This window comes from Achroia grisella, unplaced genomic scaffold (assembly GCF_030625045.1).
Source record: "Achroia grisella isolate CSIRO2021 unplaced genomic scaffold, CSIRO_AGI_Agris_v1 utg640, whole genome shotgun sequence".
In the NCBI taxonomy this organism is placed as follows: Eukaryota; Metazoa; Arthropoda; class Insecta; order Lepidoptera; family Pyralidae; genus Achroia; species Achroia grisella.
Window position 1 is genome coordinate 4,800,671 of NW_026712977.1, and position 108,938 is coordinate 4,909,608.

Genomic DNA, 108,938 nt, shown 5'->3' on the forward strand with positions numbered 1-108,938 from the left:
TCCAATTCAAACGAGAATAGAAATTGCAAAGGCCTGAGCCTAAAGTCGTATCCGTCAGCCAGAAATTGACCTTCACCTGCTCCATAACTCCTTCCACGAGTGTGGATGGCACCTATTGAGAACATAGTACCTACTCAGCCCATAGTACTTACGGCACTTGTTTTCTAGCATACATCATCACTCTCGCAACTTCTATTACAGTATTTTTCTCACTAGCTCACTAACTACAGTCGTTTTGCTCAGGTATGTAAAGCATTGTCAGCCGCTGGTGTATGCCTTATCTCTGTAATATATTTTGAAAAGCTTCATTATTAATTTCTCCGCTGTTGTCACTAAATGAAGTCTTAATAGTATGCCCGGCAAGTCTACTTCGATAAAACATTTGAAAACACTAAACGTGTTTTCAACGTGTTTTTTCTTGCTTTCATTTTGACTACTCTTCGACATAGTAGAATAAACGGTAACGTGAAAAATAATCTTCGAATAATACGAGGTACTTATATTTTTAGATACTTTCGGTTGTAAATGGATCACATATTTCACCAGTTGATGTTGCCATTTCACATGTAACAAATTTGGATTTTCGATTTTACTTTCCATAAATGCATCGTTCACAGTCCGGACTCGAGTGTATGCCTAACTCGCGCATTGATATCCGATTAACATGTCCTTTATCATGGTGGACAAAGCGTTCATGATACAATTGTAGCGTATAGGAGTCAGTTACAGCATTAATATCCAATTGTATTATATTTTAGCGGCATGATGGTGGTCTACATCGTGTAAAACTCCAAATGGAACTCTACATCTGGTTACGCCTTCAATATTTATATTGCATTCCTTTGTTGTTGCCATGAATGTACTACTCTATATCCTATCTTATATTATAAATAATTAATTTAAAACATCAAGCAATTATTTATTAATATTATTATTAGCATTGGATTGTTGGATAAATATATATGTCAACAGGGAATGAGTTGTAACAAATGTATATTCTTTTTGGCAAAACTTGTCCATCGAAAGTAATAACAACTATTTATGTATCAAATTCTCATCCATTAACAATACTTTTCCTTTCAATGCGTCTGTCTTTTAATATCTCACCACATCCTAAACGAACAGTAACATTTGCAATTACCTCCTCCGGAGACCAGTTTGAAGGCACCCCTTTTACTATACCTATCCTAGTTAAGTTATAGGATGGAACAAATGCTTTTAATTTTTGTGTCATTAATTCGGGACTATTAATAAACGATTTGGCATCTATATAATTAGAGAAAGCTATAAACAGTCTATTTCTGCCCATTCTTTTAAGAGTACCATTAACAATGTTTCTATATGAATATTTTTGTAGAAATCTTCCAAAAAATATAGGATGGAGTGTAGTTCTATAATCAGGACTTGAATTTTCCTTTTGAATATGGACTAAATATGGTGCTGCATTTTGTATATTATAGAATGACCTGCTCACTGAGTTTTGTGGTTGACGTGAGCCACTTTTGCTCTGGGAATTAGTATCTTTATTTGTAACATTATTAGTATCTGTCGATTTAGAAACATTTTCAGACAATTCATTATCATGGACTTCACTATATTGACATGAATTTAATTGAGTTTTTCCGCCCTCAAAGCCCTTACATTTTCTGCGTTTTTTATTACAATGTTTGCAGACACGAGGAGCCGAGACACGTCTCCTTTTAGACTTTGTATTCTCTATCCATCCGGAAGAGCAATCTGTATCCATTGACTCAATTTCATTTGCACTTATTGTAACACGCAGATCGACCTCAGAGATTGTACCCCCAAGGTACTCTGGGAGGTCCATAGGAAAGTACTAAATATTACAACTTACCTATATCGCAAGCTTTACACTACACTACACTAATATATATTACAAAAATAAATAAAAACTATATAAAAATTATACCCATTTGATCACTATTTTGTAATAAAATATTAAATTAAAGAAAAACCACGACCGCCAAATTCAACTCTTCCCGCCTTTCTCGACTTGGTTCTTACAGGATCTACTAAGTAACGGCACTCTCCGTCCAACGCGAAAACCATAAAGAAGCCACTTTTCTCTTTGGTATATTTACTTTGGTCTTTAGTCACAGATTAAAGAGGATTTACTTTACTCTTTGAGCCTAGGAAACAATCTATTTAACCTTGACATAAACAAGTTTCCTAAATTTAGTCTTTGGCAAATACACCAACGTGTTAAACCATCAAAAAAACTGTCCTCAACTGACGTACGAGTAAACTATTTTCATAGTTTTATCTTTTTGTTCTTTTGGCTGTACAGGCGCTGTTCCCTTTGCCTTTCATTTAAAGAAAAAAAACTGAAACAAAAAAATCTCCTTTGTTTTTGCATTGTTTACCATTGGTTATTTTTTTACATTTCATACAACAAAAAGGAAAGCTTAGATTAATCTAAACAATATTAACAGAAAAGATTATGAAATTGGGACGATAAAAATTATGAGATTTAGAATTAAAATATGTCAATAAAAACAAGACTTACTAAGAAGCTAACAAAATTATCTACACTTATACATATTTCTTTCAGGCTTTACTAAAAGTAATTTTAAGGAAGATCATTTTAAGCTCTTTTAATAGAAAAATTATCTGGAACAATCTTGAATAACAAAACATTACATATTTGGAGTGAAGTTGTGAAAAGGTAAAATATGTTTCTACTTGGTCTTTTTTAATAAATAAATGATTTTGACTTTGAAACTGTTTATTTATTTTTCGTCATATTGTAATTTTAGTAAATTTCTCTTTAAAAATGTAATCTACTAATTCTTTTATAAATGGAGTTTATACACTTTACCTTTGCTGCTACACAATTTACAATCAATGGTAGTATAATATACCAAATTAATGTATTTACTTATTTACCATGTTCATGTATGTGAATACAAACTGACTTCAATCACATCAGGATAACTCAAAAATTTCTGGTCAAATTATGAACTTCATATGGTACTAAATAAGAAGCACCAGAAACAAAAAAAAAATTTAAAATCAAATCACAGACTTAGATGTTAACTCATCTTTTAACCACAAATAAATATGGTAAATTTAAATTCTTTATTTTGTCTATTAAAAATCCAACACTATTTACTCAATCAATTGCTATAGTGACAATATAATATATTCCTAGCTGTTTCTATTTTTATTGAAATAACATTCTTACGATGACAAAGGATAAGATTTTAATAATCAGAATAACTATGCTCTAAAATGTATTTTGACTAAGTATATCATTAATAAAACTATTTCAATTTGAATTTAGACTTTATTATTGGTTACACTTTTTAGTAGTTAATACACTGTAATACATTTATTCTTATATTCTTATACATATTCATAAATACAACACAGACAAATACAATAATAGAATAGAAAATTATTTATTCAAATAAACTTACATTGATACACTTTGGAAGTCTACAATATTTTTTAATCTACTGCTTAATCGGAAAGCTTTCCCCTCACAAGAAGAACAAGCAAGAAACTTGCATGTTGCTTTTTAAATAATTTTATTGTTAGTTTACATTTTAGGTTGAATTGTGTGAATACAAACTACTATTTAGCACTAATTCAATTAAATACTCAATTAGACAAAATATTAAATATACAACCAACTGGTTAAAAAATTAAATAAGAGGAAATCAGTTGTAGTGACTAGAGCAGACTAGTCCCTACAAGCAGCACCCGTTCACGACTATGACGGATGAGCTAGCCATCACAAGTTTGTGAGGGAAAAAGCAATTTGAAGAAAAAAGATTAATTTAAATCCACAACAGACAATTTACTATAAAATAGATACATAATATTATACTAAGATTATATGAAATTATCCTAAGATTATATGAAATTATCCTAAGATTATATGAAAGTATCCTAAGTTTACATCTTACACTAAGATTATAGTAATATGTTTAAGTACAACATTTAAAAAGTTGAGTAGAGGAATCATATAATATCAAGTTACTTAGTTTTCCCAGAGGAAACATGAGAAATATGAACTAAATTTGGCTTACTGTGATTATCTCCAACTTTTACTACAGTTATTGAAAACTCATATCCATTATATATAAATTTATTCAGGCCAGTATTCCACGCCTGTTTATCGTCAGATGCACAAAAGATAACTGCCACTGGTGTCTTGAAATAATATGGTTGCATTGGCTTGAGTCTGTGCAATTGCACAGTTGCTTCTTTACCGCAGTCTACATACTGCACCACATACTCCTGTGGCATTTCTGTCAGGCTTTTTATAATGCCACGTTCATAATAACGTTGATCATCAGTTAACACAGCCACAGGTAGCCCTACTGTTATCTCTTTCGGATTCACCTTAACTTTTTTGGCCTTACTAGTAAATGTTAGTTTATTTCGTTCTTCCATATATGTCTCGTAATCATCTTTTTGACAAGCGTAAAATGCTTCTAGTGATTTGCCACCCAGCACTTGGACTTGTAACTTATCACCAACTTTAACAGTCTTATATTTGTAACACAGGTCCACCTGACTCGCAGTACTGCTTTCCTGCCGAGTACGACTGGTTGATTTTTTAAAACTTGCATAATCAGTTTTTATGAGAAGAGTCCCAATATCGTCAGGGCAGGAGTTTGCTAATTCAACTAGGAATGTGTTTTGCTTCCTTCCTTTAATTTTTATTTGAGCTCTCTCGTTAGCAACATAATGCTTCATAGCATCAATCGCTTCCTCGCCCCAGGCTCCACCATTTGGGAAACAGTCAGCTAATTGGCAGTGTATAGCTAAGGGTTCCACAGCATCGGAATTTAACATGGGTTTATACATGTCATTCAATGGCACAGATTTATCAACACAACCAGTGTCCAGCGATTTTATTTCAAATGTGCTGTCTGGTTCTACTTTCATTATTTTACCACGAACCAAGGTTTTTGATTCCTTGGATTTGTAAATAACAAGCTCGCCCAAAATCGCTTCTGATTGATCAATTGGAGTTGTTTCATGAGCCGTCAATTCCGCCAGGTATTTTTTATAGGTGGTAGGCCGGACAAAAAAGTTATGAGGATCAGTGATATGCACAACCTCGACCCAATGGATGCGATGTTTATCGAAATTAGTAAGGGATATATCTGCCATCATCTTCGACAATGTGTCCATGATTGTTTTATAAAGTTAAAAGATAAATGCAATTACCTGTCACGGCAGAAGTCGTGAGAAATTAAAAATCAAGTATAACTTTCTAATAAAATCAAACACAGCAATATGTTATTCACTCGATTACGCCGCCAGGCACGCAGGTCCCAGAGCGAACTAATATTGATTTCCATAAAATAAATGGACGCTATGACCTATAGATTCTAGATAGACGCGCTAGGTACCCACTAGCTGCATAGTGCATAGCTAAAGTAATTCATCTTGCCCCTTTCCCAGGTGTCATATTTATTTAATGCAATGTTTTTGGGTTGCCAAGTATTTTACCCACAGATGGGAAACAAGACGGGACAAATAAAATAGAAATTTAGAATGTAATTTAGTGATCATGAAGTTTTATACTATTAATTAATATTAATAAATTAAATGGGGTTAATGTTTTATACTAAAAATTAGTAAAATGAGGCAATAGTTCAAAATAAATATAGGGAATCGAACCTTTAAGGTAATCAGGTGGTTTAAAAATGAAATATGATTATGATATAACGAATAAGAGAAAAAATATTGCGTAAATCATCACATAATGTTTAACAATCGCCCTAAACGCACCATTAAGTTTCCATCTTGATATCGTGAGTTCCGGTTGCAGTAACGTACTTCCAGAAGCTAGACAGTTTAGTTTTTCTTACATTTTTTTTCAATAGTACTGTATTTATTTACGGATTTTGAAGGCAACGAAGTTTAAGTCTAACTTGAAGTCTAAACTAAGTCTTTCAATAAGTCGCTTTAATAAGTCGTCTTTTACTGTTTGAAAATCTTGGCTTTATCTCCGAACAAATAGGACAACTTACAGTCATATTCTTAATTTCAGTAATCAAATACGGTAAATTTTTAGGCCACACCCAATGAGCCATTTTTGTGATTGCTAGATGGCATAATGTATTATGTAGCTCATATAAATTTTTGCGTGAAACCATATTAGGACAAACTCTTGACAATGTCTCAGGTACAATATTTTGTTTACCCGGTCGATATATAATATCAAACTTGAAACAAGATAATTCAAGCCTCCATCTCTCTATTTTCTCGTTCTCAATTTTATTTGAATGTTTTTGATTGTTGATCCGTTATCAAAAGAAAATGTTTTCCAATTAAATAGTGACGTCATCTACGCAGGCTTTCAATAATTGCCGACGCTTCTTTCTCTATTGAAGAATGGTTTCTTTCGGACTCTGTCAGTGAGCGAGAGAAAAATGCTACCGGGCGACTATTTTGTGAAAGGGTTGCTGCTAAGGCATATTCAGAAGCATCAGTCTCTACAGTAAACATTTGTGTGTCATCAATAGCAATTAAAGCAGCGTTTGCAATATCTTTCTTAAGACTCTTAAAGGATATTTCTGCATCATGTGATAATGAAAATGAATTATTAGTCGCTAAATTACTTATTTCTCTGAATAGTTATTTATCCATTTAGAATAATGTCCAAACATACCTAATACTCTCTTTAGAGAATATACTGTAGGCGCAGGCATGGAGAGTACAGGTTTAAGACGTTTTTTATCGGGTCTTACAACATTGTTCTCTATAGTATTACCTAATATATTAATAGTCCCAGAACCAGAATTACATTCGTCTTTGTTCAGAGTAATTTTATACTTTGCTACGGTTGCCATAAATTTTGCTAGATTAGCATCATGAGTAAGCTTATCCTTACCACAAACAGTAACGTCATCTAAATATGCATAAGTGTCGTGATTTTCGTTAGATATGATAAATTGCACCGTTCTTTGAAATGCTGATACTCCATTTGTGACTCCAAACGGTATACGTGTAAATTGAAATATATTACCACATGCTTCAAATGCTGTATAAGGTCGTTCTCTCTGTTGAATTGGTACCTGATGGTAGGCACTTTTAAGAACAATTTGACTAAAATATTTAATAACCTAATATTGAAGTACTTATATCAAAAATTGCGCAGAATAAATATTTTAGTCAAATTGTTCTTAAAAGTGCCTACCATCAGGTACCAATTCAACAGAGAGAACAACAGGATATGCATCAAGTTCTGTAAATTTTTTTATAGTTTGAGAATACTCAATAACGAGCCATTTACGATGATACCACCGCCAGTTACTAGAACTTGATCTTTTAATAGCTTTTCAAATTCTTCTTTAATAAATTGTTGATCACCCTCGCTGTAACGTCTTGATTTTATTGCTACGGGTTTGAAATTAGGAGATAAATTTGAAAACAATGCAGCGTGAGGTAAGTTAGCAGCCATGACATTACATATCTTCAAAGGATCTCAGGGACCACCAAACTTCAGTTCTAAGGAGTGATGAGCTTCAAGTAAGTCATGACCTAGAATAATATCAGCGCATAAATTACGTACAACTAATAATTTCACGTTGTCGTACGAGTGATTATTCAATTGTTAAGTTGCATTGCAGTGACAGTTGACTGGTCATGTATGATTAAGTGAAGGTAAAGTTATAATTTGTTGACAAAGTTTCAATAAGTGCGCTAATTCTTCATTTACAAAGTTTAATGAGCTTCCAGTATCGATAAGGGCTTCAGCATAGTACTTATTAATGGTGATAGGTACAGTTGCTTTATGTAAACTTGGTAAAGAAGCTGCAGATATAGCTGCAACCTCTGCAGGGTTACTATTATAATTCTCATTTACTATGGCAGCATTCATAGTTTGTTTGCTTCGACAAACATTAGCAAAATGTCCCTTTTTAAAACAAATTTGATAAGTGCTATTTAAAGCTGGACATTTTATCCGCTGATGAATTACATTACTACCACAAAAGAAACATCTTTTATTTGTTGTGGCAGCTATAACGGTTTCTGCTATATTATCTCCTGATATGGATGTAGACGCTTCATTATCGTAAGAAGACAATGTTCTGGTTTGCTTATTTTGTTTATTATGAATTATCTACGTGACACTAATCCTGTAATAAATAATACAAATAACTGTTCTAATATTCCAGTTTTAAAGGATTCTATGTCTGCTGACAATAAGAATACTTTAAGAAATTATAGAAATACGTTTGAGTCTTGCTACTTTTGTGGAGAGAAAAGACATCCACGAAGATTCTGTCCAGCAGCCTGTCTGTCTGTCGAAATAAATCTCAACGCAACGCAGCTACCTCCAACGAAAATCAGTCAATTGAAACACTCTCCTGCATACTGTCTTGTTAGAACGAGGTTTGCAATCGAGGTCTAGACTGGCTGGTATGGCAGATGAAGTATGTTTGAATATTTGAAACGAGAGTGTGTTTTGTCATCTTTCTTAACACCGCTATAGTTACTCTGTTAACGTGAGGTAAATTCCCTCACATATCTTCTGCAGATTTAAGTAAAGCGACTGTTCCTATTATTATCAACAACAAAATTATGGCTAGAGCACTAATAGATACAGGCAGTACGGCTAGTTTTATTCACAAACGACTGATTAACCACTATGATTTAATTGAAACACCATATCACCAAAAGATAACAATGGCCAAGTCAAACCTTATATCACACGTAAAAAGCAGATGTGCATTAACTATAGAAATACAAAAACAAAAGGTGAAAGTCAATCTTATGGTGATGGAAGGATTATATTCTGATGTTATTCTCGGTCATTATGTATATGTTAACTGAACATAAATCATTAGAAATGCAATTTGGTGGGTTTAAAACCCTTACTTCAATTATGTACTCTTATAGAAGCCAAAATAAAACCTGTTAGCTTATTCAGTAATTTACTACCTTTCGACAAACTTAACGAAAACCTTAATATAAGCTTTTGAATAGTCAAGTTTTTTTATTTTACCGCTACGCACGTAATAGTGTTTCTTTCGTGGCTGATATCTACTCACCTTGCAGTGTATAATACTCATATCCACTTCTAGCTCTTCCGCTTACAGTAATTGGGAAGTCACTCTAGTTATATTAGGTTTTGAGCCCCACCACAAGAAAAAAAGAAATATGCAGTGGAGTTCTCTACAAACTAGAAATCGGGAAAATTGTTGATAAAGAATACATTCACGTTTACAACTAAGGAATGCAACAAGATGTTGAAAACATAATTGAAGTTCAGAATCACCTTTATGCAAAGAACGCATACAGTATTACATATTATCATACATTAAAGTGTGACTTAGGCGAACATTTACATCCGGTTCCACAGGTCATCATTACATAGTTCAGCCTAAACTTCAGTTGTCTAATCTTGACACGATTAAAAACAAAGCTTTTGCATTAATTACTATACGCATCTAATATCTTTCGGATGCTGAAGTAGTTATGGAGGGAACAGATGTATGTACATTTATCACACCATTTGGTAGGTATGAATTTTGTGAGGGAAGTTACCTCTGAACTTTTCACTTTAACAGAGTAATTATAGAGGTGTCTAATGAAAATAAATAGATAAACAAATTATATTTCTAATCCAGATAAAATAATATAGAAACACGTTTAATACAATAATATAGTTAAGTTATATGGATACGTCGTATTAACGACGACAGGCAAGTTGACAAAACACACTCTTTTCAAATATTTAAAACATACTTCGTCTGCCATACCAGCCAGTCTAGTCATCGATTGCAAAAGATTAAAAACTTGTATTTTATACTGCCTAGTGGGCTTGCCCAAATACCGTAGGCAACACTAGAATATGCTGTCAACCAATCACGTAACTGTCCCGCCCACCGGAGTCAAAAGAAGAGAAGGAAAACTGTCCCCACCATTTTGCATTTTGTTTACAATTGATTATTTTATATAGTTTTGGAAATATATGTGGTTATTGTGACTTGGTGTTGGTAGTTATTGTGGATTTGTGACTGAAATGCTAAAATTAATTGAATATCCAATGAGAACAATGGAAAACAAAAGTCCCAAGCGAGAAATATTTGGGTAAAGACAAGGATATATAGTGTTTACGGGCCACTTTGTGAATATTTATTAATTTGTTTTTAGTATTTTAATGCAGACACGCATTATTTTGAAGTGACAAAATCATTTTCAGATTTCAATGTTTCATTAGTAAATCAACAATCCAGGATACATTTTTTTAGAACTATAGTGGTAAGTGATACCTTAATATGCCTGATCGATGGAACACGACTTGTTTTGATAAATAGATATTTTATATAATACAATATAATTTGACATGGCACGTTGACGATGGAAAGGGACCAGCGTGTGATGTCATTAAGTGCGGCATATCTCGAGAAGCGGCTTACACTTTTTTATCATGACAGTCCGTGATGTCCTAGCTTGTCGACTTCCCTGACACAGGGATATTTATGAGGAGCGCAGATTGGATTCCCAAGTCGTGAGCATGTCGCGAATCGGAGCGTGTCAGAGTGTAACTAAATAAATTGTAAGTATGTTAGTAAATAATGTATTCTAAATTTGAGAAGATATATTTTTCATATTAAATTCGGCGATCAGGTGAGTACTGTGCCAGTGTCACGAACGTACCTCGATATACGATTGTTTTGAGATATGCGCCGCTGTATGAGTGATATGTTGCTTTGAGATATGAGGAATCGCACACAGCACCTAACCTCTAACAATTTATTCTACCTCGGACTAGATCTCAGTCTGTGTGCTTGTTTCCCTCATTTTTGATAAGATGAAAGTGTGAACTCATAGAAAGACATGAGCAATGTGTGCAAGTAATTAACTTGATGAGGTTGTATACATGTAACATGTGCACATAGATGATATGTTCTGAGCTTAAATAGAAGGGCTATTTAAGCTCAGAACATATTGTCTATGTATATAATGCCTGCTACACAACTAAGCAGCAACAGCAAAAACAACTGAGGCTGTGTTTTGGGAGCTGGAATAGATTAATGGCATTTCAATTAATTTCAAAGGGGAAAATTGCTTTGAGATTTTGGAACAAATTAAACATGTTTAGGTACCTTGTCTTATTAATTCATATGTTGCTTTTTACAGCATTTAGTTGGAATTAATGTGGTAACAACTCCTTAAAGTGTTAGAAACAAAATTAATTTTTTTTCTAACATATATGATAAAATACCCGACATAAATAAACATTTCTTAATGTAATTATTACTCTCGTACTTTTCAGATTGAATATGCAAAGGAGGGCTGTGCTACATATTTCAATATTTGAAGACCCACAGGGGAGTCCAAAAGATTAACTATAGTGAAACATATGGAGATCAGAGAGGTTAATAAAGCTGATATTTCATTTCTACCACAGGATGTACACAATAATATGATTTTGATGCACCTTTAGATGCCCATGTAAATACTTAATTAGAGTTACTACCATTCAATAATTAAAGTAGGCTTATCAAACTATTGTTGTTATTAGAATAGTATTTCTAATTATGATAGAATCAGTGTTCCCCTTTTAAAAATTGCATTAACTCTGTTTCACACTGTATAATGTATTAAACCAAAACCATTACATTATTTTTTCTGAAACATTCCACCACATTCCATTTTTTTTTTTCATTACTGTTATAGAATTTCTAATACATCTTTCAGATTAATTATGAAATTAATTATGGGATTTGTTTTACAAGTATATATATATATATTTATAATTTTTTTATCCGGTATGTTTTAGCAAGTAGCATAGCCAAAACTGCATAAAACATTTTTTTTACAGTTGGTGCATTTTTGGATGTAAATGATCACCTAGGATTTTTGGAAAATAAAGATAATGAGGGGTGCATGGCTGTGTGGTAATCTGTGATATTTAAAATTAGATTTAAAAAATATCCTGTACATATTTTTAAATTTTCATGTAATATTTTTGACCTGAAGCTGGTACCGGTGTGTCAGCTTCATGTTAAAAAATAACATCTGTTTTAGAAGTTCAAAAGTTTATATTAATTAATTTATTATTTCAATACTTGTAACATTACTGATATTAATTTGATGTAAAAAATTGTAGTTTTACATTTGATTAAAATACAAGAACAATTTAATTGGCACATAATGATGAATAGTTTTATTATAAAAATTGCCTAATTTTATTACCCATTCAGTGATGAATATACAATTGCAATTTAGCAAATACTACAATAAAAAGTACATATGTATGTATTTTAGTAGGTATGTTTCCTAGTTGATCAAGTAGGCATTGAAAATGTATAGGAATTAATTAAAACATTTCCTGTACAAATATTCAAACTATTTGTACAGAAAATGTCATTATATATTTTTTATTATTAAGTATAATTAGGAGTTATATTTTGAGAGGTAGAATCAAAATATGACTATTCAAAAGTGCTTGTAATGAGTTCATTTGAATAAAGATTATTTCTATTAAAATATATATAATATGAAATGATCATTATACAATGACTGTCTTCAGATATAAGTTAAGCCATTCTGAAAATATTGGAACTACCCTTTAAAACATTGTTCTATACTGATGTCTTGAGTTCATAGATGGTTCTTTTATATATATAGATTACAGGATGGTGTGACGAGGCTAGGCAATAGTGGGTAACCTTTTATGCTAGACTTAGCAAAAATGCTACTAGCTTTGCAACACACCTGACCTAAAATAAATAAAAAAAATATATTTATTTAATGAAGTAGAAACATCATAGAGAACATAAACTAAATAATTCTATCAGCTGCTCTTTCAAAGAATCATATATCATTTTCTATTTATACAGAACTAGCTACCCGCCCCTGCTTCGCATGGGTGTTCATATTCTACATATAAATTTTCCACTTGAATCGGTCTATCTATTGGTAGAAATTGCATTAAAATCAATTTAAAAGAACTAAGCGAACAGACAGCGGAAGCAACATCATTTTATACTATGAAAAGATGGTGAATCACCACTATTCTCCATAATCATAATTGATATATGGGTACAATCTATAGGATCTATCACTCCAGGAAAAAGAATATAGTGTAGAATTTTGCCATAATATACTGTTTCTCTGCCACATTTTTAGAAATTTTTATGTCGTATATTAGTATGGAGTGTTTATAACAATTTTTTTACGAAGATAGAAATTAATTATATAATGCAATAATTATTGTCATTAGGTTATTACTATTTGATTTACATTGAATACAGTATGTATTGTTATTCACATTTTGTAGAAATGTAGTGTTGAGTATTTAGGGATTTCTTAAAAGCAGGTAGGAAATAGTTTTGTTTGGTCTACAAGCATTGCCGGTGCTTTGTGCTGAATGACTTCTATAAATAATACTATAAATGCTATTCCCATATATTTGATAGTACAGACAAAATATATTTATACTACAAAAATCATACAACAGTTTATTTTCATTACTATATTCAATAAAAACAATCTTAATGTTAACAAAAGTAGATTTCAAAATTAAAAACTAGTTTTTTAAGGTGTGACAAATAGGGTATAACAATTAGAATATTAAAAACAATATTCGTGAAACTTATCTCAAATAACAAAGGTCGTAACTAGTAACAACGAAAATTTTTTTGGTTCGGTTTTTCTCTTTTCAGGGGCAAAGGGACTCAGCAAGGAAAACTGTCTGTTTTCACGTCAGATACTTTTTTAAACACTTTTTCGCTCTAAAATAGTTTTATATAAATTTATAGTGCGTATAAGGTTTCGGCTCCTACACATCTTAATATTTGAAGTCGTATTGTTGATAAATATGACTGAAAATTGAGCTGTTACTGCATATTATATTGGAAACATGATATTTAAACTTGAATACTGTAGAATTACGTGAATAATAAAAAAATATAATAATAGAGCTAAATAATAGAAAATATTTAAATAAATATATTTCTGACTGTTATGCCCTTTTTGTTACATTAGTACAGATCAGAAATATTAAACATTTTAATCTGATCGTTTACTAAGAAGGAAATATATAAAAAGAACATAAATTATACGTTGCATATTTTAAATACTAATTACATATAATATTTCAAAGACACCTATGCTACCAATTTTAATATTTATAATTCGCGGATCTGAGATACCCACCAACTACAAAAAGAAGTTTATTTGCTTAATAAACATATCTGCGATATAAACGTAAACAAATGAATAATAATGTATATAAATTAATTAATGAGGTAACCAAATAGTTGTATGATTTAAAACACAAATAATTAGATTAAATTCCGTTAATACGTCTACATCTTTGTAAATAGTCAAGCAGCTTGCCACTTTTAAAACGAGACAACGAAGTTCGCGTCTCTATTTTAGGACGAAACTCTGAGGAGACTGGAGTCGAAGAATTTTGAAAAATACCTCTTGTATTTGACACAATTGTAGTTGCTCTCTCTCTCTGTGCCTTAACTGCCCGAGAAGTTAACTAACATATCACTTTTAGATGGTATATTTCCGTATACATATATACCCCCTTATAATCCTTATAATCATAGAAAAATAATTATCCCTATGTGTTCTCCTCTCACGAGTATTATATACGAAGGGCTGGATATTTTCCGCTTTGATTTTGACTTGCTAATTCTGTTTGGTCGACGTCTTATGACGATGGTTTGAAATGAGTGAAAAATTGTGATATTTAAACTAGTATTATTTAAAATAATTAACGGAATCAATCAATAAAAGGAAAAACATAGCCACAAGAAAAAATCTAAGAGTTTATTTTACATAAGATTAAGCCACATAAAAGGAGAATACAGAGGAATACAACAACCGGCGTTTCCTCTTAAGATTTCTTCATTAGGCGAGCCGAGACATTCACTCGGTATATATTATTATGATGGCGATATTCAGTGGATATACAGCAGTAAATACATTTATTCCATATTTCGTCACAATTGTATGTATAACGTAACTGTTAAATGTTTAATATTTTAATAAAGATGAGAACTATGTAAGGTTTTCTCTAAATTCTCATAAGGTGGGAAATAAAGCGTTCAGTACGCCCAAAACTGCGGTGATTACATAATACTAAACAAGACGCAGTTAACTGATTATCTCCATCATTATGACTGTGATATACATCTTACATGTCGTTGATGTTACGATAGAATTACGCATATAAGACGATCCTCTGACAATTTTAAAACAATATTAAGACACCATATTTCGTAATATAATAAGATAACAATAATAATATAAATGTATATCACTGTTGGCAAATCAGAAATTTTTGTTAATTCTCCATTAAGTATTACTGTAATATTTATATATATCTACTGTCTAAGAATAAATGTTGAGATATTCATGGAAAACTTCGTAAAACTACAAGTACTGTAGAAAAAACCGCGCAAAAATAAATATACTCTATACTTATACAATGCTGGAAGAATTGGTAGTTCGAATAGGCTATTAATAAATTAAAATAGTATTAATAATCCTTCAAAACATTCGATAATAAAAAAATAGAGGCATCTTCTTGATAATTCAAAATAATAATTATTCTTATAAAGCATAGTATAATGAATATTATGGAGATTAGAGAACCTGACTGCGACTGTCCATATAAAGAATACTACTCCTAATTAAAATAATATTTGGTAACGAAAATTCATTCTAGTTATTTCACTCATAATGGTAACCTTTAAACTAATAAAATTATTTCTTCACATTACATTATCCATTATTTATAGCTTGCAATAATGATACAATATTGTTTAATTATGAGCATAACGCATGAGTCAATATCCAACCAACTGTGTAATTATATAATAAACGACAATCAATTAATAGTTCGGAGGTCATAAAAAATACAATTCAATTCAAAATTGCCTGACCATGGGTTGATTAAGACAGCTGGTTTATAATTCAGAAGCAAGATTTAATCTGGACAAACATAAGAACTGTGAGTCTTATGAAAAGATCCAACTTATAGTTTCTTAATTACATGACCATATGATATGAGAGTGAACAAGTCAAAATAATTACATTACTGTGGTGCGTAAAGGTTGGCAATATCATCAACCTCATTTGGTGGAAGCCATTTAAATTAAAAGAAGAGGAAGCCGGTGGCATATCTCACGTGATAGTCACAATTATACTAGAATAGACACTAAAATCTTGCCTAAACTAGGCTAGACTGAATAGAAAAGTAAGTAAAAAAAGTAATTATTTTATAATAATATTACTAAAATAGTATTTTCTACTTTTACTGTGTTAATAACTGTCATATTTGCCGCAGTTTATTTATTGATTTACGATTATTTATACAAAAATATAACCTAACAACAATAAAATTATTCAATTGTATATTTCACTACCTGTTGAAAAGTAACATGTATTCAACACACATCATAATATTTAAGACACTGTAATAAATTAAAGTACTATATATAAAGTAAATTAAAATACTAATCTAATAAAGTAACCATACGTTACTTTAATTGATTAGTCTTATGTATCGGTTGTAAAATAAATAAAAAAATAAAAGTTACTTCTAACATATTGCGGCTACTTAAACGATGTTACTACTCAAAACTGGCTGGCCATCAGCGACATAGTCCTTACATCATTCGGATATTAATATATAAGGAGTATTAACCTGGATAAAAAATAGCCTGTCTTTCTACACTTCATGTACTATATATATATCACTTACTTTGACAAAGTCTATCAAACAATAGTTCAATTGACAATAATAAACTGATGATGATTTTAATTCAACACAATGAATTAATAATTAACACTTCCTTACTGCGCTGTAATGAATACCACATATAATATTCAAACACATATAGCTTGTTTTATACAAAATGTGGACAATGTCGAGAAATTACATATGAAGCGATTATGTCACAATATAAAAGAAACCGTGATATAGAAATAGTGTATCATAGAAGGTAATTGGTCAAATCACCTTTCGGCGCGGCGCCCGACCACTCTGTACAGTTTGTATAGTGGTTGCAGTAGTCGAGCGGATTGTAAGTATAATAATATAATATTAATATTTTATTTATCTATTCTAATAAACATTCATAGTAATTAATACATCTAGTATATTTGAAAATACGCTAAAATACACAATATTGTTATGACAAACAATTAGATATATCGTAAAACCCGTTGTATCGCCGAAGCAATCGACTATCGGTCGAATCAAGTAAATCGCGTGTTAACGCCCTAAAAGTTTACAAGACATCGCAAGATTAAAAATACAGGAATCTACATTTATTTAATATTAATGATTACTCATAAACAGGAAATATTAATTACAATAGTTTGTCTATCTGCTTATATTTGTTATAATTCGGCTTTAATATATGAGAATTATACAGAAATACATCTTAAGTTCTATAAATCTAATTTCATGTCTTTTAACACTAGAAACAATATTTATTTTAGTATACTGTACTATTATTAAAAAGCTTCGCCTTTTCATGTTTTTTTGAGGTTAGCAGTGTTCAAACAAGTTAATTCCAGTAAAATAATATTTAATTACGAAACAGCTTATAATAATATCACCAACACTATCTTGGGCTCAATCAACAAACTGAATTAAAAAAATAAAACTTTTTATTCAGTCATTGAAAGCACTAGTAACAATATAAAATATTTACAAAATATATAATAAATACGATTTTGTAATGATACATGGGTATATTTATGTATAAATGTCACTACAAAATCGTAGAATTGATGGCCTTATGGAGTAGTCAATCATTTACATAAAGTAAATTATAAGTTACTAAATCATGTCTTGGAGTTCATCATGTTTCGTCCCAAACTTTACAATTCATGGACCACTTTATTTTAAAGAACAGTTTGAACAGGTACTACTACAACAGTATAATAAATACATTACTGTGCATTACTTCGAATGGCTTTTTTTATGTTCCTCCATAAATAGTTTATGTGATTGTTTACAGTAAAGCAAACTATTCTTAATTGTCAGTTTCCACACATGATGTATAATAAAATATTTTGTATGTGACAAACATGATAGTAAAAACTATAAATAAAAAAATAACAAAAGGAATAATATATATCCTTTCGCATTTGGCTAAGATATCACGTAACGAGACACGTTAGTGGGCTGGAAATATAGGACTATATATATTATTGAACGCATAGATGCGGATTAATTTTATAGTTTTGTTACTATAACAAAAATATACACATAATAACAAATTGAACATATTTCCCTATATTTATTGTATATAATGTATTTAAATTACATAACTTGTATGAAATATTATATATATGTGCCGAAAAATATAGCATCAAATATAAGTTTAATAAAGAATAACAAGATTGAAAAACCATGAACCTAACCTAAACAACATCCTATCTAGCGTGATTTACCAAATTATCACTATCAACAAAAAGTATTTAATGATTTACGAACCATACCTAAAAATTATATGATGTTTAACCCTTAATTCGAAACAACATCACATAGAACAGCCCAATAGTACATTGCACATTAATTAAGCCTTTACATTTATTATATATTCGATGCATATGTATATTTAACATTTTTTCGTATAGAGCATAAGTAAGACTGTGTTATGTTTACACTACGTTTAATTCCTAGCTATCGTAATAGGTGACTGCTGAAAAATTAACTACAAAACAGGAAAATAATCAACAAATTGATAATCGACGCCACTCTGCCATGAATAAGATAGCCTTGCACAATCGAGTAATTATCCAGTGGATAAAAAGGCACAGTGGATCTTACGGTAACGATGACACGGATGAACTGGCGAAAAGAGGATCTAGAAAGGCGGTGGCAGGCCCTCATTACACTTCTCGCTACTTCGATTCAAGAGAGATCCACTAAGATACGCAACTAAAGATGAACACACAAACCACTGACTATAAACAATAAAAAATGGTAATTCCAGTAAATCAACAACTAACAAAACGACTACTAAACCTACTTACGAAATCCCTCAAAAAAACCATAGAGACAATAATGGGCCGGTTCCTTAAGCAGACACTTGTATACAAGACACCAGGGGACTTCTGCGCTTCTGAACTCTGCTGATTGCTTTAACAGCTTCCGCTCTTCATGCTCATCAGCCCAGATGAGAGGCTATATTACATTAGGTGACTATTGAAACAAATAATAATACACCAGCAGGAATCTTCTGTGACATTGCAAATACAAATTCCAGATCGGAACTTATAATCGTCCTAACTGTACATTAATTTACCTAACACCAATTATTAGACCTTTCAAAATGGTTTGTAGTAAAGTAGACACATTAAACAATATATTATAGTTCTATTGGACTGATTAGTCTGTACCTATGTGCAATCATTGTATTTACTATTTCGTAGTAAACTCCATCGAAAAACGCTATATCAAACAGTCGAAGCAGTGTGCTAATAGTAAGTAAATATCACACCAATTATAATCTTATTATTATTAAGAATATCACACCAAGTATAATGTTATTATTACACATCAAGTACATTAAAATTTTTATAAGTACCAAGTACCACTTGAGAGATAATTAGACTAATCGAGTACAATATTTTTAAACATCATGAATACAGAGAGATTTTAATATGCATCTCTTAATCATAGTAGTAGTCACATATACTAAACATTCAAGTCATATTCCGGGAAGTAATTGTAAGTTCATAATCCATTTTCATAAAATATCATCAGCTGTTGTTCATATTCATATATATCATCAATCATAATTCATGAACTTATTTATTGTAAATCCTGTTTTAAACCGTCTATTGCAGCATAGTAACGGTGAATACACACAAATGTATGAACTGTTGTGCCTCGCCCATTGTAATCCATGTAGAAGTTTAACATCTCCTCAGTACTGTAGACCTGATTTCAGGGACTGGATCACTTTCTAATGGGGCGATGGCCCATATAGCTGTAAAATTAAACACAACATAAATTAAAACAAATTGCTTAACTTGCACAATACATAATTGAAAGTAATGTAATAAATAATACTGCAACAAGTATATTAAATATGTCTTACAATAATTCAAACGGGAATTTAAAAAAAATATTTAATATCATAATACTTTATGATATTAAATATTTTTGCGTTGCCCGCGAGTATGTCAGCGTATTTATTTTTATAAATATATTGCAAATATTAATGACATTTTTGAAGCCTTACTAGCCCACTGGCTTTGTTATGAATACCTAACAAGGCGCAATATGGACACTGGCTGCGTTCTAAATGGCGTGTTTCTCAGCCTCGTAACTTTTAACTTTCCAAATTACTTAGAGTATCAATTTCAAGTAAGTGAGGTCGCTTATGTCCAGTGCAGGACAACGAATCTTTTAAATGATGGTGATGATGATATAATATACTAACCAGAATGTTATTGATGCTGGCTCTCAACTATCAGCATAATAGACTGGTGCTGCTGCGCATCTGTATGAATGGTGGGCACAGAGCGCAAGCATTCAATTTGGTGCGATGCCCAATCTTTCTTCTGACAATATGTAGAGCAGTACGGAGTACGACGGCACAGAGAACACTCTGCAGAAGCTTCTCGGTTGCAATTTGCGCACTGTTACAATACAAATACAATACAGAATATATTCATGACATCAGGGAAGTCAAAGGTATATTTAATTTTGGTATATTTGAATACAACGTTTTAAGGCGCAAGCCTAACGGCCGTCTCTCGGATTAATTTGGTTTGATCTTGATGTCTCGGGCACCATACACTCAGTCAAAAATGTAAATTTCCATAAAAGTTTTTTGGTGATTGGCAAATATAATGACCAAGTATATATTATGCGTATAAATGTATTATAGATTATTCATAAAACAATTATAAATGTGTTATCATTTATAATTGTTTTCCACCAGAAAATCACATCAAACACATCGTGGCGAAGGAAGACCTGAACAAGGCGACTGATTATGCCATAGAAGTCGCTAAGTTCCAGTCTAATAATATTAAGGTCAGCATTGACATAAAAGAATAATAATTATTTTCGATATGAGGTGCGTGACGATCATCATCAATTGCTGCAATAGACAGCAGGTATTACTTTATTCATAAAAATTGACTTGCCTCTCGTCCCCCTCCTACTTACTTACTTCGCTCTGGGGCCAGAAGATAATCTGTGAGAAGCGAGGTAGGCCCATGAATTAGAAATTAGGGTTTGAAGCAAGATAAAATTATATATAAATACCTTTTTGGATTCAGATTCTTCCACATTGTGCAATGATACTTGCTCAGCTTCGACCTGAGCATCGACGCTAGCCGCCAATAGAGCGGACGCTCGCTCCTGCTCCATGCGCTCCACCTGGCGAGCGCTCACAACTCTGACGTCATCAACGCACTGCTTCAGTTCGCCAGCCAATCGTACCAGCCCCTGACTTATATCTTCCAATCGCTTTAACACTCCACCCATGTCCGGCAAACCTAGTAAACAACATTGTAGATAAATATTACTGTACGACTAGCTGACAACACATAAGGGAGAGCCATCGAGTACCAAAAGTTAATTGAACTTACTATAACAAGCCATACCCTATGCGTTAGCATTTCTGAGCACCAAGTTATGCTTACTAGATAAATATTTCATTGTTATATCTTACTCCGATAACAGACGTGTAAATGCAACACAACGGGTTTGCTCCAGAAATAGTCACTTATTTATTGTCTGGCGACAGAGGTATAGATAAAACTCGATAACGACATAGTGCAAGGTCAAAGAATTCTGAATAACAGATTCTTTTATTGGAATGGCTAGCAAGCTATCAGCGAGTAGCAACCATGGCGTATCATAAACATACATACATGGAATCATGCATTGCCATTCCTGAGGACTAAGGTATCATGGCTCCATACCCTATAATTTCACTATCATATGATTTGTCACACGCTCTTGAAACACTACTTTAGAGCAATCCGTTTGATGTACGGCAGACGCAGGCTTTGCCAAGTCTACTTAGGTGAAAACTGTATTTTTATAACATTTGTATTAAGTATTTTGCTAAAATCACAGTCACTACTGACTTATAAAATTAGAGGTATTTTTTAATTTTAATTTATTTGCTTACACTGGCACACTAACAGTAACTTTAAGGGAAACCATCAAGGATGCTTACACTGGCACACTAACAGTAACTTTAAGGGAAACCATCAAGGGTATATGAGAGAAATCAGACCATCTAATTTGTATCTCCAGTTTTGTTTCCCAACTTACTAAACACATGATTTCTCAATGTAGCATAACCAATTGTCATGCATTTTGACCAATTTTCTGTGTAAGATATTTCAAACGTGGATTTGGGCAACAAAGAGCAGATAAAAAGAAACATAATTAAACCAAATAAATATAATTCGTAAAAATCACGGGATCTTACGACGCTTAATGACCTTGTCAAATTTAAGACAGTATAAAACCAAATAAAATTAGATAAAAGAAACAACCCAATAAGTTGTTCGCAATTGCTTGTATGAGTAAAACAAAACTATATTAAGTAGTTATAACTTAGTACATTAATATACAAAGAAAGTGAAGGAAACAAAAGTTAAGAGATTTTGTGTACGCGTTTGTGTGTACGTGTGTTCCAGATAATATTTAAGGAGCTTTTTATACAGTTTGTCAAAAGATATAAGAGTAGATTGGCGGAAATACTAAGATGATTCCTGACGAAATCAAACCGTCTAGTGGTAATATATCTCTTTCAAGAATAGCGTACTATCTTCTAAGAAAATATTACACATAATGTGGTGTTTGCAAAGATTATTTATATGCATACAGTATTAATAATTATTAAATTAAATAAGTTAGTTACATAATAATTACAGTTACTAACAGCCGTTTATAGCATACGATGTAAATGAATATCATAGCTAGCTATAGTACATAAAGTGCAACGCAGACAAGCGATACACCAGGCAATGCAATTCGGTCGATACAGCCACCCCTTGCCGGGCTCTCCACCGCAGCCCTGCGCGCTGCAGCTCTATCGCTCTATTATATAGCCGAGTATGTACTATGATATAGCACCCAAATAGGTTAAGCCGTTGCTTAAATTAGCTCGCACAGTCCCACAGAAAAAATCTAATAACCATTACTTACATTTCTGTTACTTCGATAAAGTCCCCCGCCCCCCACCTATCATATTTTTCTCTTAATATATCGTTCCAGTGCCTACAGCGATCAATAAACTTTTATATATAGAATATATACGTATAGAATAGATGTTTTCTTGATCCATTCGCAAAAATATTGTTGTTAGTCATACGGCCAATATAGGATTTTTAATACGTATTAAGTTTTCACTATTTATGTATAGTTTACACCTGTTCGAGATAAATTAATAGTAATACAAGGAAATGTAGATAATTTGAATAATAGTAAAATAGAAGTCATAAGTTAAAGCAATAGAAGCAAAAGAAGTTATATGAAAATCACTAACATATGCAATAAGTATTTACGTCCATTTCTATCCAGGAAAATATTTTAGTGTTTAATCATGTAGAGATATATAAGTAGGTACATATGTAGCTAAATATTATCATCTACAAAATTAATTATTATTCAGAATGAATATGGATACAGAATCATAACCCCTTTCAGACAGATGAGTTTTATTAAACCGACAGCAATAACCTAAATTATCATAATCTAACAGACTTTAACACTATCACAATAATTAATTATTCATACGGAGCAAGGTGCTTGTTATAACTAGTAAATAACAAACGATCGATCGCATTGCTTTAATAAATGCGTCATTACTTATACTCATCAAACTTTAGCATACTAGCAAAATTTGTAACGCAGAATCAAAATTATCATTTCGAAGATGAAAACGTTTACGTAACAAAGGTGGAACTTAGTTTTCTGAAAATTGTACTCAAATATTTTATGAAATGCGCATTTTTGTTCGTAAGGAGGCCCGTCAGTTCGGTTACTAGTACGATCGTACTAAAAATCATATTAAAAACTTTGATATTTTATCAAGCATGCTCAAAGTGCCATATCACTATATTTAATTATGTACCGCCAATAAATGATGATGTTACGTCGCATTTCTACATAGTATCATAATAAAAATTTCGAAATGCACCACAATAACTATGCTAGTGATCAATTGATAATCAAATTTCACATTATATAGCAAAATAATAATTCAACTAAGTTATGCAATGTAATATTTAAATAAACATCAATACGCTGAACATGATATGTGAAGAGTAGCAAAATTATCTTAGGTGACACAATATTAATATTACGTACCTACACTACATCATTCTTATCAAAAATAGTCAATATAAACCTTGCAATTCTGTAATTTTTAATTATGTGCCCGAAATAATACTGCGTTTCTAAGTAATAGTTTCATTATTACAGTCATCACTCATAATCATATATAATAATAGTAAACGTTTCCTATAATAGTAAGAGTAATCTATATTTGAAAAAATACCATAATTGTATCTATGTTTTATGTTAGAGTAACAATAGGAAACAAGCTGATGCCCAACAGATCGAAAATGGCAACCGTATGCTAAAACCCTTAAACACATCTTTTTAAATTATACATTATATCCTAAGACAACGCACAGACCAATAATCAAATTAATAACAAAGAACACTATACCGGAATCATAGCATACATAATTACAAACATATAAAACAGTTTATTTGAAATACAATCTAATTATAGATGGATTTTATTGATTAATTGCTTTGGGAAACAGGAATTTCGTATAATGAAAAGCAGTTCTGACAACCGAAACTCCCGCAAAACGGTAATGAATAGGCCAGTGCAATCCCTGACAAAAGAGACATAACTCTACCCTTGTCAACTGGCAAACTACCAAATCCTATAGTGATATGTGTGGGAAGCAACTATGCGGTTTACAGGATTGCTCATAGCATATAGAGCATCATTTCGCGGTATCGTATCATATCTGCTACCTCATTAGATGACCATTAGTCACAAAACAAAACGAAAAATATTGACACAAATAAGTTTCTTTTAGTTTCTATGTTGATTATCGCATGCCTCTTACTTATTATTGTATAATTATTAAAATAAACTTTTATTCATAAGAGCAACACAAGTCTCTTGCTCATTCTTCTTGTCATAAATCTGCACTCCGAATGAGTGGTAGAATAAAAAAATATGATTATTCAAAAATGCTTGTATTACATTTGAATAAAGATTAGTCCATTTCAATTTACATTTTGTAACTGCCTAATAGTTGTCATTTTCTAGAACTAAAGTGAGCCCTGTAACGCTTAATCAGCATGTGCTTAATTTGATTGAAATATTATATTCTATAAAAAAATATATAAAATACGAAGTTTAATACCTGTGTAACATATAGTAATCAGGAGTAAGTTTATTATCAATAGTTTTTTATCTTGATGTAACACGAATAATTTTGTAGTAAGTTAGTTTCAGTTACTACTTACTGTCAAGTACGCCAATAGCCATTATTTTCTACGCCTAACGCATTTTATTCGCCATTAGTTGCATATAATGCTACTTATAATAAAAAACTAACAGTATCATTCATAACAATAACGCAAGCCAGATAAGAATTTAATTTGATATCGCGACCATATATACTTTGCAAGTTTAAACTTTGTCTCAAATAAGGCTCAGTACAGCTAAATATTTATAGGAAGGTATATTAGTTGCATGTAAACCAACTAATAATAAAAAAATAACAATATAATTCAGAACAATAACGCAAGCCAAATAAGAATTTAATTTGACATCGCGACTACATTTCTTTTGCACGTTTAAACTTTATCTCAAACAAGGCTCAGTTGAGCTGAAAATTTTGATTGGAAGGTACATAACTTATAGCGAAAAAATTTAACAGTACCATTCATAATAATAACGCAAGTCAGATAAGGGTATAGTTTGATATCACGATAACATGTACTTTGCAAGTTTAAACTTTGACTCCAATAAGGTATAGGTAAATAATTTTATAGGAAGGTATATTAGTTGCATGTAATGCAAGTTACAATAAAAAAATTAACAGTATCAGTCATAACAATAACGCAAGCCAGATAAGGGTTTAATTTGATATCGCGACCACATGTACTTTGCAAGTTTAAACTTTGTCTCAAATAAGGCTCAGTACAGCTGTAAATTTTGATAGGTAGGTACATTAGTTGCATATAATACAATATATAATAAAAAAAAATAACAGTATCATTCATAACAATAACGCAAGCTACGTAAGGGTTACATTTGATATCACGACTACATGAACTTTGCAAGTTTTAACTTTGTCTCAAATAAGGTATAGGTAAATAATTTTATAGGAAGGTATATTAGTTACATGTAAAGCAACTTACAATAAAAAAAATTTACAGTATCAGTCATAACAATAACGCAAGCCAGATAAAGGTTTAATTTGATATCGCGACTACACGGATTTTCAAGTTTAAACTTTGTCTTAAATAAGGCTCAGTACAGCTGCAAATTTTGATAGGTAGGTACATTAGTTGCATATAATACAATATATAATAAAAAAAAAATATCAGTATCATTCATAACAATAACGCAAGCTAAGTAAGGGTTTCATTTGATATCACGACTACATGAACTTTGCAAGTTTAAACTTTGTCTCAAATAAGACTCAGTACAGGTAAATATTGATATAGGAAGTATATTAGTTGCATATAATCAAACTTAGAATAAAAAATTTACAGTATCATTCATAACAATAACGCAAGCCAGATAAGGGTTTAATTTGATATCGCGACTACATGTACTTTGCAAGTTTAAATTTTATCTTAAATAAAGCTCAGTACAGTTTAAAATTCTGATAGGAAGGTATATTAGTTGCATATACTGCAAGTTATAGTAAAAGAAAATTAACAGTATTATTGATAACAATAACGCAAGCCACAAAGTGTTTAATTTGATATCGCGACTACGTGTACTTTGCAATTTTAAACTTTGTCTCAAATGAGGCTCTGTATAGTTAAATATTTATAGGAAGGTATATTAGTTGCATGTAATCCAACTAATAATAAAAAAATAACAGTATAATTCAGAACAATAACGAAAGCCAAAGAGGAATTTAATTTGATATCGCGACTACATTTCCTTTGCAAGTTTAAACTTTATTTAAAATAAGGCAGGTGAAAATTTTGATAGGAAGGTATTCATTCATTCATAATTTAAGAGCTGTACTCTTGTCGGTGGAGTTCCCGACAAAAGCAGAGCTCGATTCTATAAGTCCTTTTAGTTGTTGATACGACATGACTCCAACTTTTTCTTTAACCTGCTTGATATAGCTTTGGCTTTCCCCTTCCTTTTTTTCAACTATTTTTCCTTCGATATTGTTAAAAATTAGTTCGTCGTTTCATATCAAGTGCCCCAACCTTTTTTGGGGTTAAGCTGTAGGCTACCAACGGGGTCACAGGTGGCGATGAACGGCCATCAGATGTGATGGTTAGCTGCGAATAGATTGAATAAGCCCGACCAAACAGCGGCAGAGGTTGTAGGAGGTTCATGGGAGTGAACCTTTTTATAAAAACCCACAGAAGTCTAACAACGACGTTGTGACATGGCGACAAAAGGCCGCCATCAAAAAAGTCTTCCCCCAGTGTCGGGCCGTGGCGTTATTTACTGGCAAGGGGCCGAAGAAATAGTTCTGGAAGTGGCATTGACCAGGTACCAGCGGGCAGGTCCCACTGGCCGCTGAACCACGGTGTGGAAGGCTAATGGGGGAAACCACCACACTAAATTCCCTACTAAATAGAGCATGGAATGGTTAAAAATAAAACTAAAGTTCTTAACAAGTTGTTCCACAAATTTCATTTGATGTACATAAGCAGCTATAATCTCATATATGAATAAATTATTTTTGAATTTGAATTTCACATATATCCCCATCCATGATAATGGGGACTAAGAACTTATGCCGTCATCTATAGATACACTCGTAAATAAAACCGGAGTGTCTGTTTGTAATATTGAAAGAACCGTTTTTTACTATAGGCATATGAATATAAATACGGTACATACACCAAAATAACATTTTTTACAATTTTTATCTGTCTGTCTGTCTATTTGTTCCAGCTAATCTTTGAAATGGCTGGACTGATTTGGACAGGACTTATTTTGGCAGGTAGCTGATGTAATAAGAAGTAACTTAGGGTACTTTTATTTCATTAAAATTATTTATATTAGAAAAATAAAGTTAAATTCTATGCGGACGCAGTCGCAGGCCCATCTAGTCTAGTATACAATAAATTTACTGCCTCATCTCCAGTTGTTAGGTAACTATGTGTTTTAGTTGAAACCAAGGTGAAATAGGTTCACTCAGATGACTTTGTACAAAGTATTCCTCAAACAAATAATAGTATATATTTGCTGATAGATTGATAACATACAAATAATAATATAAACATAATATAATATAACCTCATAATAGTGTACAATCAGTATTAAATACATACAGTGAATTTCAAATAATGTGAAATTTCTATGAATAAACTGTCCTATAAAATAACAGATATTAACATAATCTCCAAGACATAATCACCTAATACTGATATCAGAAATGATAATAATTTATATAGTAGTCACATTTTAATGTAGAGACTTTAAGAAAATTTATTGATCTAATAAATATATATGTATACTAGCTGACCTGGCAACTGCTATTCTACCATATAAATTAACATTGCTATTAAAAAATAGGATAATAGGTTGATGGTGAGGGGAAGGGTGAGAATTTAGGGTTGTATGTATTTTTAATGTCACATTGTAAAAAAAATACCAAAACTCAAAAATAAAATGTTAGGGGTGGACAACCCTTATAATTAAGCGGTATGAAAAATATATGCATAGATAATATATATATATCCAATTCTCAGACCTACTGAATATGCATATAAAATATCTTAAAAATCTAGTTAATCCTTTTCAATGGAGAATATGGTAAATAACATTGTGACATGAGAATTTTACAAATTAGATTAGAGATATATAAGATTTTAAATAAGTGTAGTAAATATATACTGGATATACATGTATTTATAGCCAGTTAATGAACACATAGTTAAACAATTATAAAAATATTTCTAACCTGCTAAATGGTCCGGGTGTGGTTCAGTATTCTCCAGGAGATGGTAGTCAGCATTATTCTCCAATCCTTCAGCAATAGACTGCCATGTCTCCTTTGTATGACTATTGTTACTAGTTTGATGGATGTTATCAACTTCATTCTCAGCTATAGTAGTATCGCGTTTTACTTTAGGCTTCTTTTCTTCCCCATCATGATTGGCCCGCCTCCTACGTTTATATGGTGTGAATAATCGAATAGGTCCCATAGCTGCATGTAAAAAACAAATAATGGTCCACATAATAAAGGGTTGTTTAGATAAAGTGAAAGGCTGTAATAAACTATTAAATCATGTTACCTATTTATGTATATAGACCATAATACTAGGTAAAGTATATAAAATCTCACCAGATTGATCATCGCAGCAAGCCCCGCAGGTACAGCTGGTAGCATGGGGAGTGAGTATGCCCTCATCGATGAGTGCCTGAATACTTCGACCACCAAACTTTATGGATCTCTTCCAATCCTTGCTCGATCCCCTTCCACATTTAGCTTCAAATTCACTAGGTGTGTACCAATTTCTACCATACTTAATGCATCTTCCTCGGCCACCCGAACCAAACCTCTGTTTGTGAAACTCTGCAGAGGTATTCTTGCATCGCACTGGCAGTACTGGCATGTTGGCAGTCTCCGCCCAAGACCTCGTCGTTGCGACCATCGTCGCAGGCGCAGATGCTGTCCCGGCTTCATCTTCATGATGAGTATTAGGTGATGGTGGATTTTGAATAACGATGTGGGTGGCTTTAATATCAGCTTCTGTAACAGGTCCCCCTGATATAAATCCATTATCTACACACAACATTGGCTTGAAGTGAGGGAGCTGGTCTGATGTTATGACGTTAAACGTAGTCCCCGTCAACAGCGTAGCAACGGGCAAGGACACGGGCACAGTGACCACACCATTTGAATCACTTGACAATCTGGTGGTTTTAATTGCACTCGCCAAGACAGCTCCACCACCAGACCGATCTGAATCGTGCTCGCTCGGGGCCGCCAGGGGATCGGGTTTGGTTACTTCGGTAATGTCCGGCATAACGACGTTGTCCGAACTCATACTCTCCGCCATCGCTTTCTTCCGCCCACCTCGAATTACACCCTTACGGTGCGACCGTATTTTGCACAATCACATGAACGTCTGCGATTTTAATTACAGCGACGCATTATACTGAACTTCGTTCCATCACTATCCGCCATAATTAATCGAAAAATGAAAATATTTCACTAGAGTACGCGACAGATAAGAGCGGCAAATTCGAATGTTGAGGTTTTTTTTATCAAATCATTGATCGTCGTATGACGTTCGGTTCTTGACTATTATACTGGGTAATCTATGACTTAAAAAAATCTATTTCAAGGATATTTCATTTTAGAAGAAGATTATATAAATAATTATAAAATATTAGGACAATTACATAAAAAATATAAATTTTTGGCTATAATAATTTTGTAGACCTAGCAAAGAAATGAAGAGATTGTACTGTATCTATGTTATATTAGCACAAAAATTGGCACCGAATTGGCACTTTATACTGCTGTGTTGTGGGTTTTACGTACATACTTTGTCTGTAGTCAAAATATTCATTGTATTATATCCCACTTTTCTTTAAATTTGATAATATTTGCACCGACAGGGCGACCCCTGTCGATAAGAAGACAATAATTTATTTAATGAAAAACAACATTGACACTCTTGGACTATTTTAATTTTTACACTACTATTTACATAAATTTAGCAACACTCGTGCATACAAAGGCTATTTAGAGAAAAAAAAACGGTAAAGGTTTTCTATTACAAAAAAAAACTTAAATTCGTTTAGATGCGTAGTTATATTTACAAAAATAGAGAACTACTATATTAAAATGATTTTGAAGAAAAAACTATACTTTATTACGAAAGTGAATATTGGCATTTTTTACTGTCGCAGGAACGCACCTTTTAGAAAGTCATTATTGATTTGTCTGAACACCGTATTATACGACTCAATAAAGTAGATGCTAATGTAGCCAGTCTCACCATATAAATGTATGTCTATTTGAATTAGTCATCGTATTCACGTAGCTTCACTTACGACATGTACGAAATTGCCAAACAAAATAGGAGGGAAATATCAAAAGAAACTATATTTTTTCATACATTAACGAGATATTAAAAATGCCTTCAATTATGAACTAGATAAGAAAATGTGAGATTTTCAGTGTATATATATTATTGTTAATCTTTCTGCTACTAAATTTTTCACATAATTATAATAAAATGGAAGAATTACGATCAAAACATAAGTCTATACAGACTGCTGCTCATCATATCGCGCTGGAATGTATACACCCCCAGGTTAGTTTATATTAGCCCATTTTGACAATTTAAATTCACTTCAACTTTTGCACCTATTAATTTAAATATTTTCCTTACAATTTGTTTGAGAGCAGCTACAGAGGTTTTTTAGTAGCGGTTCGTTATTTGTTGTGGTTTCCAATAATAAAAGACAAATAAAATCATTGTAAAATAATCCATTTATAGGCAATAATTCATTAAAAAATATTAAATCCAATATTCATTATTTAAAATTCTTATTATATTTATTCATGTAGTATAATGAAATCACTCATCCTAGTTCAATATAGTTTAATCTATAAATATAGAAAATAGAAATAGAAGTAATCTTTATTCAAATAAACTCAATACAAGCACTTTTGAATAGTCATATTTTGATTCTACCACTCATTCGGAATGTAGATTCATCACAAAAAGAATGAGCAAGAAACTTGTGTGTTGCTCTTTTTAATAGATATTTTTTTATATAAATAATTACAGTATAACAAGTAAGAGGCATGCGATAATTAACATAGAAATCGCTACACACTCTTATGCTTACGCATATGTAAAAAATATATAGATTTTTTTAACATTCTATAATGTAATTAATGTACACATTGAAGTATAATAAATACATTTTACGGTATATATACTATTTTTTTATTAAAAAAAATAATATATACTAACATCAGTACTTATAATATTATAAGTACTGATACTGATAGAAATAATATATGGTATATACCATATATTATTTCTATCACTTGAATTATATATCACAGACAATAAGTAAATAAAAATTAATGTATTAATATTACAAACATATTTAGTCCGTGTTTATTTTATATTGTCATTATTTAGAGTAAAACCAGTGCCAAGATCACTAGTTGGTGTGCTGTAAAAAATACAAGAATGGAAAATGTTCTTAGCAATGATTGCTCTAAATTTTGAATGTCTGTGCTCAATTCAGGCATTTAAAACATCTAATTTTATAACTCAAAACAAACTATATTATGTCTAATTTTTATAATTTGTATTTCAGTAGCCATGAAGAACTGCTGGACTATAATCTACACATAAGAGATGGACTTCAAAGTATCAAATGTTAATTTACTGTTGTGTGTTTATTACATTGAGGTGTTAGAACAACAAAAATGTGTAGGTAAAACATTATTTATAAAATGACAGATCAGGCACTTTTCCTAGTTTCAGGGTTAGGTTTTCTTAAATAATTTTTTTCCCTGATTAATTTTCGGAAATAATTAAAAAAAAATATATTTTATAATTAGTGTTCTACCTATCATTTTATGTTGGTACGAGGGTGTAATATAAGCAATCACAGCTATTATGTTTTGCTAGATTATGATATACATATTTATATTACAATGCCTCATTTGTAATTAACAATATAAGTACAATTCCTCTCATTGTTTGCAGAAAATTATATTAGTATAGCATCCCTCTAGAAACAGTTTAATATTTGCAAACAATATGTTTACATTAAGTATATAAATACACATATATATGCCTTTATATACACAACAGATAAGCTTTAGAACACCTTATTAAATGTTAATAAATAACAAGCATACAAATAGAGAATTTATAGATAACAATAAATTCAGATTTTTATTTGCATTATAAATACTTAAGAAAATGACAGAGTCTATTTCCAACAAATATATTATATGTTCAGTGACCTACATATTAATACAAAATGTATAATATCTTTCAGTCAAAATTCTTAATTGATGAAAAAACCCTCATTAGATCTGAAAGTTTGAACAATTTCACTATTATAAACTATAGATATTATATTAAAAATTATATTTAAGTATAACTATTATTTGCCTAGCACCTGTAATCTATACATATAAATGAAAACAATATTTAAGTATATATATTGTTTGCCTAGCACCTAAAAGCTCTACCTCTATAACTAGGACAAGCTTTATTCATTTTGGGAGTAGATAGTGGTGTGTAATATATCCAGGTTTATTTATTAATAATGATAAGTAACAGTGTAGTAGATTGAGACAAGCAAAGCTTTGATCACCTGCGTGTAGCACCAGCACGTTGTTCACAGTATCATTTGTCCACCATGTCTGTGCTATTGGGAACAGTCAGCTCACGGCTCCCCATACCACGTGCACCCGTACCCCTCCCCAGTACGCCTGCAGCATGCGTTCCAGGCTCACAACAGCCCAAAGATGTTTCACCCGAAGGGGCTTAAACCACACTTTGTGAGTAATATTTAATTTTACTTGAAAGCATTACTTAAATAATTTTTCATTAAATTTTAATAGTGTATTGATTTAAAATACTACTTCGTCTTACTCCGCAACGATGATGATGTGGATGGTTATTCTATGACGTCTATAGTGGTTGTTCATGTCTAGACTACGGTTATCATTTTTATAAGGTGAGGCGTAACATTGTTTATCATTCCAAGTTGAGTATGTAATATATCATGTAGGGTTGATTTAACTGTTTTGTTTAAAATAGGATCCTCGAGGCACGCCAAACGAGAGCCCAATCCTGGGCAGGGCACTATGCCTCACGCCTCGAGGCAGTCCAGTACCCGGCCGGGTGTCCCATCTCAACGAGAAGTTTCAGGATTCACTAACGCTCACATCCGACACGGATGCTCTCGTTGCCAAAATCAGTGCTATGTTTCCGACTGTTAGTGAGACACATATCAAAATATTGTTGAAAAAGTAAGTTTTACTGAATTACATTATCGATTTTATTATCTTCACTATTAAAGCATATATGAAATGATGTTGTTTTTTTAGTTTAATATATGTTTTGTCATTTTATAATAGGGCATCAATGTTTGGAATTTCAAGAATTCCTCTTTTGACAAAAGGAATCTATAAATAATATATAAATATTCACAATATTAATAAAATCTGGACATCATGAGTAAGTTTTTTATATCAAAATGTTGACAGATACTACAATCGGGAAGCGGTAGTCATAAGCGCGCTACAAGTGGAGAAACACCCAATAACAACCCCGGGGCCCCTGACAATGTCACCTTCTGCTGTAAGACTACAGAAGAGCGCTGTCGGCGTGTACTCGGCGCTGCAACTCGCTAAAGGTGTCGCCGGTTCTATGCAGGGCTCCAGTCACTTCACACCGCTGAGCGGCACGCCGCATGGTAGTATAACCGCATTTCCACCGACCCTACATCATGTATTACTCCACCGACAGACACAGATATAGAGATTTTTTTTTATTGTTGAAAATAAAATGAAAGTGATAGTGATACACACTAGCGGGGGCCAGTGGAGGATTTTAAAATGTAAATGAAGTCAAGTCAGTTACCACGTTATAGTACATTCACTAGGAATTATGCACTATTATATCCATGAGGAAACATGTGAATGTTAATGTAACACAATTTATTTTAATTGCCTTAATTAAAAAATAATGCAACAATATTGGCCCATGTTAAATATATCTTACAGAGATACATATAAAATAATGATAACTAAATGTATCGATCGTAAAGATGAGGTATTTTATGCGGTCCCGACGCTCTCGACGGCAGTCTGCCACAGTTACCCCGTTACACAACCGCCTTCGGCTAGTGGTCCTCAGTTTTTGGCCCCACCACAAACACTTTGAAGTCACTGTAACTCGATACCAGCTGCGTTCCCTTCAATGTCAGGTTACGCTTAGTCCAGATGTAGACGACAATGTTCTTGATAGCGTAGTGTAGGTGGGTCAGGTACATTGTCGTTGTCGATGTTGCGGCACGCAACAAGAAGCTGGGCCAGTGAGTGCAATGCCATTATGGGTTCAGATGGGTCCTTTTTATCTTTTGTACATTACGAACAATCCCCTACCCTCAGCTATTTAGATATACTTATACAATCAATTTTAGCATATTCGGACACAACACTGTGACATGCTTTGCAAGCATGTGCACTCACTAGTCGCTATTGATTGTACCCATTAGGTTACTATAGCAGGTCCCCTTAGGAAACATAGAATGTTTATTTTAGACACCCTTGCTTCATTGCTAGCATATCGCATGTATGTATTATATTTAATATATTTTTTAATTGACTCTTTGCTGCACATTTAACATTATTTATCAGTTTTTTGGGATAGATTGCTTTCTTACGTACTTTAACTTCTTTTATAAATGTACTAATACTTAATTTTAAACTTTCGTGTTTAATATACATTATTTAAATTATTAACCGGGTCTTAACACGAATAATTTTATGGCAAATAAAGAGTAACGTCGAGAGAGGTAAATACCTTTATTTGCCATAAAATTATTCGTGTTAAGACCCGGTTAATAATTTAAATAATGTACTAATACTATCTTTATCTTTCTTTACTATTGCAGGGACATTGTAAATATACACAATAGCACAATTAAATAAGTAAAAACTCTTCCTAATAATAATATGATTCGTATAATAAAATAATCTTTATCATCATTACATAGGATAAAACAAAGTCACTGTCGCTGTCTGTCCCTATCTATGCTTAAATCTTTAAAACTGCACAATGGATTTTGAAGAGGTTTTTTATAATAAATAGAGTGATTCAAAAGGTTTATATAAATGATACATGTACACCTGTGCCAAGCCGGGCCGAGTAGCTAATTACTCCTAAATACAAATATATACAGCAACTATTGTGGATTTTTATCAAATTTAGAAGGAATATTTAAAAAAATGGGCCAATAGTACACTGACCAAAATAGCTTTGTCTTATGAACCTATACATAGTTTATATATAACGTTTTTAAGAATATGTTGTAGAAATTATAAATTACGACTGTTAGAGATGCCTATGGACATAAACATGAGTCATCATCATCATCATCATCGCAGCCCGGAAGACGTCCACTGCTGGACGTATAAACATGAGTAATTACGATTAATTTACTTTGCGTTTTTCTGTTATTTATATATATCTATAAAGCACAGAATGTTAGTACGAATTCTGTCTCTGTACGTTGAAAATCACTGTAATGCTGCAATGTAGCATATCACGCAATACAAGCTATAGAATCATGTGTACAAAGACTGTTGAATAAACTTAAAACCTTAAACGATGAAGTTTAATGTTAGTTTCTAATATTTTAGGATCACCTTCACTTCTTCGGCCTGCGTCGGGCGCTTCCAGTTACTACGGCACTAATAGATCCACCGATGGTCAAGTTAAACATCAGTCACCTAAAATGAAACTTAAGTAAGTTCTATATATTATCGGTGATTTGTATTAGAGGTTATACCAGTTTGAGACATCAGCTTTTCACAGTAATTGATTGTAAAAGTTCATGCATCATCATTACATAGTATAAAATAAAGTCGCTGTCTGTCCCGATGTATGCTTAAATCTTTAAAACTACCTAACCGATTTTGTAGCGGATTTTTAATAGATAGAATGATTCAAGAGGAAGGTACACAGACATGTCCACTTGTACTCCCGTGCGAAGCCGAAGCGAGTAGCTAGTTGTAGGTATTATAAAAAAAAAATAGCCCGTGAGCCCGGAACGGATTGTAATCAATAATTTCCTCCCACTTGAAAACTTGAAGATGGTTATGATAGCTATTTTAACCATTTGAAGACCTCGGTGGTCTAGCGGTTTAGCACACGGCTTTACATTCGATGGTCGCGGGATCGATTGTAAGTACAGCACAAACATTTGTTTTCGTGAGTATGTTTGTTTGTATCGGTCTGTTTTATAATATGTATGTATTTACAAAAAAAATATCTATGTATTTGTATTAGTTATCTAGTACCCATAACATAAGCTTTAGCTAGCTTAACTTGGGTCTAGATAGCGCTGTGTGAATTGTCCTGTTATTATATTCTTATTATTGAGAAAGTTTTGGGCAAAGTCAATATTATTGACGAAATAAGCCTCTGGACTACCAATCAATCCAAATAATTAACAAGTAGAACAGGCTGTATATAGTGTGTACAGTAATTCAGATATTTCTCTAAAATGGCGGGCAGTGAAATTACAGGATACATGGCATGGGATCTTAGTTCCTCGGAATGCACTAGCGATATGACGGGCGTCTCATCATAAAGTGATGTCCAAGGTACCGTTCAAGTGTACAGGCGTTTGCCATTCTAATGACATTTGTAAAGTTATATTTAATATATAAAATATTAATATGTAACTATATAATTTAATATAATTCTGTTCTAGATACCTAAAGAGTATATTTCCTAAAGCAGAAGAAACATTGATCCTGGATGTGTTAGCGAATAAAGATAACAACGTCCAGAAAGCGAGCGAGGAGCTGATTTCGATGGGATTCCCCAAGAAAGAGACGATCATAATCAAGGAAAAGAAAGAAAAAGAAACTCCTCAGCCTCCAAAGAAGGTAGTCACTATAATGAAGACTATCGAAGAGAAGAATGAACGTAAGTTATCTTACCTTAATCGTTACTAACACTTTAAATGTAAAAGCATCAAGTAACAAACATCCCTAATATTTGTTAATTGATGCTTTCAAGCAAAAACTACTGAATCGAGCGTCATCAAACTTTGTACTTATGTTTTTGGAGGTATTAGAATGAACGTAGGATACTTCTTATTTAAATACAAATATTTCTGTATCAATGCGAGCGAAGCCGCGGGTAAAATCTAGTAATATTATAAATGCAGAAAATTTGTGGGTATGGATGGGTGTTTGTTACTCTTTCACACAAAACTACGGAATGGATTTTAATGAAAGTTCACAATAATTTACTAATTATACCTCAGAATAATAGGCTATAAAGTTCCAGCGGATGAAACCGCGGGCACACACACAACCAGGCAATACAGTAAACAGCTTATATATTGTGTTTTTTACGTATAAGTTATAACTATTACTTGTGTAACAAATACTTACCTACCTATTTTTTATATGTACGTTCAGAACGTACGCATTATTTGTAAACAATAAAAGTATCATGCAATCTATCTAGTAATTATTTAGTGATTAAAAGTTGCGGATTTTTGAACTCTTCTATATTTTCACTCATCTTCGTGAATTCCAGAACTGCTCAAGTGACACTATATATACATCTATACATATAAATAAAATTGGAGTGTCTGTTTGTAATATTGAAATAACCGTTTTTTACTACATACATATGAATACAATACATACACCAAAGTATCATTTTTTAGAACTTTTGTCTGTCTATCTGTCTGTTTGTTCCGGCTAATCTCTGAAATGGCTGGACCGATCTTGACGACGTTTTTTGGCACGTAGCTGATGTAATAGCAATAAGCAGTAACTTAGGCTACTTTTCTTTTAGAAAAATAAAGTTTAATTCCACGCGAACGAAGTCGGATGTACAGTTAGTACATTATTTCAAATGATGTTTAGGATTTTTTAAACCTTACGACTGACTGACATTTGTAACAATTAACTTCAACTTTTACTCATCAAATAAACCTTTTCAAGTGTGATATAAATAAATATTAATTAATTTTCAAGTTAAACAAAAGCTGCTGAAGAAATACGACAGCATTGCGGAGCGAGTGATATCAATAGCTCTGGATAGCGTGGACTACAACGAGGAGAGAGCAGAGCAGATCCTCAGCGCTGTGCTCCAGGAAGAGGAGGCACCGAAGGTCTCAAAGATGGTAGAAGTCAAGGATTCGAGAAGGCCTTCCCAGGTCGACATCAAGAAGGGGTAAGTTGCATGAAATACTTTTACATATGTTGTATGAGTGGCTACCGACTATCAAATTAAACAATATGACACTAAAAACTACTTGAGATTTTAAGATTTTACTAGCTTAGTACCTATACAATATCCGCTGAGTAACCAATAATAAATTTAACGAATAAATCGACCTACAGTCTTTATACTAAATATTAAATGTACCATATGATTGCTAAATCATTTAATGTTAGACATAGACATCTATATAAATATACATTGTCAATAAACTCGCTTTTAAAAAAAAAGTTAATTAAATTGAGATTCTTGCCAGTTCTTCTCAATTGGATATATATACTGAACTGGACGATAGGGGATAAAAAATATAATACAAACATTTTACGTTCATAAGCCGCTAATTTGTCCTACATGAATAAAGCCAAAAAATTACGATAATAATTTATTTTCGCTCTGTCATTCTATTTACTTCCATTGTTTAATAAAATCTATTATTACGAAATGTACGAATACTATTAAAACCATAAAAAAGTTATCAAATTCAATGAAAAAATCTAAGATGTGTCTGAGTCGTTAGCCACTCAAATAATTACATTAACAAACCATGAAAAGACTAAACAGATAGAGATTTAGTACTATTTGAATCACTATAAAATAAAAAACTTCCTTTTTTATATAATATATAGTAAAGTCATAAAATTAATAACTATTCTCACATTAAATATGTTATGTTACTGTTTAGTCTTTTATATTTACAGATTATAAAAACAAATTTGTACTAAAATTTGTAATGTAAAATTTCATTATGATATATGTAAAATTTATTTATATACAATGAATATTACATGCATTGTATAATAACATACCCAATACTAAATTCAATTCGATAATACTGACATAAACAAAATAATATAAATCATTTAAGTAGTTATAAAAAGGGTTATTAAGGGTTTAAATACCCATAGTTTGAGACATACTGATGATAATACAATATTTTAATTGTTTTGCCATTGCATAGATAATGAGTACAAAATTGATTATATAATCAAATCTAAATGTATATAATATAAAACACAAATTGAACACTTCTTAACACTTTTCTAATTATTTACTTAATATCCAAATGCTTTTTAGCTTCTCACACCAATGTTGTGCAAATATTGATGTTATTATTATTAATTTATTTAAATAAAACACTTTAAACATTGTATAGATAATAAATATTAGCTTTAGCTGATGTGTCCATTGCTGCTGTTATTATTATTTTAAAACATAAATATTATGCAAATTTTCTCACATTTAGATAAACATGAAAATATGTATGTAATGCATATTTTATATAATGCGAGCTAATGCAGTAAATTATTATTATTAACATATAAAAATAACGCGGTATTTGCACAACACTACATACATCATAAATTATTTCTATGATGGGGTTGATGAGTTTAAATATACTAAATGTTTCTACAATAATATATGAACAACATAGTAATACCATATAAAAAGTGAATAACAAAATGTTATAATACATTCCATTCTAATCCATATATATATATATATATATATATTATTTTATATATATGTTACTATGATCGTACTGGAAACACGTCATCAACCCCACCAAAGCAGTCACCCTCACTCATACATTGCGTGCGTTAGTGTGTGCGCCAGTGAAGACCCGCGAGACCCGAGCCCCCTGCCCGTCGCCCCCGCAGCGCGCCGCATCAAGACTTGGACAGAGCATTTGAAGTATGTCTGCTCGTATGCATGCCGGTTCATGTTGGTACTCGTTATCATATAGGGTTGTAATAAACACGGGTTTTGCACTTGATAAAATTAATTTTACACATTTACTATTCAACACACATTAGAACGCAATGCAAATATGCTCATGGACCTTACACAGAAGGTTACTTTTAGATAGTAGAACTTTAAGATAGTAAAACAGTTATATTTTCTTGCTTAGTAAGAGAGCCTGCAATTTCTAATCCCTATAACATATCTGTTGGTATTCCGATTGGTATAAAACAACTATTAAATTTTAAAAGAAATCGTACCCAAATCTGTTAATGATATTAGCGCGCACAAATACACAGATAAGGAATCAAAAACTCGTAACAATAATTATTTTGGACATTGCTACATGGATAATAATAAATATAAACAAAATAATAAATAAATCCAAACAGTTTTCTGTTATATCTTTCTCGGTTATCAAAAGCCATCAGTTTCAATTTTCTAATACCTAGATAGATATCCTTCTACAGCCATCTTGAAGACTAATTGAGACCACTAGCTGGCAAGCAGTAAAAACTAAGTTACTTTCAAATACTTAACGTTTAACGTTAGTATGGTATACGAATACACAAGTACATACATATCATTACGATATCAAGATCTTACTAGTTTCTCAGACCTACTAAATATGCATATAAAATATCATAAAAATAGGTCATCGAGTATGGTAACTAACATTGTGACAAGATAATTTTTATTAGAAATTATTTGTTTGTTAATTGTTACTCTTTCACGCAAAAACTATTGAATGGATTTTGATGAAATTGTACAGTAATATTGCTTTAGTATAAGCAATATTACTGTAATAGAAAAATAATATAATAGGCTACAAATTTCACGCAGGTGAAACCGCGGGCATTGCTAGTAAGATTATATACATACCTATGCCTGTCTATCCATAGTGTAAGTAGCAGTTTTCCGATTACCTTAACCTGAATTTGAAGGTCATCTATTTTGGAATATTGCTTTGACAACAGAGCCTGGATCGATACCAATGAAATTGGTATGTAATATACGATTGTATGAATTTTAATACCATTGAATACGGCTGCGTAAATAGCACTAACTTAATTTATAATAATTCTCATTTGAAACGAATTCTAATTGGCTATTTGTTAAAAAATTCTTCACATAATTGTCTTAGGTTGGATAATTTTTAATTGTGATAATATCCTTGATGTACATGTTCATGTATAGGAGCACTGACTCTCAAACATACGCCGCTACCGTCAACTTTATACTATTATAAAACCCATTTAACGTGGTATTAGACCCAAATATTTTTTACAGTATGTTTGTAAAAACTCCGAGTCAAATTAAAATAAGTTAACTTTTATACCGTGATATCTGTATTAGTTTAAAATTATAATTTATATATACTTAAATAACTACAACGTTGTGAAACTGTTTATATCCCAAATAATTGTATAAAATAAAACTTTGAGAACAGCTTGTGTAGTGTGACGACGTGTCGCTAACGTACTACGCATTAGTGGTGAACTGTGACAATGGAATAAACGTTTTTCTTAAATATATTTTTACCAAATTATTATAGAAATAAATCTGGATATCTACCAGTGTTTAACAATTCAAACTGTTTTCGTATTTATACGAACCTACGACGAAACAAAATTTGAATTTTTACGGTAAAAGCTTCGCGGTCTTTATGTATAGTTATTTTTTTGTATAACAATATACGACGTCATTGGGTTGGTCATTTATAACTATAGTTAATAGTGTCATCAATAATACTGTCAAGTATTTATTCCGCGATATAGATATATATATATTAAACGCCTATTGGGAATGAATTAATTACATATATATTGTAACAGATTTTCTTTTTTGTTTCGGTACCACTAACTTCTCACCGATCGATCCCCCTTCCCATTCGAACTGAGTCCGAAATGACGACAGCCTGAGCCGAGGTTCCAATTTATAATCAAGTACTCTCAGACTAAAGTTTTTTTTCTGTCGGACAGAAGTTGCCATTCGGCCGCTCAAAAGTTCGGCGGGTTTCGAGTGGGAGAAGCTGTAAAGACAACTGCGGCTAAAAGTATTAGAATAGTAAAAAAAAGTTTATAACATTTATATATACAAAGAATTGTCATTTTTATTATCAAACCATATCTGCTTAGATTTGGCCGTGCTTAAACTGAAATTTTGAAAATAAAGCTTTATAGCGTTGCTGGCGAAAGTCAATAAAAACATATCGCGTTTATGACATCGGGGTAAAAAATCACTTAGTTTTATGTATAACAAACTGAGGAAATTTTTCGATGAAATTGATGTTGAAATCCGAATATAATTTCTGAAGGTATATACATATAGAATAAATCAAATCATTATAAATTTATGACTGTTCAATATATTTAGGTAAATTACAAGATATATGTTATCGTTATTGGAATTCGCAGTCAGATATCTTATCTGTTACTCCTTGTAGACATACATTTTTATTTAACGAAATACCCAAAACATTGACTTTCTATACTAAATTGTGTTGTGTGTATGAACTCTCCTATCAATCACTGTGTGTTTCAATAATTCATATTATAATATTTACTAGCGAAATAAATTTTTATTTCAATAAACTTAACGAGTCCTAACATGAACGCCTGCATAAAACCTATTGTGACAAGGCAGTACAAGTCTAGGTAATAATGTGTGTGGCAAGTGATATGTATTATTGTGACGTGATTAGATGACATTGTCACGATGTGATCTCATATGCATGGTTTTTCTGTTTATCTTATACATTTACTATAATCTTTGTTGACTATATAACTACTATATAGTGTAGTAATAATTAGGTTAATTGTTCGTTTGTACTCCATTTATGTTTAGCAGATGGGAGACTTGGTATAAAGTTAGCAGCATGTGTCATGTGTATCTTTGTCTCACGTGTGTGCAAGTATAGTCTTAGTTCACTTACTATGTAATTTGTAATTGGTATTGTGAGTATTTATAAGTAGATATTTATTTTACAATACATATTTAAACCTTAATACTCAGGAATGAACAGATGTTGGGGTGTCTCTACAAATTTTTCAATGTTATGTTTTAAGTTCTTACTTCCATGGTTTAAAGCAAAAATAAAATACGTGACCACTTTACTCCGACTGCCTTATTGTTAGTTTTATGTAGAACAAGTCATGTATAAATTCGAGTAGATTTTCGACCACCAGTTTCATCTACAAACGTAAATGGTCATAACGTATAATTCATCATATTATTATCTTAATAATTTAACTTAGTAGTAATGACATACATAAGGCAAGTGTAGGTATGTCGGTGCAGATTATGTACTATTTTTTTTATAGGTATGTACTTGCAATATATTGTAATAGATGTTAGTTGACCATAGATTATGGGTAACGTAGTACAAAACTATAATTGTGCTCATTTAATAATATAGCATCATTCACACGTAGTGTTGTTGATTTTAGATTTCACAACAATAAAATCATTATATTCATGATCATGTTATATTTGTTTTAGCTTAATTACGGACTTTTTTTTATTTTTGAATACTTTTCACACATATTAAGTAGAGAAATATTATAATAAATAGTATTTGTTTAAATATTCAATAGGGACGCAGTTGCATGGTTTTCTTCAATTTATAATAGGATATGTATATTTTATATTTAATTAAAAAGTATTCAAGTAGTATTTATTAATTATACCAATAATATCGAATTTGAGTGCGATATAGTTGAAAGTATTTGTAAAGTAGTGTAAAATTTCGAAAGATATGTACGTGACAGTGTGAAAATGTTTCAGGCCGATCCTGAAATCCAGTAGCAGTACGGAATCGAAACATAAATCGCAGTACAGCGTCCCGAAAAATGGACCGAATCCTACGCTTCGACAAGGCCCTAAGGACAGTCTACTATTGTATGTATTATGAAAACTATACTACTAACATCAACCCTCTGTTCTAACAGTACAGAGTTCAAAATTTAGTTAAATAAATTAGACACGAGACGCCAAAAACAGTAATGAAATGGTACCAGAAGAAACGGAAAATTCAAAACTCTCTTTAAAACATTGTACTGTTAGAAAACCTATATCCGTATAACCCACATTTATTCTCGTGTGAATTAGAACAAGAAATACCCTATTTTTTAAACTAGGGAATGATCTATATTTATGTTATATTACTTTAAATGCATCGTGCAAATCATGAATATATTAATATTATCTTTGTATATTATTAAACCGTAAAATCGTGAAAAGGAGAAATTTTGTTGTATAGATTGTTATTTAATTACAAATGTAGATACTAGTGGTATTGCAACTCGAAATTCGACCATAATAATACATACATATTGAACGAGCAGTTATTATCAATTATAAGTATAGGAAATTTCATACTCCTCCGCCCGGCAATTTTCGTAAAAAGGAGTACAAAGTGTTTGCTTCATGTGTTAATATATAGATACGTGTATGAAGTTACAGGTTTCTTCTTCAACTAGTCTATACATATAAATAAAATTGGAGCGTCTGTTTGTAATATTGAAATAACCATTTTTTACGACATGCATATATTATTATGAATATAAATGGGGCACATACACCAAAATACTTTTTTTACAATTTTTTTTTGTCTGTTTGTTCCCGCTACTCTCTGAAATGGCGGGACCGATTTTAACGGGACTTTTTTTGGCAAGTAGCTGATGTAATAAGGAGTAACTTAGGCTACTTTTATTTTAGAAAAATAAAGTTAAATTCCACGAGGACGTAGTCGCGGGAACAGCAGTTACTAATATAATCCGATTACTTAATCTCGATAGGTTGGACTATATTACATGGAATGGTCCCAACCCTGATCTCAGGACGGGCCAGTCTGTCAAGCCAGAGGGTCCAGACTCTCGAGATCGGCCTGTCACCCTTGCTCGAGGACCGACCGGCCTTGCGAAGGGACCTGCTGGGATTGCCAAAGGGTCCATTTATCAGAAACTTAACAAGAAATCAGCTAAAATGTAAGTCTTTTCGTTTCACCATAATGTTGGCAAACAACCCGGCTTTTGGGTTGGTAAACAATTGCAGTTGCCTATAGACGCTAGAAACACCAGGGAAGTCACATTAAGCATTTCAGACCGTAAATTACATTATTTATATTACAATGTATAGCCATTTATAATTAATAATTAAATATTTTTTGAAATCCATAGCTTAGCAAGTACCTAATATAAACGAATTTATAAATATTTTCCCTTTTTTTACACAGCGTAGCCTGAGATGTGAGGAGTAGTAGTATTAAGTTCACCGTCATCCAGTAAGTTTTGAATATAATTAAAATAGACAAAGCAGAATACTTGAACTTAATTTGGATTTACTACCAGCTTTAGAACGTTGTATTACTTTATTTTAAGAGAACAAAACACATTGTAACTTCAATATTAACTTCAAAACATTATTACTAAAGTTTATAATTTACCTAAACATACACATAATCTAAACATTAACGACACAATATAGGAAATAAAAATTATAGTGAAATCGATAATCTTTTCCTATTTCAGGTTACTTTATATTCCTATTTATCTTAAATTAAAAAAAAATCTTTATATAGTCGATATCGTCTTTTTTTTCAAATAAGTCATCTATATCTGTACACATTGATGTACATATAAAAAATATCCATTTTAATAATCTACAGTAGGTCAGCCTTATTACAAAATTTAAGAATATCTAACTTTAACATTATCGTATTTGCCTTGCCTTTATCCCATTATTTGGGGTCGGCGCAGTATGTCATTCTCTTCCGCTGATCTCTATAGGCCCTCATATCTGAGCATACTCTCCTTTTATTCATATCATCTTTCACACAATCCATCCATCTTTTTTAGGGCGTCCTCTCCTTTTCACTTTATCCACGTACATATTATACACATCAATGAGTATGGAAAATATCTAACTTTAACATATAATATTAAAAATAAACAATCATATTATAGTTCATATTATTTTATGAGTTTATGTTATCATTATTAGTGCCCTTCGGAAATAATAAAAAAAATAATAAAAAACTACAGAAAAAAATTGATTCACTACGTAACAATATGTAAAATTAAACATAAATATGTAAAACTTATTTTAAATACATACACGGCAAAATTAGAACATCAACATCTAATTCGTTTTTTTTATTACATTACATAATGTAAGGAGAATATATCATTAATGTAAGATACAATATTGGCAATTGATCACCAATAGTGATTATATTTGCCTGTAATGTTTATGAAATAGTGAACTATTGTTCGTTGTTACTATTGCTGCCTATCCCAATTTTGAGAAAAGCTTGTTATACTACCTTATTCTATGTGCAATTGGATACGAGAATCTCATATTGTGTAAAATCGTTGTCAATGGTAAATTTATAAATTAAAGGAATATGTAAGCATATAAACAGATTAAAGTTTAGAGAAATTTCTAAAAATCTTTTAAATATTATTTGTATAAATTGCGTTATATTTAAATTTTAATGCTCTTATTTACTTGTATAATTTACGTATATACTCAAACATATAGTTTGCGCCAAATAACTACATAGATATATAAAATAAAAAATCATACACTGAATGCAACAATGAAGCCTGCTTAAGTAGACGCTATAACCTAAGTAAAATTTTTACTATAGTATAGTTATTGTAGTAATAAATTCTTGCTTAACTTGTCAGCAGATATCAATACATATTTATATTGTTTAAACTGTTATTGCATTTATTATTATATATTTTTCAATTATTAAACAACAGTACATTGAATAAAATTCCAATTCGATTTAAAGAAACTGCAATGTAAATATTATGTATTCTGTATTATTACATATTACATACATATTCAATTTGAAAGTATTATTAGTAAAATATCTATAAATTGTACTCTTTATGTGAAAATTATTGTGAAACGATATTAGAACTTGCTGCCTGCCACTGCATTAGATTTTAGAGCAGAGAATTGTGCTTCACATCGTAGCACTATAGTTACTAATAACTGTAGTATAAACAATTTATAGTTAATTGTATTTAATGTTATTAGTTATTTTCGTTGTTAAACATTATTTATTCAGTTTGTCAAGTAGTAGAATTATATTATGGTAAATAAATTGCGACTAGACGTATGGGTTGTACCGATATTGTGCTAGCTATGGTGTACATTTTGGTCTCATTATCGTTAAATTTCAGTGTTTATTTGCTTGTCTAATAAAAGTACGATCTATTGATTAAACATCTTCTAAATTTATTTACCATTTTATGATTCCATGCAAATCATGACCATCTTCCCAGTCTTAAGGGATATACTATATTATTAATATTTAAAATGTTATTATTATTTTTAATTTATAAGATAGTGGTATTGGTGTAATCTTTTACAAGTATAGATTTATAGAGGTAACACTTAAATCTAGTCATATTTTATATTAGTTGTAATATGAATACCTGTCCATTGCCAAATAAGCATTATTTTGCTTTATTAATCAAATGTGTTCACATAAACAAATATCATACATTTATTTTTGATGATGATAATAAAAATGAAGATTAATTGAGCAAATATAATGTAATATAACCCTTGTGTTGTGTCCCGTTCTTCCGATTTGCCATTATGATAATTATGTATAGAAAGGTATCAAGTTTCAATGGCAAGACGGCCCTCCAATATTTAAGCCATCGAAATATAAATAAATATCGCATATTGCGTATAGTTACAAATTATTTTTGTACATAGATTTATGATGTTAAGCCGCATCAAACTTGTGTAAATCTATATCATGCATTCTAATGTATTTAACTAGAAGAAATTGCGGTCGCTTCTGTATTAACGTAAATACCGATTTCCGGTGGATTGGCGTGATTATAATCGAGTAAATCTCCGATTCTTGCCTACTTGTATGTAAAAGTGTTGATGAGATGGCTAAGAGCATTCTTAAAGTGTTCATTAGTTGCTCAACTGGATCCATATATATTTTAATACATCTTTTTCCGCGTTTGTGTCATATAAATCTACGTTTAGATTTATATGTAAGTTACGTAAAGATATTATTATAAAAAATATCATAATTTTTGTCAACACTTGTAGACTGTGCTAGATTGTTGCACACTGGTTTATGAGAATTAAGTAGACAAATTTACCAGTATCTAGTAATCAATTGAACATAATTTAGTTAGCAAATCATTCCTTTGATAAACTACGTTTATTCATGCAATATTTAGATTAGATTGGTCACTATGGCAGTACATGGATACGAAGGACTAATTAAATTGAATGTTACCTAAAACGGCTGTATGATTGCCTTCCAAGTGCTAGGTGGGAATATATATTTAGAATGAACTAAAAATCAACAGATTACTTAATAAATATCATACATATCTAAAAATAAATAAAATATTAGTAGCTAAATATAAAATACTACTTTTACATATATTTTTCTGCCAATTTCGTAATGTATTCGTAAGATTATATAATAACAAATAAATATGTCAAAGTCAATATCATTTAATCATATAGGACGCTTTTGTTCACTTATTAACATATATTTTTTTACCTGTTTCATTAAAAAAATGTCGCACTCTCTTAGAGATTTGTATTTATATTAACTTCAGGGCAGACTTTGTTTTCAAGCACTATTTAAATAAAACGGCTCGTGCAGACATTGTGGAACACAGTTTACAATACGGGAATGGAAATTGTGTGTATCTTAATTTCAATTTTGTGGTATTATGCATAAAATAAAGGCGCGAGATACGTACACTCTCGACGTGTTCTTACAAGACTCCTGCCGTTTGGTTGAAATCAATAAAGAAGCTATCTAAAAACGGTTTACAAATCTTATTTTTCAGTCATGCCAATAGTCAACAATATGTTATGTATTACACCTATTTTTATAGAGTAGTACATTTTAGAGACTAGTTAGGGCGACATATCTGTGAAATAGAGGCTCCGGTCTCTGCATGTAATTAGTCTTTAAATCTAGTCAATTAGGATTAAGGATTACTAATGTAGGTACAGTCCCACATTCCATATTTTTGTGAACATTGTAATTTTTGGTCGAAATAAATTATTATTAATTTTGTCCAATCGTTGTTTTATTAAACTATATGCTGGAGCACTGCCCTCTTGAATTTGAGTTAAATTTTCTCTTTGTTAATTAAGGAGAATTAATGAACAAAAAATTGTATAGTTACCAAACAAATTTATTTAGTTTTCTGTGCTCAGTACTTGACACATTTATTCAATGTGCTTGTATGACATGTCAACTCTAAAAAACACACAGATTTATACATGTGTATATATATGTAGGTAAGTACTAATTAAGTATTCATACCTCTATTTAATTCAAGCGAACAGTGTTACAATAACTGCTGAGGTTATACATCTATAATCGCAGCATATCTGCATATTATTCATAAAGATAAATGAAAGGATTGCTTTCAATCAGAGCGATGTCTTTCTCCAACTGTCTCAACTCCTGTTCCATTTTAGTTTTCTTAAGAATTTTCGGCATAGTGTCCGTAAGCATTGGCAATTGTAAAAATGCTTTCTGCATCAGCTCCCAGTTGTACTTGAGATCCTAAAAGTGGACAGTAACAATTAGAATAGCTCTTTCATAAACGTAAAAAATACACACACTGACAAAATGGCTAACTTTATACATAACGATTACTCTTAAACTTAAGGGTACCTACATCTAATAACTTCTGTCGTTCATCCTCAGAGATTTGCTTGCACAAACTCTCCCTATTTTCCTCGGCATATCTGATCTTATCCAATTCCTTTTGTATTCGTTTGTTTCTGTTCACTAAATATGTAGGCATTTTCCCGAAGTCCGGCCTTAAGCAGTACTCCGGCACTTCTCCAGAGCCCTTTATCTTTTTTATATGACCGTCTCTTGTATCCACAAGCCTTCAAATATTAATAAAATAATGTATTATAGTCCTATTATATTATTTTACGGATTTGGTGGTCTAGAGGTTTAGCACACCGTCTTACATCCGACGGTTGCGGTTTCGATTCCTCGCACGGCACAAACATTTGTATTCATGAGTATAATTGTTTGTATCGGTCGGGGTGTTTTCTAATTACAATATGTATATAAATATATATATACATCTATTATTTGTATCAGTTCTCTAGAACCCATAACACAAGCCCTAGCTTGCTTAAATTGGGTCTAGATGGCGCTGTGTGAATTGTCATAAGATTATTATTATTATATTTCTTTATAGAAAATGCAAGTTATCAAAAACAATAAATTGTATTAAAGGTCATCTTACTATTTAATGATTATTTATGGAATTAGGGTAACGCATCTTATATTGATAGTTTTCAGGAGAAACCGGCGTAGGACGATAACTTTATATAGTAGATTCGACAACGAAAATTTAAAAGCCAATTTGTATCAAACTCTGTTTAGAGATACTATCTATTTTAGTATATAAAAATGTAACTGATCGCCTTCTGTATATTAAGATATATTGAACATATGAGAAATGTTTCGATCCTTTCGGTGAAATTTCACTAATGTATTATGAAAAACTTATTTTAAATTTTATATTTATTTTATTCCAATCGGTTTAGTAGTAAAAAAAATCGAGCAAGGATCACTGAATATTAATACCCCTCGCCAATACATACAACGTTATCTAGTTTCAAAGTAAGCAGTGCTTGTGTTATCACTACATAGTATAAAACAAAGTCGCTGTTGCTGTCTCTCCGTCCCTTAAATCTTTAAAACTACGCAACGGATTTTGAAGCGGTTTTTTTAATAGATTCAAGAGGAAGGTTTATTTGTATAATAATATTGTAGAGGAACACTGATTAATTTAGAGGTTTTTAATGGGATGTCGTATATATGTAAACATAAATAAATGTACTAATAATGTACTACAGTATTGTACGACTTAAAAATGTCAGAAGATATTACAGATCTAAAATGCACATAGCGGTGCGGTACGGCGCGGCGTTACCGACCCAACCGGCGGCGCTTCTTTGCGAATATATAAGTACATATTATACATAGAAAACACTCAGACCGATACAAACAATCATGTTCATGAATACAAATGTTTGTAAAGTGCGAGGAGTCGAACCCGCGACCATCGGACATAAAACGGTGTGCTAAACGGCTAGATCACCGAGGCCGTCGTAGTAGTAGAAATATATCAAACAGTAGAAGACTATAATGATATACACGTATACGTACATTATATCTAATACATAATACTCTTACTTAACTGAACTCAACTAACCTAGGTTCTACAGGTTTCGCTTTAGTTTTTATAGCTTTCTTCATGTTTAATATTTTGAAGTTAGTCTTCGATTTCTCTGTTTTTTTCCCCGGAGGTAGACGCTTCGGCACTGGCGGCAAATTACCAGAGGCAAAACATTTGTGATCAGATTTCTTAACAGGCTGTCCAATTCCTTCTCCTTTCTTTAGAAAATTCTCAGGGGTTTTCAGGGGTGTTTCAGCATATCCGAAAGTGTGTCGAAGTTGAGGTATCTTTCTTTCCTTTAATTCTTTTTCAAGTTTGGATTCATACCTAAAATTAAATAATGAATAGATTTTACATAAACTTGGTCATTGTATAGCCAAATAAAATAGGATAGAATTAGAGATATTTATATATGACTACCTACCTAGTGAAAATTTTATAAAAAAGTAATACGGTGAAATACCCGTATGCTGATTAGGCACCAGATGAAAGATAAGTATTAGTCAGATCAGTTGTCCCATCATGGCCAATTTACCAGTTTTTGGGGTCCGAACCCGGCATTGGTAGCATGAACACTAGTTTTTTGGGGAATGGGATTGTTAGTAACGAATAATAACCCTAATGCCATCAATATTCCATGTCAGGTTGACCTCCACCAGGATTCTTCTGTATAAACATTGCGATAAATTCCTGGTGAATTTGAAATTCCACGTTCGGCTAACTGATCTTTCCCCATGCTCGTCTTATCATCGTCCGCTGGTACCCCGACAACATACACTGTTCAGTCAGGCAGAAGCACGATTTCTTTACATTCCATTTAAAAAAATGCACTAGTTCTTATTACTAATAATCTCCTACCCCTCTCCAGCAGTGGTGCTCTAAAAGCCAGCCCCTTAGCCGGATTCCATTTTTTTTATACCGCGTAGGTGGCAAACAAGCATACGGCCCATCTGATGGTAAACAATTACCGCAGCCTATGGACACCTGAAACACCAAGGGTGTCACATGCGCGTTGCCGACCCTTAAGAAACCTTAATATACCCTTCTTGAAAAACCCCATGCTGTAGTCTCTCGAGAAAACCTTTTATATCCATATGAACATTTTTAAGATAAATATAGTCCGTAAAAAAAGAGTTTAGGAAAGATCATTTAAATATGCAAACAGATATAATCGTATTTTATTATTGAGTGACATTAAAAATCATAGGTACATTCCATTTTTATATTAACAAATTTAAATGGCCAGTAAGGTACCATAACTTCACGTATCTATTCTAGATGGTATAAACTAATAAACATACCATACCATATAATAATAAGGGGGGAGGGGAGAATTGTCAGTAATACGAACTGATAACCCTACAGCTAGCAATGTACCTTGTTAAGTTGACCTCCACGCGGTTCCCCTGGAAACCATCGCGATTGATGGGCTAACTGACCTGACCTTATTCCCATCTTATCATTCTTCATAGGAGCTCCGCTAGCATAAATGAACTCTTCTCTTATTATCCATTAAAAAAAACAAGTCTAATACCAAGAAGTTAACACGGGTCTAAGATTTCGTCTTACCCATAGACTCAGTATATTGGTATAACATTTCTGTGGTCCTACCTCGGCGTTTTAGGCGGATCTGGCAGTGGTTTATCCAGAATTGTGTAAATGACTTCATCGTGCTGGAATATTTCTACTAAAGACATTTTTTAAATGAACGTTGAACAGAAGAAATATAGTAAATAATATAAATCTGTAAAAATATCTTCTCTAATGTTGAGTAAAATTGTCAACAATATTAGGTTGCGATGGAAACCTGCACCCAATGGAATTTTATTTAAATAATGAAGGTACGACCTATTCATATCTCGCGGCTTGAGTAAAGTGTTATTTTATTATTTTTAATGCTTTGGTAGTTGCTGTTTGTGTCGCATGAACAACTTAAATTAGAAATCATAGAAAATGCTAAAAAAGAGTGAATTCAGGCACTAAACGAGAAATCACTACATTGCACCTTGCGCAGTAAAGATCGTCTAAAATCCTTTGTCTGTAAATTGTAAAACTAGTGCGCAAGTCATATGCAGCAATCCAGGTATTTCATCTTCGATCCAATCAGTATTTCTGGTACCTCTGCTCTGAATGTACGAACATTATTTATAAACCCTAAAAATTGCTTTGAAAAATTATATTGAACTATTTGAAAATTTTGTGGTGACTTTAATATTGTGGGTAAATTATTGTCAATGTCAAAAATGTCAATTAAAAGTTCTCTTTAAAAATGTCACCTTTAAATCGCTTGAGTATTTTTAGACTATATTATTAAATGTTAATTCTTAATCTCATTACTGTATTAAATATATAAATTTAATATATAATGCTGGTTCGACAGCTTAAGTGTAGTGTTCAAAAATATTCTACTCACAGATGTCTTGGACTTGGAATTTTGTCATTGTCTGAGAGTAGGAATTTCTCGAATCATATTGATTCTTTTGATCGCGAAGAGAGACTTGATCGACTTGATTGTCTGTCTACATTGCCATCAGAAGCGAAGGTAGTAATATGTGGCGGAGGAGTAATGGGAGCGGCAGTAGCCTACCACCTAGCCAAGCGAGGTTGGGGGGAGAAAACTATATTGATCGAGAGAGAATGGTAAGTTTTTTATTCTATTACACTAACTTATATATAATAAATAATATATTTTATTGCCTTTAATGTTTTGACACTCATTGTTTGGTTAATATTAGAAGTTAACTGCAGGACTCAGAAACATTAACTTAAGCAACTACTTAGTGTAGATTTAGATGGCTGATTAGGAACAGATAATGACAGTCCAATGCTTACTTAAGTGCCTGATAGATTTGGACATACATTTACAGGTTATTTTGAGTTTAGAAATGGAAGTTATATAAGAAATACAAGTTCGGCAACTTCATAACATTCTGATTGAATTTGAGACTGAACTTTAACAGACATTGCCATAATAAAAATATAAAAGCTTATATTTTATTATAATAAAAACATTTATTTTAAAAATTTACAGAGAATTTGATTTGAATATTGTACTAAACAAGTGTATAATTTGCAGAATATTTACATTAAAATTCTTATTATGTATTCTTCAATTATGAATACTATGTTCACTGGAGAATGCTCCATTAAAGTTGTCATTAGACAATGAATGACAAAATTTTGACTCCAAAGGAATGGCCAGTTAAGTAAGAATAATAATATTAAGTAAATTAGAAATAATTGAAGGAATGACTCTCAGTGTGGTTGTTAAAGAACAATGGCAGGTATATACATTCTCTTCTTCTTCCTGATTGTTCCTTAAGTGCTGAGGATGTGTGACTCCATACTATCTTTTTGACCAGCTGTCGCCATCAGTGGCACTGAGACTGAGTGGCCTGGTGTATAATAGTGTAAGATGATGAAAATATTCTGGTATTGAGAATTGGTTTTAAAACTTAGATCAGCGACACTGTTATTCAATAATTATACATATATATTTTATTTTAGAGTTAGGGGATGTCCATATATTATATAAAACATTTGGTGGCGGCCCGCATGTGTGCAGGCAAATTTCTGTGATTTCTCGTATCTAAGTCTAATTTATGTAACTATTAAAAAACTACATTTGCTAGTACAAAAAATTTGAAGAATATCATAATCATTAATACAATTAAAAATGAGTAACATTTACTAGAGATGGGGGAGTCTCACAAATGTGAATGTGCAATAACAACTGAAGATTTATGGATGGTTATTAAAAAGTTATTGTTATCAGTATCATTATAGTATTACATACTACAAAATCAATGTTCTAGAAACATCTGTGTCATTTAGTTTACAATTCTGCCACAAGATGGCATACATAAAACAGGTGTGCAGCATTTCCTTTGTGAATGTATTGATTTATGGTGTATCATTATAAATCTTAAGTAGTATTTTGTGAGGTGAGTACTACTTTAATGAGCATAGCCAGTGTTGATTTTATTATCTTTATATTTGAGATTGAGTTGGGCATAGGAATTGTTTCCAGGTATTCTTTTCCAATTCTTATGGACTATACACTCTGTCTCTGGGGCATAATATGATATGAATGGAGTGAAGGTATAGTAAAATAAAAAAGTGGTCCCATTTTTAAGTCCTGTCCAGTGTTAATACACTCTCCTTGCTAAAACTCTGATTCCAGATAATTTTCGCCATATAATATTTGACTATTTTGGGGGCATTCCAAGATTCTTGGGATATCATATTTCTGATTCCGGGTGCCCTAGAAACAGTGCATATACCCCGCGGCTCCGGCAAGTGCTGTTCGCGCATGTCAAAGTCGCGGGGTGACTGATATTAATCGATATCCGATACTTAAAATTAGGGTGGGGAGGGTGGATAGGAGTGTGCAGAAGAACACAGGTTTAGTTGCCGCGCGGCCTTTGTTGAGAGATGTCGAGTCGATACATATTCGGATTTGTAGTTCTGTCCTCTTCTGTTTTAAGTGTTGGTGATTAGTGTTTCTAAGTGTTTGAAACCAGTGGGGTTCTTCGTAGCGACTTTCAAACTTTCCCTTATTTTGCGGAATATTGGAGTTTGTAGGGATATTTTATTTTCGGTTCCAGGTGTTCGATAAAGACAGTGCGTTAACCCCGCAGCTCGGACTGACGTAGTGTGCGCATGTCAGAGTCGCGGGGTGACTAATATTGATCGCTATCAGTAATTTAAAATAAGGTTGATGGAGTTTGGGAGCGGAGAGAACTAGACTAGTTGCCACATGGCATTCACTGGACAGTGTCGGTTCGTGACGTGCGTCTTTTCAGTTCCTCTTTTGTTTTAAATATTGATCATTAAAGAGAGAATCGGACAGTTTAGTAGCTTCGTGGCGTTCGTTGAAACATGTCGTATCCAGACATTGTCGGTTTTTCAGTTCACCTTTTGTTTTAACTGTTAGTGTATAGTGTTTATAATTCTTATCTAAATAATAATGTAGGAGTGCGGTAAACAAAGGAAAAATATTATAAAGACTATAGTGGGCCTACTTCACTACGCAGTGTTGGAAACTTCTCCTTGGTAAGACCACTAGTTCTAGATATATTGACCTTTCAAAATTTCTTTGTTTTGTGGAGCTTTTGAAGATTCCCGGAAGCACTGTGGTTATGGTTCCAGATGCCCTAGAGAGAGTACGTTAACCCAATGGCTCGGGCAAGAGCAGGGCGCGCATGTTCAAATTGGTAGTGTATAACTGTTAGTGTATAGTATTTATAATTCTTATCTAAATAATAATGTAGGAGTGCGGTAAACAAAGGAAAAATATTATAAAGACTAGTGTGCCTACTTCAAAGCGCTACTCAGTGTTGGAAACTTCTCCTTGGTAAGACCACTTGTTCTAGATATATTCACCTTTCAAAATTTCTTTGGTTTTTGGAGCTTTTGAAGAATCCCGGGAGCTCTGTGGTTCTGGTTCCAGATGCCCTAGAGAGAGTCTGTTAACCCCGTGGCTCGGGCAAGCGCAGTATGCGCATGTTAGAAATGCGCTGTGACTGGTATTGATCACTATCTGGGATTTCAAAGTAAAGTGGAGAGGCCGTATAGAGGTAGAGAATCGGACAGTTTAGTAACTTCGTGGCGTTCGTTGAAACATGGCGTATCCATACATTGTCAGTTTTTCAGTTCATCGTTTGTTTTAACTGTTAGTGAATAGTTTTTTAATTTTTGTTTTTATACTACGTATGTGGGGCAAACAGGCATATTGCCCATCTGATGGTAAATGGTTACCGTAGCCTATGGTTTTAATTATTTTCGAAATAATAATATAGGTGTTATATGGAGTACGAAAATAATATTTAAGATGATTACATTCCCTTCTTATCCAGTACTGAAAACCTCTTCTGGATTTAGATATATTCACCTTTAAAAATTTCATTCTTTCGTGGGGCTTTCAAAGAATCTTGGGAGCTCTGTGGTTCTGGTTCCAGATGCCCTAGAGAGAGTATGTTAACCCCATTGTTCAGGCAAGCGCAGTACGCGCATGTTAGAATTGCGCGGTGACTGATATTGAGTACTATTCGGGATTTCAAACTAAAGTGGAGAGGTCGTATAGGGGTAGAGAATCTCACAGATTAGTAGCTTCGTGGCGTTCGTTGAAACATGTCGTATCGAGGTTTTTCGGTTTTGTAGTTCATCTTTTGTTTTATCTATTAGTGTATAGTGTTTATAAATCTTATCTAAATAATAATGTTGGATTGGGGTAAACAAAGACAAAGTATTATAAAAACTACTGTGTGCCTACTTTGAGGCGCTACCCAGTGTTGGATACTTCTCCTTGGTTAGACCACTATTTCTAGATATATTTACCTTTAAAAATTTCATTGTGCTGTGAAGCTTTGAAAGAATCCCGGGAGCTCTATAGTTCCGGTTCTAGGTGCCCTAGAGAGCGTACGTTAACCCCGTGGCTCGGGCAAGCGCAGTACGCGCATGTTAGAATTGCGCGGTGACTGATATTGATCACTATCCGGGATTTCAAAATAAAGTGCTAAGCTAAAGTGCTAATTCACTGGACAGTGTCGGTTCGTGACGTGCGTCTTTTCAGTTCCTCTTTTGTTTTAAATATTGATTATTAAAGAGAGAATCGGACAGTTTAGTAGCTTCGTGGCGTTCGTTGAAACATGTCGTATCTAGACATTGTCGGTTTTTCAGTTTATCTTTTGTTTTAACTGTCTGTGTATAGTGTTTATAATTCTTATTTAAATAATAATGTAGGAGTGCGGTAAACAAAGGAAAAATATTATAAAGACTAGTGTGCCTACTTCGAAGCGCTACTCAGTGTTGGAAACTTCTCCTTTGTAAGACCACTAGTTCTAGATATATTCGCCTTTTAAAATTTCTTTGCTTTCTGGAGCTTGTGAGGAATCCCGGGAGCTCTGTGGTTTTGGTTCCAGATGCTCTAGAGAGAGTACGTCAACCCCGTGGCACGGAGAAGTACACTGCGCGCACATTAGAATTGCGCGGTGACAGATATTGATCACTATTCGGGATTTCAAAGTAAAGTGGAGAGGCCGTATACGGGTAGAGAATCTCACAGATTAGTAGCCTCGCGTCGTTCGTTGAAACATGTCGTATCCAGACATTGTCGGTTTTGCAGTTCATCTTTTGTTTTGACTGTTAGTGATTAGTGTTTTTAATTTTTGTTTCTAAACTACGTAGGTGGCAAACAGGCATACGGCCCATCTGATGGTAAATGGTTACCGTAGCCTATGGTTTTAATTATTTTCGAAATAATGATGTGTGTGTTGTGTGCAGTATGAGAAGAAATTTTTTAAGATGATTACGTTCCTTTCCTATCCAGTATTGAAAACCTCTCCTGGATTCAGATATATTCCTTTAAAATTTCATTGTTTCGTGGGGCTTTCGAAGAATCTGGTCCGCTCTTTGGTTCTGGTTCCAGATGCTCTAGAGAGAGTACGTCAACCCCGTGGCACGGGGAAGTGTACTGCGCGCATGTTAGATTTGCGCGGTGACATATATTGATCACTATCCGGGATTTAAAAGTAAAGTGGAGAGGCCGTATAGAGGTAGAGAAGTGGACAGTTTAGTAGCTTCGTGGCGTTCGTTGAAACATGTCGTATCCAGACATTGTCGGTTTTACAGTTCATCTTTTGTTTTAACTGTTAGTGTATAGTGTTTATAATTCTTATCTAAATAATAATGTAGCAGTGCGGTAAACAAATGAAAAATATTATAAAGACTACAGTGTGCCTACTTCAAAGCGCTACACAGTGTCGGAAACTTCTCCTTGGTAAGACCAGTAGTTCTAGATATATTCACCTTTCAAAATTTCATTATTTGTGTGGCTTTTGAAGAATCCCGGGAGCTCTATAGTTCCGGTTCTGGGTGCCCTAGAGAGAGTACGTTAACCCGGAGGCTCGGGCAAGTGCAGGGCGCGCATGTTAGAATTGCGCGGTGACCGATATTGATCACTATCCGGGATTTCAGAGTAAAGAGGAGAGGCCGTATAGAGGTAGAGAATCGGACAGTTTAGTAACTTCGTAGCGTTCGTTGAAACATGTCGTATTCAGACATTGTCGGTTTTTCAGTTCATCTTTTGTTTTAACTGTTTGTGATTAGTGTTTTTAATTTTTTTTTATAATACATAGGTGGCAAACAGGCATACGGCCCATATGATGGTAAATGGTTACCGTAGCCTATGGTCGAAATAATAATGTAGGTGTTATATGGAGTACGAAAATAATATTAAAGATGATTACGTTCCCTTGTTATCCAGTACTGAAAACCTCTTCTGGATTTAGGTATATTCACCTTTAAAAATTTCATTGTTTAGTGGGGCTTTCGAAGAATCTTGGAAGCTCTGTGGTTCTGGTTCCAGATGCCCTAGAGAGAGTATGTTAACCCCGTGGCTCGGGCAAGCGCAGTACGCGCATGTTAGAAATGCGCGGTGACTGGTATTGATTACTATCTGGAATTTCAAAGTAAAGTGGAGAGGCCATATAGAGGTAGAGAAGCGGACAGTTTAGCAGCTTCGTGGCGTTCGTTGAAACATGTCGTATCCAGACATTGTCGGTTTTTCAGTTCATCTTTTGTTTTAGCTGTTAGTGATTAGTGTTTTTAATTTTTGTTTTTATACTACGTAGGTGGCCAACAGGCATACGGGCCATCTGATGGTAAATGGTTACCATAGCCTATGGTTTTAATTATTTTCGAAATAATACTATAGGTGTTATATGGAGTACAAAAATAATATTTAAGATGATTACGTTCCCTTCTTATCCAGTACTGAAAACGTCTTCTGGATTTAGATATATTCACCTTTAAAAATTTCATTCTTTCGTGGGGCTTTCAAAGAATCTTGGGAGCTCTGTGGTTCTGGTTCCAGATGCCCTAGAGAGAGTATGTTAACCCCGTTGCTCGGGCAAGCGCAGTACGCGCATGTTAGAATTGCGCGGTGACTGATATTGATCACTATTCGGGATTTCAAACTAAAGTGGAGAGGTCGTATAGGGGTAGAGAATCTCACAGATTAGTAGCTTCGTGGCGTTCGTTGAAACATGTCGTATTGAAATTTTTCGGTTTTGTAGTTCATCTTTTGTTTTATCTATTAGTGTATAGTGTTTATAAATCTTATCTAAATAATAATGTTAGATTGGGGTAAACAAAGGCAAAAATTATGAAAACTACTGTGTGCTTACTTCGAGGCGCTACCCAGTGTTGGATACTTCTCCTTGGTTAGAACACTATTTCTAGATGTATTCACCTTTAAAAATTTCATTGTGCTGTGAAGCTTTTGAAGAATCCCGGGAGCTCTATAGTTCCGATTCCAGATGCCCTAGAGAGCGTACGTTAACCCCGTGACTCGGGCAAGCGCAGTACGCGCATGTTAGAATTGCTGATATTGATCACTATCCGGAATTTCAAAATAAAGTGGAGAGGCCGTAAAGAGGTAGAGAGGCGGACAGTTTAGTAGCTTCGTGGCGTTCGTTGAAACATGTCGTATCCAGACATTGTCGGTTTTTCAGTTCATCTTTTGTTTTAACTGTTAGTGTATAGTGTTTATAATTCTTATTTTAATAATAATGTAGGAGTGCGGTAAACAAAGGAAAAATATTATAAAGACTAGTGTGCCTACTTCGAAGCGCTACTCAGTGTTGGAAACTGCTCCTTGGTAAGACCACTAGTTCTAGATATATTCACCTTTCAAAATTTCTTTGTTTTATGGAGCTTTTGAAGAATCCCGGGAGCTCTGTGGTTCTGGTTCCAGATGCTCTAGAAAGAGTACGTCAACCTCGTGGCACGGGGAAGTGCACTGCGCGCATGTTAGAATTGCGCGGTGACATATATTGATCACTACCCGGAATTTCAAAGTAAAGTGGAGAGGTCGTATAGGGGTATAGAATAGGACAATTTAGTAGCCTCGCGTCGTTCGTTGAAACATGTCGTATCCAGACATTGTCGGTTTTTCAGTTCATCTTTTGTTTTAACTGTTAGTGATTAGTGTTTTTAATTTTTTTTATAATACGTAGGTGGCAAACAGGCATACGGCCCATCTGATGGTAAATGGTTACCGTAGCCTATGGTTTTAATTATTTTCGAAATAATAATGTGTTTATTGTGTGCCGTATGAGAAGAATTTTTTTAATATGATTACGTTCCTTTCCTATCCAGTATCGAAAACCTCTTCTGGATTCAGATATATTCACCTTTAAAATTTCATTGTTTCGTGGGGCTTTCAAAAAATCTGGTCCTCTCTGTGGTTCTGGTTCCAGATGCCCTAGAGAGAGTATGTTAACCCCGTGGTGCGGGCAAGCGCAGTACGCGCATGTTAGAATTGCGCGGTAACTGATATTGATCACTATTCGGGATTTCAAACTAAAGTGGAGAGGTCGTATAGGGGTAGAGAATCTCACAGATTAGTAGCTTCGTGGCGTTCATTGAAACATGTCGTATCGGGATTTTTCAGTTTTTTAGTTCATCTTTTGTTTTATCTATTAGTGTATAGTGTTTATAAATCTTATCTAAATAATAATGTTGGATTGGGATAAACAAAAGCAAAATATTATTAAAACTACTGTGTGCCTACTTCGAGACGCTACCCAGTGTTGGATACTTCTCCTTGGTTAGACCACTATTTCTAGATATATTCACCTTTAAAAATTTCATTGTGCTGGTAAGCTTTTGAAGAATCCCGGGAGCTCTATAGTTCCGGTTCTAGGTGCCCTAGAGAGCGTACGTTAACCCCGTGGCTCGGGCAAGCGCAGTACGCGCATGTTAGAATTGCGCGGTGACTGATATTGATCACTATCCGGGATTTCAAAATAAAGTGGAGAGGCCGTAAAGAGGTAGAGAGGCGGACAGTTTAGTAGCTTCGTGGCGTTCGTTGAAACATGTCGTATCCAGACATTGTCGGTTTTTCAGTTCATCTTTTGTTTTAACTGTTAGTGTATAGTGTTTATAATTCTTATTTTAATAATAATGTAGGAGTGCGGTAAACAAAGGAAAAATATTATAAAGACTAGTGTGCCTACTTCGAAGCGCTACTCAGTGTTGGAAACTTCTCCTTGGTAAGACCACTAGTTCTAGATATATTCACCTTTCAAAATTTCTTTATTTTATGGAGCTTTTGAAGAATCCCGGGAGCTCTGTGGTTCTGGTTCCAGATGCTCTAGAAAGAGTACGTCAACCTCGTGGCACGGGGAAGTGCACTGCGCGCATGTTAGAATTGCGCGGTGACATATATTGATCACTACCCGGAATTTCAAAGTAAAGTGGAGAGGTCGTATAGGGGTATGGAGTAGGACAATTTAGTAGCCTCGCGTCGTTCGTTGAAACATGTCGTATACAGACATTGTCGGTTTTTCAGTTCATCTTTTGTTTTAACTGTTAGTGATTAGTGTTTTTAATTTTTTTTATAATACGTAGGTGGCAAACAGGCATACGGGCCATCTGATGGTAAATGGTTACCGTAGCCTATGGTTTTAATTATTTTCGAAATAATAATGTGTGTGTTGTGTGCAGTATGAGAAGAAATTTTTTAAGATGATTGCGTTCCTTTCCTATCCAGTATCGAAAACCTCTTCTGGATTCAGATATATTCACCTTTAAAATTTCATTGTTTCGTGGGGCTTTCGAAGAATCTGGTCTTCTCTGTGGTTCTGGTTCCAGATGCCCTAGAGAGAGTATGTTAACCCCGTGGTGCGGGCAAGCGCAGTACGCGCATGTTAGAATTGCGCGGTAACTGATATTGAGTACTATTCGGGATTTCAAACTAAAGTGGAGAGGTCGTATAGGGGTAGAGAATCTCACAGATTAGTAGCTTCGTGGCGTTCATTGAAACATGTCGTATCGGGATTTTTCGGTTTTTTAGTTCATCTTTTGTTTTGTCTATTAGTGTATAGTGTTTATAAATCTTATCTAAATAATAATGTTCGATTGGGGTAAACAAAAGCAAAATATTATAAAAACTACTGTGTGCCTACTTCGAGGCGCTACCCAGTGTTGGATACTTCTCCTTGGTTAGACCACTATTTCTAGATATATTCACCTTTAAAAATTTCATTGTGCTGTGAAGCTTTTGAAGAATCCCGGGAGCTCTATAGTCCCGGTTCTAGGTGCCCTAGAGAGCGTACGTTAACCCCGTGGCTCGGGCAAGCGCAGTACGCGCATGTTAGAATTGCGCGGTGACTGATATTGATCACTATCCGGGATTTCAAAATAAAGTGGAGAGGCCGTAAAGAGGTAGAGAGGCGGACAGTTTAGTAGCTTCGTGGCGTTCGTTGAAACATGTCGTATCCAGACATTGTCGGTTTTTCAGTTCATCTTTTGTTTTAACTGTTAGTGTATAGTGTTTATAATTCTTATTTTAATAATAATGTAGGAGTGCGGTAAACAAAGGAAAAATATTATAAAGACTAGTGTGCCTATTTCGAAGCGCTACTCAGTGTTGGAAACTGCTCCTTGGTAAGACCACTAGTTCTAGATATATTCACCTTTCAAAATTTCTTTGTTTTATGGAGCTTTTGAAGAATCCCGGGAGCTCTGTGGTTTTGGTTCCAGATGCTCTAGAAAGAGTACGTCAACCTCGTGGCACGGGGAAGTGCACTGCGCGCATGTTAGATTTGCGCGGTGACATATATTGATCACTATCCGGGATTTAAAAGTAAAGTGGAGAGGCCGTATAGAGGTAGAGAAGCGGACAGTTTAGTAGCTTCGTGGCGTTCGTTGAAACATGTCGTATCCAGACATTGTCGGTTTTACAGTTCATCTTTTGTTTTAACTGTTAGTGTATAGTGTTTATAATTCTTATCTAAATAATAATGTAGCAGTGCGGTAAACAAATGAAAAATATTAGAAAGACTACAGTGTGCCTACTTCAAAGCGCTACACAGTGTCTAAAACTTCTCCTTTGTAAGACCAGTAGTTCTAGATATATTCACCGTTCAGAATTTCATTATTTGTGTGGCTTTTGAAGAATCCCGGGAGCTCTATAGTTCCGGTTCTAGGTGCCCTAGAGAGCGTATGTTAACCCCGTGGCTCGGGCAAGCGCAGTACGCGCATGTTAGAATTGCGCGGTGACTGATATTGATCACTATCCGGGATTTCAAAATAAAGTGGAGAGGCCATAAAGAGGTAGAGAAGCGGACAGTTTAGTATCTTCGTGGCGTTCGTTGAAACATGTATCCAGACATTGTCGGTTTTTCAGTTCATCTTTTGTTTTAACTGTTCGTGTATAGTGTTTATAATTCTTATTTTAATAATAATATAGGAGTGCGGTAAACAAAGGAAAAATATTATAAAGACTAGTGTGCCTACTTCGAAGCGCTACCCAGTGTTGGAAACTTCTCCTTGGTAAGACGACTAGTTCTAGATATATTCACCTATTAAAATTTCTTTGTTTTCTGGAGCTTGTGAGGAATCCCGGGAGCTCTGTGGTTCTGGTTCCAGATGCTCTAGAGAAAGTACGTCAACCTCGTGACACGGGGAAGTGCACTGCGCGCATGTTGGAATTGCGCGGTGACTGATATTGATCACTATTCGGGATTTCAAAGTAAAGTGGAGAGGTGGTATAGGGGTAGAGAATCTCACAGATTAGTAGCCTCGCGTCGTTCGTTGAAACATGTCGTATAGTTAGAATAGTTTTTTTAATTTTTGTTTTTATACTACCTATGTGGGGCAAACAGGCATATTGCCCATCTGATGGTAAATGGTTACCGTAGCCTATGCTTTTAATAATTTTCGAAATAATAATGTAGGTGTTATATGGAGTAAGAAAATAATTTAAGATGATTACGTTCCCTTCTTATCCAGTACTGGAAACCTCTTCTGGATTTAGATATATTCACCTTTAAAAATTTCATTATTTCGTGGGGCTTTCAAAGAATCTTGGGAGCTCTGTGGTTCTGGTTCCGGATGCCCTAGAGAGAGTATGTTAACCCCGTGACTCGGGCAAGCGGAGTACGCGCGTGTTAAAAATGCGCGGTAACTGATATTGATCACTATCGGGGATTTCAAAGTGAAGTGGAGAGGTCGTATAGGGGTAGAGAATCTCACAGATTAGTAGCTTCCTGGCGTTGGTAGAAACATGTCGTATCGAGATTTTTCGGTTTTTCAGTTCATCTTTTATTTTAACTGTTAGTGTATAGTGTTTATAAATCTTATCTAAATAATAGTGTAGGAGTGGGGTAAAGAAGTAAAAATATTATAAAGACTGCAATGTGCCTGCTTCTAGTGCTACCCAGTGTTAGAAACCACTCCTTGATTAGACTACTAGTTCTAGATATATTCACTTTTCAAAATTACATTATTTTGTTGAGCTTTTGAAGAATCCCGGAAGCTCCATAGCTCCGGTTCTAGGTGCCCTAGAGAACGTACGTTAACTCCATGGCAGTGTGCGCATGGTAATATTATGCGGTGACTGATATTGTTTTCTATCCTGGATTTCAAAGTAAGGTGGGGAGGTCGTATATATAGAGGGTAAAGAATCGGACGGTTTAGTAGCCTCGTGGCATTAGCTGAAAGATGTCGGATGTCAAGTCGCGACATTTTCGTTTTTGTTTATTCCTCTTTTGGTTTAATTGTTAGTGATTAATTAATCATTTTAACTTTTGTTGATTGGTTATATTTTTTCGAGGGAATGGTAAAATTTGAAGTGATTTTGTGTTTAGAACGCTGAGCAACCCGCATTAGCATTTATCCTGCGACGTGGACTTGTGCACACGATCAGTATCTGGAAATAAAAAACAACGCAGTAGCAAAAGGGATATAAAAAGGTCATCATTTGAAAATGACGATGTCTATGTTCCCTTAAAATATACAATGTTATGGATATGAACACTTAGTAGAGTAAAGTCACTTACACATTTGAGGGTCCCAAACTCCTTCTTAGATTGTCATAATACATAAAAAGTAAGGTGACCTCGGTGCGCAGGACGCTGTAGTTGGGATCGTATTCGTATAGTAGGCGCGTCGGTGTCGCTTCATTTTGTGATAATTTGTTAGAGACTAAGGCACAATTAGGACAATAAAATCATCAGAGTCATAAAAAACGTGCTTGATACGGAAGAAGTCTTTGCTGCTCTATACATAGTTTACTATAATGACAATAAGAGGAATCAGTGTGACTGAGCGGATTTGAAAAGAGTGCTATAAGTGGATTTGAAATCAATCTCCCAATAATTAGGTATATTACAAATTAGATTATGATATATGTGCCATAATACTAAAACAAAAGTAACATGTTTCCATCATATAATGATAATTATTAAAGGATCTAATTTCGAGTGAAAAGTTAAACCAATTTCTCTTTGCCCTCGTTTTTTTAAATAATAATGGGTTGAAGAAGTATTATGATTTATTTCATTACTTATTGTATATTTTCTTTCTTATAAAAACGCTGGTTTCCAGAATAAAATAAAGCTTAAACCGTTGTTCTTTGAATTCCATATTTACAATTAAACCTTTTTATATTTGCTCCCGTTTTTAACTTTTTACGATTGTTTATTATCATCATCATTTACCTCCCATTAGGGTTGGAGGCGGCAGCCGTTGGTACTCATCAGGGCTTGTTGGTGAATTTAAACCATCACTTGCTCAAGTACGCCTAGCACAGTCATCTATTCGACTACTGAAAGAATTGGAATCTAAGGGCAGACCAACGGGTTGGAAACAATGTGGGTCCTTACTTCTTGCACGGACTCGAGATCGGATGACAGTTTACAGAAGAATGAAAAGTCAATCAGTGTGAGTTTTAGTTTGTAAACAGAAATCCTGCTATTACTAATTATCTATATATGTAAACGTATATATTATCATCTATATAGTTGGATATTATTATATTAATGGTCGAGCTGTCCTCATGAATCCGGCTAAAAACTATAGCATTTGTTAATCTAGGATGTGTACAGAATCAGTCTTTCGAATTCATCCAGTAGTTCTTTCATGAAAGAGTAACAAACACACAATACCTATAAACGAATTTTTACTTTTAGAATTTTAGTGTCATAAATCGGTAGCCCTAAAAATAGTTTCGTCGCCTTGTGGTTTAGAATAATCTGTAATTCATTAATAGTCATTGATTTTTCATTTACTCATCACTAAATGCTCTTGTTAAGAATAAAAGGATGTTGTAAAACCGAACTTTTAAACTAAGTCAGGCATCTTCCTGACTTAGTTTAAAACTATATGGAATGATTTATGGCGAATGAGGGAATGCAGCATTTGTAGAAGGGATATAATTAGGCACTGCAATAACTGTTAAGACCAGAGGCACTTACCTATATGGCCATAAAGTAGTGCTCGCGGTTTCACCTGTATTAAATTAAATAAAAAATATAGACTGTATTATGTTTCATCACAATCTGTTCAGTAGTTTTTGAGTGAAAGAGTAACAAACATCCATACTCACAAAATTTCGCATTTATATTACCAGGTGTGCCGGCGGTTTCAACTGCGTTAAATTTCAATAAAAAATATAGCCTACGTGTTATTCTGATGCGTTAGCTATACTGCTGAATAGTTTCATCAAAATCCGTTCCGTAGTTTTTGCGTGAAAGAGTAACAAACATCCAACGAATTCAACCCAACATCCCAACAACAAACGTTTGTATTAAGATTGTTTTAGCACCGGAAGTATTACTACGCTGCCCCTGTCTTACAATTGAGGCTGTAGATAGGCATGGCCTCGGGGGTCTAGCGGTTTAACCCACTGCTTCCGATGGTTGCGGGTTCGATTCCTCGTACCGTGCAAACATTTGTATTCAGGAGTATGATTATGTGTTATCTATGTTTCTTTTTTTATATAGCACGTAAGTGGCAAACAAGCATACGGCCCATCTGATGGTAAAGGGTTACCCTAGCCTATGGACTCCGAAAAGCCAGTGGTGTCATGTGCGCGTTGCTGACCCTAAATTTATTATAGTTTATTCTATATTTACAAAAAAAAATGTACTTATGTATTTATAGCAGTTGTCTAGTACCATTAACTCAAGCTTTGGCACTTGATGGCATTGTGTGAATTATCCAGTGTGAAAAAAAATCATCAATAAAAATTTTATGTGATCTAAACTCAAATTTTAGTCAATTTTTATGAATAATTATATATATGCATACTATGCGTTATTATGGATTCGCAGTTACCACAATTTTATTTTGTGGAAATAAAAAAATGTTTTTTTATTCATAAAATTTATAAGACCATACTGATTTGGTACCTCAAATTATTATATTTTGATTTAAAGTTATAAACTTTTCAACAGATCATGGGGTATACCATGCGAGCTGGTAACCCCAAAACGATGTCAAGAAATCTGGCCCATGCTGAATGTGGATGATATCCTTGGGGGACTTTGGATACCAGGAGATGGAGTTGGTGACCCCCACATGTTCTGCATGTCATTAATAAAGGAAGCCGTGGAAAACGGTAAGTTTATTTTTATATTATAGAACAGCTATGCTCGCGACTTTGTTGCTGTTGTATTTGAAATATAATCTTATATAAGGTTTAAGGTTATTATCTTATATAAGGTTAGACGTATAAGCAGCAAGGATATGTAAGTACCTATTATAACTAATAACTTTCTTTTTATGCTTATTGTTATTTCCCATGTAACCCACACGAAAATATAAAAGATTTTTAAAATAAATTTTGTATTTGTTATTGTCACTCACTAATCACTTCGTATAAGGGTACTTTTATTGCTTCCCAAAAAGTGCTGCGTATAGATAGTTTTGTAGATTAGTTTAGATACTGAGAATGTTGTGCACCCATACTAATGTCAATAATTGTTTCACAATTTGTCGAGAAGGTAACATTTGAAATAGTCACGTGATTTAATCTCCACTGAAAGCAATGACAGCCTTCACGTGGTCAATGTTTATTTCTAGTGATAGCCTAATTAACGTAACTTCGTCCTCATCTATCATCCTACGATAGTATTCCACATGTAGATGGTATCATTATACGATATACATCCAAGAAAACACGTTAAAAAGTTCACACGAAAATAATTATTCATACCCAAATAGATACTAATTAAACATTGAAATTATGTTAATTTTTTTTCCTTAGAACACCGCTTTAGATAATTATTTTAGTAAACGAAAGTTTCACCTTTGTTGTGGCATATATAAGAAAAAAATCGATATATAGAAAATTATATGTATGTATTATAAAATTATATATTATATTTATTTGTAGTTTATAGAACTTCGGATTTGAGCGATAGGATGAAACAAAGATATAAATTATGAAAAGCATGCTGGAATAAAAAAGTGATAACAAATCGATTAAGCGCTTTCGGTAATAGTGATTGTGCACAAGAAACTAAACAAATATATACCTCAAAATATTTTTTATACTCGCTGATGTCAATACAACGTTGAATGTAAATGAACTGAAGTGAAACAAAATAGACTGAAGTACCCGAAACAATTTGAGCGAACTGATGAATAACTGAACTGAACTGAAAACTTATATCAATTAAAACGAAGCATACTGAATTGAAATAAGCCAAAGTGAATTGAAGCGAACAGATGTGATGAGTACTAAATTAAACGTGAAACGTAAAAATGTAACTATATAAAACTAAACCAAATTAAATAAACTGATGAATTGAACTGACATGATGCGAAGACAACTAAAGTGAAATCAAAAGAAATGAAGCAAGAACAACGCATTGAAATAATATAAAATGAAGTGAAAACAGAAAATTGATAAATTATATAAAACTATCGAACATTTTTCTAACAACCAATCCATTTTTGAAAGGTCTATTAATTATCATTTTCTTATCAGTTGGTAATCTATGGTGCATTTTTATTATATTATTATAACTGTTTATTTCAAATATTGCACTTTTATAAATTTGCTTCAATAATAATTTAAGATTAAAAATATTTCAATGTGTCTTCGTAATAAAACTACTTTGTTTATAATCTAGTTAGGGAACGGAGTTTATGTCTTTAAATAACATCTGGCAGGACTATGGATTTGAACAAATTGGCTGTAGCTTCTACTATACCTTAACACGGAAGCAACATATCAGTATGTTTGAGCTGTTTTCCGCCTACTGTATACTTAGGACGTCTGAAAATATAACTTTCTTTTTTCTAATTTTTAACAACAGTATGTTATTTTTAATTACACTGTCTATCTAATTACAAAATGTGTGTGGTCAGCTTCTTGTATATTTTGATTACTGCGTTAAAGAATGTGATATAAGTAATTGTATTAATTTTAAGTCATTCTAACCAGTTATAAACTTCAAAAAAATGTATATTTATGGATATATTAATATTGTCATTGAACTTAGAAGCCATATCCAGCCATAATAGTGCCTGTCCAATGATACCGTATTTTTCCAGTTATTTAAATACCATGATTCGTCTTTCAATAAATATGACCACTATTGACACTTTATTGTAGATGTACTTTTTAAATAATTAAGTAAATTTTTAAATAATGCAATACAGCTGGTTACATTTTTTGGCGTTTCCTATGAATCTGGAATATAATGTCCCATAGAGGTGCAGTTAGACATGATTTTAAAATATTATCAATTCTTTTAAAACATTTTTTGCAGAGTATATCGAACTGAATTAAAGTGAAGCTAACAGAATGAATGAAGCGAGCTGAAATTAAAAGAAAACTATATGAATCGGATTGAAACGAATTAGATTGAAATGAAACGATCAGCAGAAAGCTACACTGAAATGGAACAAACTAAACTTAAGAGAAACAAAATTAAACGCAATAGAATGCAAAAAATATATAATGATGTAAGTAAAACGTATTACCTGACGGAAGCGGAACTGAAGTAAAGTCGACAAAAGTGAAGCGACCTGCAGTGAAGTGAAACGAACTGAACTGAAGTGGAGCTAAGTGTTCTTAAGCAAAGCGAATTGAAATTTATTGTTGCTTAAAATGTGGTATTAGAGTCAAAAGTCAGTCGAGTATTTATCCATCGTGACATGCAGCTGTAAATGGTGACAAGATTTACAATTTAATATTAATTCTTACTACAAATGATTCTGAGTATAATATATAAAATGGAAGTATAATATAGAATTTTAATCTGAACCGGCTCTCCTGCGTGTACTTATAATGCCACATTATTTCTGCACTGCTCTGTAATAATGTTTTCTTGTATCAATGTATAATAATATACTACGCAGATGAAAAGTAAGCTATGTAAGTTTGAAGTGTCGTGAAATTGTAAGATAAAACTTAGTTCTTAGAAATGTCAAACGTAATTCGCCGTCATATCCGTATTGCTTTTTATGTGTGCTCAGCTTATTTACTATTCTTTTTACTTGGAAATAGTAAATAAAAAGAAAAGTCAGTTAGACTTTACTTGTTAATGTTATATCTCTTATATTTATTAGGCGTAAAAGTTATGGAGGACTGTGCAGTGACAGGCGTGTCGTCTAAAGATGGGAAGGTGTCCGGTGTGGAGACCACTCGGGGATATCTGCAGTGTCAATACTTCGTTAACTGTGCTGGTTTCTGGGCGAGGCAGGTAAATTAATAATCATTTTGTTGCATAGAACACACACATTCTTGAGATATAATAGCTGTAAGATATGCAGTAATTTATACCGCTATATTAATACTAACTTTTTGTAACTTTTAACTTTTTGTTAAAAATTGTAACCTTTTCCTCCATTAATTATTATTCCTTATTGATCTAGAACATGACCCTGCATTTTAATTTTCATTCAAATCAGTCTAGTCATGTAAGCTTGAGTAACAAATATCCAAACTATATTTATAAACCACCATATTTAGAAAATAACATTGAATTAAAGAAAAATACCAGAAATTATTGTTGAATACTATGTATATAGAATATATATATGTAGTATATGTAGTAATTCTAATAAGTATAAATAAATTTTGACATGAAGCCGTCACATGAATTATATATTTGATGATGCTTTTTCTTTTGTGATTCCATATATTAGATATCTCTTAAACATTTTTATCCATCAGGTGGGGCAGCTTGCAAAACCGCAAGTGAAAGTACCGTTATTGCCTTGCGAGCACTACTATCTACATACTAAGCCCATCGATAGTTTGGGTCCTATGACACCAGGTATTTACTATCCTCCTATACTATTAGGTGTTTACTATTCTCTATTACTACATAGTTATACATACGTACCTTGACGTGTAGTGATAATGAAACGAAAATTTCATTTAAGTTTTTCTATCACTTGTTTTTTTATGATATGATATTTTATTAATATGTTCAATTTACATGATATGTTTGTATGAATTAAAATTTTTGATGATAAAGCTGCAATGAAAAAGAGTACAATAGTGAAAAATATTGCACAATTGTACTTATTGTAATCATTATGAGCTAAATCCAACTAAATTGTAGCGTACCTCAGCTAGCCGCGTTGTTTGATCATATGGTGATTATGTGATAAAGAAATAGCATAAATGTTTATGTCCTTTGCAGTTGTTCGGGACCCTGACGGCTACATATATTTACGCGAAAGGGACGGCTGTCTTTTAGCTGGTGGGTTTGAACCAGTCGCTAAACCCGTTTATGAAGAAGAAAGTGAGTTGATATTTATAATCCATATCTTTTTCCTCCTCGGTTGTTCAGCGCCTTAGCACACAGCTTTACTTCCTACGTACGCGGTTTCTATTTTTCGCATAAAAATACATTTAAGTATTACTATTAGTTATCTTGTATCTATAACACAAGCTCTACTAATCTTGCGACTAGATGGCGCTGTGTGAATTGTACATCATTTATAATAATAATAGCATATTATTATAAAAGTAAATTTTGTGATAATTTGGGAAATTATCACAAAATAAAACCTTTATCATAAAATTTCAAATAAAACCGTATTGTTTTAAAATGACAGGCTAATACCTTCACAAGCTTTTATATATAATATATAATTTACCGCTCTATTTCCTTATATATTTCTTAGTAGAATCGACTAAATTTAAAAATATGTACAGTTCAGAAATCAGAGCAACGCCGCGTGGCTGAAGACTGGGATCAATTCCACGTGCTCCTGCAAGAGCTTCTGAAGCGCGTCCCAGCCCTAAACCAAGCCGTATTACACAAACTATGTAACGGTCTCGAAGCGTTTTCACCGGACTGTAAATGGATCGTCGGCGAAACTCCTGAGGTTAGTAATTTTTATAGAACTACGCCTGCCTGAGTGACTGCTTACGTACCACTGAGCTGTTCAGCACAAAAGCAACATGTTATCTAGTACCTATAACAAACTTAATTTGGAACTAGACGGCGCTGTGTGAATAGTCCTAAAATGTTATTATTCCATATAGCAACTTCAAGGTTGAAACCTGACTGAAATTTCTTTGTCCATGTAAATGTATGTATATTTTGAAAGCATATGCTTTCGGATTTCTTTTATATAAATATTTAACAAAATTGTTCAATGTTTAGTTTTGAATTAAATAAAAAGTATATTATTCAGTAGTCCTAACGCTACTGGAATTGTATCAATGAAATGGCTTAGTTATATACTTTCCGACAATATCATCAGTTCATGAAAACAACATAACCCAGTTTTTGTTAACGATTGATAACGGTTTTTAGTAACATATTTTTTGTTCATGTAAAAGAGCAATAATGTAAATAAATGTATATTTCTAAAGATTTATTAACAGTGCATCCTGAAGATTATATAGTGATTGCGGAATGTTCGATATTGCGAATATTGCTGTTCCAATCCAGCTAAATTCGCCCTATCGGGCCCTCCGCGGTCATGTGAACATCCATAAGAAGAGTTGGTTCGAGGTAACATATACGAGTATTAACATTTTTTGTATTTTTGTCATATGTTTTAAAAGAATGTAAATGAAATGATTGGTTTATGTAAAATTTGTTATACAGATTGTAAATTATTGGAGCAAAGTCCTTTTACGTGGTTAAGTGAATTGTTTAGTCAATACAAAAAGTTGTAAAAATTACGTAAGCAACTTCGTTTCTAATGAGGATACCCTGAGCGCACACTTAATTTTTAAACGGAAGCGTAATTGCCATTATTAATTTTGGTTCAAGAATATAAAGTAGTGAAATTACATCATACGGAGCCATTACGGAGTGGTTCAAGATAACAATTTGAATTGAGGGATATTTTTTCATTCGGTGATAATTTAATAGTATGGTGCACCCGCGATAACGGTATACGGTAGGAAGGCACCAGTGAAGGATGAGAGGAAGAGCATGATGTTAGATCAGTTTCCAGGGAGAGGTATCATTTATCTATTTCAGGTAGCCGTCAAGTTTGCCATGCCAAAAATATGATGATGGAGGTGGTGCTGATGAAGGTGATGATGGTGCTGACGGAGACAATGATGGCGGCGATGATGATGAAAGTTAATCATCACACCCATCATTACTCTTATCATCACTCCCTACATTATCATCACAGCCACGATCATCAGCATCAGCCTTGTTTTCACCATCATCATTATCAACGACTCAACACCAGCTCGTCGGCGTATATACATATATATAAAGTGTTAATTATAAATGTACAATTTTTTATCAAATGTCCAAGTGATTGCCGCGCGGCATACGTCGGTGGTCAGATTATATCGTAATATACTATTATAATTCTTTTTTTTTTACATTCGCTAGATGTCCAATTATCACGTAGCCGCTGGTATGAAAACTGTTGGAATCTCGGCCGCCGGGGGTGTCGCTGAAGCTACGGTTGATGAAATCGTCGACGGTTACACTAAATACGACATGTATGAATTGCATATCAACAGATTTCTGGGTCTACACAACAACAAAAGGTTTTTAAGAGACCGCGTCAAGGAAGTGCCAAGTGAGTTGTACTTATAATAATGCGGTATGTTTTTAATGTGTACGCGACATACTCTCCGAAACTGAAAAGGTTTTATTACAATCCATTAGGTTTATTCTGATAGTTTTGCAGATAGTCAGTTTATATTTTTATAGCAAAATGTACTTACTTATTTGAACATACACTCAGAATTTTATTTTAATTGGTATGTGTTACGTTTTAATATCATGATGAATGTCTACCTCGGTGTTTTACCAATTTAGCACACTGCCTTTCTCTCGAAGGTCGCGGGTTCGATTCCTCGCACTGTACATATTTATGAGTATGTTTGTATCGGTCTGACTATTTTCTATTTATATTATTTATTATTAATTTAATTTAAATTTAATAATATTTTCAGGTGTACACTATGGTCTACCGTATCCGTTCCATGAATTCGAGACCGGTCGTAATTTGAGATTATCGCCGATTTATCCAACACTACGAGACAATGGTGCTGTGTTCAGTCAAGTAATGGGTTACGAAAGGCCTACATGGTTCGAAACTATTGGTAAGAATTTTTTATTATTATTATTAATATATTTCTATTACTATTATTTTCTATAAACTAAGTTTTATTAACAACTATATTTGATTAATTTGAATCATAGTTTTCTATGTTAATAGTAAATGCAAAAATAACATTCATGACCAAGGTTATCAGTACACTAAAATGCCCAAATGTTTTGGTGATATGATAGTTGAGTTTTGAATAAATAGCCTTCGTCAATTTGCTGTGTATGGTAGTAGATCCACCCTTTGTTTTCATAAAGTTGAAGTGTCTTTATTTTCCATTTTTGTCAGTGATTGATTTGTATTTGCACAGATAGCGAAAACAACGAGCCAATTAGTAAGCCGCTGCCGTTCAAAATTGCCCACACCAAGACCTTTGGCAAACCACATTGGTTCGATATTGTGCAGCGAGAATACTGGGCGTGTCGAGAGGCTGTCGGCTTGTCAGACTACTCGTCGTTCACCAAGATTGATATACAGGTATGCTTTTCAATTCGCATTTATTTTTATCCCCCTTTTAGGTTATTGTCTCATATTAAAGATTACCTCTTTTATAGGTAGGTATAAATAGTAAGAATAAGATCTTATTTTTATAATATTATAAACGTGAAAGTTTGTAAGTATGGATGTTTGTTTACTCTTTCACGCAAAAACCACTGAACGGATTTTGATGACATTTTACAGTAATATAGCTTATATATCAGAATAGCATATAGGATATAAATATATTGCAGGTGAAACCGCGGCCACAGCTAGTATTAAATAAGAATAACTAGCTAGCCGTAGTGGATGTTGGGGATACTAGTAATATATTGCTTTAAACGGCTAAAATGTCCTAAATGAATGAATTTTTGATTTGATTTGGCTTTAAACATATAATATTGTTTGATTATATACAACATCAAACTCTGAAACTATGTACAGGTGTTTCCATTGTCGCAAAAAAAATTAACAAACTTATAAATGTACGAATGGATCGACGTAGAAGAAAAAAACATATCATCACTCTCTAGAATACGATACTCAAATGTCATCCAACTTTTCTTCTATAATTATTAATATAAAGTGTATTTTCAGTCCAAAGATCTAGAAGTAGTAGACCTGCTCCAAAACTTGTGCTCCAACGACGTGGATGTACCAATTGGCAGTATCATTCATACGGGCATGCAAAACGAAAGGGGAGGTTACGAGAACGACTGCAGTCTGGCGCGCATATCTGAGAATCAGTGAGTATACATAAAGGTTATAAAAATATATTTCTATATGTTAATTACCTTATTTTAATTATGACGTTGATGTACAATATCGCTGAATTCATAAATCACAGTATCCAAATACTAAACGACTAACATAATATAGACTTAAAACTGAACGTAACTAAGAAACTTCACACACACTATTCACTATTCACTAATGGATATTTTTAGTGAATAGTGAATAGTGGTCGATATTTTTGTCTATTTTGTATTTATATATTATAATATTTACATCGGTGTATCCACTCGAATATTGTATAATAATAGTAATTACGCCAACCCCAAATGAATAGGATGAGAGATGAGATAAGGAGTGCTTCTTTCTTAACTATGTAGGGTACTAGACAACTTTTATAAATACTGAAATATTTGTTTTTTTATAAATTCAATACATATTGGATATCATTCTGGATGATACAAATCGTCATACTCAAATACAAATGTTTGCACCTTGCTAGTAATCGAACCAGCGACTATCGGAGATAAAGCTGTGTGCTAAACCACTAGATCACCGAGGCCAGTCTTAATTTAATACTCTTTAAAGCTCAGTATTGTATTTTTAGCTACATGATGATAGCGCCAACAATTCAGCAGACGCGGTGCAAGGTGTGGCTGAAACGCCACCTGCCGTTGGACGGGTCTGTTAGTCTGTCCGACGTGACCTCCATGTACACTGCCATCTGTGTCATGGGGCCCTTCACCAGGAGTCTCATGTCCGAACTCACCGATACAGACTTATCGCCAGCCAACTTCCCATTCTTCACTTTTAAGGAGTTGGATGTTGGATTGGCCAACGGCATCCGAGCTATGAACTTGACGCACACTGGGGAGTTAGGCTATGTGCTGTATATACCTAACGAGGTTAGTATGTACATATTTTTAATTTAGAACTTTATTTTTTTTATTAAAGTAATTAATCATTATTTATATGTGCATTAGACACTGGCTCTAAATAGCAGAAGATAAGAATATTGTGCCTATATCATTGTAATTAAACTAAATATTTGATTATTAAGTATTTACCAAAGATATAAAATTACTTCCCATTCGATCATTCCCATCAAACATATATTTCAAATATTACTAAACTCTCATTATCTTGCTCTGTAATTGAATTAGATCTAAATTTCCCATTGTTCTCATCCAGTATGTAATATATATATATATATATGTATTTATATAATATGTATAAGTGTATAAGATTATTTATTTATCCTTATAAAATTTATAACATGTATGTTCATCTATAAGTGTCTAATAATTATATTGTCTAGTGTGCATCTCCTACCTTTTCTCTCTCTAGGTACATGCTCTCAGTCGATGCAAGGTTTGTAAGAGATTACTAAAAGCGTTAAGACCGCCTTTTTTTAAACATTTTTATTGTACTATACTTATTATTCTTTATTTATTTGTTATTAACTCACCCTGTAATTGAATTATATCTAAATTTCCTCTTGTTCTCATCCAATATGTCTTATTTATGTATCTGATATGTATTATCTATTTATAGTATCTATGTATTTACGAAATAAAAATATCTATGTATTTGTATAGTTCCCTAGTACCCATAATGCTTTAACTAGCTTAACTTGAGTCTAGATGGTGCTGTGTGAATTGTCCTGAGATTATTATTATTTTATTATATAGTATATGCATTTATGCTTATAAAATGTATGTTCGTCTATAAGTGTATAATAAATATATTGTCTTCTACCTTCTGTCTCTACGTATGTACTCTCTGTCAATACCAGGTTTGTAATAGATTGCTAAAAGCGTTGAGACCGCCTTTTGTAAAACATTTTTATTGTACTGTACTTATTCTTGTTTATTTGTCATTATTTCACCCTGTAATTGACTTATGTCTAATGTTCCTCTAGTTCTCATCCTATATGTAGTATATATATGTATATAATATGTATTAGTGTGTAAGATTATTTATGTATGTTAAAAAAAAATATGAAATGTGTGTTCATCTATAAGTGTATAGTAAATATATTTTCTAGTGTGCGTCTCCTATCTTTTCTCTACGTACATAATCTCTGTCAATACCAGGTTTGGAAGAGATTGCTAAAAGCGTTAAGACCGCCTTTTGTAAAATATTATTATTGTATACTTATTGCTCTTTGTTTATTTGTCATTATCTCACCCTGTAATTGAATTATATCGTACCCTCTAGTTGTCATCCAATATGTAGTATATGTATGTATATAATATGTATCAGTGTGTTAAGTTTATTTATTTATGCTTATAAAATTATAAATATATTGTCTAGTGTGCGTCTCCTACCTTATCTCTCTGTCAATACCAGGTTTGTAAGAGATTGCTAAAAGCGTTAAGACCGCCTTTTGTAAAATATTTTTATTGTACTGTAATGTTGTTCATTGTTGATCTGTCATTATCTTACTCTGTAATTGAATTATATCTACGTTTCCTCTTGTTTTCACACAATATGTAGTATATATATGTATTTGTGTAAGTATATTTATTTATTTTGATAAAATGTATGTACATGTATAAGTGTATAATAAATATAATTGTTTAGTGTCCGTCTCCTACCTCCTTTCTCTATGTTAATATTGTCTGTTTTGTAAGAGATTCCTAAAAGCGTTAAGACCGCCTCTTGTAAGACATTTTTATTGTTCCTTATTATTCTGTGAGCAACAAAGAGTTATTATTATTATAACTATTTCTTGTTCACTATCTTCTGCTATTATTCTTTTTTCTTGAAGATAAACAATATATTGACTAAACATTTATTTGACAGTTCGCTCTGCACGTGTACAACCGGTTGATGGCCGAAGGTGAGAAATATGGCATCAGTCACGTGGGGTACTACGCGTCGAGGGCGCTCCGTGTAGAAAAGTTCTTCGCGTTCTGGGGACCAGATTTGGATACGAAGACCACACCGCTCGAGTGCGGGCGCACTTGGCGGGTTAAGTTTGATGTAAATTATACCTCCCAATCAGTTTTTTATCTGTCTGTACGCGATAATCTCCGAGATTATTGACTGGTTTTTCATGAGATTTTCATAATAGATAGGAGTAATTGAAATTAGTAGAAATATGTTTTTGTTCACAAATTCTTACTTTAAAATTATTTCTCAGTGCTATTTCAATTTAGATAAAGTGTTTGTTTTTGTTGTGTTTATTTACTTTATTGTTTTGTATCAATAAAAAAGATAAACAACGAATACATTTGAGGAAGTATGAAAGTAGTTTCACTTTTGGAGAAGATGAAAAGCAATCGTCTGTCATGGTATGGGCAAGTAATGCGTAAGAATGAAGAGAATATTTCAAAGAAAGTATGGCATAAGAATGTGGATGATGATGATGTGATAAGGGCGGAGGAGGGCCGAAAAAGAGAGATGGACTGTGTGTAAGATGATATGGCAAGAATGGGAGTAAATGTCGACATGAGTGTGAACAACGATGAGTGGAAGAGGAAAATATATTGCGCCAACCACAAATGAATGGGATAAGGAAGAAGCAGATGATGACGTGTTTTCTATTTATTACGCGATTTAATTTCCCCTTTTTCTTATGTAGAAAGACATACCATTTATCGGTCGGGACGCCCTCTTGCGGCAACGGGATGAAGGTGTGCGTCGCCAGTACGTGCAACTATTGCTGACCGACCACGACCACGAACTAGACATGTGGTCATGGGGAGGCGAGCCGATATACCGCGACGGTAATTACTGCGGTCGTACCACTACCACCAGCTATGGGTACACTTTCAAAAAACAGGTATTACACACTATTTATGACATGTTATAATTTAAATAATGTAAATCAAATATTGTAATGGGGGAAAACTGTAATTGTTACAGCCTATGCTATAAATACTATAAATGACGTAGAGGAGTAAATTGCAACAGTTATGCTCGCTATAAAGTTCAAACTTGTGGCGGCGTGGTGGGCCCGGTCGACGTGCTTCCTCTAATATGGTTGAGTGTATCGGCCGCCAACGTACATATTTTGCTCTTTCTTACCCGTTCCTCGCCTCCCCGCACATGCCCTGCGTACATTACTAAAAAATTCCTTCCAATTCTAATAAAGACTCCAGTTTTGGGAGAAGGGAATTGTTAGTAATTTAAACCACAGAACAAAAAACTTCTTTGTTCTGTAATTAAAACCAATGCAATACAATTTGGTTAACTTTGCCTAAATTGGTAACAAGCAAGTCAGCATACGAATTAACATACAGGTTAAATTGTATAACTCCAGATATCGTAATATTTGTTCGCAACAATTACTAATTGGAAGTTTTATATATTTGCAGGTATGCCTCGGTTTCGTGCAGAATATAGATGCGGATGGTATTGCCCAGCCCGTCACGAACGACTACTTACTCAGCGGCCACTACGAGATTGATATCGGTGGTATTAGGTAAATATATTATCTTGCTACTTACTAATATTATAAACGCGAAAGCTTGTCAGTATGTCTGTGCTGTGAGATTGTGATGTTTATCTATTAACAAATGTCCTTAAATATCATTCATTACTGAATTGTTCTTCTCTACCTTTATTCTGTTAAGGTCCTTACACTCTTTGAAAATTGCCATATTTGTATTGCCACGTGGAATTATATTTTATTATTATATTAATAAATACCAACCTTTAATTACTTATCACAACGATTGTAAGAATATTTTTTAATCTGTGACAAGGTCTTAGCAAATGCAAGTTTCATGCGTTGCTGAATAATATTATATCTGTGGAGACGTTATGTTAATGTTATCTGTTTCTATTAGATATGCTGCTAAAGTCAACCTGCATTCACCAAATCTGCCTACTAAGTATCCTGATAAGGAGCGCGATGTGTACCAAGCTACAAGAAAACTACACGATCCTCAGCAATTCCTTGGTAGACATTACCAACCGTAATTATCCCAAATTTATTTTGTTATTATTACTACAATAATGGCAAAAGTCATATGTTCCATACTTTCCTAATGATAATCATTTCCTAACTTCTGTGATTGCTATTATTGTTGTAAATAGTTCCTAACAAACGAAGTGTCAAGTCCGCAATGATAAAATAATAAATATATTCAATATTTGTTATGTTTGAAGATCGGACTTAGTTTGAAATATAACATTAATTCAACATATATAAAACCATAACAGCATATTCCAATAGTATCAACATAACATAATAATAATAATAAAATAACGTTGATACTATATGATATGTTACGGATCGTGCTCCTAACTTTTTATAACATATATAACGTTGAATTTCAGTGCCTAAAATCTTCTAGAGTTAGTAAATGTATATATACCAAACGATAAAAGAGGCGAATATTGGTTTTAATAAATTGTTATTTACAATTGTACTAATTTTTGTAGATAATCATTTACAGAAACTTTTTAATTATATTCCATTACATTTTTCGTTATAAACACGTAAAATGTGATCACATATTATTATTACAGCTTCTTTGTATCTCGTATTTTCAAATTTATCCGAATCTTTTCTAATACTTTACTACCTATTTCTAGATGAAGAGATTATTTTGATTGTAAAAGGACTGTAATAGATTACAATAAACTGTAGGTTTTCTATAATTGTAAAGCTAATATGATTAATAATTTATTTTCATCTCAAGTTATTTTATAGCATTTAGTAAGACATTTCTCGGCAATGTGAAATAATACTCAGTAAACTAATGGAAGAACAACTTTAATTGTAATTACTTATTTATTTATGATGTAGTTCCATGAAGGTATACTATTTAGTGACACTTATCATTAATGCAGCATTCTTTGTAATGAATAATATTCTTATTTAGACCTATTTTACAACATTTGCTGAATATAGGTCGAATGAGTAATGTAATTCGTAATAAATAACTCTTGTCAGTTTGATATTCCAAATTACAATGATAACTAACAGTAAACATTTTAAATTCCTTATGAACCTTGAATGTACGTATAATATACATATTTAATTGTTATTGTATGAAAAGACTGATTCATTGTTGATTCTATCAGAATTTCGACTATACAATTAAATATAAATTATTAGCTTGTTTGACAAGCGGATAATTGTATCCATTATAAATATCATTCGAACAGATACAGTAGTTATGTATCAAAAGACTGAAACTGTTTTAACAAAGTTTGGCACATTGAAATTAAAATTTATTTCATAAATTTTAACAACCGTCACATATTGTAATCTTCTCTTGCCGAAATTAAACTTAATTGGTGTTTATGAAGCTACACCGATAATAAAACAAGACGGATAATGCGAAATCACATCATGCAAGGGAAGAATTATATAGAATCAGATGATTTAATTATTAGGGTTCAATATCCGCCATTTAGCTCGGGAACCCTAATGACAGTGATATTACTAATAATAAGATATCTTCCTATAGAACCCTAAGTTAATTCATATATTATTTTTATTTACAATTATTATAAAAGTATCACTATTAATTGTAACGATTTCTTTGTGCCTATATGATTGCCCTGGCGGCATGATATGAACAGGATCTTCTCAAAACTAATTGAGCATTTTCTGGAAATTATAAAAGTTCGGTATGCTTACTATGATCTGTTGCATACTGAAACTCTTAAATTTACATACATATAATGTATAAATAACCGTAGTTTTGGGATTGACTCATGAATGTCATAGTAGCAAGATCATTATTTTAGAGTTTTGTTAGAGTAGATAGTTACGATTTTTTGATTTGTTTATTAAAGTAATTCAAATGTAAAGACAATAAATTGTCTCTGTAGAATTATTAATATTTAGATAGCAACTATACTGCAATGATTAAAAGTAAATGTATTTTGGTTTCTAAAATTATCAGATCTTATTCAAGATGTAAACCAAATGTTAATATACTTGATATATAATTAAAAAAATATTAAACAGTGAATACTTGTTTCATGTCTTTCCTACCTGAATCTATTTAATTAATCATTATACAACATTAAATTACATTAAACTACAAAATTATATTAACCAAGTGTTGTGTGTATTGTAAATATAGTATTAATTAATAACAAGTAACATGTTTGCAGGTACCTTAAAACTATTCAATAGGCATTTTATTAAATTACATTATTATACCTATTAATAATCAACTGCAATTTATTCTAACTTAGAAATTCGCATAATTAGAGATTCACCTATATGTTTACTTGGTATTTCAAATACTGAACTAATTCTATACAAAATAAATATATGCTCTTTAAAAAAATGATGATTTTAATTTTGTTTCCATCAGCAAAAGTTCATAAAATATATAATCGAATATCAGTAGATCTTAGCAAGGCAACGACGTTAAGTTGTTGGCTGCGCGATATAAAATTACTGGTAATTTAAATTACAGTTATTCAACTTTCTTTTTTACAATTTTTCTTTATCTACTTTTTTGTAGAAAGCCATTGTATTGTCCTTTGTTTAATTTTTAGTTATAAAACGATCTCTACCATTATTTTTCTCAAAATCCAATTGTCAAATTTCTTATATTATATTATAGCTACACATTAAATATACTTTATTTAATCTGTAGCCACTGTTTGTTTTTGCCACACACAATGTTTTGACACATTCGTATATCATATTTTATTAATATACTTACACCTCTATGTCTACCTCATATGCAGGAAGCATGCTCGGATCTTAATTTTTTCGAGGCGGGGCAGAAACTAAAAAATACCTAGAATCCTATTCCTAAATTTTGGCAGGAGATGGGGGGGGGCCCCCATCTCCTGCCAAAATTTAGGAAATGGTGATTTCTAACAAATAGTTCACTAGAAAACTCACAGTATGTAAGTATAGGAGAAAGTGATAGAGAAGCGATTTCGTGAAGAGACTGTGATCATCCAAAAACAGTTTGGATTTATGCCAGGCCGAATTACCATAGATGTCATATTTGCACCGCGCTAGCTATGCGACAAATACAGACGGGATCATAAAAACTGCAGGTTTTTGTGAGCCCGTGGTGTCTGTGGACTTGGAAAACGCATACGATAAAGTTAATCAGACAGTTTTCTGGTAGGCCCAAATCGTTGAAAGAAAATAAAAATATGGTGAAAGATAGAGGTGTGCTAGTGTAGTATGTGGAGATTTTTTAATTGATTATGCCCCCAGCCTGGGCAGGTTACGCTGGCTGAGTACCAGTTCAGGATATGAGCGTAAGGCCAGGTAAGTTAGTCCATCGTGACAAATTGATGGTTTCAGGGGGGAACAGTATAGAGGTCAACCTGACATTGGTATATTACTATTAAAAAATTCATTAATTCATATTAATAACAATCCCCCCACTCCTCAAAAATATGTGGATTTAATTTATGTTAAGTATAGTCATGATCGGCTAGCCGCAGAAAACTTCAACGAGTTCAGTGTGGCTATCTTGGTAATGTATGCTTGGACATCAAAGATGGAAGGAGAGGCACCCTGTACACCATAAAATTTTGCGTAAAACTATATATTTAGTTTTACGCAAAATACTACTTTTTGCCATGCACAACCACATTGTGTAGTCACCTTCCAGCAATGGTATTTCCGAATCGATACGATATTGATACCTTCAAGAAAAGAGCTTATTCCTTTTTAAAAGGCCAACAACGTACTTGCAATTCCCCTGGTGTTGCGGATGCTCATTGGCGGCGGTAATCATTTACCATCAGGTGAGCCGCATGCTCGTTTGTTCCCCTGTGTTATAATAATATGATTCGTCTCTGAACCTATAGATTTTTTAGTTTAGTTTAGTTGGCCTATTGTAGATAGTGTCTACAATAGACAAACTAGCAAGATGTACCTGATCGCAGCTTGCCTAAAACTATATATATAGGTTTCTATTTTATTATTATACAATAGGCAAACTAAACTAAACTAAAAAATCTATAGGTAGGTTCAGAGACGAATCATATTTCTCTTTCCTGACATTTTTATAACTAAGATATTATAGTATTCCGTAGCATCTTTAAAATTTTCCAAAACTAATATTAATTTACTACTGAACTTTTGCAACTTTATAGTTTGTAAAGTAATATCTGATTTCATTATAAAAAGACTACAATAAATGGCTAATGGCAACATAAATAGCCGGGGCCATTACAATCCGTTCATTTGTTCCCAAAATTACACCTAGTCACATTGGAAGCCCTTGTAGCCCTATCTTGTCTTTGGCGAATATCCTATATGCCAAGCCATAATAAAAAAAAAGTTTAACTCGTTATTGATTTTTAGCAGTAGTCGCGAAGTCGTAATAGTCGCTTTGACGTCGCATTGTGATCGCCGCAGATCGCCGTGTCTGACACCAACTGCGAGCAGCTGGGTGCGAGCTGCTGGCAGGGAGACGACGAATTTACAAATATACTGATAGAAAATGGTCCAATATCCAAAAAAGTCAACTACAGCTTTGATTTGATTCTAGTGTACTTCTCCCTGACCATCGGCCTAAGATTCTACCAGAGTTGGTTTCTACCTGTAGGTACGTATATTGCTGTCTATTTTTATTATTTTGTTTTGATGTGCAATATCATACCATTTTATTGGGTTCGCCCAAGGTGCACAGTTCCATCATTATCCATAGAAAAAAAATACCAGTTTATTAATTGTTATAAATCTTCTTATACTCAAAAAACAACTCTTATAATTATTTATTATTTTAATACAACTCTAATTAAAGAAATTTAATGTCACAATATCTGCTATATTTGTATACCAAAATTAAAACCAACCATTGTATTTTTTTAAATATGTTGTTAAAAATATACTTACCTAATATAAAAAATATATATTAATAAATGGATGATAATGGAATCGTGCACCTGCATGTGGTAACGATATAATGATGGCGGGTCATCACTGGAGATGGATAGGAAGCGCATGAAATCAGATCAAGTACCCCATCACCAGGAAGTTATCACAATGATTTCCAGGAATTGTTTGGAGTCCATGTTACTAGCACATGTCCTTCGACCCACAGAGTATATTAAATGGTTGTATAAATTGTAGCCTTTGCAGTCCTTTAAAATATGCCTATGTTTATATATTATATACTTGTCAGGGTTTACAGAGGGATAGTTAATAATGTGAAGTATCAAGTCAACCTGCATCCTGCAATTATTTCTCCTCCAGGGTTGATCATGTCTAAATAATGTAACTTCATGTTCATCCTCCACTCCATCCTGCACTGCCAGTGTATATCATTAGTGCAAGTGGGAGCACCTTTTAATTATAATCTATAAAAAAAATCCGATCCTTATTAATATGTAGTATAGTATATGTAGTGTAGTAGTAGTATATAAAGGAAGAAAACTTTTAAAAAAATATTTTTATTTTGGTAGTATACAAGAGGTATGAGTAGGTATATCAATGTACAATGGCTTAATGATAATAGAATGGTGCATCTGCCTACACTAAATTATATGGTGGTGGGGTACTAATGATATATGATTAGTATGTATGAACATGATGGCAGGTCAGTTAATATAATAAATTCGCCAGGAATTAACTACAATGTAATGCTTTCCAAGGCAAGCAGCATGTTGAATGACCTGACATAGTACTTCACTAGCATTGCCATATATAATATATAGATAACCTTTGAACATATGGCCTCAAATTCTATTTCATATTGTTTAGATTATGGTTTCTTACAATTTCTTATGTTATCAGAAACTATACTATATAATATACTACATACTTATATATACTTATTAGATTTAATAAAATCTTTACAAAAAATATGTTTAAGATCAAACAACTTGAATGTTAATATGATTTTTTTAAGTAAATTATACTATTTACCTAAAAAAATAAAGTAAAATACCTTACTATTACTTTAAAAAACGGTGTAAATAAAGAATAGTTTGAATTGGACACAAAGAGGCGATTTTTTTATTATTGAGTAGGTGCATTTTTTACGTAAATGTAATATTACTACTTTATCCGAAAAAAATAATGAAAAATTTACAATAGTTAGATTTCATTACATATGTTGTAGATCCCACGCGCATCCCCGGTCTCCCCGTCGAACCTCGATCGATCTGTCTACCCGTCTGAAGGGGAGCGAACAGGGGAGCACTCCCTTTCAGACGGGTAGACAGATCGATAGTCCGCCCTCTCGTTATTACCATGACTACCTTTGTGTCTGGCTGTAAGTACTTTGTTTGTTTTGGTTTTATATCTGCCATTTATGCAGGGATTTTAAGGGTGCATATACTTCCGACTCCTGTTCATACAAACCTGTTACTATGAAAATTTCTACAGTGACAAATTATACCGACTCGATAATGTATTTTTCATAGATAATGTAACTAATATCAAGAATTCACAGTAGAAAGAATTTCTTTAAAGTACTTTATTTTAAAATAATGAACTGAGAAAGAAAAACTCGGTTTTCTCTAATAAATATCTATCCTTAACTTATTTGTATTAAAAATCAAAGACAGTAGGTATAAGTATTTGAAAAAAATGTGTAAAATGTAATAACATTACAAAGAAAACATACCTTTATTTTATCAATATCCTGTAATAATAGGATAACGTTCAACTTTATGTAAGTTGAACGAAAATATTTACGGCAATGGTATAAATATTTATCGAAAGTAAATTCGCCCAATGCAAATATTTGCATTCATGAGTATAATAGAAATCGGAAGAAGTGGAAAATCATTTACCGTTGAAGAAATGATAAAAGACTGCTTGATTCCAGTAGCCAAGGGAATTAGCCCGAAAAAGTAAATGTATTTAAAAGTGTCAGTTAAGTGTAAGTTAGCAAGCACCGTGGCTCGGCATCCGCCGCAACTCGCAAGACATCGAAAAAATATATAATTTAAACTGTCTGATAAAAATTGGCCATCCTTCGTCCATCCGTTTTTTCTAGCCTTGGATATTCAACCAATGTGCCATATACTCTTTAGGTGTTGGTTTTTATTCCTAGAGTAAATGAGAGTTATGTGTTATAAGTGTATAAAGAACTGCATGAAATCTAAAGCAATTATTTTTAATTTGGATTTTTTTTAAATTGGAGATAAAATACACGAAAAGTAGTCAAAAGAACCTTCTATAGCGAATCTCGAAATCTATTACGAATAATGGATGCAAAAATAAAGGAGTGGTTGCACTCGTGACAAAGATTGTAGAAAGTTATTGTGGTTCAAAAGAATTATTCTTGCAGTTCTATTCATCAACAGCCCTTGTGCGGAAAGTGTTTGGATATGTACGATGTTCTGAAACCAGGCAGATCAGATGTTACTTCATCAGATTCTGATAGTTTATTTGACCATTCTATTCGTGGCATGTCTATTTTCAATATGTTGTTCGGATGGACGTTGTAAGGACAATATATGTTAAGAGTGTACAGACAAGTAAAAAAAATGTTAGTCGATTTATTTAGTATATATGGTAAAGTTTAAAATATAAATGCAATTTGAGAGTTATTTTAAATTGTATTATAGTTACATTTTCATACGCATGTTAAATTTGCGACTTTTTAAATAACGATTTACATTAATAGAGAAGAATATGTTAAATACTATTTTTTCAATCATTAATTGTGTGCGTCCGTACTATCCGCTCAACTGAAAATCAGCTCTGGAAGCTAAGTTTTCAGTGTCCTGAGTTATCGTCCACATTGACTCGCTTTTGTAACGTCAGTATTTTATTGTTTTCTTTTTTAAGTCATTACTGTTGTGTACGAGTCAATAAATTCTATTCTATTGTAAATAAGCCTATTGACATTAACAGATATTCAGGTATTAGTATTCATGTACATATTATATTATTAAAATTGAAAATTAGGGACCACCAATATTTTGATTTCTATTTCTATATTAACTCATATCTACTAACCCTCAACCAGGTATTATGATAGTTATTGCCTGCTTGTGCCTACAATCCGTAACTACACTCTTAAACGTAATTATTATTTTGCCAACATTGTTTCTTTATAATGAAAAAATGTCTTGTTACACGTCGTTTTTGTTGGTCGAAATTATCGATGCTCAGACACATTAATCGTAGAAATTAATCATATTTCGTGTTATTAATAATGACAAACGAATTAAGATTAACTTGAAGCTGATCGAGTAGAGACCATCTTTTAACGGCTTTGTTTATCGGTATAGGTAACCCGGGTTGAAAAGTAAGTTTGGATGAGCCAGAAGTTCTGGGACGCCTTACTAAACCGGACCTGCAGTCATCACAGCTCATGGTTAGTGCATTTCATAAATATCAACCAATCCTTTAAACTCAATTATATCGAAAAAAATACCACTATATATTTTTCTTGCACGTCTCATGTGGTCAATAAAAAGGCTCAGATATATATATATATATATCCTTAATTAAATACCTTTACTTTATATTGTCCTACATAACTTTATTTTAATATTTACTGATATGATATTCGATGTGAATGATATCAAATTTCGATTTATGAGTGTGGTAACCCACTACATCGTCTGATTGGCAACACTCACTGTCAAATTTGAGATGTGCCAACTCGGTTAAACTCGAATTGAATCGAATTAGCAAGTGAAAATTCATTGTATGGTTTGTACAAATACTTTTTTGCTTATTAACTCAGAACAATATCATCGTTAAACTTCGTAGGTAAGATTGCAATAAAAAAGTTTATTGCAATCAATAAAAAACTTTCTCATTGAAGATTTGAGTTGTTATTAATTTATTTTTGTTTTTAGTTCGACCCCTCATTCTTTTCGGTGAGTTCGTTCTTTTACCGCCAAGCCTAATTCAAGATAGGGAGAACTCAACTCGAATTTAGCACAACTCGATTAAAATCAAGGTAGGAAGTCGAGTTGAATTCTCACTAACTCGAGTTTGGCCCATCTCTACTACCGGTGAAACGGTGTTATTGATCGGGGCGGCCCGCGATATGCATGTATTAAAGAGTGCGTAGTCTATTATCAAATACTCATCGTTGAAAATAACAAGTCCGGCAAGCAGAATTGTAAGTAACAGTAATAATGTTATATACCGAACCAATTTAAGAGACAATGCCTAATTTTTCATATTTGATACACTTGTAAAATATTGTCAGAACATTTCTATGATATAAGTCGTTTCATAATGTTATGTACGTACTGTTGGAGTTTAAGAAATAGAATAACGATATATTGGTTATTTTAGATAATAAGTAAATTAAAACCACCAGTATGTTATACTAACTGTTACTAGAGATTAGTTTTATAGTAGAATTAAATTAAAAATAATTATTAAATAAATACTTGAACAAAAAAATCATTATTGGATACTAATATTAGTGTCAAAATGAATGTTATAGTCGCTGTTACTAATAACTTAAAATAAACAAAAAAAGACATTATTATACAAACTTTTGTTTTTAATTAATGATAATGACATAGTGCATCCGCCTGCGCTAACGTTTTACCAGTGAAGGATGATAAGATAAACATGAGGTCAGGTCAGTTAGCCCATCGTGACAAATTAACCAAGAATTTAATCATACTAGCTTTCCACGGCGAACCATGTGGAGGTGAGACTGACATGGTACATTGCTAGCAATGGGGTGTATTAATTTAATTAAATATCAAATTTGACAGTGAGTGTTGCCAACTTCCCTCTTTATTCAGAGTTGCCTACTATTTTGCAACTCACACCACTTGAACAGTCAAATGAAACTGCAAGGGTGATTGGAGTTGCCATGTTAAAGTAAGCACTAGAAATATATTTTCTAATATAGAAGCACCTGAGAAAAAGCAAACAAGCAAACTAGTACAGAATTTTGAATTCCGAGGTAGTCCTCAGAATCCAAAACCATTACCAAGTGGCCATTACCTGTTTTTTTGTAATAGATTGTTACAGTAGGTATAACAAAATCAAACATATGTAATCTTTTACCTAGGGCTAAATATTACTAAACAATATTTCTTTTAAATTATTAATGATTTAAAAGAAATATTTTTTAGAGAGAGAAATTATTTTTTAGAGAGAGTAATTATTAGAGAAATCCTAAGTTAATGAAAGCAGTTGCAAAGTATTCTGACACATATGTTCCCAATTAGGTTTATCACTCCACATCATAGTGGCTTCTGCAGAATGGTTGGTTGGTTAGAAGTTGAAATGCAAAATAGGGACATTTTGAAACATAACATGTAATTATTATAATTTTATAAATTTTTCTTGTTATATGGTAAAATCTTCAATCACCATCAGCCCATCTTTTACTCTGCCATCCTGCTCTTCTTTTGCCTGTCAAACCAGGCGATTTTGTCATTACAATAGTCCATCTATTGTGTAATAGTATCATGCCAAGTGCCCCGCCCATCTAAAAGGCTTAAAATAAGTCAAATTGATTAACTAATTTGAAGACCTTTTCCAAAGCAAATGTACAATTGTACACCACACAGCATTAAGGGAAAACACCTTCTTAAGTACTTTACAACAGACCTTTTAGGGATGTAGAAAGTTATAACCAAACTATATTAAACAAATTTTACCTTTCTTCATTCCATTTTCCTAAAGATTATTAGTGGCAAGTCTAATTAATAAATATCCTAAGAGAAAACAAGTTGGTTCTGGAATTAAATCTTACAGCAGATACAGTAATTAATGTCAAATGAAATAGAAATAAGGCATCACACATCTAGGGAAAGATGATAGTTAATAACAATATATACTGCTTCATTCCTATAAAATGTCAGGTTGAGCTTCAGCGATTCTGTCTAAACCATTGTGATAAATTCCTGCTAAATTTACCAGACCTAACTGACCTGACTCACCTTATCATCCTCCATTGGTGCCCGCCAGAGTAAACTATTATCGCAAGTGGGTGCAAAAAATTAAAAAAAAAATCCTAAAAATGAAAAATGGGAAGGGTAGGGTGTCATGGTGATAAAAGAATACTAAAAGTACAGATGAAGATAGACAAAATGTAGACAAAATTTTACTATAATTAATTTATGTAGTGATTTAAGTTAGTATTATTTATTTAGACTGATTTGCATTATAGAATGATTATTATCTAATTTATATTTAAAATATTTGTTTTATATAAGTACTATCTGGCCCGGCAAACATTGTTTTACCATATAGTTTAAAGTAATAAAATTAATAATTAACCCCTATACACCCTGTATAGGGGTTAAAATGTTGATGGTAAATGTGTGAATCATAAAACAATAAAAAAAAAATTGTTCATCAAATAAATATTTCTTAGGGTTTGGTCAGTCTTATCACTAAATAATAGTCTTAGTATAGAAAATAGACATCAACGTATTCTCAGACCTATCGAGTCTACATATAAAATTTTATCATAATTGGTTTCACCTGGTTTCACCGTTTCGACGAAAGTATGGCAACTAATAATGTGACGCGAATATTTTATATATTAGACATATAATGTGATGTGTATTTGTTATTCAATGATCATTGTAATTTGTAACACTATTGAAACTAAATTAAAAAATAGGAAATCATGTTGCAACCTACTGACTGGCAACACTGTTGCCAGATTGCCGGGGCGCAAAAGGACTTGTATCCAGGGCCGTTAAATCACGACACTTGCGCACTGCAGCCGATCTGAGTATTGATCGGCGGCGGGCTCTTTAGCTATTGAAACTAAATTAAAAACTAGGAAATCATGTAACAACCCACGGACTGGCAACACTGTGTGTAAATTGCCGGAGGGCAAAAGGACTTGTATCCAGGGCCGGTAATCACGACACTTGCGCACTGCTGCCGAACTGGTTATTGATCGATAGCGGGCTCTTTAGAGTACCTAGATGTCCCTTGGCAGTCGGTGTTCTACGTATTAACAGTTTTAACGTATTAAAATAGTGAATAGTGTCTAATGAAATACCCATCGATGAACACCACATTAAGTATTACTATAATTCTTGGAGAATCAAACCTTGAACTGTTATTGAAATTATATCGAAAATTTTAAGTGATGTCCAACTTTATTCATTTTATTTCGACACTGCGCTTTTCTCATAACAACTTTTAGTAAGTATTCAATATGTGTACCTATTCCTTTAAAAAATCTTTTTAATAGTATTCGTAATTAAATGCGTAATTCATCTCCTTAATATTCACTGTCCCTTAATCAGTTCCGTCACATATTCCGCGCCGGGGTGCAGATGATGAGACCGCACCCCAGTGCACACGATGAAACGGCGTCCTTACTGTTGTGAAAATAACGCAATATAGTAAAAAAATTAATTATTAATTTCTCAAAATTAAATTTACAATAATATTACACAAATGTAAAATCATCATTTCATTATCAATTTATACCATACCAATTTATGCAATATAATAATAGTATTTTTTTCAATTTCGTAATAAAACGTGTTTTTAACACTCCGCGCCGCCGCCGTGCCACTGCGCTGGGGCGTGGCTACACCCCTTGAACCCCCGGGTAAAGACTACCCCGGCTTTAATAAAAAATGCAAAAGGAATAGAAATAATCGAATGCTATTTAAAAAAATATTACGATATTAACAATACATTTGTAAAGATAACTTATTCAATAGACCTGAAAATGATTCAACATTTTATTACCAGTTTATACCATACCAATTTATGCAGTATAATTCTAATATTTTTTTTCAATTTCTTAATAAAAACCTGTTTCTAGCACTCCGCGCCGGCGTCGCCACGCTGGGGCGTGGCTGCACCCCTTCAACTTCCGGATAAAGACTGCCCCGCCCTTAATAAAAAGTGCAAAAAAATAGAAATAATGTATTTCTATTTTTAAAAAACATTACGATGTTAACAATACATTTGTAAAGATAACTTATTCAATAGGTACCTGAAAATGATAGTCGCGTTATAAGTTCATTAATTAATTCAATTATAAGTGTAAATATGATTAATAGGGTAAAAAGAGAAATTCGAGGAATCTTATATGTTTTTACCTAAATAAATCCAATTGGCTTCTTTCTCTGAATTAAATTCCATAGCTAAAACGATCATATTATTGTTTCAACTTATTTTAGAATTGTACCTGTAATTGTAATGACATCTATAATTACTATTAATTACATAAATTTCATATTTGACAAATAATTTATTAATGTAATGTAATTAATATTTTTTCCCTACCATCCAGTTCATTATACAGATACAAATGAGAAGTACTGGCAAAAAACTGAACTGAATTTCTTTTAAAGTCTTTTTATTTGCATTTTAGGCCTTCCTTATTGCCTTTAGGTTTAATGTCTAACATCAAATGAAAATACCGTGCATGAATAACTATTGCTATGCACATTTGTCATTTAGTAATCGTTCCTATATTCCAATTCTTTATTCATTTTTAAGATTGGAAATGATAATAGTAATAAAAACCATATATATATCGACATAAATAAATGTTTAATTATTAATTTACTACTTCAGTAGTTTATTGTTATCAAAATTTGTATTGTAGTGGTGTACTTTTTGGGCATTCTGTTATTATGGCCTGTTGCTAAATAATTTATATACACGTTCTTCTTTATTTATTACGTACCTACTATATTATAAATTTGAACTAGACATTGTAACAATTAGCAATAATTGAATTGAATACAATATAATTAATAATAATTGAAACACTAATTTTCAAATTAACAGCATGAACAAATAACACTTTAATTAAATTTTAAATTTCTCTTTATTTTTAGAAATTCATGGTACAAAGCAATGATGTTAATATGTCTACGGTATGCAAAGGAGTTAGGACCCACGTTATCAGCTATTTTTGTGCGGAGACTGCACAGATGGAAGAGTATGCAGATATACTGAGTGTAAGGTGCGCCGCTTCCGTTCCCACCCATCGCGGAACTTTGCTGAGTGGCAATAATTTGCTCTGTGGGCGGGCATGCAGTTTTATTTAATCGTCATGCTTTAATGATATTGATGTCATTTTAAATATTCTCTGAGGCCTTGCACACTGTATTGTGTAAAATGTGTATTTTCAAGCGAGGTCAAGAGTCTGAAGCTGTTTAGCAATCGAATTCTAATCGTCTAATACTACCATCTGTCAGAATCAGAATCAGATCAGTCAGATCAGAATTTAAATCGTATTATGACGACATGATGATAATCGAAATGGAAAAGTCAAATATTTTCAATTTGCGGAGGATTTTATACTGGAATCAAGATACCTTTTCGTGCTTCTATATGATAAATTTAAGCGTCTTATTGGCGAGGATGTCATAGAACGCAATTTAAGGTAACAAGAAATTTACTTTATGATCAAGTGTTAAAGTTGAGTCCTCTGCAAAAATTGAAATTGATGTCTGAACTAAATACTGCCAGTTTAAGACGACGACGACAGATTGGACAGAGAACAAGTGGTCGATTTGCAGCACGTCACTAAATTATTAACAAATGACCATTCCTTCAAGCACAACTTCACGGGATGTTCAAGTTCTCTTAAGGCGCTTCAGCAAACGGTTTTCTACAAACTATGTAATGGTCGTGGGGCGTTCATACTGGAGTTTTAATAGATTGTTGGCGATATTCCTAAGGTTAGTATTTTCATGCAACTTTGCTTGCATGAGCGACTGCTTATCTACCGTTAAGGAGCTTACAAAACCGTCCTGCAATTTTACAGTAGGAACCTGACTGAAATTACTTAATCTATAAGTGTAATTTTAAAAGTATATACTTGTAATTTTTTATCAAATAGTTTATTTTTATATTAAAATAGCTGGTAAAAATATATTTTTCAGTAATGTTTACGATTACTAAAATAATATCAATGAAATACCTATACTTTTGTGACTTTATGCCGATTGATGAAGATGATTAAACCGTACCAAAACTACGTAGGTAACTTGGGTTGGAACCTTTAAGGTTGAGAACGGATTTTGTATATCTCAATTTTTATGTTCCTATAATTTACAAATGTGTATTTCTCAAAAGACTTATAGTGCATCGTGATACTTATGTACCCAGTGACCGCGGAGCGTTCTATGTTACGGATATGGCTGTTCCATCCAGCTAAATTCGTATCATGGAACATTTCGAGGTCATGTGAACCAGAAACCACGACACCACTGATTCGAGGTAACATTTGGTATATTTGTCATATGTTTTACAGGTATGTAGGGGAGAGTTAGATAATACCGGGCGTCTGATAATTTCACAAGCATATCTTAAAATCCATTTACGCTGTCTAGTCTATTAATAAAATTAACATAAACATAGCCCAAAACGCTTTGATCACAGTCATTGTACAATATACTTAGGGGTTCGACCTTATCCAACGCTCCCTTACGAAAATTTACTTTTATCATAATAACATCAAAATATTTTAATAAGTAATTGTAATATAATGACCGGAGTTGGTAAAAATAGTCTTGATGTTAATTAAATATTTACTACCTCGCGTTTATTTAAAATACGCAGTACAAAATATGTATATGCTTTTGATTACCGCCCATAACAAGATTAACCGACTTGTAAAAGTATATATATTTATGAGTCGGTTAATTTTGCCATCCAGCATTTGCTTCTATAGTAATATAACCTGTATTTTCAGATAAACGGCTACAAATTCTAAATGGCAGCAAGTCAAACAGGCATTCAAAATGAAAGGTTCTCTTAGTACCAGAATGACTAAGCTGCCGCGCATAGCTGATAATCAGTGAGTATTAAACCTAACGTCCAATAGAGCACACAAACTATAAAATAAATTAACATTAAAATATATTTTTGTATGTTAATTATTTTGTGTGAACAATGTTACTGTACAATATCGCTGAAATCACAAATCCCTGAATACTGTAATGTATCTTAATTAATTCTACTGAATTATGTAACTAATAAATTCATTAGTCAATCTAACCTTTACCTTTTGTTGCTGTCTGTGTATCTCCAAAACTACTGAAAGGATTTTATGCACATTTAATAAATATATGTTCAGTATTCATTTTCATAATACATATATAATTTAAACTATCCGAGATTTGCTTTAATATTATTATTTATATGGCCTCCCAATTTCGCTTAACGTGTTTTACATATTTCATTGTTTTGTTACATTTATTGGAAGTACACCCAGTCTTATGCATTTTAACCAATTTTTCTTAACACATAGAGATACAAATACCGTTCATCGGTCGGGACACCCTCTTGCAGCAACCAGATGGTGTTCGTCGTCAATACTGACTCACCTTCCAACGATATACCTCGACGGTAATTACTGCGGCCAGATCATAACGACTAGCTACGGCTACACTTTAAAAAAGCAGGTGGGTATTTATTAAGATATCTTTGTAAATTCGTAATGAAGAAGTGCGTATGACTAATTAACCAATAATACTCTAGATACCTAGGTTCTTAAGTTCCGTTTACAATAATTACTAATGCGCAGTATTATAACGCAGGTTTGTCTCGGTCTCGCAGAATGTAGACGAGGACATCGCGCAGTCCGTCACAACGACGTGAGTGAATCTCAAAAAGTTGGATGACACCTGGGTACATCATTTCGATCCTGAAACCAAACGGCTATATTCAGTGGCCATTACGGGTTTATTTATTTTGCTGCCCTGTGATGATAGTATTTGAACTGTAAAGGCAATAAAATATCCCCCTTAGATAGCAACTGTACTGATACATTTACTAAAATTAACAGATCTAGTGAAAGATAATAAAACAATTGTTAATATACTTTATCTATATAGCTAAAAGGAAATTAAACAATGAATATTCATTATGTTTTATTTCGTTACCTGTATATATATGTATACTTAATAAAGCAACAATATTTACTAAAATAAACTACTTTGATATACTAGCTGTACCCGCGGTTTCACCCGCACGAAATTTACAGCTTGTGTTATTCTGATGTATAAGCTATTTTACTGTAAAAATTCATCAATATCCGTTCAGTAGTTTTTGCGTAAACATTTATCCACACTCACAAACTTTCGTCTTATAATATTAATAATAAGACAATATATATTATTTTTATAGATTAAGTAATTGATTAACATTATTACTAAAATTATATATAAAAAATGTTAATTTTTGAGAGTCATGGACCTTACATTCTAGGTCAATAAAAAAATGACCTTTCAGTAATAAGTTCATGATTGAGTGCATTAAATATATATTATTGTATACATTAATGTACAGTGAGTGGCAGACTAAGAACATATTGGTGAAATATTTTCACATTCATATATTCTTCTATGGAAATCAGTTGTTATTTTTGCGACCACTTATATCTCTGTATAATTATTTGTATGACATGAATACCAACTAGATAAAAGTGTCAGTAATTATGATTAATGGTAGACAGAATGAAAATATGAGCGTAAGAAAAGAATTGCACAAAATAATGAAATTACATCTACTTTGACAACTTGTGTCCTATGCTTAGAATAATATACAGCAAACTTTTAGAATTGAAACGAAAAATTTCCCCTACGAATAAATTAATACTACTAATCAATCTAAAATTAATAAGCAACAAGTAATAAAATCAACAACTCTAAGGGCGAATATAATAAATCCAACTAACATTTATCAGATGAAAAATAGACAGTTTCCTAAAACCTGTACTGAAACGCCAGTCGATAAAATGTCAAATTTAGAAACTATACTTACAAAACAGTAATACTATCAGTTCCTTTTAGTCTTTGTACTACTTTGTACTTTTTGTATCAGCTCCTTGATGGGGAGGGTGTTAGCGATCGCTTAACACTAGTTGTTAAAGATATGCTAAACCAAATAAAGCAACTTTCCTTTTTAATAATTTAAAAAGAAAAAGACGGCTTCACTCTAGTGGCCTTAGTTCATGCTGTCTGAAATAAATGTAAAAACTTATAAAATATTATATTCTCTTTGGTTCACTATCAGATCTCACAAGATTGAGAGGACAACATCGACAGCTAGAACTGATAACTAAATCCTCAAAAGGAAGTAAGTAAACCAGATACCCTATATTATATCCATACCCCTAGCTTCAACTAATAGGAAAGGTCATGCAATAAAAACAACATTTAAATTTATGAAATAATAATTTATTTCTGTTGTGAATTTGTAATGCAGTTAAATGCATTTACTACGACTAATGTACTATATGTCATAATGACTTGTTTTAGAGACTACAATGAAAAGATCCAATACAATGCTTAATTATTGTTTCGTATAATTGAAAATCAACAGAAAATAGAGTGGTATGGTAGAATACCAATCAATAATTACCAAATACATACTTGAAAACTTGATAATGAATACAGCTGCTAGTTGTAACAATTATTATTCTTACATATCATTTACAATTACAGTAAAATAGTTACAAATAAGGATGACAAGCATGTAATCTGACATGCTTGTTAATAAAAAAATTCATTAGCAAATAGACAATGGATGGCAATAACAATCAATAATTACCAAAAATATTATTTGGAAACTTGTCAAAGATTACAGCTCTTAGCTGTAATAATTATTATCATATCATTTAAAATTACAGTAAATATAGTCACAAATAGGCACAACAAGCATGTAATCACACATGCTTGTTTGTTATTTAAAAGAAAATAATTGCAAATAGATAATGATGGTAATAACAATCAATAATTACCAAATACATCCCTTTAAACTTGTAAAAAAATACAGCTGAAAGCTGTAGCAATTATTATCATATCCTAACATTTAAAATTACAGTATAAATAGTTACAATTAGGGACAACAAACATGTAACCTAACATGCTTGTTGTATGTTACTTAAAAAAAAGTCTTTAACAAATAAATAATTATTAATATTAACAATTGATAATTACCAAACATATCAATCATTTCGAGACATGTCAAAAAATACGCCTGGCTTTTTGAGTTTCTCTTTAATACAATCACATGGTGACTTTGTTTTGAAATCAAATCTAACAATATTTGTCTCGACCCTTTCTCTCAGGTAAGGTGCACCAACTGGTTTTAACCTAGCTGATACCACTTTGCCAAAAGTGGAACATTTTCCTGTCTTTATTTTCTGTTTTAGTATATATGACATGTCAGTTGTACAGGGTAAAATATGTTCAGGAGTCTTATTAACTTTTGTAATCTCATAATTAGCTTCAGCATCGTCATCATCACTATTACTAAATTTTGGGTAAAAAAGGGATTCAAAAGAACTGCTGTTACTTATAGCTTCCTCTGTACGATGTGGAGTATCTGTACTATGTATGACACTGGTGTTATTATTTAAAGCACTTCTCAAGTCAATAATATGATCCTTATTGTTTTGTAGTTCCAAATGTTCCATTTTCTCAGCTAATTTTGAATCTTCTTCCTGTTGTCGTCTTAACTCTTTCGCCTTATACATATTACATACTTGTTCTTTTAATACTTGAGTAATAGGGCTTTCACTTAAGCTAAGGGTAGGTAATGGCAATCTACCAGGTAATGCAGGTAAAGAAAGTAGTGTATCAGACAATGCACTAGTCTGAGGGTTCCTACTTGGCATGGCTAGCCCATTCGTTGCTTCATTGGTATTCCCAGATAGACCGCTTTGCGATGCAGTCTTGGACAGGTGACTATCCACCAAAGCTTGTAAAGATGAAAAGGAGTTTGATTCCGTCATTTTGCATTCAATGTGAAATAAAACATTCAATGAGTATCTAATACTTCTTCTATAGCATTGATTTTCTTTTTGTGACCATGTAACAGAGGCCCACACTGCAGTCCAAATGTTTATCCAAAACACCAAGTAACTGAACTGTAAAGACAATACAAATTTGATTTTTTTATTAGGCACTACATGTGTTTAGAGATGAATGTTATTAATTTTAATAAAATTTACTATTATCTATAAATGGATAGGATTTTAAACTTACTTAAACTTAATTTTCAAAATAGTAATTAACAGGTTGGTGAATTATTTCTGTAATTAGCTATGGGTGCAGTGCATTGTACCCATTTTTTATACAAATATGGTTTACATCTCATTCTGGATGTCCACATTCACAAATGGAGTTAACTCTGATTCTAAGTTTGCTAAAAAATATTGGAACTCAACAATGCTATAAGCGCACTCTACATATAATACAGAAACTATAGTTTTTGCCAGTCTTCTAGATTTGAAGAACCAAGGTTTTACTGCGACCAACCCAACAATATGTAATATATTTGAGGAGTATCTAGCTATTTATCCAAACATATGCCTATGTGTTGGTTGTAAGATCACTACAATAAATTTGGTAGTTTTTTTTATATTCATCTCTAAATTTTGGAACTAAGTCTGCACACTCTCTGCCTATAATGCCACTGTGTGCAGGAATCCAAGTTAAAATATGTAGTCTCTATCACTCTATCTGCACATGCTCTTAATTTAGATTTGGAAAAGAATGGTAATTTGGAATCTGTTTTTCTAAACTGATTCCCATGAAGGCATGTAAGCTGCTCCCAGATGTATGTAAGCTGAAAGCATCTAAGAATATGACACTTTTGGAATATTGTGTAACTTGATAAAGTTACATGTCTCTATACTATAGTATACTACTAAACTTGACCCATATAGACCAAGCATATCAGAAGATGTTTATATAGCTTTGGTAATAGTCATTAGTCTATCCTGTGCAACTTAAACTTGATAGTTTAGATCCGGTGTAAATATTTCTTGCATTCTGCAGGTATGCAGAGGTAATGATGATTAATAAACTTTATTATATGTACATGTTTAGGCAAGAAAATCAATCCAATGTTACTAATACCACATATCTTCCTATTCCTGACGCATGGATCAAAGATAGGGTCTGCCTGTTGTTTACCAGCACTGTGTAAAGGCAAGGTAAAAATATTGCTATTTTGTATGTATGAACTGTTAAATAAGAATGCATTATAATCAGCAGCTATTATTATTACTATCAATATTCTATTAAGGTCAATATGTTAGACACTATTTGACAAAATATTATGAATTTTGTTTTGCAAATATTTTATAGGATGTATGAATGGTAGTGCCTGATTGAGACTCTGGACTCTATTTGTAATACGTGGACAATATGGCGAAATTCGTGAGCATGTAAATATTTTACTCATGATACTACTTATTTGGAGCCTTTTTGGTGATTGACTTTTATAAAGTGGAGTCTAGGACTATTAGGTTCTTATCCTAGTTGACACCTAAAATCTTCAGATAGCTCTGCTATGTCAGCAGTTAATTAATCGTTATGATAATGAGTTTAGAGAAATAACTTTACTAACCACCGCACATAGACTGCACAAACACAATACAACAAACCTAAGTTGACGAACTAAATAAATACAATTTAGAGTCTCTTTAACTCACCTGTACTCCTTAAATACTTCGCCCTTTTTTGGAAAGTTAAGGTCTGGTTTTTGACATAAATACGTCTCACAAATAATTAATCGTAATGGTATAAATAAAATGCTGATTTGCCAAAATATTTATGTAGAAACAATACATGAAAGATAACAAAACATGATTCCATGACAACTAATTTTTTATATTGATGTTGTTGTTTTAAAATTCATCCAATTTGGATAAGCGAAGAGCATGGACCATACTGCCTAGTCAGTAGCTACATTAATCTTCAGTATATAAATTGTTTTACGACTTTCGTATAATATCCGAGCTATTCTTAACTGCGTCAGTCAAGTTATTTCTTAAATAGAAAGTCCGAAATAATTTTCTTCAGTAATCCATATAATTGGTCATAATATGTAATTAGTCATATCCAGGTTTTAAGCATCCATTTCCATGTTTCATTGTCTTATCCAGAGTCAAATATTATTATATAATTCTAATCGAAGGATGCCATCTAGGCACACTATAACCAATGGTTGTTTTATGATACTTTTTTTTAAATAGAGGAATCTTACCTACTTGTTTGCATAGTGGGAGGAATAGAACCTGCGACCATCGGTAGTAGGCTAGTCTTTCAGACACACACAGTGATGTCCTTTCTAAATTTTTAATTTAATAATCCTCAATTAAATCTGTCATTTCGACTTTTTGATTTGTGTTTTAACACCTTAGACTCAGGATTTGGCCCGGCAACCCAATTGCGAGCAAGGAGCAGCGGCGGGCGGCGCCGCCGAGTGCCCCGAAATGCTTGACTTGTTTCTGTTGTGGAATTGTTTATAATGATTGCCACAAAAGTTTATTAATTAACTTTCGATATTAAATCAGAATTATACGAGCTTGTTTTTATACTATTTTATTTTCAAAATCTGTCGTTTACAAAAATGTAGCCTGATGACAGACTGATTAAATTTTTACGCTGTACTCTATATTGCTGTGTACACTTAGGCTTAGTGCGGGGTAAGAAGTTTAATGTTGGCAACCCTAATGTTGACGTTTCTGATCTGATTACTCCTACTTGGTCTACATTACTCTGGACTTTTTGGCGGGAAGTCAAATAGAGCGGGTGTTTTAAATATTTTTCCTTTATTTTATATTTTATTTATATTCAATAATTTGTATATATAGGTACAACTAACATAATTTGTAGTTAATTACAGTCCCAAAATGGGAAGTAAGCGCAAAAAGCGCAAAGCCGATGATAATTGCTCCCCAGAAAATTCCAGGGATGTCGACAGTCCAGATTCTGACTCCTCACTGGATGAGGATAAGTATAAAGTTTTTAAAATCGATAATTACTGTCGCCAATATCCTGAGGATGGAGGAAATTTTGAATATATAGTTATTTATGAAAGTACCGATACGAGGCCTTTAGGCGACAGAGACCTTATGTCCCTTGGCGCCTGTCTTAAGCGCCAAAACAAGGGTATAAATTTTCAAGAGAATTAATAAATATAAAGTCGGAGCCATTTTTGAAAGGCCAGGTTTAGCCAACATAGCATTAAATAACACCAAAGTACAAAAAGATTTACATGTTAAAGCCACAATACCTGCAACATTAACGGAAATAACAGGGGTCATAAAAAACGTACCTATATACATGTCAAACAAAAGTATTTACAATGGTATTTCCAGCTCCAGAGACGTCGTCTCGGTGCGTCGGTTTATGCGAAGAAGTCGTGATGAAGATGGTAACACAAGTTTTCTGCCCACCCAATCAGTCGCCATTACCTTTGCCTGTCCCACACTCCCTACGAATGTCGATATCAATTCATGGTATTTCGAGGTAAGCGCTTACACCCCACCAGTAACACAATGTTTAAAGTGCCTGAGATATGGCCACATTGGTAAATTTTGCAAAAATACTCAACGTTGCTCAATATGTGGAGAAAACCATCATTTTAAAGATTGCACTAAAAATAGCACAGAAGCTGTATGTCTTCACTGTAATGGTAACCATATAGCTATCTCAGCTGAATGCCCAATTAAAAAGAAGAAAATACAAGAAAACAAAATAAAACACAATACTGTTCCTTTCTCTAGTTTATTTAATGAAAAATCTTTTCCATCTTTAAACACTAAAACTAAACCTACTGACAATATTAACACATTATTGCAAAATGATGACTTTTTAAAATTAATCATTGCATCAGTTATTAAAATTATTTCTGTTAATAAAACAGATGACTCTCCCTTAAACTCAGAAGGCATAAAAAACATAATTTTAGATACTTTTAAGATTTCCAGTACTAACACTAATTAATAGTATCTCTTTAATGGATAATATTTTAAATATTATCGAGTGGAATGCCCAGAGCTTAATAAATAATAGACTTGCTTTTACTTATTTTTTATATAACAACAATATACATATCGCCCTTCTTTCTGAAACTTGGCTAAAGCCTTTCAAAAACTTTAATATCAAAGGTTATAATATAGAAAGATTAGACATTGGTAATAATCATAATGGTGTAGCCATTCTAATACAAAACAAATTGAATTATAACAGATTAAATACATATCACGATGATTCTTTGCAAAATATCGCTTTAAAATTATATTTGAAAAATGAAACAATTTCTTTTGTTAGTTTTTACAGCCCTACATCCGCAATGTCACGTAACTTTACACATTTACATTTAGATAACTTATTTAAATCTATCCCATCACCTATGATAATAGCTGGTGACTTTAACGCCCACAATACCACTTGGGGTTGCTCTAGAACCGATTCTAGAGGCACTATTCTTCTTAATACTATTGAAGACAATGATCTTTGTATAATTAATAATGGTCAACCCACTACTGTAGGCTCTGATATATGGAGTCCAAGTGCTCTGGATCTTACAATTGTTTCTGCCTCTCTGTCACTCCGATGCAATTGGTCTGTACATGATAATCCTTTAGGGAGCTATCATCTTCCAACCATCACCCACCTTTTATGTAACACTGTAAATGCAAATAACATTTCCATTAATCATAGTAATTTTTTTAGGCCAAATTACAATAATGTAAACTGGCTTGTATACCAAGAGACTGTTGATAATAAATTATGTAATGAATTTAATTACGATCCTTCCACCCCTTTAGACTCCTATAAACAAATGTGCAATATTTTAATAGAAAGCATTAACACAGCTAATAATTCACATGGAAATTTAAAACATTCTTTAGTCAGTAATGACAAGGCAAGACTTTCTTTGCCATGGTGGAACAATACTTGTTCTCAAGCAATAGAATTATGTAAGAAAACTTACATAGATTTTAAAAATAATCCCACTCAAGAAAATTACATAAGATTTAAAAGACAACAGGCAATCAAAAAACTTACTCTCAAAAACGAAAGAAATGCCAGCTGGATAAAATTCTGCGAGTCGATTAATCGGCAAACTCCTCTATCAGTTATCTGGAATAAAATGAAAAAATTTAATAAAACATTTAATAACAACTGTTCACTTATATCTTCAGACACTGATTGGATTTCTCCTTTCTTAAGTAAATTTACATCCAAACCGCCAGCCAAAAGTAGACCCAACATACAGGTATCATTAAATAATAATAACAGCTTCATTATAAACCCTTTTACTATAACAGAATTTTACAGTGCCTTAAACAGCAGACGTAACACAGCTTTTGGTCTTGACAATATCTCTTACAAAATGTTAAAGACATTATCACCCAATTCTAAAAACACTTTGTTAATGTTACTTAACTCTCTTTGGAATACTTCAGAAATACCACCCGATTGGAAAACAGATTGTCTGATTCCTATTCTTAAACCAGGCAAATTGATAAATCATTCAGACTCCTATAGACCCATAGCATTAACATCTTGTATGAGTAAACTTTTCGAACAAATGATTAAACAAAGGTTAGAATTTTATATAGAATCAAATAAGTTATTACCTTCAAATCAGTTTGGCTTCAGGAAAGGTTTTTCAGCTACAGAGAGCTTAAATCATTTAAACCTAGATATTCATCGTGCTTTTTCTAGTAACAATATACTGGTTTCTGTCTTCTTTGATATAGTTGGTGCTTTTAACAATGTTAATCATCATATTCTAACTAATGAACTGCAAACACTAGGAATACCAGATAAGTTGATTAACTGGATTTTTAATTTCCTACATAATAGACAAGTCTATGTTAAGTACAATAATAATTTATATGGTCCACAATCTTCATATATAGGTGTATGTCAAGGGGGAATATTGAGTCCACTGTTATTTATTTTGTATATTCATAAAATTAATATTATTCTTGGTAATGAAGTCAGCAATTTACAGTTTGCTGATGATTTAGCAGTTTACTGTTCAGGCTCAAATATTCATATAGTAGAAAATAAAATAAACAAAGCTTTAAAGAAATTAAATGTTTATTTTAAATATTTACAATTAGATATTAGTTTAGATAAAACTAAAGTTGTTATATTCAGTAGATCAAGAACTTTGCATGCTAATATTAATTATAATGGTAGCATACTGCCTGTAGTAGCTGAAGCCAAGTTTCTTGGTGTAACATTAACAAAAAATCTATCTTGGAATAAGCATGTCTGTAATATATCTGATAAAGCTTCTAGAGCTTTTAATATTTTAAAATGCCTTTCCAAAACATTTTGGGGGGCTGATCCAAAGATTTTACTTATGTTGTACAAATCCATAGTCCGTTCTCACTTTGAGTACAGTTACCTTTGCTTTGCTTCCAATCCCACACTCTTAAAAAAATTAGAGACAATCCAAAATAATAATTTGCGTCTAATCACTGGTGCAATGAAAACAACTCCAATAGTCTCTCTCCAAGTAGAATGCAACATTCCATCTCTGTCATTAAGATTCAAATTTCTTAAAT

The 108,938-nt window shown here is 32.7% G+C and overlaps 6 protein-coding genes and 2 long non-coding RNA genes across 21 annotated transcripts; 4 read left to right on the forward strand and 4 right to left on the reverse strand.

Moving 5' to 3' along the window:
- Positions 1–3,431: 3,431 nt before the first annotated feature.
- Positions 3,432–5,298, reverse strand: LOC131849290 (tudor domain-containing protein 1-like). The gene has a single exon (XM_059199330.1). It carries the CDS (start codon positions 5,167–5,169, stop codon positions 4,003–4,005), a length of 1,167 nt encoding a protein of 388 aa, XP_059055313.1. The 5' UTR covers positions 5,170–5,298; the 3' UTR covers positions 3,432–4,002.
- Positions 5,299–9,884: 4,586 nt separating this feature from the next.
- Positions 9,885–12,144, forward strand: LOC131849320 (uncharacterized). 2 transcript variants are annotated; one of them, XR_009357788.1, is made up of 3 exons: positions 9,885–10,552; positions 11,273–11,451; positions 11,822–12,144. It is a non-coding gene; the product is annotated as an uncharacterized LOC131849320 (long non-coding RNA). The 2 variants fall into 2 exon arrangements; XR_009357787.1 differs by having other exon boundaries at positions 11,273–11,374.
- A 7,077-nt stretch (positions 12,145–19,221) lies between these two features.
- Positions 19,222–30,417, reverse strand: LOC131849201 (deformed epidermal autoregulatory factor 1). Its single transcript, XM_059199212.1, has 5 exons — positions 29,545–30,417; positions 29,161–29,406; positions 21,263–21,495; positions 20,430–20,628; positions 19,222–19,973 (listed from the first exon to the last, which is right to left on the reverse strand). The coding sequence occupies exons 1-4, from the start codon at positions 30,260–30,262 to the stop codon at positions 20,437–20,439; spliced, it is 1,389 nt and encodes a 462-aa protein (XP_059055195.1). The 5' UTR covers positions 30,263–30,417; the 3' UTR covers positions 19,222–19,973; positions 20,430–20,436.
- Positions 30,418–31,256: 839 nt separating this feature from the next.
- Positions 31,257–46,551, forward strand: LOC131849341 (uncharacterized). 5 transcript variants are annotated; one of them, XM_059199391.1, is made up of 11 exons: positions 31,257–31,528; positions 33,634–33,753; positions 34,016–34,227; positions 34,465–34,673; positions 36,625–36,730; positions 37,701–37,918; positions 38,986–39,184; positions 40,835–40,924; positions 44,759–44,872; positions 45,772–45,960; positions 46,209–46,551. In XM_059199391.1, exons 1-11 carry the CDS (start codon positions 31,451–31,453, stop codon positions 46,216–46,218), a joined length of 1,545 nt encoding a protein of 514 aa, XP_059055374.1. In that variant the 5' UTR covers positions 31,257–31,450; the 3' UTR covers positions 46,219–46,551. The 5 variants fall into 5 exon arrangements, with proteins under 5 accessions (XP_059055374.1, XP_059055375.1, XP_059055376.1 ...); XM_059199392.1 differs by having other exon boundaries at positions 34,465–34,613; XM_059199394.1 differs by having other exon boundaries at positions 31,442–31,528; positions 33,597–33,753.
- A 2,834-nt stretch (positions 46,552–49,385) lies between these two features.
- Positions 49,386–53,956, reverse strand: LOC131849343 (enkurin). The gene is made up of 4 exons (XM_059199396.1): positions 53,812–53,956; positions 52,237–52,527; positions 50,674–50,890; positions 49,386–50,558 (listed from the first exon to the last, which is right to left on the reverse strand). The coding sequence occupies exons 1-4, from the start codon at positions 53,895–53,897 to the stop codon at positions 50,388–50,390; spliced, it is 765 nt and encodes a 254-aa protein (XP_059055379.1). The 5' UTR covers positions 53,898–53,956; the 3' UTR covers positions 49,386–50,387.
- A 235-nt stretch (positions 53,957–54,191) lies between these two features.
- LOC131849344 (pyruvate dehydrogenase phosphatase regulatory subunit, mitochondrial) lies at positions 54,192–84,430 on the forward strand. 9 transcript variants are annotated; one of them, XM_059199399.1, is made up of 17 exons: positions 54,192–54,283; positions 54,616–54,840; positions 67,720–67,932; positions 69,447–69,610; positions 72,574–72,707; positions 73,181–73,283; positions 73,656–73,757; positions 74,174–74,346; positions 75,828–76,020; positions 76,400–76,549; positions 76,865–77,031; positions 77,629–77,777; positions 78,371–78,668; positions 80,572–80,751; positions 81,353–81,553; positions 82,089–82,195; positions 82,563–84,430. In XM_059199399.1, the coding sequence occupies exons 1-17, from the start codon at positions 54,270–54,272 to the stop codon at positions 82,693–82,695; spliced, it is 2,706 nt and encodes a 901-aa protein (XP_059055382.1). In that variant the 5' UTR covers positions 54,192–54,269; the 3' UTR covers positions 82,696–84,430. The 9 variants fall into 9 exon arrangements, with proteins under 9 accessions (XP_059055382.1, XP_059055385.1, XP_059055383.1 ...); XM_059199398.1 differs by lacking the exon at positions 54,192–54,283 and having other exon boundaries at positions 54,369–54,840; XM_059199405.1 differs by lacking the exons at positions 54,192–54,283; positions 54,616–54,840 and adding an exon at positions 57,189–57,255.
- Positions 84,431–97,247: 12,817 nt separating this feature from the next.
- LOC131849241 (uncharacterized) lies at positions 97,248–99,367 on the forward strand. Its single transcript, XR_009357785.1, has 3 exons — positions 97,248–97,284; positions 98,301–98,405; positions 98,859–99,367. It is a non-coding gene; the product is annotated as an uncharacterized LOC131849241 (long non-coding RNA).
- Positions 99,368–101,381: 2,014 nt separating this feature from the next.
- Positions 101,382–104,184, reverse strand: LOC131849257 (uncharacterized). Its single transcript, XM_059199290.1, has 2 exons — positions 104,055–104,184; positions 101,382–102,482 (listed from the first exon to the last, which is right to left on the reverse strand). The coding sequence occupies exon 2, from the start codon at positions 102,345–102,347 to the stop codon at positions 101,559–101,561; it is 789 nt and encodes a 262-aa protein (XP_059055273.1). The 5' UTR covers positions 102,348–102,482; positions 104,055–104,184; the 3' UTR covers positions 101,382–101,558.
- Between the last annotated feature and the right edge of the window lie 4,754 nt (positions 104,185–108,938).

Bases quoted from the DNA above. Each gene is read 5' to 3' on its own strand.
- LOC131849290 (XM_059199330.1), bottom strand. From the start codon at position 5,169: ATGGACACATTGTCGAAGATGATGGCAGATATATCCCTTACTAATTTC.
- LOC131849201 (XM_059199212.1), bottom strand. From the start codon at position 30,262: ATGGCGGAGAGTATGAGTTCGGACAACGTCGTTATGCCGGACATTACC. The intron at 29,407-29,544 runs GTGAGATTTTAT...TTTTACATGCAG, and splicing joins TTGCTGCGATGATCAATCTG to CTATGGGACCTATTCGATTA. The intron at 21,496-29,160 runs GTTAGAAATATT...GTTGTTTACTAG, and splicing joins ACACCCGGACCATTTAGCAG to GTTTGCCGGACATGGGTGGA.
- LOC131849341 (XM_059199391.1), top strand. From the start codon at position 31,451: ATGGAAGAATTACGATCAAAACATAAGTCTATACAGACTGCTGCTCAT. The intron at 34,674-36,624 runs GTAGTATAACCG...CTAATATTTTAG, and splicing joins GCTGAGCGGCACGCCGCATG to GATCACCTTCACTTCTTCGG. The intron at 44,873-45,771 runs GTATGTATTATG...TAATCTCGATAG, and splicing joins CCTAAGGACAGTCTACTATT to GTTGGACTATATTACATGGA.
- LOC131849343 (XM_059199396.1), bottom strand. From the start codon at position 53,897: ATGTCTTTAGTAGAAATATTCCAGCACGATGAAGTCATTTACACAATT. The intron at 52,528-53,811 runs GTAGGACCACAG...ATTTAATTTTAG, and splicing joins GATCCGCCTAAAACGCCGAG to GTATGAATCCAAACTTGAAA. The intron at 50,891-52,236 runs GTTAGTTGAGTT...TAATATTTGAAG, and splicing joins GCGAAACCTGTAGAACCTAG to GCTTGTGGATACAAGAGACG.
- LOC131849344 (XM_059199398.1), top strand. From the start codon at position 54,566: ATGCTGGTTCGACAGCTTAAGTGTAGTGTTCAAAAATATTCTACTCAC. The intron at 69,611-72,573 runs GTAAGTTTATTT...TATATTTATTAG, and splicing joins AAAGGAAGCCGTGGAAAACG to GCGTAAAAGTTATGGAGGAC. The intron at 72,708-73,180 runs GTAAATTAATAA...TTTATCCATCAG, and splicing joins CTGGTTTCTGGGCGAGGCAG to GTGGGGCAGCTTGCAAAACC.
- LOC131849257 (XM_059199290.1), bottom strand. From the start codon at position 102,347: ATGACGGAATCAAACTCCTTTTCATCTTTACAAGCTTTGGTGGATAGT.